Source organism: Nelusetta ayraudi, unplaced genomic scaffold (genome assembly GCF_046127955.1).
Source record: "Nelusetta ayraudi isolate G7.1 ecotype Tasmania unplaced genomic scaffold, CSIRO-AGI_Nayr_v1 ptg000018l, whole genome shotgun sequence".
Lineage (NCBI taxonomy): Eukaryota > Metazoa > Chordata > Actinopteri > Tetraodontiformes > Monacanthidae > Nelusetta > Nelusetta ayraudi.
Window position 1 is genome coordinate 1,836,375 of NW_027466068.1, and position 143,527 is coordinate 1,979,901.

The 143,527-nt window shown below is 45.1% G+C and overlaps 4 protein-coding genes across 17 annotated transcripts in view; 2 read left to right on the forward strand and 2 right to left on the reverse strand.

Annotated features, from left to right (window-relative positions):
• Window positions 1-6,166: 6,166 nt before the first annotated feature.
• Window positions 6,167-70,107, reverse strand: LOC142887829 (potassium channel subfamily T member 1-like). 12 transcript variants are annotated; one of them, XM_076025702.1, is made up of 35 exons: window positions 69,972-70,107; window positions 66,436-66,484; window positions 65,118-65,285; window positions 33,828-33,907; window positions 32,044-32,149; window positions 30,780-30,836; window positions 30,651-30,699; window positions 30,392-30,451; window positions 29,507-29,581; window positions 29,212-29,295; window positions 27,923-28,017; window positions 27,023-27,203; window positions 26,651-26,815; window positions 26,400-26,536; window positions 25,633-25,696; window positions 25,233-25,341; window positions 25,041-25,149; window positions 23,358-23,507; window positions 23,029-23,264; window positions 22,587-22,607; window positions 22,144-22,357; window positions 20,003-20,108; window positions 19,694-19,866; window positions 18,890-18,961; window positions 18,379-18,513; window positions 18,028-18,139; window positions 17,701-17,802; window positions 17,019-17,102; window positions 16,816-16,944; window positions 16,277-16,297; window positions 15,812-16,109; window positions 13,785-13,847; window positions 13,499-13,549; window positions 10,206-10,290; window positions 6,167-9,803 (listed from the first exon to the last, which is right to left on the reverse strand). In XM_076025702.1, exons 1-35 carry the CDS (start codon window positions 70,039-70,041, stop codon window positions 9,683-9,685), a joined length of 3,831 nt encoding a protein of 1,276 aa, XP_075881817.1. In that variant the 5' UTR covers window positions 70,042-70,107; the 3' UTR covers window positions 6,167-9,682. The 12 variants fall into 12 exon arrangements, with proteins under 12 accessions (XP_075881817.1, XP_075881816.1, XP_075881819.1 ...); XM_076025701.1 differs by having other exon boundaries at window positions 30,780-30,839; XM_076025704.1 differs by lacking the exon at window positions 69,972-70,107 and adding an exon at window positions 68,532-68,811 and having other exon boundaries at window positions 30,780-30,839.
• LOC142887833 (protein tyrosine phosphatase type IVA 2-like) lies at window positions 34,946-37,484 on the forward strand. 3 transcript variants are annotated; one of them, XM_076025715.1, is made up of 5 exons: window positions 34,946-35,196; window positions 35,303-35,395; window positions 35,952-36,142; window positions 37,019-37,093; window positions 37,254-37,484. In XM_076025715.1, exons 1-5 carry the CDS (start codon window positions 35,101-35,103, stop codon window positions 37,363-37,365), a joined length of 567 nt encoding a protein of 188 aa, XP_075881830.1. In that variant the 5' UTR covers window positions 34,946-35,100; the 3' UTR covers window positions 37,366-37,484. The 3 variants fall into 3 exon arrangements, with proteins under 3 accessions (XP_075881830.1, XP_075881829.1, XP_075881831.1); XM_076025714.1 differs by having other exon boundaries at window positions 35,977-36,142; XM_076025716.1 differs by having other exon boundaries at window positions 34,948-35,196; window positions 36,012-36,142.
• A 1,162-nt stretch (window positions 70,108-71,269) lies between the features above and the next one.
• Window positions 71,270-78,109, reverse strand: LOC142887832 (uncharacterized). Its single transcript, XM_076025713.1, has 8 exons — window positions 77,990-78,109; window positions 77,398-77,549; window positions 76,657-76,840; window positions 74,791-74,934; window positions 74,562-74,695; window positions 73,419-73,630; window positions 72,223-72,329; window positions 71,270-71,588 (listed from the first exon to the last, which is right to left on the reverse strand). The coding sequence occupies exons 1-8, from the start codon at window positions 78,010-78,012 to the stop codon at window positions 71,531-71,533; spliced, it is 1,014 nt and encodes a 337-aa protein (XP_075881828.1). The 5' UTR covers window positions 78,013-78,109; the 3' UTR covers window positions 71,270-71,530.
• Window positions 78,110-104,317: 26,208 nt separating this feature from the next.
• LOC142888017 (uncharacterized) overlaps window positions 104,318-143,527 on the forward strand; it is a 58,883-nt gene continuing 19,673 nt past the window's right edge. Inside the window, exons 1-27 of the mRNA XM_076026023.1 lie at window positions 104,318-104,828; window positions 107,650-107,714; window positions 111,140-112,431; window positions 115,676-115,729; window positions 119,503-119,556; window positions 122,628-122,681; window positions 122,780-122,833; window positions 129,440-129,484; window positions 131,761-131,814; window positions 132,559-132,603; window positions 133,501-133,554; window positions 134,082-134,126; window positions 136,220-136,273; window positions 137,231-137,275; window positions 137,823-137,876; window positions 138,096-138,140; window positions 138,331-138,384; window positions 138,578-138,631; window positions 138,982-139,035; window positions 139,162-139,215; window positions 139,293-139,346; window positions 139,992-140,036; window positions 141,089-141,142; window positions 141,387-141,431; window positions 141,607-141,660; window positions 141,936-141,989; window positions 142,144-142,197. Of these exons, the coding sequence (XP_075882138.1) occupies window positions 104,776-104,828; window positions 107,650-107,714; window positions 111,140-112,431; window positions 115,676-115,729; window positions 119,503-119,556; window positions 122,628-122,681; window positions 122,780-122,833; window positions 129,440-129,484; window positions 131,761-131,814; window positions 132,559-132,603; window positions 133,501-133,554; window positions 134,082-134,126; window positions 136,220-136,273; window positions 137,231-137,275; window positions 137,823-137,876; window positions 138,096-138,140; window positions 138,331-138,384; window positions 138,578-138,631; window positions 138,982-139,035; window positions 139,162-139,215; window positions 139,293-139,346; window positions 139,992-140,036; window positions 141,089-141,142; window positions 141,387-141,431; window positions 141,607-141,660; window positions 141,936-141,989; window positions 142,144-142,197 (2,643 nt within the window). The 5' untranslated portion in view covers window positions 104,318-104,775. The remainder of the gene's footprint in view (window positions 104,829-107,649; window positions 107,715-111,139; window positions 112,432-115,675; window positions 115,730-119,502; window positions 119,557-122,627; window positions 122,682-122,779; window positions 122,834-129,439; window positions 129,485-131,760; window positions 131,815-132,558; window positions 132,604-133,500; window positions 133,555-134,081; window positions 134,127-136,219; window positions 136,274-137,230; window positions 137,276-137,822; window positions 137,877-138,095; window positions 138,141-138,330; window positions 138,385-138,577; window positions 138,632-138,981; window positions 139,036-139,161; window positions 139,216-139,292; window positions 139,347-139,991; window positions 140,037-141,088; window positions 141,143-141,386; window positions 141,432-141,606; window positions 141,661-141,935; window positions 141,990-142,143; window positions 142,198-143,527) is intronic.

Below are 143,527 nucleotides of genomic sequence, written 5' to 3' on the forward strand. Positions count from 1 at the left end.
CTATTTTCATATATGTATATATATATATATATATATGTGTGTGTGTGTGTGTGTGTGTGTGTGTATGTTTGAAGGCCCCATTGGAGCGACTGGGACGCCCAGAGCACTAAATCAAACGCACCCTGGTGTCACATGACTTCACCTGTATTGATTTGATCAGACGTGGCTTCCATCGCTCTCTGCTGTCATCTCTCCAGAGGTCCTGAACTGCCCATATAGATTTAGATATTTTGTTTTCTCTTGTTACTCTATAAGTATTATATTTTATTTTATTTCTTTATTTCATTTTAATTCATATATATTTTTTCTGCATATTGCTGTTGCAATGACGCACAGTTCTCCCAATGTGGGGTAAATAAAGACATTCTATTCTATTTTATTCTGTTTCAGTTTACAAGAGTATCGAGCTAGGCCGAGCCAAACTGAGCTGAGCCAGGCCAAGTCTTGACCTCCACCTCCAAATGTCTCAGTCTGGTCTCGGGGTTCAGGATTGGAGAAAGAAAGAACACCTGCCAGCTCCTCGGGGCCCACGACCATCACAAGGTCTGCACAGGTAGAGTAGCTTTATGTGCGCACACACACACACACACACACACATGCACACACGCACGCACGCACGCACGCACGCACGCACGCACGCACGCATGCATGCACGCACGCACACACACACACACACACACACACGCACCTGCGCGCGTGCACACACACACTCACACACACAGGGGTGTGGCCAGGAGATGTTGAGAGTGCTGTCGCTTGAGGGGTAAATCTTTGAACATTACATTCTTCAAGTGTCAGTGTGTTACATACACACACACGCGCACACACACACACACACACACACGCACCACACACACACACACACACACACACACACACACACTTCCCTAGCAACAAGTGCAGACAGGTTGTTTTGCTTTAGAAAGTGGGAGGGGTCTATTTGTTGTTAAGATCCTGTCTGGGTTCTGTGTGTGTGTGTGTGTGTGTGTACTGTAACCCCCACCCACACCTCCCCATTTACACACACGCACGCACACGCGCAGCGAGAGAGAGGGAGAGAGAGAAATCCCCAGATGAAACTCCAAGAACACAGGGAATTAATTCCTCCTTTATCGTTTGAGTGCATCGGAACCAGTTCCGCAAGGCAACGATAAGTGGAGAACACCGGGGGTGAGAACACGATCCCAGCAGGGCCCCCTTTTGAAGTCGTCTTTCTTCTTGGAACAAGCTTTGGCCCTTAATGTGGCCGGTTCAGGGGATCCATTAAGCGTAATGGTTTTAGGAGGATTGGAACGTTTCATCTCCGAGGGCCAAGAACAAAGTCGGTGGTGATCCCGGGTGGGGGTGGAGGCATCGGGGGGGAGGATTCTGGGATGGGAATTCCCATGGCATGCTGCAAACAGGCTTACACGTGCTAACAGACAGGTGCTACCGCCATCAATCGAGCGTCCGTGGATTGACTTGCTCAGCTTTTTACGAATGGGAACTCGAAGTGTTTCAGGTGAGACGAAACCAGGGACCAAGGGGTAGTTGGGTTGGAGGTGGAGATAGAGGTGGAGGTAGAGGTGGGTGTAGGGGTGGGGTTGGAGGTGGAGATAGAGATGGAGGTAGAGGTGGGTGTAGGGGTGGAGGTGAATGTAGGGTAGGGGTGGAGGTGAAACCCGAGCCCCATCCAAGAACACGGCTGACTGTTGGGGTTTTTAAGCTGACATGCTGTAAGCAGCAGCTGGGTCACATTAGTGTTGGTAAAAGGTGAAGAGGCCAAAACTCGGAAGGTTGAAAAACATTCTGTCCGATTTCGAGTGAACCAACGGAGGTTTCTGTGATGCCAGTGGAAGACGGGTGGTAGCAGGAACTATTTGGGGCTCCCCATGGGTGGGGTGGTGGGGTGTGGGTAAGGGGGGCAGCATTAGCCACATGTGACCACTTGACGGGGAGTCTCAGAGCACTGTGGTATTCCCGTGAACTCTTGCCAAGAGAGTCAATGTGAAAGCCAGATGTCCTCCAAGAAAAACCCTTCTTCTTCTTCTTCTTCTTCTTCTTCTTCTTCTTCTTCTTCTTCTTCTTCTTCTTCTTCTTCTTCTTCTTCTTCTTCTTCTTCGCTCTTGTGCTGCTGTTTAGCCCTGGTCAATCTGCCACCATTTACAGCATCTACAGCGTTCTCTTCAGTACGGGGATGTAACCATGGAGGTCAATCCCGAGACCAAAGACCAAGGACCGACCAGAGCACTGCAAATTTGAAATTGGCCTGAATTTGCTTCACACTAAAAGCAGAAGTTGTCATTGAAATGAATTCATTCAACTGAGAGGAGGCATTTCGGATCTCTCAATTTTCACAAGTTGCTCACAAGTTATTAGGCGGTGGTAGGGGCACGTCAGGACGACTAATTCTTCAGAACAACAGATAAAGATCCAGCGATGACACCAGGAGTGAACTTCAGACGGAGCTGCTCAGCCGCCGGGTGATTAAGCAAGGCGAGGGAGAACCCCAACACGCACCTGCAAAAGCTGGAGACGACATGAAACGAGAGAAAACGCTCCCAAAACAAAAGCCTCATCCAAAGAAAAACCACTTCAGAGGCCTTCAGGGGCCTTCAGAGGGTTAGGTCCTCCCTAATCCAGGGAAGCACTGCACATCTGAGGGAGTGGGGGGAAAAGTAGGGGTGGTGGTAGGGTTGGAGGTAGGGGTGGGTGTGTTCAGGGTAGGGGCGGAGGTGGAGGTGCAGGTGGAGGTAGGGGTGGGGTAGGGTTTTAGGTGGTCCTGGGTGTTTCTAAGTGGTTCTTCTTGTCAGAAGCGCCCCCTACTGCCAGGCTGAGACCCAATCCCCTTCCATGACGCCACTCACACACATACACACACACACACACACACACACACACACTCGCACGCACGCACGCACGCACGCGCGCACACACACACACACACACACACACACACACACACACACACCTTCTGGGGTTAATGACTTTCTGGGTCTTTGCGGTGAGCCGACCTGTACCGACCTGCCGACTCGCTGCTGTGGAAAGTACCCGAGCGAGTGTGAGTGAGTCCACACACACACACACACACACACACACACACACACACACACACACACACACACACACACACACACAGCCTGGGGTTTTGAACCGCGAGTCCCGGCTCGCCTCCCTCTCTCTCTCATCTTTCCCTCGTTTAGCGACGTTAGCCCTTTAATTACAAACATCCGACCAGCCAGCCAGCCATTCCCGTCGCAACAGACGGCGCAAAAAAAATAAAACAGGTTGTCGGACCCGATTCTAAACCCGACATGACGAACCCGCAGCTGCTTTTTCCCTGTCTCAATCTGGCTAGCCCGCATTCTGAGGCTAACGGTTGGGGGTGGGGGGTATTGTTTAGCGTCTACACGCGCTCACTTGTGTTAGCACTGACTACAAGGATAAACCAAGTGTGTGTGTGTCTATGCAAGTGTTTGTTACTCAAATACTTAAAAACTTGGACAAAGTCTTGGTTCCAAGAATGATTTTTCCAAAAAAAAAACTTCCTCCAAATAGAAAAATGAACCTTTTTATATGGAGCCAAACAACCTGAATATGGAACAAAGCGAAGCCTTATACGATACAATGAATACCTTCATATTGTGCACATACAACAATAATCCAATGAACTCATAAAAATAATATTCTTCAATCAAAGTCCTTTCCTGATTGCGCAGCAGAGCATTCTGGGATTTGTAGTATTAACGGCTACCTGTGCTGAATAATAGCGGCAGGCTAGTAGCTCTAGCAGTGATTGTGTATTTAGCCTCGCCTGGGCCAAATACATAATATTACACTGCAGGGGCCAAATTTGGGCCCGCAGGCCAGAGTTTGACACCAATGCTTTAAACAGACGATGAAGCCCAGCAGAGTTACAATATACACCCACCCCAGAGGGTGGCTGTCACCCACCACACAGCCTAATTAAAGACCTCTGGAGGCCCCGGAGAGATGGATGGTGTGTGTGTGTGTGTGTGTGTGTGTGTGTGTGTGTGTGTGTGTGTTACCTACTGTGGCTGCTGGTTACGTGCAGGTGGCTGCAGGGAAACTTTTATCTTTGGCTTTGGACAAGGGTGGGGGGATGGGGGCTCCCTCCCTCCACAGGTGTGTGTGTGTGTGTATATGTGTGGGAGGGTGAGTGAGCATGGAAGGTAAAAGCAGAGAGAGAGAGGGAGAGAGGGAGAGAGAGAGAGAGAGAGAGAGAGAGAGAGAGAGAGAGGGAGAGAGAGAGAGGGAGAGAGGGTGGAGGTGGGGTTGTTAGCTGGACAGAAGTGTGTGTGTATGGAGCACATAGTACATAGTACAATTTGCCTTGATGTGTTCAAATTGGAAAACCAAACCCCATCCAACCCCAAAATTAAAGGCTGTTTTGTCTGTGAAGTGACAGGAAGTGGCTGAGTTCGCATTTTCTGGTTGTTTTGTTTAAAGAAAAGGAAAAAAGGAAAACGGAAGCGCTGCACATAAATACTCGTTGGTACTTGACAGCAAGGGAATTGGAGTATAACAAAGCTGGAGTGGTCCGGCGAGACAGAGTACTCGTGTTGTAGTCAAGATTGTACCGACGGAGACCAAGATATTGTCAAGACCTGAGAGTGTCGAGGTCGAGACAAGACCCACCCAGCTGTCAGAGGGCGAAGGCAGGTTGACACCCTGGACAAGTCGCCAAAGCCAGAGAACCTGGAGAGAACCCACTCAGGCACAAGGAGAACATGCAAACTCCACAAAGAAACGTCCCAGGCCCAGAATCCAACCATGGATAGTATGTTGGAAAGTTTTATTTGCTCATCATTTGCCAGAGGTTGTGTTTTGCATCTATGTGTCACCATGTTAGATTTATATGACATTACAAATGACAAATATAACATTCAAAATCACATAAATAATTATACAATATTGATTATTCCGTTTATAATATTAGGCTGCATCATTATTATTACCACTGCTACCATTATTACCGGTATTTCACTGATGTTGGCATCACTACGATTATTGTGGATAGATATCTGTGCATTGCATTGTTTGCAACTCATGTATTATATTATGTTATGTTATGTTATGTTAAGTTATATTATATATAGCTTCAAACATCATTATCTGTACTTTCCACTTTAAATAAACAACAACAAAAACATCTTTTTACCTCCTAATGTTTGTGTATTTGTAAAAGGTTTCTAATTTAAAATGTTAAAGTTATTGAAAACTTTTAAACCACTGAAATGTATCTTTTCTCCTCGTCGATGGGCCAATCAGTGACACTCATTTGTACCGCCGGTACTGCGTCGCCCACGTATGAATTTACAACAGTGAAATGCCGCCACCTACTGGTGGCGCTGCAGTACTGCGACCGGACGGTGCGGGTCCAAATACATTACATATGTATATAAGGGGTGTGAATCTTTCACTCACAAAACGATCCGATTCAAATCTCGATTCACAAGCTACGATCCGATTCAGGGACGATTCATAAAAAAAAATAGTTAATAATTTGGTATGATTCGATCCGATTCGGTTCAGTGCGATTTTAATACAAATGGACAATTTAACCCCAAGTGCTTATTTTCACTTTACCGATCTTTACCGATCCAGGGCTCCATCAACCGATGCACTCGGATCTCATACGTCACAGACCGATAACCGATTCAAATCGATTTATCTTTACACCACTAATGTATATGAATGTATTTATGTATATATGTGTGTATGTAGGTAAATATATATATATATACACACACACACACACACACAAATTTATATATATATGTACACACACACACACACACACACACACACACACACACACACACACACACACACAAATACATATATATGCTTCTATTCTAAAGAAAACATTGGTAATACACCTGAAAATATGAAAACAATGGTCAGCATATGACTGCAGCCAGGTTACCTGATCGGAATTTGTGTTCCTGACTCCTCAGGTACTGCATTTTTTTGTGCCTGCATATCATTAGGGCAAAAACCTTTGCGGATTTGACTCGGAGGTGGCGGAGATTTCGGCCGCAACGTTGCCACAAAATCGGGCGTCATTTACCGCTGCTCTCCATTGTTTGTGGATCCGGCCCACAGTTGCTATATTTACGAGGTTATAGAATGAAGTCACAGAAAATAGTCAGGACGTCACTGCTTCGATGTGGCTGCATGCAGCATTTATTTGTTCATATTTTATGTGGAAGCACACATGCTTCCCATAAGAAATAGTACAAAAATTGACCAACTCCTCTTTTTTTGACAATGACTTAAAAACTAAGTGGAGGTAAACAGAGTACATAGGTTTCTGATAAACACTGAGACAACATGCACGTTCCATTCATATAAATACACAGTATCAAAGGATGGCTCCAACTTGCAAGCGTTTGACTCAAGTCAGGTTTTTTTTTTTTTTTCCCTTGCTGTGTTAAGGCTCGCTGAATGTCCCGCGCGAGCCTCAAAGGGACCCGGCGTCCCTTTCTGTCTTGGCAAGCTCGTATATCAAAACATGCTTTTGAAGTGTTGTACATGCCTCTGGTGGGACTGCAACTGCGGACAGAAGGAAATGCGATGTGGCTTTTCTGCAGACAATGTCGCACACACGGATCCAGAATGCTCAAGCGTCGTCCATTTGTGTTTTAGCGCTTCACACTCAAATTCAACTCTGCAGCTCCCCATGCCCTGTAAACTTGTGAAGGCTCACCAAGCAGTGAGGTGAACCTTCGTAATAGGTTGTTAATATTAGTTATATTTATGTAAAAACAAACAAAAAAAAACATTTAGAGGCGAGCGAAAGCTTGCACCCGGCGCTTCTTGACAGACATAACAGCAGCTCATCACACCAAGGAGAACAGAATGGATTACGAGTTACTGCACGTTTGCCTGCATCTTCGCGTGGCAGAAATGCCTGAATACTGTTCACTCCTGCGTTGTACAGATTCAGATTTAAAGGGTCATGCTGTAATGCTCTAGACATTTCCGCAGAGCATAGTGCAAAAATAGTTTGCGTCTTTCTCTCACTTTCATCGCATGAAACAAGGTCTGATATACAGCGGCCACGTTTCTACCAACAGGGCCCACAGCCTTGGCTTCTTTGGAAGTACACTTTGCAGTTGGTCCTTGAGAGGCAGCTACACATATTCCTAGCCTGGATTCTCACAGGTCCATATTGAAAAGGGCAGATTGGAAGAGTTTTCAGCAAAACGTATCATTAAGGAACCTATTGTTGTCCTTCAAAGGAGACGAAGCTCAGGGTTTGGCTGCGGTTAAATTGCAACAAACAAGAAGCAAGTGTCATCTTGTAAACAATGGCGGCCAAAAACATGGAGGCTGCAACACCGGCAGTTTCATCAGAATTCAGCAAAAATGGCATGAAAGGTTTTCCGCCACTCTCAACTGGCGTTGCCAAGTTGAATCAGCCACTGCGGCACCCTTTTACCAACTGGCAAAACCGGCAGGAAAAGAAAATGCTGATCATTGGCTAGAGACAGATGGTGCACCCAGTCACCTTCCAAATAGGTTTCTCGAAAAGGCCTCCCTTTAAGAATATTGAGTTTTCTTATTGATTTCTTTAGGTAGGATTCATGAAATGTTCCATCATGTTCTCTGTACCAGGCTTCATTTGTTGTGTTTTTAAAACAGTCGCAGAAGTTCGACCTAAAAAAAAAAAAAAAAAAAAAAATGATGTTGCAACGTTAGCTGTGCAGGGCTACTGCAATTCCCCAGATAAATGAAATCTATCTGATCTTTCAAACATTCACTCCATTTTGTTCAGTCATTCCTTTCTTTAACATATTTTTTTGCCCCTTTTCAGTCTCCATCTCCTGGGGAACTGTGGTTGAAATGTGACCATTGTATAACATAACAAACATAACAATGTAAAGATGAAAAAACAAAACACTGAAGCTGCCGTAGACACAGGTGGCCTGACACTGCAAGTATGTTCAAAATGATAACATTGATATCAATCTGAGCACTGAATAATATCATTTGTCAATGTTTACTTTCTCCATAAGTAGGTTTGATATTAAATGAACACTTCACTTTGGAAATGATTCCCTCTCGTCCTGTGAGCTGATTAACACTCATCACCACTCTCACGTTTGATAAAACAGCAGTAGCAACAATCAGAAGACCATAAACCAACTTTAGCTTAGCCAAAACTAGCTGCAGCTAACCGCAGCTGTGACAGTTTTCCAGGAGAATCCATGAGCCTAGAAATTTTTACTTAGCAGGTAAACTTCAGTGATATGGTGAATTTAGTCTGGTAGTACACAGGCAAACAAATTAGAGAGGTAGTGACTCATTAGTCACCACAGCGTGTTTTAGTGGCAGTGGGAGACGTTGTTATTGTTGATTAGCTTAGCCTTTAGCTAAGATACGTGTTGAGTGTGTTGTTGAACTCTCTATCCACAAATTCTGCTGTTTTGGCACAAGTGCAAATTGTGGCATTTAATTGGGATTTAGTTTTAACACTGGTATGGCGGTTGTGGGAAATTTTACAATTAAAAAAAATCCGAACTTTGACTAAATTTACCGTAGAAAAAAAAGCTAAAAACCTAAGGAAATAAACATAGAAACAGTTGATTTTATACTCTTTACGTACCATAAGACATAATTAAAGAATGAATAAAATACCTGACTGATATACCTTTTTATCTTTAAGTATTTCTGAAAATAAATATTTTTGGCTGACACATCTTTAAGTAAAAAAAAAAAAAAGGGTTAAAAAATGTTAACGCTGATATTGCAAGTCAGGATGCAAAATATGACAAAATGTACAAATCAAAACGGATATTTACAAAGCAGGGGTTAACCAAATGAAAACACAAACACCACTTGTGCAGACGTGAATCGGTACACTCAAACTAGTGAGGTAAATTAACAATACTTTTTTTTTTCTATAATAAAAAAAAAGAAGATTCTGAAACCAAATCTTTAGGCTGACAGAATTGTCACAACAGTGTGCATATATTCACCAAAAAAAAAAGATAAAGTCTCTGATTTGAAAGAGGCAAGCCCCGGCGAACACTTAAGTAAGTTGACTGTCAAATGTTGCGGCGTGTGCTGCAAATTTAGGGGTAAATGCTCGAAATACACTCCACACCGAAAAGCGTGTGGAGCGGTGGGGACCAGGACGGAGCTCCACTCCTTTCAGTCCTTCCTGACAGGCGGCGCTGAGGGCACATTTAACCCCCACCCTCTCCCATACCCTCCTCATCCCTTGCAGACACAATACGGCAGACGGCATGTGCAACAGAAACCACCTGTGACTCTCCAGACGTTCCCTCTGCAACATCAGGGAGGCCTCTCTTCAGCGCTGCAGAGGGCGACAGGTTGTTTTACAAAGCACAAGCGCGCAGGTTTTCTTGGGGGGTGTTTCGGAGGGGGGGGGGGGTGGGCAGCGGGTCGGCATTGATGGCGAGGCACTCTTCATGCATCCTCCATGTAGCAGCAAGAAGTCGGTGTCCTTCTCTCTCGTCCGTCCGTCTGTCTCTCTCACCGGGACGCCTTTTTTGTGAAATGGAGGTTGTTTTCTTGGGAGACACAGGACGCACACACGGACGACGGGTCGCTGCAGAACCAGCTGGGTGGGGGCCCGGGAGAGGCTTCAGACGTTAAGGGCCCGGGCGTCAAAGAGAGGTGGGTGTGGGGAGGGTGGGAGGTCGGCGCTTCAGAGGTGAGTCTCCTCCTTGGTCTCCGTGCCAAAGTCCTGCTGGTTCTTGGCGCTGCGCACCTGTCCCACCTGCGCGTCCTCCGGCATGTGCGCCAGCGGGTCGGAGCGGATGATGTACCTGCAGAGGCGAGAAAACACACGACAGGATGTGGCACAGCTGACAGAGTCTGAGTGGAATAATCGGAGGTAAAAGAGGACAGGTTAATACACTGTGTTTGTCAAGAGGGGTCCCGACGCACAGGCACCACATCTTCATTATTTGTAGACTCTTATTGTTATGGAGCCATCGGGCTGTAGAACACACGTTGCTGTAATTACGCAGATTTCCCATAAATGTGTGATGAATAAAAGCAAGTCGTCAGCATACAAAGTTGGTAGGTTTCCACCAGCCGGCTCCAATGGTAGAAAAATAAATATAGATTAAATGTATCCACGTCTGAATGTAATTAAGAGACAATTTTATTTTTTGTCAGTACATCCAACCCCCCCCCCCCCCACAGCACCCCGGTCAACCTCTTACACAATGTCATTGAGCTCCAGCATGGTGTCGGGAGGAGGGTTGATGAGCACGTAGGACAGCGTGTTCTGGTGGTCGTTCATCTCATCTAGACAGAGAGAGAGAGAGAGAGAGAGAGAAAGAGAGAGAGAGAAGAAACCCTCAGAGCTGCTCTGGAGACCCCGCCCACCCCGGCCCCTCTGCCCCCTCCGCCCCCTCCTCCACTAAACACAACACCAGCCAGGAAACGAGTCTGCCAGCTACACAAAATCAAATGCTTTTCTTCTTTCAAACCTATTGTTGGGTTTGACGCAGGACTACTGACGAAGTGAAGCAGGTGAGGTCTGTCTGTGAATGCGCGTCAAAAGGCTAAGAGGCGGTTCTCCCAACTGCAGATCTGGAAATGACCAAAAGCTGACTCGTCGTTATTTTGATCCGTGGATCCATATTTGTTTTGGAAAAATTGCACCGCAATGAAAAAAACAACAACAGCTGGTTTACTCAAGTTGTGTTCAACACCATTGACTTAAACAGTTTAAAGGATTTATTATTTATTTATTACAGTGTTTTATTAAGAACTGTACTTTTTTCAAAGTTAAGAGTTAATACTGTGGGAAAACACAAATCTTCCTTTCAAAATGCTGAATGAAAAATGACTCAGTAGGAAACAAATGTCGACCTGCTGCACTGGACTCGCTGATATGAATGCAGTTTAGCCGACTGGGTCGTGAAGTGATCCAGCGATATGTAGTGAGAGCGCTAGAACGCTTGCGTGTGTTTGTCTGGGATGTGTTGAGCGCCCTCTGGCGGCGGCTGCGACTCGCGTGGTAAACAGAGGAAGGGAGGGGCGGGGGAAGAGGGATCATGTGACCACCCACCTGCTGCGGCCCAAGTCGGGCGGGGTGGTAGAGAGGGAGTGTGGGGGGGGGGGGGGGGGGGGGCAACCCTTACTGACAGAGTGTACAGAGGGCTACAGGGTGAAGGGGGTTGGGGGGAGAGGAGGGGAGGGGAGGGGAGGAGAGGGGTGTTTGGCCCATGCTGCCCGCTGACTCAGTCGGCCCCCGGGCCCCCCCGCCACCCCCGTCCACACATGCGCAGCGTCAGGTCGGAGCCGTGCATGCAGGCAGCAGCGTCCACGGTGACAAGATCGGCCGCTGATCGCATTCCACGCCCAGCAGGCCCAGCAGGTCCAGAGAGGCCATGCCAACGGAAGGTACGCAGCCCCTCTCCTCCCCCACACTCCACCCAGAGACAGAGGGTGGCACAGACAGACACACAGACAGACACACACTCACACACACACACACGGGTCATGCTCCAGCATCCGTCAGACTGGACCAACGTAGAGCGACTCAAACCAAACTGGGAGCGGAGCGGAACCCGTCGGGACAGCGTGGGAGTGGAAGAAGCGCAGCTGAGGCGCAACTACACCTGGGTCCTACGTGTCGATATGGAACAGAGTGGAAGAACTGCGGATTGAACTACACCATGGCCCCGTCCACAAAGAAAACCAAAAACACACCACATACTGACAGTACTGGATGTACTCCAACAAAATACCGCATCTGTGTGACAAGATGATTACTGGACTGGACTATTACTGGATGTGCGAGGCTTTATTCTCACTTAATAAGATCTCAAAAACAGGGCTAAAATAGTAGGTGTCCATATCTGACCATCACTTCACTTCCTGCACCTCATCACCGCTAAGGAACATGGGTAACGTAGTCTCATTTCAACGTTTACTAGGGCTATGCTAGATAATGATAAAATGAGAAGGTGTACCCAAACCTTTGACTGGTAGTCTATATGCTAAAGTAAACTTTATCCCTTTGTGATGTCACAAAGTGCGCTGATGCCTTTACAGAAAGTCTTTCCTTCCGGTCGCCATCAGACTTTTTAATGTGCGATAACTGTTAGCCCAGTACTCGTTTTCAGCACTTCATCACTCCTGCACGTCGCTTGGCCTGCTTTTTATTTCTTTATTCATTGTCTATATGTAAGTGTAAGATTGTGTATACTTCTTTATTATACTGGCTGGTTTTAGTTGTGGGTCGACTGGTTTTATTTTTGTTACCCAAGTGTCTTGAGGGTACTGTATGAATGTTGCTGCTGTGACAATTGAATTTCCTTTAAAGGATTAATAAAGTACATCTAATCTCATCTAATCTAATGTCCTTGATACCTCTCCGAGAGTAGTGTCAACAGACTGGTAGAACAACCTCAGTCTGGTGCCACTGTGTTGTGTGTGTGCGCATTTGTGTGTGTGTGTGTGTGTGTTTGTGTGGACATGAGTGTGACTGTGGGTGTGTTGGGACCAAAAAAAATTGACCTCATCAGCCGGAGCTTTGCAACACAGGTCAGTCTCATTGTTTTACGTGCAGTTTGTCTTTGTGGACACTCTTGTGTGATTCATGTTCGTTGCTCTCACTTCAAGCAGGTCAACATCGCTGTTGGAAAGCTTGGCTTTGAATCCACAGGAGGACACACATTGTGTTTTTCTCTTCCTCACACTGCAGAAAATGAATGTGAGGCTGCAGACTAAAGACAACTTATTAGCGTAATCTACGGATAAACGATGACAAACAGCAGCTGCATCGAGGCGGCCATGGTATAAATCCAACAATTCAAGAAAGAGAAAACAGGCTTTCAAGGCGTCTTGATGAATGGAGAACACTTGAGATGCACGCTGCAGATTTTATTGTGGCCAATTTTATTGTGCTGGTGTCACTGACTGATTAGTTTATATTTCAGGATTAAAATTAGAAGCTACAACAGCCTGATTCCCCCCCCCCCCTAATTCATAAATAGAAATAGAAAACGTAGGTGTATGTATTTAGTTACAGAAAGTCTCTAAAAAACAAGAACTATTCAGGTCCAATTTGCAAATTCTATAATAGAATATAATAGAATAAAATACAATAAAGTATAAACAAGAAGCGGGACTGTCGTGCATCCATGCCAAATTTCCCTTCAGCAGGACACCTGGGAATCCTTTCTACATGTGAAAAGTGTCCTACGTGTCCTACATGTGTCTATGGCAAACCTTCCATCCACAGACACGACGGGTTCCGCCCAGCTCACAAAGCCAAACTGATTGCCCTGCAAGGTACTCTGGCCACTTGGGGGACGTCGAGTCACGAGGACACAATGCAGAAAAGACCAGACAGAGAGGAAAAAAAAAAAGTGTAGATAGGAGGAGGAGGAGGAGGAGAGCGAGACAGTGAGAGGCTGGCTGCTGATCTACCACTCGCTCGCTCGCACGCTCACACGCACTCATGCAGCAGAAGTTGCAGTAACATGATCGGCCAGCTAACCTGACGGCCTGGTCCCCTCTGTATACGGCTGCTCTGAAATGTCCTGCAACTCTAAGCAACGGCATTCATTCCTGTTAGTTTCCATGTTATGGTTTGACTATGAACAGAGTCTCAAGATGGACACATCTGGGGCCCTGCCATGGATTGAGTGCACTAATCTTCCAATGGATGCCGGTGAAAGGGTGAAAAAAAAAAACACCTTTCTCCACACGATGGGACGTGAACCACTCACAAGTTTGTCAATGACGGTCACACACACACACACACGCACAAGCACACGGATTACCTTGCAAATATCCTAGATTTACTCGATTCATGACATCGCTCGCAGTGAGATTTGAAACATCCTCTACAAGCCAAAAGGGGGAAACAGAGACAGAGCGATAGAGAGCGGCAGAAGAGGCAGAAAGAAGGAAGAAGAAGAAGAAAGGGGGAGGGACAAGGGGAAAAATCAGGCAGGCAGCGAATGCATTTGCACTTTCAAAAAGAACTCTGTTTTCTGAGAAAGAAATGAAGAGGTGAGAGCGATGCAAAGAAGCCATGCGTTCCATGTGCGCACAGAATCACTTCCAAATGATTCATCGGTCACATGACATGATCCTGTCGGGGTAATCCTCACTGACATTCAAGGAGATCTTGAGCTTTTGGGGTTCTCCCTGCAACGTATTCAATCGACACCGTCACGTTACTTCAGGTGAGGCTAAGAAAACGAAAAAAAAACAAAAAAAACACAAAAAACAAAAACCAAACAACAACATCTGGAGCAATGATTCTGCTTTGGGGGAGGTGAAGCGTGAAGCCGGGAGGAGAGACGGAACTCGAGGGAGACAAAAAGAAAAAAGGTGGAGAGGTGAGCGAGAGGAGAGTAGCCAAGGGGTGCAGGGTTCTGCTGCTGCTCCCCCGTCTCCATGCACGACGTGTGTGTCTGCGGTGGGACGATGGCGGGGTGCCACGTCGGTCAACGGCCACTGATGTCCAAACAAACGACCAGACTTGACTGGAGGTGAACGATGAGGTGTTGAGATGTAATGGTGGCCTGAGTGTGTCAAGACCCGCAACAACCGAGTCTGAACAGATAATGAGGTGAAATGACATGGCGAACAAAAAAAAAAAAAAAAATAGAAAGAAAATACAGGACTGGAGTACTTTTTTAAAATTCAGCTGTGGTCAAAGCAGAAATAACGTCATCGTTTTGAGTTTGGCCAACGACTAACTTGCCAATGCTAGAATTTGGTGGTGAGTCCGACTTGGAGCAGTGAAAGCACCTCTGGCCAATGTGTGACTATACTGTACTTGTTCACCAAGAGGAGTTCACCTATGTATTAGCGGACTAATACATTGCGACCAGTGAAAATTCTCTTTGTTATCATGAGCATTCGATGACTGACGAACTGAGGCTGCATTTGCAAGTTCAGCGACTTTCACTTCAGCCACTTCACGCGCCATTTAACTCAATCAACTGCCTCATTTCTGCTGCCACAGCTGCAGCGGCTTCAATCCTGGCAGCAAAAACATTTTCAAATAGACCTTTAAAAAGAAGAAGAAAAGAACAAATGTCAAACCTCACGGATTTATGGCCACATCCAAAGTTGCCAATCGACAAAGTTACACTGTACACCCTGTTGGGATTTGCAGTTGTTTTCCTGTTTCCCCTCCTCCCTTCCTGTTCTTTTCTGTCTCCCCTGCCTGGCAGCTGGCCTGGGAGGGATCATCAACGTGACCAGCTACACCTGCTCCCTTTGACTCACCTGCCACCGGTCCATCTGATTGCCCTCAGCTCATCCACACCTGTATTTAAACCGTGTCCGATCACCTTGCCGCTGCCAGGTCGTCACCTGCTTATCTGCATTTTTCCTTTTCCCAGCCCTTCGGTTTTTGGACCGACTCCCTGACGTCCCATGAGCTGCTGTTGAAGGCCTCATGAGGGACAGAGCATGTTACGGCTGCCGTCTTTGGCGTATGTATGTTGGTGTGTGTGTATGTGTGTGTCTCCCGCTGCCCTTCGTCTGTTGTTGTCGTTTGTCGTAATTATTTTTGTTAAATCATTAAAAACATCTTAATTTTGAAACCTGCTCGTGGAACTTGTTTGGTGGTCCCGATTTTGTTACTCACCATTTCCCCCTAGACTAAGGGGCTCGTAGCAGAGCATTAGCATGGGTTGAAGCTCTGAGCTCCAACTTTAAAATCAGCCTACTGCCAGACAGGGGGGACAGAAAACAGGAAGCGTGGAAGGGAAACGGGAAAACGACTCCAGATCCCAACAATGTGAGATTAAAGCCCGCAACACTGTAGTGGGTCTACTGTTCCACCCACCGTATCCCACAGTGGGCAGGCCCAGGTGCTTCATGCGGTTCTTCACCAGCTCGGACAGCTCCTGCCGCTCCGAGCGCCGGTACAGGTTGAGCCGCTGCTGCGAGATGCGCTCGGCGCGGCTGGACGGCTTGGCGCTCTTCCTGCTGAGCCGCCGCGCCCACTGCATGCTCTTCTTCCTCAGCAGCGGGTGCTCCGACTGGTCGCTGGTGGTGGAGTTCCTGTGGGACGTCTTCTCCTTCCAGGACTCGCCCCGCTCGCGGTGCTCCATGCCCTGCTCCACGTTGATGGACAGCTGAGACTGGGAGAGCAGGGCGACACTGTGAGTGCCGGCTTCGGAGCAAATTTGAGGCTCAGCTTTATTCTGAATCACCTCGCTTTGATACATTTTTTTTTACTGATGAATGTCAATTGACAAAGGCTGAGTGAAATATCCAAATTTGAGGCTCAAGCACATCTGGATCTTACCTGTGCATTACTGTCCTTGCACTACAATAGGGGGGGGGGACAGGACGAACAGACATTTAAACAGAAAAGAGATGCAATAAAGGCATGGAGGCATTTGAAGCAGAGCCTAAAGAATCAGTGCAATGAGACAGTGACATTGTCTATTGGCCACGTTTTTACTGGTCGGTTTACGGTCGTTTCTATTGGCTCTCCTGAAATGCATCCAAAACAAAATGGTAGCGCTCAGGGAAGGAGCACATGAGTTTCCTTCACCCGTTTAGCAGACAGAGAGGAGAGGAGTACGGATGGAAGAGGAGAAAAAAAGGTTTTAACAATAAGAGGAAAAAGGCAAAACAATAAAGGGAGGGAGCAAAAAGGGCCATACAGGAGTAGGTAAATGAGAATATGCTGCATTTAAAAAAAACAAACAAACCAACCACTAAATAAACAGAGGAATGCTAACATGGCAAACGGTGGCTTGGATATTTCAGAGCCACAAAGCTACTTCTGGAAATGAGTGCAGCCTTGGGTGCGAACTCTTCCGTCGGGACAAAACTTGCCTCTGAGTTGGAGAACATGTGCGACTCTGTGCGATAGATCCCGATGGGGATCTCAGCGCTGGAAGAACAGAGCTTCTGGAAGAGGCGGCCATATGTCCGGATCCACAGGTCCTCCTCCGTTATCTTCATCTGGGAGCGAGAGTCAACGTCACACACACTGGGGAAACTGACACGCGGCTGTGGCTTAATGCGGCTCAGCTTACAGCACACAGGTAGCCGGAGCCGGGCGTGGTGTCCAGGCCGAGCAGAAGCCTCGCAATGGCAATCATGTAGTCTTTGACGAAAGACTGTGAGAAAGAGTTGCAGAGTTGTTGAGGTAAAACTATTTGGATTTAAGGCTAAATGAGGCTGGGTTCACTTTTTAATGTTTCCAAAGGAAATTCAAATTAGAAAAGTTTATTTCTTTAAACTTGATTTTTCATACTTTCAAAAAGCGTGCGCTAAAATATGCAGGTTCAGGAAATCAACCCTTCGTGATGTCAAAAAGGGCATTGTTACGTCTCCACCCAAGTCAGCCACAACACCAACAGTATGGTTTCAGGAAGCTAACACAGAGCGTTTCTCCAGGAGGCCACAAACAGAAGGCTAAATCTACTAGTTTCTGCAGGTCTACAGAATATATATGTATTTGCTATATACAAATGCCTATAGATACAAATACCTAAACATTTATTGTATATGTATATAATGTGTATATATAGATTTTTTTTTTCTTTTACCGTAAAAAGCTAGTTAGTTTCACCCCTTATCAGCATCTAAATTCAAAGGAGCGTTCAGCTGACTTTTAACCAGCAGACAGAGTTGATCTGTTTAATCATCATCCTACATTGAGAGCATAAATAAGGTTGGAAAATCAGGTAAAAACTAGAGAGTGTGTGGATCCACCTGGTACAGCAACGTGTCTAACATGCTGATGCTGAAGACCCGGCCGGCGGCAAATGGCAGGCGGAACATGAAAGCCAAGTTAGAGCCCTTATCTCGCTCATTCTGGAGAAAGAAAGAAAGGAAGACAAAAACAAACACCCACACAAACATGACTTAGGGAAGAAACAGACCTGCATTTGAAAAAAAAAAAGAAACAAAAAAAAAAAACCAAACAAACAAACAAATGAACTTTAACTGTCTGCACACAGCAGAAGTATTTTGTTGGCTTTGATCGTTCAGCAGCTTTCCTCCAGCAGGTGGCAGTCACCCTCGGGCGCAACGGCTCACCTTCTCCAGCTTGGACAGAGCCAGCGAGTAGCAGTCCTTGGCCCGGAACTGCATGAACCTCATGTTGGACGGGTGCGTGAGCTCGGTGATGATGCTGAGGCTGGGGAACAACCTGATTCAGGGGGGGCGAGAGAAGGAAAGGTGCTGCTTAAAGTGGTCGAGTGTTTAGGCACCAAGAGACAGAAAGGAAGGTGGATCAATTCTGTGAATTCCAGTTGCTGAATAAAACAGTGTCTGAGCTTTCTGCCCGAATCCATTCAGCCAAATATCTCTGGAAAACTTGCTGCTTCACACTCCAGTATTATAAACCAATCCGACTGCTACTGTGACGAGGGCCGTCCCTCATCCTACCTGAACATCGTCTGGACGTTGACGATGGTCTTGGCGTCTGCCATGTAGTCCTCTTCGGCGCTCATCGTGCTCTCTTTGTCCACCACCACCAGGTTGTCAGCGTAGATGATTCCACACTGGAGCAGGTTGTCCAGACTGGTCCGGGCACGAGCGGAAGGCATGACGTGTTGAGAAACAAGACAGTAAGGAGCTGATTTGTCACGACTAATGTCTTTAAAAGGCTCCTGACTCCTGACTGCCTTGTTCTTTCCTTGTTTCACTGGACCACACAGTCTCCCACCATCTTCCTCAGCTGCCCTCTCTCCCGGCTCCAAGCAGTTCAACCTCCTTAGTCCCCCTGCTCTTTACCATCGAGACGCTCCAGTCATTTGGATGACTGGTCCAATTATGGACCAGCCATCCACAACCAGTCTACAGTTCCACCCTGGACGCACGAGCTTTGGAGGTATCTACAAAGGCATGAAATCGATTCAAGATATAATCATTGCTTTCAGAATCCAATACCACTTACTTATCAATGGTCCCCGCCATGAAGTAAACCATTGGAAAGCAGCAAATGGCTTCCAGGAAGTGGTTGTCAGGCCTGTGAGGAACACAGAGCACCGTGAGTGAGGAACCCAAGCTTTGAAAAAAAGAAAAAAAAGAAGAAAAAAAACAGGAAAACGTCGCCGATATAATTTGATGAAACTGGCTCATTTCTTGCACCGCAACTTAATAGTTTGTCGTAAGTAAAAAGCCACAGTGGAGTCAGTTGGTCCCAACTTCTTTCGCCTTCTTGCCTGAAATGTTTTGCATTCACGCCCATCGATATTCGGCCAAGAGTTAATGAAAACCGCAGTGGGTTGGATCGAAAGAGGTAGATTGCCTCCAGCACACACACACACACACACACACACACACACACACACACACACACACACACACACACACACACACACACACGTAATAATCCTGGCAGAAGAATCAGCTTCTTATAAATCTCTGGGAAAAGTGTGTTTTGCTTATGAATATTGTAAAAGGCAATCTTCTCTTTGCACCAGCTGTTGTGATCAGTTCTCTGCAAGGAAGTCAAGTGGCTCAACTGCAAACACAACAAACTGCTGCAATTTGTTTCTCTAAGAACGACTCGGAACAAACAATGCCTCCGTTTCAGAAGGAGGTGTGTTTAGACGTCCAGAGTTGTACACTCAAGTCTTTACTGAAAATAACATGCATCAGTTTTGTATTGTTTTGCGTGATCAAAATGAGGCGTGGCCAGTTCAATAGCTCAAACTCCTTCCTCGGGTTTTTGTGGGAGACAAACTGTGAGTCTTACGGGTAGTCCAGGAGCAGCACTATGGGGTTGAGCTCCTTTCTGGGTCGATAGTAAGCGCGTAGAGGGACGATGAAGTTGTAGAGGCCGTTCCCCGCCGTCTCCGCCGACACGATGATCAGCTTGTTCTTAAAGCCGTAGGCCTTGGCATCCTCGAAGGTGCTGTGCGAGCAACCCTGAGGGGAAGGAAGAGACGGCAGCCAGGTGTTAGTCGTCACTTCACGGAAGATGGAAGACAAAAAGAAAAAAAAGTAAGTAGCTTGTTGGTTTTTTTTTTGTGTGTGTGTGTGTTTTTTTAAAGCGCGTGTTCACCTTATCGAGGCGAAGGCAGCAGAAGGGAGCCTTCTGTGGCAGGAGGTGGCAGAGAGTGGGAGAGCTGCCGATGTAGGGCGAGTTGGGCGGGTAGCCCTTCACGAAACTGGCGGAACACGGCAAGGGAGGAAAGTTGAGAAGAGCTTGAGTCTCCAAATAAAAGGAGAAATAGAGCCGCATGCGCCGACATTGATTTCTCTGCCGCACATTTGCAATCCCAATGTTTCAGCCCCCTTCACACTACAATGAGAATTTGTGTTTTCATTTTCTCCCGAAGAAAGAAATTAAAAATGACCTTATAAATGATGACATTCGCAACAGAAATGAGCATTCCTCCTGTCTCCCCTCTTTATTATTCCCTGGAAAACAGCTGAGTAATGTGTTACCACTCCTAGATGTTTACTATTTGATTTTGCTACTGCTCAAATTACTGATATTTATAATAAATAAACATAAATATATCAAACGTTTGGGGTCACACATAGAATTTTGCACACTTGGAATTATTTCGATGACTTTTAATCAGACATTGAAAATGGTTTTCATAAAACACTAAAATGTTCCCATACTTGTGAAGCACATCTTGACTGATTTTCGTGCACTGTTGTTGCACTCAACAATGATCGCAGAGCTCTACTACAGACCTCAGCCACATGGGGGCACTGTGAGGCCTTGCGCTAGGTATTTGCAGTATATGCAGCAGACTCCATTTCCCTACATAGACTGGAAACTGCCAAGAAGAAAAAAAAAAAAAAATCCAAGTGTAGTCAGAAGGGAAAATAAAATAAACCAGCAAGCTCATGGCCCCATAAAAAAACAAAACAAACCCAAAACCCTGGAAGGACTCAGATGGAGATATGAGGGTTAAAAACAGCAGAGTTATCCTGCACCTCTGACTACAGAAACCCAAACAAAGACAGACAAGAAAGCTGCTGTAAATAAATTCTTCCTGCGGCTGTGGGACAGCTGAGGGATGAGGATGTGTGCAGAGACGCACCGCGAGCCTCGTTCCTCAGTAAGAGTGTTGACCTCCCAGTGGCCACTGACACGTCCATCACTGACAGCTCCCCATCGCACTAACCCATGAGATATAGATTATTAGAGCAACACGGACATCCATCTTCTCTCCTACTACCACTGAGAAGCGAGCAAGAGGTGAACAGGTGAGATCAATCACTGGACACTTGCACCGTCGACACATTTCACTTTTTAAATGGTGTCGAGACAGAGACTGTGCTGTGTTCACTACTTAACCACATTAGCATAATAAGCTGGATCTTTTCTTTTTTTTTTTTTTCTTCCATTTTGAACAGCCTTGGATCAGATGGACGGTCCCAGTCCCTTGGACTCATTCATCTTGCACAGCAGCCCATAGAAAGAATTTTGACAAAACTCCACAGCAACAAACGGACCAAAGCTTTGTTTTGTCAGCCATCACATCACTGGATAACACGATGTAAACCATATCATCATTGTTTTCTGTTTGTGTGAGTTCAATGTATGTTTTGATACTCACAAAATGTGTTTTATTTGAGGTATTATTTTATAACTTTGGTACGGCAAACACTAGGTGGCAGCACCGAACGGCAGCGTCACTGGGGCTCAGCAAGAAGAAGCGGAAGCCAGCCTGGCTCCTAATCCAGACATTGGTAATGAGCAACAGGTGTGGCTTCGTTAATTGTCCTCGGACTTTTCCTTTCTCTTTAAGGTTAGTGGCTATTTTAGCATATCCTGTTTTTTTCCCCCACGGAACTGTGAACATTTATGAACACACGCGAAGCGGTCCCGCCGCTAAAAAGTGTGTCCATCCAGAAAAGCCCTTCTTGTGCTTTTTTTTTTTTTTTTACCCAACGTGAAATGCCATCAGCTACGGCAGCATCCGCGCTAACCTCTTTAGCGGTTGACATTTTACAACTTGCAGTCGCTTCTTCCTTCTGTTCTTCCGCGGCTTTTCAGAGCAACTCCGGGCCTCCTACCTCAGGCCTCTTCAGCTAGTATAGAACGTCGAATGGCCGTGCCATCTACTGGTATTACCCGCTGAGGCCCACTGAAAACCATTGACGCTGGTGACTGGCAAACACGACTTGGGTCGATTTAACGGATTCATCTCCCTGCAAAGCGACCACAGCCGCGCCACTCACTCTGAGCCGACAGAGCCCTCCTCGTCCGACTGGTTGGTCTCGTCCTCCGATTGGTCGCTGAGGAGGTCGCACGGCAGGATGGCGGTGGAGTCGGCGATCTCGAGCACGGGCGCGATGCTCGGCCTGCGGCTACTGGAGCCGTTTTCCGTTGGCGGTGCCAGTTTGCCACTTTCCTCTGGTGGGTCAGGGTTCTGGAGGTCGATGGCCACGGTGCCTGAGAGGGACGAGCGGTTGTCGCGTGAGCAAAGAAGAAAAGTCACACGGAGAGGAAACACAGTTAACCTTGCAAGGAGAGCGCGCTCCTTCTCGGAACGTCACACAGCTCGTACGCTGCACAAGTGTGTGTGCAGTGCGAAAACATCGTACAATGTTGATGTGCAAGATCATTGAAGTGAAATGAACAAATAAACGAGAAGGTGACGATGTCTCATGCGCAGACTTACCAAATGAAGTAGCCTGATCAACTTTTACAGGTCAAAGAAAAAGCACAACACAATAACGTCAGCCAAGAACGCAAAGTTATGACATTTAAAAGACTCATGACATGACCAAAAAAAAACAATCAAAAAACCAAACCAAACCATGCACTCAGCAGGAGCATTCAGCATGGCCACAGCTTGAATCGCTCATATGTAGTGCCAAATGTCACCACATCGGTCCGAATTTTTAAATAATTCTCCATGCAATTATGTTGTTTTTCCTTCTTGCTTTATAAACATTTTATTTTTGTTGTATTTTTATTTATTTTTTTAATTAAAATAATTTGGCCTCTTTGCACTACTTCCTGTTGCTGTAACTATGCAAATTTCCCCAACGTGGGATTAACAGAGGTGTTCTATTCTATTATTGACTTCACTTTTTTGCTCTTGTGACTCTTGGGCTCACCCATGCTGGCGATGATGCTGTGCACCGGCAGCCTGGAGGGGGCGTCGTAGAGGCCGGTGACCGGTAGGCCCTTGTTGTGCTTCTCCTCCTGCTTGAAGATGAAGGCGGAGTTCTCCTCCTTGGTGATGTTGATGTAGTAGCAGGTGTCGGCGGCGGCCATGATGTGTCGCGGGCCGGGGTTCAGGAGGATGCTCTTGTTCTCCTCCCGCTTCACCCCGATCAAACACACGCCGTACCTGCACAAGCCCGGGCCACCGGGGGTCAAAATCAACCGCTTCCACGAACAAACTTAAATATTGTGTCCGAGGCCAATGGACCGGGCCGCTTACTTTTTATGCGCGTGGAAGGAGGCGTAGGTGAAGCTCTTCCCGTCGTACTCTCCGAAGAACTTGCTGTCGCAGAGGCGGATGTGGTAGACCTCGTTCCCAGAGCAACGGCCGTACGTCCTCTGCCACTGCTCGGGCGACATCTGTCCCTCCCTGGGAACAGCCCCGCCAGGACGCTTACCGATCCGATCGCAAATTACATGTCAGAATAAACCCTCGGCAGCCCTTTCTTCCCTCCTCCGACAAGTGAATAGCTGGTTGGCTTTTCCCATTTATAGATTTGAAAAAGAATTCAAAACAATAGCCGCGTTTCCATTACAGTTTTTCACAAAATAAAAGCGACATTTCTAAAAATTTTGTCAAGGTACAACTGTGATTTGAAGGTGTTTCCTCCATTGAATAGTGTGAAGTCAATAAGCCGTACTTTTTGTAAAATCTCGTCCTGCAAGACTCTTTGTTTTTTTCTTTGATTACTTGTAAAAAAATATTCTGTCTCCTCCTCCGTCCAAACATGACGCACCATTTATTATTTATTTATAAATGCAAGAAAAGTGTTTCCATGACACTTTTGCAATATCCCTCTTTAGCAATACATCTGAAAAACCAACTGCAATTCCGGGGGTAACGGAAATGCAGCTACTGAGGCTCCCTGGGGGAAAAAAAATTGCACTTTACAACCCCACTTTTCTACTGTAGTCGCACATGGCAACAAGGTGAACGATAACAACTTTCTGCTGCAGATTTTCAGCTTCGTCACTTTTAATGGCCGAATTTGAATTAAGAGTCGCTAAGTGGAAATCCATCTCCCCCCCCCCTGGAAAACCTCCAGGCTGGCACGGGTGGCTGGGATTGTGCACAGCGGTGCAGATATTAGCTTTGCAAAGAAATAAAATGTGTGTCACCACACCGAGCGCACACAGATTTATTGCCTCCGACCTGAAGCGAGCTCGTGTTTGCAGACTTGACAGAGGGAAGACGCTGGCGTAGACGAAGAGCCGCTTCTGCAAAAAACTCTGCCGCAGGACAATCAGTCTTTGTTCTTTCATATTAATGATGTTGAGAAGATTGTGTCCGCATGAAAAATGGCACCAGTAGGGAGGGATGGGCGTTATTAAACGCCACGATGGAAGAATAGATTAAAAGCCAGAATAATTACCATGTTTGGAGACTGCGCAGCTGCTCGGGGAGTTGAACAAAATGTTACTGGGTGTAGATAAAGCGGCGCTAGTTTAGCACAGCGTTGAGACCAGAAACGAGGGCAGAAAGCATGCGACGTAGTCAGAGAGCAGAGCTGAGCATCGCTCATGAAGCTCAAAAAAAAAAAGCTTTGAAGGGAGCAAATCCATCCCTTCCTCATTTCTTGGCATTTCCCTGCTTTTTTGCGCAACCGATTTCAATCCTACGAGCTTGAGCCGCGCGTGCTTGTCTCCTTCGACTGGAGGTGTTGCACCGCTGCATTTTTATGAGGCGTGGCTCCTGCAGGGAGCTCTGCAGCTCCAGCCGCGTGAGCTCTCGCCCGGTTCAGGCAATGCCAGACTCTCCCCTGTCCAGAGGTTCCGGCGGTGGTGAACCAATGTGGTGGAGAGGTTCTGCAGTCCAGCACCTCGCGGTATTGAGTGATGGAACCAAAATTGGGAATCACGGGAAAATCCCTTTACGCTAGTAGGATTCGCAGCAGATACTCACTGTCCTCTGGAGGTGTGCACGAGGAGCGTGACCAAGGTGGACGTGGCCGGACACACGCAGTTCAGCGCCAACATGGCGTATTTAAACTCCTCCTCGCATACGACGTGGTCTAGATTCCACACACACAGAAAGAGAAAGAGATTGCGACGACTTGTGACGTCTGGTTTAAAACTGCCCGGTTTCGCGACTCACCTGCAAACTTAACGTGAAACTTGTTTTCCGGTTTGAGAATTTGGACGTAAAGAGGGCAATTTGGAGCAAAGTCTTTGGCAGCCCAAGCCCTCAGTATAGTCTGATGGTCCTGGAGGAGGAGGAGGAGCAGAAACAGTTTTTTTTAATTATGATGCTGAGGCAATTTGGATTTTATGGAACATGAAGTTTGCCGTGCTGACTCATAAATCAGCTGTGTCTTGCAATAAAACCAGGACGTGACCGGTGCACCGCTAACGCCCGCCGCTAATTTGTGGAGGGAAGCGAAGAGGGGGGATTTCAACCAGTCAAATGAATCTGCACCGTCAGAGTGTTTATTTGGGAAACGGGAGTTTTACGGCGGCTCGACTGATTGGTTTCACGGCGGCCTGGTGGCACTCACGGCGGCAGTTCGGTCGACCTCGTTCCTGCTGCTGAGGATGAAGCAGGCTTCAGCGTCGTCCATCCTGAGAAGAATGAAAAAAAAAAAAAAAAAAAAAAAGAGACATGAATGGCAGGTTGAGCGGCAACCTCGTCCGAAGTGGCTTAACAGCCTCGGCCAGAACAAGCTGCTCTTGACTGATACTCGAGGGCAGTTGCCAAGGACGGAGGAATCTGTTGTCCTGCCCGGGAGGAGGAGAAGACGATGGAATCTGTCAGTGCAGCGGGAGTCGGTTGCTTGCTTGCCACAGGGTGAGCGGAGGGATTTTGTCCAATCAGCAGTAAAACTTGACACACACGCAAGGGAAGATTGGCCAAATCTGAACGGACTGGATGCGGCCGTGAATTGTGTCAGCGGCATCGAACCGAGGCCTTGTCAAAACAGGCGTCGTCGTCTGATCTTTTCTTTGTATTTTCACGTCATTTGAAAACCATAGCAAAAGTTGTTATTTTGGATCGGTTTTAATGGCAGAGCTGCACTAGCTCGGGAGGGACACTCCCGACATGATTGCAGGTCTTAAGCTTAAGTCCAACTACAGTGAGTAGAGGACAGACAGGAGCCAGTCAGCTCAGTGTGGCTCAGCCTTTTGCAGCACTGATCTTCAAGCTGATGATGTCGACTGTGCTTTTGCATCCCTTCTTGCTCTCCGGAAGAATTTTATAACACCATTAAAACAACATTTTAGACGGGTCAGAAACCCCACCACCACGTCTACGGCTCTTACTCACTTGGCTCTCATCAGGTCCTGGTCTTTGAGGGCAGAGCCCTGCAGGTAGATGACCCTCTGCGACCACAGAGGGATCTGGAGGATGCGCCGAACCTGTATGTCTATCTCAGTTGGACACAAAATCACCACGTAGTAATCCTGGCCGAGGGACAGAAACCAAACAAGCCCGCGGAAGGTTTAGAAGTGGCAAGAGAAGGTGATTGGGTACAAGGACGGGCTACGTGTCTTTCGATTGCGGCTGCTTTGAAGCACCTGCAGTCTGGGATGAGCGTAGAACTCGTTGAGGAAGTCCATGAGCAGGTCGATCTTCAGGGAGCTGACACACAGCACCACGTGCTTCTCCGTCTGCGCTCGGTGGCGGCTGTAGTTCCCTCCTAACTTCTGGCTCTCCATCCACAGGTAGGCCAACTCCTCGAACTGCCAAAATGGGCAAAAACAACCAGGGCAACGTGAAGCGAATGCAACTAAAAGAAAACAAACTAAACAAAAAACAAATTGAAAAATAATATAGATTTTCTTCTTCCAAACAGATTGAGGGTTCATTTCTATTACATTTGAAGGACATACTTCAATAGCATGAAATATGAGGGGAAGTAAAACGGGGGAGAGTTGCGGTGAGTCCACCTGCAGTGGGAGCACCACCAGGGCGACGCAGATGAGGATGACCACCAGCAGCTTGGACGGCCAGATCTGCGGCGTGACGTCCCCGTAGCCCACCGTGGAGAAGGTGACGATGCAGAAGTAGAAGGAGTCGAACAGCGACAGATGCTTCCCGGCTCTTTCCAGGTGCTGGATTCCACAAGCGCTGCACAACACGAGCCAAGAGATGAAAAAAGAATGAAAAGGGTGGCGCGGCAAACTTTCCGAGGTGCTTTCCACGTGTAATCTCCCTCAGCATTATGTCTCTGCCCCTCCCCCGGACTCCATGTCAAATTCAATTTGTCTGAGATCAAAGGGCACGCGAATCAATGGGAGCTTCAGCTCCTGCCCCGTGTGTCGTTTAAAGCGACGCCATTGATTCCTCTCCTGCCTGCGCTAATTCATCCAGGTTTGCTTTCATTGAGGGGCGGGAGATTTAATTAAGTCCACAGGCTGAGGGCAAATGTTGACATTTCCAGCAGCCGTCAGACGGCGTTAGGCAGGTAAAACGGGAGACAGTGCACTTGATGATGTATAGAGGAGGTGGGCGGAGTTGGATGCAGGATTTGTCCTGGGGCGGAGAGGGAGGGGGAGGAGGTTTGTTTTGTGTTTCCTGGCGAGAGAGACGCTCGCATCAGATTTTAACAGCCTACGCGCGCCGTCCTACGCTTTTCTTCAAAAACCCCTTTTTTGTCGTTTCTCAAAGTTAAAACGTTTAAACTCGCAGGCAAACTTCAGCCCCTCTTATCAGCCGACTGGGTCTATTATTTCTGCAAAATTCTGTGCGGTGTTGTGCTGCATTGGTAAAGCAGCTCTGCGAGTCCTCGATGGTGCTGGGGTAGCGGGTGAGGGACGGTGCGGCGCGTTCATCGCTCCTACACCTACCCGGTAAAGACCAGACACAGCAGCGTGCAGATGAGGATGAACACCTGGTTGAACATGGCTGAGTGGGTCCGCTGGATGGCGCGGTGGAAGTCGTTCTGCCAGCGACAGGGCGAAAAAGACAAGAAAGCAAACAACAATTAGGCGTGGAGTTAAAGGTTAAGTGTGTCATATTTGGAGATTTTTAAGAAGAAACAGTGACATCAAGGGGTTACTTCTTAGACCGCAGCATCTTTCACACTCCCTCCCCCTCCCGAGCTTGCCAGTGAGCTACGGTGGCCTGCGCGCCCAAACCTGGATACCTCGTCCACCTTCTTCTTCGTTGGTTTATTTGAAGACGCGAGCTAGCGAAATATTACACACTGGAACTTTAATTCTAATTTTTTTTTCGTCACTGTGATACTTTGCGATACTTTGTCTTCTCTGATGCTTCCCCACACTGTCAGCGCTGCCTCTCCACGCGCCTCCGATTCTACCATCTGCCCGCCTCGAGCCTTGGCACAGGCCTCCATCTCTGCCGTGGTGTCTCCTCTGAATCACAGCGAGAGCGCACGCGTACACACACACACACACACGCGCTACACCAGCTGGATCTCCTCTAATTGCTTTCAAATTCCCGCACTGATCACTTTGTCCCAGTGACAAGTCCCAGGCAATATTGATACGACAACACCACCAAACCTCGGCACAGTTGGCATTCTGTAACCCGTCACTGTTGGAATGTTGCACTGCCGTATTTTGTCCTGCTGCCCGCAGCCTGTTTTTTTTTAGTTAGTGTTGTGTTGGCACGCCTTGCTGGTGGGTAAGCTTTGTGAAAATAAGCCACAATCCAACAAAAGAAGCTCTAGATGAATTAACAGTCCCATATTCAAGTGATCGATGTTTTCTGAGTGAGAAATTAGTCTTTTGTGATGTCACTAAGGGCTCTGAGACCTGTCCCAACTTGTTCTGCCCTGTTTTTGTCTCCTTCCAAACCTGTTGTTGATGTGCAGGTCTACTGTGTGTTGTTGCTGGTGCTGTTTTTAAATAATTGTGTCATTTAAAATAATTTAAATCAATTGAATTAGCTTTTTTTTATTTGACGTTTATTTGACGCAAACAAAAATAGGTTAGTCGAACCAAAATACTGTAAATGCATTTGGAAAACGAAAATAGTGTCTAAGACTAAATGACTATGTCCCAAAAGCCTGAAGGGCTTCACACCTCCATTCGTTTTGCAGCAGGACCACGACCTTGACTTTAATAGCCTACTAGGGAGGAAAAAAAGCTATTACATTTGCATCGTTACTTACGATCATATTTTCCAGGGCCCCTTTGGCGAGCCAGCAGTTCAGAAATACAGGGACGAATATATTTCTCAAAGGTTTCCAGAATATCTGGAAAAACGATGACAAAGATGGGGGGGGGGCGAGAAACAAGGTTATACACATCATTAATGTGCCTGACGTGTCATGTTTTTTTTTGGTCATTCTCTGTACAGAGCGCTGGGAGGACAATCTGATTAATCCAAAGATGGGGCTTTTTTTTTTTTTTTTGGTTTGTTTGCGTGGAAACCAAATGATGAGCGACGAGCTGTCAACTACTCACTGTGATTATGAATGGCACTGTGTTGATCATCTCCAATATGAAGGATATCTGGAAAATCTGCTCCCAAATGTTTCCCTGGAAAGGAAACCAGAGGAGCTGTAATTGGATGAAAGGGGGCGGAGAGCGCCGCTCGTTTGGACGGGCGTAGCCGCGGTGATGATGCACAGCGGAGGGAATTAGCTCTAATGAGGCTACCGTGGTTTGCATGGGGCAAAGTGTGCAGTGTATTCTGAAGGCCGTGTTTACCATACCGAGTGAAGCAGTACAAAAGGCCTCGTTCTGTTCGCTATAGCTCTAGTTCAACCCTGGATCTGAGCAACTAGAAATTACAACAGAGTGCTGAACTACTTTGTGTTTTCAATCCAGCGCCATGACCTTCCTGTAATTAACGCAGCCAGAGTGTGTGCTTGTTTCTGAGTTCTGTTCATGATGCGTTACCACTCGCCTTAATTGCAACCCAAGTAAAACTCTATGAACTTTTGTGAACTTTGGGGAGAAATGCTAAACCTCGTCCCGTCTAAACCTTTGACTGGTAGTGTATGTCTCCATGGATAGTGTCATTTTGTGCTTCCTTAGAGTGACCACACTTGATTACCGACAACCAGGAACCAGGACAGGAGTGTTACTGAAAGAGGCCTTATAATTTCTATATATTTGAAATATGCCTCCTCTGTTTGGATAGAAAATGGTGATATACTATGTATAACCACAGACAAAAATACCCGGGACAAAAAAACGAAAGCGGAACCCTTTGGGGGTCGTCTGATGAACGGATGCTGGAATCCGCTTTGCCACGGGGGTCAAATAAATAAGCCCATCAGACGGCAATGAGAAAGTGCAGTAGATTGAACAGAGGGAGTGAGGCCCGGCGGAGCATTTTCCTACCTTGTAGCTCAGATATGTGATAAGCATGGTCTCCAGGAAACTGATTAAGGCCACTGTCACCTGAGGAAAAGCAGAAGATAAACGAGTGCCATAGCTGCAATCTCCTGGGCCCGCGGCCGCTCGACCGGCGGCGCTCCGCAATTCTTTCATCAGACAAACGGCCGCTCGGGTGCTCCTGTTTGAATATTGCGTCGAGACCCCGTTCGAGCGGAGCAACGTGATTCATGGCCACTCTCATTGAGCCGTTATTACTGCTCACCTGTATCACCCACACAGGCTCCAGTCTGTTGACGCAGAAGATCAACTCCCTGTTAAGGGAAGCACCTAAATGTCACGCAAAACAACCAATGAAAATGAACGCCGTCGTTGTCGCTTTGCTGCCACGTACCAGTTGATTTTTGCCGGCTCGGTCGAGTTTGTCCAGTTGTTGCTCCGGCATATTGTGCTGCTGGAGGGGGGGGGGGGGGGAGAGATGAGCAACAAGGGAACGACAACAGGCGTGAGGTTGCTTGCAAAGCATCAGTGCACTATTCCAGGACTATCTGCACATGTACAGCTTACATACATACACACCCCTCCACTTGGTCACTGTTATTCTGTACACTCATACTGTTCATATTGTTTATACTCACACGTCGCTGTTTATGCTGTTTATACTGTTGATAATGGACATTACCCTATTTATTGATGTACCACCAACATTCTACCTCAAGATTTTCCCATATTTCCCATATTTTTATATTTTTATCTCACAGCTTGTATATAGATTTTTTAGTATTGTATTTCTGGAACTGGGCAGCGACATTTCGTTGTGAATTGAACCACTGCTGTGTTTTTCTTCATAATGACAATAAAGAAAGTCTAAGTCTATGTGCGAACAACACACTCGCGCTGGGGAACACTTTCCTCAGTGGCTCTGTTGCCATAAAAGGCAGCGCCGGCCCGGTGTAACACAGTACGGATAATCTGCAGCTCCTGCACATGCACAGCAGGGATGTTGATGATATCTCGCGCTTTCCGTAAACTAAGCGACAAACCCATGCGCAGTCGGAGCATTAGTTTGGGTCATGGATTGTAATCTGAAATAAATTACACATATAAAAAAACTGGCAGGACTTTGTAACACGCGCAGTTTGTTTCGTTTGTGTGAAGATGACGGAGGGCTGATTAAGTTAAAATGGTGAACTAATATACATGCACACGCTCTTGCATATATGGGTGAGTGAGAGCAGAGTGCCAGTTGTCTGTGGGTCTCTATGCTTTTACGCATTGTGACGTCGCCGTGCGTTTCCGATGGTTGTCAGTGCAAATGACCTGCTGGGCGACGCCGGTGGCAAATTAGCCGTAACTAGAAACCCTGCATGCATTTATTACCGGCAGCATCATTTCTGTGTGAGTTAATGTTTTATGTATGTATGTATGTATGTGTAAACAAATCACCACTGTTTTGATTTCTGTCACGTCATCCTGAGCGGATCAGCGCCGTGGGCCACTGCAGACGGTGACGTTGCGAACACCACAACATATCTGACCTAGAACTAACGGTATGGTGCTTTTTGTGAGTGGAATGAGGGTGACACGTGATGCAAGCACGCAAACTCAACAACAAAGTCTTGAACAGGACACAGGCGGCTGAGCGCCAACACCCTCACCCCGGGCTGGCGACGGAGTTCTCGGGCTCGTCCAGGCTGACTCTCAGTATGTACAGGGCGCAGGTGAGGATCTTCAGGGAGAAGTTGAACAGGCGGATTCTGAGGCCTGGGGAGGGGGAGGAGGGGGTGGGGGAAAGGGGGGGGGAGGGCAAAGCGAACCGCTTAAATGATGCTTGTCTAAATATTTGCTTGGCTCGGCTCGGCTTCCCGCTGCCACCGGCTTGTTTTAAACTCCCCCGCCCCGCCTGCCAGCGTCGTGTTTATCTCATTCACTTTGGTTTGGCATGCGAGTCGCCGAAGTCGTGAAAACACCCAGAGCGCCAGTTGTCTGGAGGCGCAGAGCGTCTTCTGGGAAGGCCGGGAGAAAGTTTTACGTGTCGGGGCACCGAAGCGTGGCTAATTGAGTGCTATGCTTCTCTGACTCCCTGTCACAACGGATCTCCACTGACGCAGAACTTTCAAATCCTCCTCCCCCAACAAAAAAAAAACAACAGCAGGACGACGGGACGGGAGTACCGGGAGGACGACAAAGGACTCAAGATGCCCGACTGCAGATGTAAAGGCTGACGACAGGGTGTGCAGGGGCGAGAGGGGTTTTCAGGCCACCTGAAGAAACACACCGGCAAGCAAGCATCCAGAGCACAGGAGAGCCCTATTGCAGTCACGCTGGTCAGCCAGTGGGTGGTGCTGTTTGTATTCACCGTGACCTATCGGCTCCCTGCAGCCGTCTAATCTGCAGTGACGCGACCTATTCACAGGAGCCGGACGTCGATGTTAAAATAATTTGAGGGCGAACAAACAGCTCTGAAAACAAAAGAGAGCCGGTGGTGGTCTCCCCCCGGGGGTGGGGGGTGGGGGTGGGGCAGGAGCAACATTTCCATTAGGCTGCTGCTTTGTGTTGACACTGTGGAGCGCAACAGTGACAGCGACAAGAGAGCGGTCAACACATACGGGCTCTTCAAATGGGCAGCGCTGACGGCGACAAGCAAACAGCCGGTCTTGCTAATGGAAGATATCTATCAGCTATTATCACACACTCTCACCCCCGCTTCTCCTCTCATTATCCAATTAGAAGATTTGAGAAACAACACTGCCGAACAACGGAAAATCAATTCATACAGCCAGAAAAATACTGGAAATTTTTCAAAATGACTCATTATTGCTTGAAATAATGCCAGTCAAACAAGAACAAAACCAAGTTTTTTTCCCTCTCAACAAAAGAAAATAACTTTAATGTCCAAACAGAACAACGACAAAGCAGCTGTGACTGAACAGCAGCACTGACCTCCTTCACCAAATTCAAAACTCCTTTACACAAACACTTCCTTTCCTACCATTCCTTATTCCAGAAGTTAAAAAAAAAAAAAAAAAAAAAATCAAGCTTATCCATCGACTGATCCATCAAATTTATGTTAGAAAAGCTGCACCAGAGTCTCTCTCACAGATGCTGTCAAATTTGAATTTGAAAAGACTGAAGACCATTGAACGCATCTTTCCAGCCCTTGCAGGCCACACACACACACACACACACACACACACACACACACACACACACACACACACACACACACACACACACACACACACACACACACACAGGAAACACATGGCTGTGCAGAACGCCAGCCTGTCTCGTATTACAAACCCTGAGGTAATTCAACCGTCAATCTCCCAGACTCATATTTGGCTCCGAGCATCAGCCAACCAAACCACATTGCATTCGGTTGGGGGTGGCGGGAGGTGGAGGAGGGGAGGTGGCGATGCTCCCCGCGGCTTCTACTTACTTGACCTTTGGTTTTTGATGAAGAAGAGCTTCAGCCTCTCTTTGAAGGTGTTTTCATTCACATAGAACTCCACCTGCACCCTGCGAGACAAAAGTGACATGGGCTCAAAGATGCATTTGAGATTATGTATTGGAGATGTTTGGACTATAAAAGAAATGTATTTTGGAAAAGTGAACTGTAAAAAACAAAAAACAAAATTAGGGTTAGAACAGCTTTTTACACAATAAGCATGGCATTGACTGAGGACAAGAGGTAACAAACAGCAAAATGTGAGAACTAGCGTGTTTTTTTGTTGTTGACCCATGTACTTACTAATGGTGATAACTGACATTGTTCAGTTACTATAAACCTAAAAGAATGACGTCATGGTAAAACAGAGACACTCAGTGTGCACATTGACGCACGGCCCAGCAGCAGCGTCCAACCTGCCTCGTACAACATCCCAGATCTTTAAAGATGCATGGCATGAATTCAAACGAAAGTCAAGGCTGCGTGAAGGTGTATACTGACCGTAAATTACAATCTCCTACAGTGCCCATCTATTTTATGACCTGCGTCGATGAAGCAGACCCGGTTGAGAAATTGGGTCACATTAACCCAAAAGCTGACGCAGGAGGGTGGACATTTCCACCAAAATCTCTTCTGCTTATGTCTTTTCACATTTTCACACCTATTTTTATTATTTTTTTTTTACCTAAACAAAAACCAAGCAAAGAAAATAATCTATAAAATGAGCCTTTATTGTCCCACTGCGGCATATACAGCTGCCAAGTGGTGGAAATATTGGCCATTGTTAGAACTCGTCTCCGTGTAGATTAACAAATTAATTCAGAATTAATCAACGGCAAAATAACTGATAGCAGCAGCTCTAAATAATATTTAACGGTGAGACAATTACAATCAGCACTATGGTGCTGATGAGACCCTTACAATGAGTTAGATAGACACGATTAAGAATTATTGTGCTTTGAAAGGACGGTGCAACAGCGTTTGGAGGGGAAGAACGTCGGAGACTAACGTCAGAATACTGCAACGAGATTAAAGCTCAAACGGTTGCGACAATAAAGACGAGTGGCCCCAAGTAATAATTCTCCACTGGGTATAACGCACACGAGTAAATGAATGGCTGCGACACTTTACAAAACAGACACGGTGTGTTGGACATTTTAACTTGCAAGAACCAGACGTCGTCATCATGCCCCGCACCAGACGCCTCCCGGCCACACGATGATGCGACAACCTCTGAGTGTTCGGCGCGCGATACCAAAACACAATGAACAGGCGAGTGCCGGTGGAGATCACCTACGACTGTATGAGGTTCCTGCTTACACACAACCCCGCCAGCACGCAGATGGAAGGCTTTATCGAGGTGAAGTCCCATTTAATAAGTGACCGGTGGCCTCTTTCATGTCTTGTGCAAGGGTTAGGTGGGCACAGAATCACAATGCATTCAAAGAATCTGTTTGGACGTGTAGGATCTGAAGGAGCATGGAGCAAAGACCTTGGTCAGAGTGTGCGCTCCGACTTACGACAAGGCTCCGCTGGAACAAGAAGGAATACAAGTTCTGGTGAGACGTTGTATTGAGAGAGATGCGTCGTTTCTCCATTGAGCTCCACTTAAGCTTCATTTAGAAGAGCATTTCTCAACTGGTGGGTCATGACCCAAAAGTGGGTCGCGCAGCTGTTTTGATTGGGTTACAGCTTCATGGGCAGCCCCCTCCTTTTTCTTTCTTTTTTCTTCTTCCATTTTTAAAAAAATGTATTTCTGAATAAATATATCTATAAAGAAAATTATGGGCATTTATTTGCAAGACACACAATTCAATGAAATAATTTAAACATTTTTTTTTTTTTTACTAGACATGATGGTAAACTGCCTAGCGTTTTTATTTTTGTGGAATAAATTTGGGCAGCAACTTCACTGTAAGGAAAAAAAAAAAGTGGGGGACCTGAGACCGCACCAGTTGACACTGATTTAGAATGATAGAATTAAGAATCCAAATGAGGAAACGCTCAATAAAACAAGGAGAAAACCTCCGAGAGGTCTAGCAGGTTCAGTTGGAGTGCTGTCATGCAGTATAAATGAAAACACTTGGGTGACTCGGCCTCCTCTGCTCTTTAAAGTTAAAGTTGCCGTCCATCAGTTCAGGCGGATGCGCTAAAGAGAGTAAATCCCTCCGGCAGGATTGGTCGTTTGAAGATGGCTCCGGACCCCCGGAGCAGGTGGTGGAGGACTGGCTCCACCTGCTGCAGGCGAAGTTCAGAGACGAGGCTGGCAGCTGCGTGGCTGTGCACTGCACCTCTGGTCTGGGAAGGTAAGTGGGCGCAGATTATTGCAACACAAAATGTAATTTTCATTGAGATAACAAAGAGGAAACTGAATTCTATCTCCTGAGGGGGAGCAGAATTCGCAATTTAGATCTGTTTTTTATGATCAGGTTTATAGCCTTTACACACCCGGAGAGACGGGTGGCTAACAGCCTTGTTATCCACGTCTCTGGGCGCCGAGCATGACCTGAGAAGCGAGATTCCAAAAAAGATAAAACCATCTTAAAAACAACACACGGTAAAGTGCCTGTGATCGGTTGGGATGGTTGGGCAGCAGCTGCTCTGTTTTCTTAGCCACGACGCCATGACGTTTGTGAAAGAGCCCCAAGCTTTTCCCAATGACTTCCTGGAACATATGTCCGGTGTTGGTAGACAACGGGTCTCGCAGGGGTCTATAGCATCTCCTGAAGACGTTACAACACAGCAGTGTCGTAAAAGAAAAGACTGATGAATACTGTCGATGTTTGCCAATGAATGGCTGGCGCTAACAATACGTCCTCACAGACAGTTCATCAGGTTCAGTGTCGGCAAGCGTGGGACCCCGGGGCAAATCTACAGGTTTCAACTCTTCCTCTCTGCACCAATTTTGAAGGAGTCGGTGAATCCAAAACCTGAATGTGAAGAATTTGTTAAACTCTTGGCAAATTATTTCCCCTCAAGTTCACATCCTCAACAGATTGCATTTCTGCAGTTTGTTCATTATACGTGGCGTTAAGGCCTTTGATACTAAATTTCATGCACAAGTTATTGTTCCACCTCCTGGGTTCAAAGTAAAAGTTGCTCAAAATAGTGGAGTAGAAGGTTTTGAGGCTCAAGTATTTACCTCATACATGTTCCCTAACGTGGTAATTCATTCATTTTAGAGGTCCTGTATTGGTGGCCTTGGCTCTCATCGAGTGTGGGATGGAATGCGAGGATGCTGTTCACTTCATAAGGCAGTAAGTACAACTTCTAATCCACAACTTTGTCTTTTAAAGCAGTTGGCTTAAAATCATTGAAATTGTTGACAAACCTTAAAGGACTTTTTTTTTATTTTTTATTGTCATTTCAATTTATTTGCACTTGCTGTGAGAACGACTGCTGCAACTTTCACACTAGGAAACGTCACGGAGCCTTCAACTCCAAGCAGCTGCAGTACCTGGAAAGCTACAAACCCAAAATGTGCCTCCGAGTCAAAGATGCCAACGGGCAGAGTTGCTGCACACAGTAGGGGCCGACTGCCAACACAGACTGGACAGATTTGGTGCCAAATCACATGTGGGAGCAGGAAACAAAATCAAAATTCCCTTTAAAGTTTTGGAAGTCTTTTGCGTAGAAAAAAAAACAACAACAAAAAAAAACAAATAAAAAATTCTTAACACTTTATTTTTAGACTCCAAAGAGTGAAATGGCAGCGGCAAAGACATTTCAGCTGCAATACCAACTGAGGAATGACCCATTCTGAGCGATTAAGGATTACACCAGCTTCAATCAAAATGCTCACGTTATTTCACGGTGAAATGTACGAGGCCTTTAAAAGCTTTGACCACGACAAGTTGAACGCTGCTATTGAGGGGCACGACCAAGTACTCAAGCTTTACCGTAAAGCTCGGGCAGGTCGCTCTGACAAGTGCGGGCTGCAGCTTCTGCAATGTACGGGGCGTGTTGACACTAATGAGCATGGGGAGAGCGTATTAATGGAGTCGAGGTTTCAGGAGGGACCCGCAGGGCAGTCCACTTTCACCCACATCACGAGCACACCACTCCCTCGCAGGGGGCCGGTGGGAGGAAGGGGGGATGGCCGGTGAGGAGGGACAGCAATTCCAGCAGCTGCGTCTTCAGGGAGGGAAGCTATGGAAAGTCTCAGGGTGGAGGTGGAATAACGACCAAAGGACGAGCACTGCTTTCTTCTCCTTCGGCTACTTCGCCAGGAAGGGGATGTAAGACAAGGCTCCTTCGGTGAGCCACACATGCCGAGTTTCCCTTATAGAAGGTATTGAACAGGAACGACTGCGACAACACCCGTGATTTTCCCCGCGGGCCACACTTGAGGTCACCGGTGCGTGTAAAGCACACAAACAGGCCAACGCCGATACTCCGTCTGCCGCCTGGGAAGCAGTTAAAAGACCCATAAAGAAGTCTGGGCGGATCGGGCCGATCGATGCGCACGGCGTGTCCATTGACACAGCTGTCACGCAGGCCTCATAGTCAACCGGCTCGCCCGCAGCCACCTGCAATTGCTGCCGGCTGGAAATAGAGGCGGGGTCAAAAGCTGAGGCAGTGCAGCCGGTGGTTCAGTTCTTATGGCAGACAATAACTGGAGTGGTTTGATCAACAACAGGGGAAGCACATTAAGCCTGCTGCATATACACTCATGCTTTAGAGAAGGACCTAATTAACTAACTAACGGACATGTCCACCATTAATTGTTCAGACACTGGAGTTTGTCAATTTTTCTAATATGTGCAATGACATGAAATTGAAAGTCTTTTTTTTTTTTTCTTTTTATTATTCTCACCAAACGAATAAGGTGACACATAAACAGCACAGGTCACGTCGGCTGAATCTATACATCAGAGGCAGTTCTGCAAGCCTGTTTCCATCAAACATTTTGCACATCAGAAAAAAGATCACTACCTACTGACTTCAGTGCATTGTTTGGAATTGAACCATTTCCATTAAATTTCCGACGCTATAATTTTCCATAATGTGCACTAAAAAGGTTTATGGAAATGCGGTGGTAAGGCTGATATGGTTGAAGGACATTTTCCCCTTTTGACTCTGCTGCGCTATGTCTAAAACGTTCAAACGAAACACTAAAACCAGGAGTGACGACAGACTCCTGCAGACACTGCTGTCACTCTCTCTCCTGATTTAAACTGGTTTAGACTGAGGCTTCAGATAACTCTTCTTACAAACTTGATCATGACAGCCTGACAGCGTGGCCCGCAATCCATCAACACCGCAAATCAATAAGGCACTCGCTCGACTGCCAAACGGTCAGCTTAAATATTCAGCAGGCTGGGCAGATTGGATTGGATTGGACAAACTGGAACTTCAGCGTCGAAGGTTAAACAAGTACATTGTTAGTTTCTATCAGTCACTAAAATGTGGATATACAGTGGGTTACATATAATAGATATATAGATTCATTTAATTGTTCACATTAGTTATATATTATTAAGACTGGGAGGACAGGTGGTTATAGAGTTGAGCAGACCCAAATATCAGGACAAAGATTGGATTTCAGCTATTTCATGCTGCTGGATTGTTATGGACCACTGGAGGTGCCTCTCATTTTGGTCCTTGCAAGGCCTCTTCACCTTATGCAGGTGTGCAGCTGTTCTGTATGGACTCTCGGTGATTCACTCAAGGACCTCGCAAGCTGCTGAGCTTTTCTTGTTATCCAGCAGCAAAGAAAAAAAGTGCGAGAGCAGCACCTCGGGATTTATCGTATTTTTAACTTCGACTTGATGACTCGAAGACGCTGATGCAAAGCAGCAGCTCCATGGGCCAAGGTCTCTCACGCACCTCTGACACTCTAATGTGCGGCTTCAGAGGTGCCGCTCTCTTCCTCGATGTGCATAATGGTAGGGTGGGTGGAAGACCAGCACGAGGACAAAGACCGACTGGCAGAAGGCGTAATTATCGGCGGCATCGTCGACGTGCATCAAGGCTGAGTCGTTGGTGTCAGCTCAGTGGCGCAGAAATAAGTAAACAACAAGAGATGCACACAATTACGTTTCCTTTTTGCCATCCATTTAAATCACAAAGAAGCAATTGTAGAGTGAGCATAATGGCATCGCAGGCTCAACTTGGGCAAAAGCGCATTCATTTTTCCGGGAGTTACCGTCAATGCGAAGGAAAGTGGCAAATTAACATGAGAGTGGTGAGAAAGAAGCTTCCTTGAGCCATGTCGCTGAGGTTTGCAGCTGGGAAAATCAGCTCCATCATCATCCGTCTCACTTATAATGCACGAGCAGATGAGACTTCTTCCTGCAGCGCATATACCAGGGCCTAAACGCAGTGCGTAGGCAGTATTATGGTGTCTTCACGTCCTGGTAGGAGATGAAAAAATAAAACGGACCCCTAAATCGCTTTATCCGCTGGAAAAACTCAGAAAAGCTGAGAGACGATTTCCAGAATACTAGAAGATGTCAAACGTCTGTCTGAGAAATAGGACATTACACTGAGGGGAAAAATAGAAAAGATACCAAGGAAGGATCCCAGGAGGGTGACTCAAGGTCGTGTGATAGAGACAGAGAGGAGCAAAAATACCCCTCTCAAATCCTTAAAAGTGCCACTGACAACATTTTTTTTCCCCCCAAAAGTGAAAAAAGTTTTGTAACCCAACATCAAGTACAGTGTAAGTTTTGTTAGAACTGTCAATAAATGAATTGCCAATTACCACGTGTAATGTAACTTCTGATTTTGAAGAATTTAAAAGCAGAATTTGCTTTCACCATTTTGGTCATTCTGGTTGTGCACATTACACACTGTGCCGCAGCTGACTGCATGAAGCGCCTCCATACTGGGGACAAACAGCCACGAAGCTCAAGTCCAAACTGCTCATCACGGAACAGTAGTGTTGATGAGCAGAAACCATCCCATGCATCTTTCTGTGAAGGTAAAAGTTGTGTCCCAGATTGCACACTTTCATGTGTTGACTTTCATGTACTGTATCAGGATAGGTGAAAGGTAAAGCAGCTTTTTTTTGTCAGAATACACAGAATTGTATGGGACTGGTGGGGTGAGAACGGAAGGTGAGCCCAGTCAGATCGATACTTGTTGTGTGGAGTCTTATTTTTGTGCCACGTCGTGCACTGCTGCTCCGCTTTTTTTTTTTTTTTGTCAACGCTTCTCTGTCTTCCGCGAAATTTTCTTAACAGCAAATTGCACACGGATAGGTTTTCCCATGGAAAAAAATTGCTGAGACGAACAGTTTGACTAAAACCTGGGACCTCAGGGCAAGGACACGGGTGAAGTTTTTTTTTTTTTTTTTAGCATAAAAGCCACTGTGCATAATGCAGTGCGCAGTGTGCCCTGTCAGCCCGATCATCTGCAAACATCCAGTGACCACAAGAGGATCCCAGCGGTGCGAGTCCAAACGAAGGTTTTATTGCTCTCCACTCAGGACTTCCCCGGGGGACCTCAGTCCATTTCTCCCCATCGAGGCTTCTGCGCTGCCCTCAACAAACATCACACTTTCGCTGCGAGCAACAGCAGCTGAGTGGCCAAACCTCAGCAAGCAACACGGGCAGCTGCAGCGAGTACTAACGACACACAAGTGTCTGTTTTCAGGCCCATTTTTTTTTTTTCCTTCCTCGAGCGTGTTAGTGTCTTGGAGGCTTAATGGACATCTTATCAGCATTTCAAAGAAGGTGAAGGCGAACAAAGCCATTGCGGTCGCAAGATAATACGATTCGCATTGGCTGTAACCCTCTTATGTCAAAAGACAAAAGAACACTGACGCTCTTTTGAGTCACATGCCACTCCGACAACAGAGATACCGTACGACGAAGCTCAAAACATATATTTGGGTCTCCAAACTGCTACTGGGTGACGCTCAGAGGTAGAATTCACAGCTCTGACCCGTCAACGACGTGTCTCTTCTCAATGCAAGCTAGGTAAAATAAAAAAAAACAAACAAAACAGATGCAGCCAAACACTGCACCAGATGCAACTCAATTACAGCGGTAATATGTTCAGGGACTCTGCAGCATGCACGGTGCACAGTGAGTAGAGTTTTCAGCGCCATCGCAACCAGCAGTTTGCCGGTTCATATTCCGGCTCTTCGTACTTCGGGCTGGCGTGGTTCATGCTTCAAGGCCTCGATCTGACATCCAAGTGGAGGACCAGTGGACACATTCAGTCAAGGGGACGAATAATAAAAACACCCGATAAGGGACTGATCAGAACAAACAAGCTGCTTTTGCACCACTTCCTGCGGTGCGTGTGATCCAATGTGAGGGAAAAAAAAAACAAAACAAAATGCAAAATCAGTGTAAACACCGTGGCACCGCAGCAACTGTTGAAAAGGCAGCTCAAAACGTATATGGATTAGCCCAAGCGTTATTTTTGTGCGACAGCTACCCCACCACACAGATTTACGCACAATAGTGATGGTCGACAAGTTCTTGTTACACTCAAGCCATTATAAATACATGTATATCCAATCCGAGGCAAATTCAAGACAATTAGTCTGACAGGCGTGTCTTGCCGTTGGCGAAAAAAAGAAAGATCCAAATATTCCATGCCATGCAACCATGATGCTGCCAGGAACTTACTGGGCATTGGTTGAGTCCATACTGTATTCCTCTTGATACCTGGACGCAGCACACATGGACACAGACAAGCACAGGTTAGGAAAGAGCGGGAGGGGGGGAGGCGGGGGGGCAGAGGAAGCAGGTGGGGGAGGGGAGAGCAAAGTCGGGAAAAAGCAGGGGAGAAAGACGATGCAGCTCGGGAAGTGTTCCCCTGCATCGAGTCTCAGGGTAAAGCCATTTTTACAAGCACAAGGGAGAATCTGAGAGCAAAAACTGCGCGGCGGAAAGATCCAAAATGGGATTGGGGCGGCGAAACCTCGGTTGATATTTCTCCCGGAAATATCAGCGCGCGAAGAGGACGCGCGTCACCGGGCCAAAACCATTTTGAAAGGCATCCAGATCCGAGTGCGATTGCCCGTTTTTTTTCCGCTGCACAGTTATTTTGCGTCATCAGTGGCGACACGTTCACCAATGGCGCGTCCAAACGGCGGAGTGAAAAAAAAAAAAGAAGAAGAAAAGTGTTGCGCAAGGACCACGCACGGGACGCGATGAAAATGGATCACACGCCGAGTTGAAATTGTGCGATGAACAAGGACGCCTGCTTCAGCTGACTCACTCACTCACTGACTGACTTGATGGGGCACCGATTGCAAATCACAATGGGGATGAGTGGACACGCCCTCCCCATCAACATCACCGCTGCCAGCATTGAACACGACATGGGGAAAGGAAAGGTGTATTATATTACAGAAGGGAGAGGGAGGGAGGGAGGGAGAGACCAGCCCGGACAGTGAACGCGAGGACAGACACACGGGTCATCATGATGAGGCCGGGGTCAGACGGTTAACAATGTAATTGGATCTGTCACAGAATAAATTGACGCACGCGCCGCGGGGCCACGGACGGACTAACTAATTTCCTTCCTGGCGGGGAGAGTAAATGAAAGAAGATGGCGCACACACACATGGATTGTCAATTAGAGACGCAGTGAACTTCACAAGGTACATATGCTGAGCTTTGGAGTACATGCTAATTCTAAACATTCATATCAATATGAATGTTTAGATGGTCACTGGAAAAGGCTGCCAGCGAACCGCCCAAGAACAGAGTCGTGCTGGCAATCAGCCTCTCGTGATGTCACAAAGGGCACTCACTCACCCTTCTTAGGCTAATGACGACTCCATCGCCTGGCAAGTGTTAGTTTCCGCTGTCTGAGATTTCCACCTTGGTTTTGTCCACTTGCAAATGTGTGGAACGTTCCAGAAAAGCATCAGTTTTTAACAGGAAGCTAAACCCGGGTGACTTTGCGGGAGACAGTAAACAGAAGGCAAGTACGCTACGCTACAATCTAAGCTTTTTTTGTCCATTGATTTTTGGACAGGGATGAAAATGGGACCTTTGAGGAAACCATCTGCTATGTATTTTTGAGATGTTTAAAAGCTAAACATTTCCAATGGAAACATTTCCAAAACAGAATGCCGTTTTTGGAGGCTAAACCTTATTTTCAATAATCTACTTTGCATTAAATTTAATTACAGAATGAAAAAAGGTTCAAAAGGTTAATCCCTTTTATATTTGGAAACTATCCCAGTCTGTCTGCGAGTGGAGCAGAAAATAATGCAACCAAAAAATAAAAAATATAAATGCAAAGTCTGACACAATCTCGTCATCAGCTTAATCATAAACGTTTGTTCTTGCCAAATGGGATGTCCATTAAACATAGGAAGAGGGCCAAGTCACGGGAAGACCTGTACAATTCCTGCGATTAATCACAACCTTTTCTTAAGTCAACAACAGCGCAGTCGATAATTGTGGCTCCCTGGACTCGCTGTAATCACCAGCTCAGTGCCTGCTGCTGACGGCCAAATGGCAGCGCAGTTTTATAGCCGTGATGCTCCGGCAGGGCGGAGATCAAAAAGGCTCACTGTCGGGACAAACGGCTGTTCGATTGAGGTTTCCCGGCTTGAATAAACACTTTAAAATGTCCATCACGGACGGTTGTACTCGACCGTTGCTTGGCTATATTTTAAGCGATGACAAGGAAAGAGCTTTTTCGGAACCGTCCTAATAATAACCCTCGACAGACTGATGCACAGCAAGAGACGGAGCGACCGCGCCAACAATTCCCACGCTAAGTGACTTTGCGCGGGGCGACGGACACCGGCGAAGTTCGTTCAGGGGTAAAAGAGGGCGCCGAAGTAACAATCATCAGCTCGGCGTCAACGGCAGCAGCGGCAGCGGCAACGAAGCCGTGATCAGGGCGCCAAGAGTCTTCTGAATCACAGAAGAGAAGATAAACAAGAGGCGACCTTTGGTTCCAATAGCTTCTAAATGATAAGCCGGACACGGTGTCTCTTCCTTTGCCTGCAAAACCAAAAGGAAAAAAATATTCTCGCAGAGAACCGCGTCTCACCCCTCTGGAGCTGAAGCGGAATTCCAAAACGTGAGCCGACCTGCTGAGACCACAAGCGCAGGGTGAGTGAACGAGGTCTTCTGGATCGGAGCTGCGTCCCTGGAGTGAGTGCCTTGGCGTGAAGTGTTGAGGGCCGGACACAAATTTCCCCCGCTGTCTGTGCAGCACTTCCGAGGATAAAAGCTTACTTTCAATTTCGCATCACTTAATCAGCGCCGTGACATGCAGGATGGCCTGAGGGCGAGGGTTCCGTGGATCCCCAACATTTCCTCTCCCATGCCACACAGGCAGCTCATGTTCTCCCCTCCAAAAATATGTTAGATGGGTGCCAGTGCTTAAACGGTAACGCAACACCGGGTCAAGGGAGGTGGTGGTGGTGGTGGTGGTAGAGGGGGGTCTCTCGGGGGAAAAGGAGACACGACGAGATCTTCCATTATACCGGTCACCTCCGTAACTCTGCTGTACTCGTGTTGACATACATCACCCACGCCTGCACCTCCGAGTCTGTTCTCGGGAAAGAAAACGTCTATTTCAGGCCCGAACCAGTGAGTGTCTCTCCAAGCCTGAGAATAGCACTTCACGCTAAATCCTAACCCAGTTCAGGTCAACAGCAAACAAAAAAAAAAGAAAAAAGAGCCAACAACTCAAAAAACGAAAGATCTAAATGTTTCAGCAGGTACATTAACACTGCAGGTAACCATGACAACAGAACCTGCTCTTCACTTGCAACATGAGCGGGTTGTAGCGACTCTGTTCAAGAAGATGAAAAGCATTTTTTGAAGGGTGGGAGAGAGAGAGAGAGAGAGAGAGAGAGAGAGAGAGGGAGAGAGAGAGAGAGATGACAGAAACCACTAGAATCAAAGTTTGTGTTTTGGGGTTTGCTGGCTTGGACGCTGCAGTGGCTATTTTGCCGACTGGACACTTGTACGATATGATACGACCGTATAGAGACAGGTTAAGAGTTTTTTTTTTATGCGTTTGCTTCGCAGTGATTCTGTGGATGAGAAAATTTCACCGGGGCCTCCATCAACCAAGCAGATACAAGTGGGTGAAATCATGCATTTGTGTAAACTGTCCCTTTAAGAAAATGGCGGGGTGAAAAAATGTAACAAAGCAATGCATTAATACACTTACACTTCAGCAGTAGTAGTAGTAGGAGTGTAGTGTCATATTACAGAGCATGAGCACACACATGCTTGAGCATCTGCAGAGCAGCACACTTCGCGAGAGAACAACAGGATGTCTGCAAGCAACCTAGTGGCACCGTGCAGGTGCATCCTGGAGCATCAGACACTCAGGAGGCCAAAATATTTACTTGCAAAAGTTGCGGTAAAGTTAGCGAGACGATTCCACGAAGAGGTATCAGACGGAAAAACAACTCAATAAAGGGCAAGACAGGATTTACTTCTCTCTCTTTGCTGCTCCTCAGACGTTGCACCTGCTATTGGCAGAGCTACAAGAAGGAGCAAGAGGAAACCAATCAGAGGACAGTGAGTCTAAACCACGCTTCCTCTGCACCTGTTTTAACCAATTACATAGTTGCACATTTTATGAACTTTGTACACTGCTAAGGTAGAGTTCAGTCTCTCTTGGGAGATCTTCTCGGCTGATCTGAGGTTGCTCTAGCGACTGAACAACTGAGACCCATGTACATGTATGCTTGACTCTCCAATATCAAACAGCCTTTTCATCTAAGCTAAGTTTTGGAAAAACCAACACACAACAAAACTTTGTCTCTTTTATCTCCAATTTCAAATCACTAAAGGTGCTTAAGATCCTGTAAGCAAGTTACTGAAAGTCATAACATTTAATTTTAATTATTATTTTTTGCCTATTTAAGACAACACATGTTGACATTATACCAAATACTTCCTGAGCGATGATTACTTTCTTTATGGCAAATAATTAAGATTCAGATCTTTGTTAGATAATTTGCTTCCCTACAAACACTTTCACACCAATCACACCCTTACCGCCACTTTCTTCTTGACCTCTAATGTATTGTCTGCTAAGGACACAAGTGATAAAAGGCTACAAATGGCAGCATATTATAAGATTATGTCCGAGGGACCGTCAGGCAAAAAGCCACTCATTTCTGTGGATTTAAAAGCCTTTAACTTCAACTTGGATAGACTTCCAGTCGTTTTGTTAGCCCTTAAAGTTTATAATGTTTTATATTCAAGCACAGCAGCGGGAACACTGTCAAACGACATCTCTTAAAAGCTAACAACACCCTGTTTGCATGCACAGCACCGATGAACAACCTGCAATTTAGGCCCACAAAGCTCATTAAAAGCTGCCAATAAACCTCCAGCACACAAATCCAAGAGAGAGCTTTTATTGCTGTGGAAATGAAGGCTAGCATAAATAAAACAAACAAGACCAAGTCAACTAGAACAAGTGAGCTTGGGTCTTGGGGTCTCGCTGTCTATAGCTGTTGGAAGAAATGTCAAAAGTTGCAGGTCTATAAACTGCTAAAGCTTAATTTGGGAACAGTAAATGTAAAAGTGCAAAGAAGCAATACATAAAAAGGAGACATGGATGATTAATCAAAGGCATGACGATGAAGGACTGGTGGTGCAACTGCAAGCAGGTAAATGCAAATACTAATGTCTTTTTCTGGTACATCTGCCCTCACTTCATTATTTATTCAAACAGAGAGCATATCTAATGGCTTTCTGTCTCACGTTGTCATTCTTGGCGCTGCTGATCAATGCAACTTTATTACTTCGTATACATTTCTGCCTTCCTTAAAGAGGACAAACTCACATTGAATCTATATCTTTCACACATCTGATTGCACTGCGTCAAACAAGATGGTGACCGTAGGAATCGCCCTGAACCTCCGGAATACTTTTGAGCTACTTGAGTCTTTTGGCAACACTGTTTTAGTTCTTGATAAGACTCCAGCTAAAAAAAACAAAAAACAAACACTGATCTGTGACAGAAAACCCCTTTCATTTGCTAGAGCAAGTCATCGTGTCTCAGCTGTGCTTCCCTCTCAGAACTTTTGGATGCTGGTGTATCTCCTGTTGTGGCCCAGATCCTCTGCTTTCTAATTAGACTGAATGCTGCAAATATCCATTGCACTAAGGTTAAAAATATATAGATTTCACAAGGCAAGTTTTGGCACTCGGGAGTCATTGCAGATGGAACATAACATGTTCAAACGAAACAAAGAATGATTTTTGGAGAACCTCATGGGGGAAAATGGGTTCTGCTGAGGTTTCGGCAAATCTCAATCGGAGTGTGTGAAGAGCCTCGCGGGGGTGAAAACAGATACCAAACCAGGGCAAAAACAAACAGTGATTTTTGGCAGCCTGAACGGCGAGGATTACAGCAAGTCAGAAAAGGCACGTCTGAAGGGAAATCAATACAGTGAGCAGCGCGGGTGTGGACGACCCATCTCCAGCCGATGTTTAAATATTTCATTTGTGCATGCAATATAGATCTTGGGTAGCCGCAGATCTATTGGAAATATATTGAATGTGTATGAATGTGTGTGTGAATGGGTGAATGAAAGGCCTTTGTAAAGCGCTTTAGGGTACCATGAAGGTGCTGGAAAAGCGCCGTATAAATGCAGTCCATTAACCATTTTTACCATGCTGTGGATTATATATTGAAGCCTGGGGCCTTGGCTGTAATGTGATTACAGTTATTCAGACTGTGGTCAGCGGCCTGAGTGGGAGAGGTCCACTGGAGTTCACTCAGCCTTGAAACGCCACAATCAGGCCAAAACCACATGGCAAAGTATGGATGGAAATGGATGTTTTTCTTTCTCTTTCTTTCTTTCTTTCTTTCTTTCTGTCTTTCTGTCTTTTCTTCGAAGTGGGGACTGATTATTGTGGGACATGCTCAGTTGATAAATGAGGGCTATGGCGTGGTCCACTTGTTTCAACCCAGGTAGTGTTATTATAGAGTCTCTCATCTATATATATATATATGTATATATATATATATATATATATATATATATATATATATATATATATATATATATATGTATATATATATTTATATGATATAATATAGACTGTGCACTGATAGCTTGTACCTACTGGAAGTGAAAACTTTTTTTTTAACCGTCACTTACCTGCTCTACTACATTTTAGTGCCACTGGTAAATTGATTATTGGATTGAGTAAAATTAAATTCAGTAGCACATTTACCATCGTAGAGTTACATCAGGATACGAGTGACATAGGGATAGTTGGCTAGCTATTTGCACTTGTTGACAGCGTCACTTTGGTCCGTTTAAACTCATGTGACTTGTTACAGTTTTACGCAATTCAATTGACAGAAAACATTACGGATTGATTGAGACAGACGTATGTCATTTGGGACACACCAATTGGGTCGCAACAAGACAACAACCTCCCTTTTCCACTGCTGGCTTTCACCCAATTCAAAACCCAGCTCTGTCAGTGTAAAGTACTGGTGTAGCCTGGATAAAAAATATGACTCAGATCCCACTGGGCTCTAAAAATTCAGATTCATAGCACACCAACAGACTAAACCAAATGCCCGTTCCACAAGCAGATTTTTCTCAGCGAAGCAATGTGGCGGCGAGGCTGCGTGAAGCCAAAATCAATCTGTGTGCGTCCAATGTATTTGACCACACTGTGGGCTTAAAAGATGCCCCATCTCTCTGTTGCTGAAGGCGCTCCAAGTTTCATTTCTATATATATATATATTCTTTTTTACACTAGAATAATGACATACGTTTCTTTAGTGTTTGATTGTCAGTGCTGCGCAAAGAATCCTACCGCGACAGGAACAAAGTCTCCCTGGGCCGTGTTCTACCACCAGGCCAGAGTATTGATTTGTTTACTACTCCTGACACATCCTCTTATTGCCTAGGCAACCATACACAAATGTGGCACTGCTCACTTCCCACAATGGGATAAGCTTGTTTACATTCTGACAGCAACTGGTGAGGCTGCAGAAAACACCGGAAATTCTTCAATTTTCTGGAACTAATTTGCCAAAGTAAAGCAAATAAACCCGCTAAAACATTGACAGCGGTCCAAACCCGGTTGCTACGGGCAACTGGCCAACAAATTCATTACGTTCTGGCTAAATCCAGGTACTGTGCTTTAGGAGCAAACAGTCTGGCATAGGAGTAGAGTCACTATCAATACTCTACTTCCTTCCAGTAATGAACTGCCAGTGTCAGTCCCCAAGGTTGTACTCTAACTTTGGACTGCAGTGGGATCACTCAGATTTCTTCCATCCTCAATCAGTCAAACATTTTCTGCCAATTCCACAACCAATCATCTACCACTATGCATAAGTTCGAAGTTGGCTGGCAATCTGTTCAGCGGCTCTCTCAAAAAGCGTGGAGGAAGTCTGGCACTAGACTAAAACATACTGCCAAAGTGATTTGATTTACTCTGAACCCAATGAATGCATCGCTGCAAACTGCTAATATCATGCAGTAACAAATCGGATTGGTCTGGGTCAATGAGATAGACTAATGTCACTCTCCAAAGTTTGCTTTCCTTTTAGAAGAGGTTTGTATGGGCTCTTTACCGGATGGATCCCTGAGATAAATCTATAAGACTCACTCCATCTGGTGCTCTGTGGCCGATGAGCATCGTTTCAGCATCAATCAGCCCTTTACAATCTTAGCGTCAACATCTCCACCCTCGCTTGCTAAACTAATTTGACACGTTCATTAATTTATGACTTGACTTCCGCTGCAGCGACATCTCCCTGCTGTATATCTCAAGTCCTTATCTTCTCCTGGCTCTGGTGCCATTATCCTCCCCCATCATCCAAACTTTCAAAATCAGCATCTTATAACTCTCGCTCAAATTTCACATTGTTACAGAGAGATGTGTATTGAGACGCTGCTCAATTCTCATGCCCTAAGTTCACCTCAGTGTCAGACAGAAGGCAGATTTCTCCCTGCTCAAAAGCCTGGAGGTCCTCAGTTATTAATGTGGTGACAAAAACATCAAAGTCAGCAGCCTGTCTGTACAAATCATTTTCTTTACCGCTCAATATAAAAAAGAAGAAGCTGAAGAAGAAGAGAGAATTAAGCAGTAAAGCCAGCAGGTGCGGTAAGTTAACCCCAACGAAGAAGAAGCAGGCAAAAATAACATTATTGTTGTTGTTATAAGGCTACTAAAATGTCTGTTGTCAGTGTGGAGCTTCTAAAACAAAGCAATTAAACTAAAGGTTTGAGCCCCACGGGGAGAGATTACTACGCGTGTGCTCATGTTAGTTTGAATAACTGTACATACACATGCAAAACTTAAAAACAGGCTGGAGATACATCAGTTCAACTCCACTAAGAGTGAGGTTTAGCTACTTGCAGAGGGGACATACGGAGTAAGTACAGGTATATTGTGAATAGAGAAATTGCAGTCTCACGCCGTTAATGCTGAAATAAACAGTTTATACGATGGTAAGCAAATGGCTGTTTTCAGATCCTATCCCAAACACAAAAGCTCAAGACAAAAAAAGGTCTGCTGCAGGCATGGCAACAGCATTATTGTTATCATCATCATCATTATTAATAATAGTAATAATAATAATTATAATGATAATAATAATAATAATAATAATGAACAATAAAATAAAAATAATAATAAAAAACAATATAATAATAATAATAATAATAATAATAATAATAATAATAATAATAATAACAATAACAATAATAATAATAATAAAGATAAACAGCCTAATTAGCAGTCTCACCCGATTATATGACCTGCAGATAAGCGCTGGGAGCTATTGTGCAGGCTGACAGGTAAAACAACGATTTGGTCGCTGTGTTTATCCTGCACAAACCACATTATTTGACTACCAAAGGGTCGGAGGGTTGGTTGCATGACAACACGTGTATGGAAACATGACAACTTGATCCTCGTATGGTTTGCATTTCCCCCACCATCAGGCGGGCTGTACCCTTGGTAAAAGGGCAAAAATGTAAAAATAAATAAATAAATAATAATAAATAAATAAAGATTTAGCCCAGTTTTTGTGTCCTATAAACACGCCGGCGTTCCGTTCATAAAATTGTGATGGGGATGCAGTATTTGCGAGAATTATGTAATGGGTTAACGCTGCAGCATTTAAATAAATCTCAGTTGAGGGTGGAAGAAACATGATTGATTGACATTCACATTCACACTGGCGTTTGTCATGAGATTGACTCATGAAGAGGCTGCTTGAATTTACGCTTCGCCCGAACGAAGGAAGGAAAAAAAAAAAAAAAAAAAAAAAAAAAAAAATTCAGCCCGTCATAATTTGCGGGTAGACGGAATCGATTGGAATATTGATCACGGCTCAACTTTTTATTTATTTATTTTTTTAAGCGAAAGGACGAACCAAGTTATGCACCTTGCGCTTGCGGCATCGCGCTGATTTTTTTTTTTTTTTTTTGTGTGTGTGTGTGTGCCTTCTCTTTGCAGAAGCGTGCGCATGCGAAGTGCATCTGATAGGAACGTGCGAGCTGGATGATGAGGATCATCTGCGGCAAAAAAAAAAAAAAAAACTACCTTTGGCCGGCATCGCTTCCGAAAGAGCCCATGGTCCGGAGCGGGGTGGAGGGGTGCACCCAGGTGGGCTCCGGGGTTTTGCGCACCTCGGTCTTCACGTCGGGGTCGATCTCCGAGGGCGAAGGCGTCAGCTTAGCGCCTGCCATGGCTCCCTGTCCGCCAAACCACCCCCCCCCTTTCGGCAGCGACCGAGATCGTTTCCCTCTTTGCTCTGCTCGTCAAAGCTCACGGAGAGACGCCGGCGCACGAAACGCGCATCCCCCGTCTCACTGATGCTGCTGATGCTGATGCTGTTGCTGCTGCTGCTGCGCAAAGGGCGGAGCGGCGGCAGCGCGAGGCTCCCTGCGGCATCACGGGCTCCTCAGACACACTGAGGCGAGCAGCAGCTGGTCTCCAGCTCAGCCAGCGCTCCTCCATCCCCGCTGGTGGAGACGGCAGGTCCCCCCGTTGCGTCGCCGACATTCACGCGTCGTCACGATGTAACGTCAAAGCGCTTCGGCACAACCCCGAAGTGATTGCATAACGGACGATGGAGCGGAAGGATCCGGGACCCGCGCTCGGGCTACACACACGCACACCGCGACTTTGGTGATTAGATATCTCACGAGCAAACGCAGGCGAGCCTGGGCGATGGTTTTCTTTTTTATTATAGTGCTTAATGAAGAGTTGATCGGCCCACGGCGGTCTTCACATATTCTGACCTCCTCAAATCACCAGGATTATGAGACGCATGGAAAAACACGTGCCCACCTGCAGATGCATCCCCTGTGAAAGGCAGTCGTTATTACTCTTTGAATAATCTTTAAATATTTATGAAAGAAGGGAAAATGTGAAAGCATAATCATTTTTGAAATTATTTGGGCCTTCCTCCCACCCCCCACTTGTAGTAGCTGTAGTTGTAGTTGTAACTCAATCCATCCTAAAATCCCAGAGATTTAATCTGTACATATAAAGGTCCCATCTTCTATATTTAAAAAAAAAATCCTGTTACTAACGTTTTCTCAGCTCACCAGCGAACTCAAAAAGCTGCCGTTATTTTTTAACCTTATGTATATTTGTTTTGCCTATTCCACATTCCAGAATGTGTATGCTAAAACACCCCCCCACCTTGATGATATCTCTCCAGGATGAGATTAGTGACATCACCCCCAACCAGCGACCGGTTCTGCCCACAAAAAAACGCTCTTGTTTTGTGTTTGTTATGTCAAATGTGAAGATACACCACAGATCTTTGGTCAAACCGTCTTTCGAATTTAAGACAAGTCAAGCGGCATACAAGTCACCCTTCAAAGAACAAGATGACCTTGACACCTGAGAGCTTTCATAGACAATAGAGCATCAGATTTAGCAGGAAATATGAAAAGGGACATTGACATTTTATAGGACATTGTTAACAGACGGCTGAATCTGCTGATCTCTGAGATCAAGCTTTTATCATCACTGTTGAGGCAGCTCCACCGGGGGCTTTGAAGAATGATGGACCTCTACAAATAACAAAAATGCACAGGAAAATGGAATCAAACTTTGTGTGCAGAAGAGAAACTCAATAAACCGTACAAAAAAAAAAAAAGTAAAAACGGAGAAGAACATATTGATGTTTGTCCCACTACGGTTAATTTTTAATCTTAGGAAGAATAGGTGGACTTGTCCAGGGTGTCACCCTGCCTTCGCCCTAAGACAGCTGAGATAGGTTCCGGCAGACCCCCGTGACCCTGAATAGGAATAAGCGGGTATAGAAGATGAATGAATGAAGAATGGGTGGAAAAAAACAAGCTAAGAATTGGTCAAATGCTGCACCAAACTGAATAATAACAGCCGTAAGACACAAACCAAGTGGCGCAATATAAACTCTAATTCCAAAAACTTCCATTAGGACTTTAACTCATAGTATATTAGTCTGCATCATGATTAATGATCCTGCTCTGCACGGAATTGGGAGCAGCCAGATCATGTTTCTAATTAGCCACTTCACAAAAGCATGACCAGTGAAGGCGTATTGCACCACGGACACTGCGATGAAGCAAAATGACTTATTTATTATAAATTCAGAATTATGCATGGCACTTTGTTCGGCCATAAAAATGTAAGAGAAGTGGTCAAGTTCGTATAGTATATTGGATTGTATGCAGACACATACTGTACGAGAAGTTTAAGAAGTTATGCGATTGTAGATCTCACAAAGAAAAGACATTTGAAAAAGAAAGATTGACCAGATTCTGATGTGGGAACTGTGGCACACAGAAAAACAGGTCCCCACAAGTCCGTCAGTTATTTCAGTATAGGGTATGGGGGGGTGAGGGAATACACGTTTGACTATTACATAATGGTGTAATTTCATCAATTGGCCACTGTGTAAAAACAGATCCGCAGCCTGGGGATCTCCCTAAAGGTCGGAGCAGGTGCGTCGTCGGACCAGATGATGTTTGAAAGACAACAGGAAGGGTAACAGCCTTTGTTTTTCTTCTTTCTCTCTCTCCTTTTTTTCTTTTTAATTGGTGTACATGGTCAGCCTAGTACTGACATCAACAAGCTTGCAGGAAATACTTTATGATGTTTCCGGGGGCAGCCACAGAAACCATGTTCTCATTAGTAATGCACTTCAGAAAGACATAATGCAATTCAGAGCCCCTGTAAATGACATCTGGAGGCCAGTCCTCAGGAAACCCATTCATTTAACTTTTGAAAACCGCCTGAGTTAGAGTGGGTCGTGCCTCAAACTCTGGGACTGGATTGAGCCAGAAAGCCGATATGAAATTTGTATCACCTGCCAGCCTAGAGTGTGGTAATGAGTGCAGCAAAAAACGTCAGCTGTGGAATTAGGTTGGTTTTGATTATTTCGATTTTGAAATTGCTGAAATAAAAGTGCACTGTCAAATAGGCAGCAATAGCATCGTGTTAGTCTATTATGAGACAAATGCATCGTGAATGCAGGGTGTTTACATTTTATTTCAGTTAAGTGGGAAAATAAATAAATAAATCAACTGAGAATGGAAATGAATTATGTATACGACGAGCGGATTAAATGACGCGGACACGTTCATCAGGAGGAGCTTAACAAATGTGAAAAGCACATATTTGTGCATAGAGACACCCTGTGGCAAAGCAGTGAACTGCATGCTGCCTGGAAAAAAAAAAACAAAAGCCTCTGCAATGCAAAAGAGAGGCGTCAGTCAGTGCTGATGTAGTGCAGATTTACAGACACCGGTGGCGATGCAGCCCAGTTTTCTCTAAACACTGAGGATTATCACGAAGGACGCTGGTGCTGCTGAGCACGTTCAGACGATCCGGCCATTTCCTATAAACACAGAGGAAAGATTCAATTGGAGAAATATATCCATCAATCTTCCAGCTCATTTTAGACAGGCTTGATTCGCCACTAGCTAAATTCTCAGGGAGGGTTACTTCATAATTTCAATGCATACTTTGTTTTTGTAATTTACCCTTTTTTAAAAGGATTCTGTTGACCAGCGGGCGCTGACAGGCAGTTTATTCCCATCCCCACCGGAGGGCTGAGATTAACACTGCATGATTAGCCGAATGCATTGCCCTCTGTTGGACTTTGGGTCCGTGCAGGAAGCCAAACGAGAGACACAAAACTAAGAGGGGAAACTGTGGGGAAGCCTGTTATCTCACTGCTGGGTATCAATCTGCTGTGGAACAGCTGGAACACAGACTTCTGTTGCCGGCTTTGAACACCAGCAAGTCGTCTTTGCGTTCGCATTTGCAAAGAGTCGCTGCAATGCAATTGGCTGATTAGCGCCTTGTGTTAGCAAGCAACTGAACAAAAGGGGACCACTGACGGCGCTTCAAAAAGCAAATTAACCTACAGCTGACCGGAATCTGCAGCGGTTTGAATCAAAGAACTAAATACGTAAAGGGATGCAAGTCGGGTTTTTTTTTTTTGTGGTCGCATTCAGGGAGCAAGCGCTGCTTTCCTTCAAACAAACAAACAAAACAAAACAAAAAAAAACAGAAACCAGGCCTTCCACCTTCAGCCTCCCAATCAATTTCGAGCTCCGTGCTGCAGATGGGCGTCGAGAGTCGCGATAAAAAGCTTCCTCTGCGAAACGTATTAAAGCAGTGAGCTGGCGCTGCTGTGGGCGAGCAGTCTGTCTGTGGACAATGCAGCCGGGGAGGAGGAAGGAGTCTAGCCAGAGCCACTGGCAGGCTTACACACAGAGCTGCACGCATGCATTTGAGCATTTATGCACAGAAAAACTTGCAGGTCGACGCGCACGCACGCACGCACGCACGCACGCACGCACACGCACACGCACACGCACACGCACACGCACACGCACACGCACACGCACACGCACACACACACACACACACACACACTTGGATGCCTCTGCCGCCGGCTAATTCATCAAAAAGGCTGAACTGTCTATTTTCTGCTCTTTTTCTGCAAAGTGAGCTTGGACTCGTCAAACAGTATCTTTTTTTCCATTTTGTTTTCCTTTCCTTAAAATGGAAACAAAAAGAATGGTTTATCCGGCGATGCGGGGAAGAAAACATCACCCCAGCTGGTGCGGCAGCGACTCGTGCGCTGTGGTTTCACTCTGCCTGTCGCCACTTTCCACAGAAAGTTGGACAGTTCCATGAATAAAACAGCTGCTCCCAGTGTGACACCAACGCCATAGAGCTGCTGTTTCATTATTCCTCATCTGCATACAGTGGGCTGTTGTTCAGCCGGGCCTGTGTGCGGTATGGATGAGAGAGACCCGCCGAGTGAAACGCTAAAACGAAGCATCAGGATGAAAGGTCGGACCTTCCTTTCCTGACATACACCTGAGAAACTTCACTCTGCTGCGTTTGGCACCAACAATTCATGGGCTTTGCAGTCACAACGAACCATACTGAATACTTCTATTTATTCACTCAGCTGTGACACTGAGAAAAAAAAAAAAAAATGTACAACAGGTACGGCAGGATGAAGAGCATCTCGCCTTTCTGCCGAGTTTCAACGCGATCCACGAATTTCAGATCCAACTTTCAGCGCAAATGCATTTGCATTTGCAAAAAGATCACTTGTCAGGCGGCGCTCACGCTGACAGTGGGCGAGGAGGAAAAAAAAACAACAACAAAAAAAAAAAACACAAAACACATTACCTGACTGGCTGTCAGGCGCGTTAATAGAAAGTGCAGCGCCGGTGCTCTTTATGAGCATAAAGCTGCAGGTCTGTGATCAGTGAACCAGAGCGGCTGCGGACTAGAAAACATTTTGCTGATTGCTTTGGGCAAGGCAAAAATAAAAGAGAGAGCGAGAGAGAGGAAGAAAGGAAAAAAAACAAAGCAGGCACAGAGGAGCCAAATCATCTTCTTTTGAGCTACCGATACGAAACAAGGAACAGTTGAATAGTTTTGTATTTGTATTTAAAAAGGGACAACGCACATTGATGCACATTATAAATGTAAACATGCAAGATGACGGCAGAAGCTGATTTCCATCGTTGGTCCCAGCAGTGAGCCACGGTCGGCTTGGCATTCAAAAAAAGGAAAAGAAACAAATCAATTGGAATTGCGGATATTGATCCTGGTTTGATTCGTCATCGATTTCCCGATTGATTCCAGGCGACTTTCTTCTCCGTCGACAGGCACAATCGAGACATAAATATCTAGGAGGGTTTGAGGGTCAATTTCTGCCTTAAGCCCTGGCGTCAAATGATCGCTCACGTTCCCGCCCGGGAAGCTGTGAAGGACTTTGCTGGTGGTGGTAGAGGTGGTGGAGGAAGGGGGGGGTGGAGCTGCCTGTGGATTCAGAACTGCAGCCATCATCAGCATGGGAAATTAATATTTATAGCGTTCTGTTTCATTCTGGAGATTTATCTGAAACAAAAGCCAGATGCTTCACATTATTGCATCCTCGCAGCCTCATATGGATGAGATTGGAGGCAATTTTCGAAAGATTTTTAATTAAAACAAAATTGCACGGGTTCCCTCCAGGTGAATACACTACTTTTTGCATGATCACAAGAAAAGACCTGAAGTTGAGGTTTCAGTTTTGTCATAAAAAAGCCAGCCATGGCAAAAACATCAAGAATCAGCGCGAAAAAGACTCTCGCAAAGAGAGAAACATGCAATCCAATTTAGGGATTAGAAAATGTATAGAGAGTCAATTTGGATTAAAAACCTAATTTGAGCTTGTTTTAATTGAGGAGGAGAAAATACGCACCAGAACATGAGACGATCCGAGGTTCTCGGCACCACCGATGCCGGAGCTGCTGAGAGCCGCAGCTCCCGAAAGCACCTCGGTGTGAAGCTGTGCCGCTCAGGCCGCACGCGGTGCCGACGACCCCGCGCAGGCCCCCTTAGTGATCGCGACGGCTCATTACAGTCCGACAAGCCAATTCCGCGGACGCTTATTAGGTTGGCGAGAGCGAGCGAGACCACGGAGGACGGGCAAAGCTGCAAACGTGATTTCCGGGATACGGCGGACAGGAAGAGCATCAGACTATGAAGGGTGGAGGGGAAATTGGATCCTGCTGGACAGAGAGAGATCCCGCCACAATAAATCCTGCTGCGCATCGCCTTTAATCGCCCGTCCCATCCGAGCGATTCGCCTGAGTACGAACGAAACAAATGAAAATCACTCAGTCATCGAAGAAAAACCAGGCACCAAAGAATTATCGCGCGCTCATTTTCGGCTTCATGGTTACGGGCCGCCTTCGCCTTCGCCTTCGCCTTCGCGGCTAAATGGGTAAATAAATTGGACAGCGGAACGCTGAAACTGAGCTCTTCCGCGCTTGTTTCCTAATGCTCACCCTTCTCTCCTGCGTGCATCCCAGAGGAACTAAACCTGGTCAAAAAAAAAAAAAAAAAAGGAATGTGAAACAGACACATTGTGTTTATGGAGCAGCCGCCGTCGCGCGCACGCGCGCGACAACAGCGGTAATCCTTAAAAGCAGCCGCCGGTCAGCGCTTCGGAGCCGCTCCACCGCTGATCAGATGGTGCGCAATAAGCGGCCCTGGAGTGTCGTCCCACCCACTCGGGCGCCGCCACTGGTGACTAATGCCGCCTATGGCCTGCAACTGCAGAGCGCCGTCTGCCGAGCGGAGCGGCGGGCGCATGTCACTATAGCAGCGTTTCCATGACCGCTAGAGTTGTGCAAATATCGCACCTAAATATCGCAATAAAAAAACCGGGAACACCTAAACTTCGATAGACCTCTCAAATATGGCTCAGAGGTTTTGATGCTCTCCTGAAGTGGTTTTTCAGACGTATCGATGTAGAGGTATATCTTAAGCGTCATGGAAATACTTTTTTTTTTCCCCCCGCATTTACACGTCAGCGGATCACGTGACCAGTTCACTGAACAGTGAAAATGGCGCTTTATGTTTGGACGGTGGGGGAGATGGAATATTTTCTACGAGTAATCAAAGAGAAAAATATAAGCAAGCAGCTACAGAGAACAATGGCCGGAACAGCGTCGGAGCAGTTTTCTACAGATTAATCAAAGAAGTCCAGGGACCATATGAAAATTCATGTCAACTCAAAGGCCCACCCGTTCGCTGCGTGAGGCGACGGCAACCCGACACGACTCTGTGCTGAAGCTGAGCACCCGATCGACGACCGATTTGCCGGAGAAACATTCCCTCTGCTGTTAGTGCATTTTATTATATATTGATTGTCAGTTGTGCTGCAGCTAACTAGCTCGAGGCTGCATCGCCCTGATGGATTAATGACTGCTTATTTATTTAGCGCTATCGACCGGCGAGAATCTGGGCTGACCTGCAGAAGTCAGAATAGCAAATTCACCTCATCAGTATTTTCTCACAAAATTTTCATCCATAAATTGCGACCCTCATTTCTGCCTTTTGTGATGTCACCAAGGGCAGTGAATTCCTCCCTCAAATCGGTGTCAACATTGCAGCCATTCACTGAGACCGCCTCACGGATGCCTTATTTTTTTATCACATTCCAAACTTTCGGGAGGTCCAACAAAGCATCTGTTTTACCAGGAAGCTGCAACAGAGCGCCTAAGGGGAGGATGTAGCCTATGATGTCACAAAGGGCACTGACTCTTCTCTCCGGTGAGGGCCGACAGCTCCAGCAAGGTGTTTGTTCCAACCCCCGAGACCACCTGGGGGCTGCAATGTTTTATGTCTCCTTCCAAACCTGTGGAAGGTCCGTCCAGCCCAGCATCCGCGTTGGCAGGAAACTAGAAAGGAAGCTAAAACTGTGTGTGTATATATATACATATATATATACATATATATGTATATATGTGTATATACATATATATGTATATATATATATATATATATATATATATATATATATATATATAAATATATATATATATATTTATATATATATATATATATATATATATATATATATATATATATACACATATACACATATATACATATATATATATGTGTATATATATATATATATACATACATATATATATATATATATATATATGTATATATATACATACACATATATATACATATATATATATATACACAAATATATATATACATATATATATATATATATATATATATATATATATATATATATATACACACATATATATACATATATATATACACACACATGTATATATATATATATATACATATGTATAATGACGCAAAGTAACTCAACTGGAGTCAAGGAGGAAAGGCTTTCAAGACAATAATAATAACAGGGGCCTTTGAACATGAGGAATACCACAGTAAGACAGGAAGCAGCAGAGCAACGTACACGAATTAAGTCAGTTTTTGTAAAACTGATTCAAATTTAGATTTTGTCTCCTACTCAGTGAGAATGTCCTGCGGTCAAGAGTCTGCTGTGCCTGCTGTGACTTCCCTGGACATTATCACCCTCGTGACCATTTCCCCTAGTGCCACTCCTCCCCCTCCCGACGATCGTCTCCTCCGCCCCTCGGGCCGTCTTCCTCCCCGAGCCCACTCAGATGGAAAGCGTCCAGGTGTTGAATCCCCATCGGTCGCTGCTGCCCGCAGAATCGTAGAAAGCAAAACAGCTGCAGTCGCAATCGATGCACAATAAGTGTGCTCCATTCTGCTTCAGTCTGTTATGTAATCCTTAAAGAAATAAATGAAAAAAAAATAGCTCTTGATAAGAGATGTGAGACCTGCTCCTTCTCTCCGGACTCTCCCTGCACCTGAAAACGATGGCGTACGATCACGGAAAATCTGTGCCTGCAAGGAAAATCGAATGAAAAAAAAAAAGAGAAGAAAGAGCATCGGCGTGGGCTTAGTGAGGGTCAAACTGCAAGAGGACAGCCGGGGACAAGTCAAACCCGAATGCTTTCCGTGTTGCCGTGGGTCTCCTGCGTCGGTTCGCGTTGGCGAATTCACGGCAGCGCACGAGCGCACGTCGCAGGCCAGCTGTTGCATGATGGCAGGAAATGAGTCACTGCCGGGGAACCGTCGCACTGTTGGGAGTTGATTTCGTAACCAATTAACATTCTTCACTCTATCGACGTCGCTTCCATCAGCACCCTGGCCGATCGTGGTCGAAATGACACACACACGCGCGCGCACACACACACACACACACACACACACACACACACACACACACACACACACACACACACACACACACACACACACACACACACACACGTTGAGTGCGACTGCTCCTCTGAAGCGCCCACACAGACAAGCAGTCATTACAGCACTGTGACACTCAAACCCCAAGGTAATGGTACTTAAGGAGGAAGTCCCGCCCACCTCCCACCCACTGCCTTGGCGCAACGTTGCTCGATCCCAGAGCTGCTCAAATCATGCATGGACAAAAAGACCTGCAGACACCTCGCAGAACAACACAGGCTAAAATACAATAATTGCAAAGTCCTCCAAACTAACAGGAGAGCTGCAGCGGACAGTTGTTTCCTTCGATTTGACAATACAATTGTTCCAATAGGTGAACAACAACATTGTCCTTTCTTTCAAAACCTGCCGAAACAGCAGATTAATCATTTTTAATGGATTTTTGTAATCGATTAAGCTCCCGGACGATGAATATTTAGCCCTTTGTCTGCAGCTTCGTGTGGTCTTACTAGATGTTTGGCAGAGGATACGAACAAGGCGGTGGAAAATGCAAACGGTTGGGGAGTTGATGTCACCAAAGGCTGGTTTTAAAGAATGAATACTGATCTTCAAATTGAAAGTGAATTTTGCAAAAAATGTGGCTACCTTGCTAACACAAGCAAATATGACGTTACATTTGGTATGACACAATCACCTCCCTGTTGCCATGCGGCAATAATTTTAGAGATCCCGAACACTTTCCTACTGCGCCTTCCACTGGTGCGAGTTCCTGGTGTGCAGTCGCGAGAAAACAAGAATTCCAAAAAGGCCATCCAGGCTATAAAGGGTGCGGGGGGGGAGTGAGGGGCTCTCTCTGGAGGTTAATTTGCTCCGAGGCTTTGCATCCGACGAGGCATGAGCACAGGAAGCAGTCGGCGCACACGCAAACCGTGGGCGCGCAGGAGATCATCGAGCAAGGAACCCACCGTGCCCGAAGTCCCAGAGACACAGTGGGCTCCCGGGCCAGAGCGCGGAAACCAGCAATTACAGAATATCACACGGTGTCCTATCAATAATGGTATTCTCATCGTCTGCGTTCCCGCTCACCTCCCAGCAGTCGTTATGCAGAGGTGTGTGTGCGTGCGTGCGTGTGTGCACACCTGCAATTTACGGGTTTCGAAGATACCACAGTTGCACTGCCTCTAATGGCAGATCTATAAATTGCGGTTTAAAGCTAATGAACGAGAATTTATGGCAAGCGTACAAACACAGGCGCGCGCACACACAATACGGGGCAGCTGCATCGAGGGATCTCAGTAGCCGCGCTTCCATTACCCCTACAACTGCGAAAAAACCTAAATATTGCAGCTAACGCAGCTAACGTCGACGTCAACTCGTACAGCAGGAGTTCGATTACTCATATTTTTTCCGGAAAGTATTGGGCCAGACAAATGCATCCACAGGAACTTGTATGAAACACACCGAGACCAGCAGTCTGAGGCAACAGCGAGACAAAGCGAACGGCAGCTTTGTGTCGAGGGGAGATTTTCTCTGCTCGATCACATAGATACAGATCAATAAACTAATTGGGAAACACAAAAGCAATCAGTGGAAGGTTAAGCAGTCACTGCTGGAAGGTCTGAGCGACGCGAGCCCTGGAGTCCAGAGATAAGATTCAACCACCGCTACAATTCAGACCAGTTACGCCTACAGACACGCGTCACGGCAAGCGAACAGGGAGGCGAGCAGAGGTTGATGAGCAAACCCGACTCGGGGTAATCGTGTCGCCATCGATTACGGTGTCACTTGGCAATATCATTTCACCACTGGATCATTTAGCTGTGCGCTGCTTGCATATCCCGGCCGAACCAACTCCCCTATAATATGATAGGTTGCCCGACAATGACCATGCCAGTGTGTGTTCGCGTAGAATGTCCTGCGTTCAGCAACAAGGTATGTTTTTCAACTGAGGTCGGATGCGGTAGGATCTTATTAAAGCACACAACAAAATAATCAAATCAGCATAAATCAAAACAGAGTAAAAACGGGCACCGACATGTGCGCACATATCCACATTTTTTTTGTTTTAATTTTTCTCTTAACGTACACTTAAGGCAGTTTTTTTTTGCAGGCTGTGGTGCCCGATTGCTGCTCCCTGTTGCGCATTGACATGGTGGCAGCAGGGCAGGAGCGGGGCTGCAGTTCCACAGGGAAGGAGGAAGGGGAGATTTGCATGTATTAACAAAGCCGTGTAAACAAGGGGCAGGCCCGCAAGGCGTGCACACACACGCGTGCGCACACACACACGCACACACACACGAGCACACACAGGGGACCCGTGAAATCACTTTCTATTGTGGAACAGTGACGCATTTTCTTCAGATCTGCTGAGGTTCGTGTCGCGCAAGGCTACTTTCACCGTGTCTGTTGCTTCAGGCAACATCCCAAACTTTTGTGTACACTTATGCACGATTAGCAGTCGCCCCTCCAACACACAGTGCGCTACCGGCCGAGTCAAAAGCAGGGACAGAGCCTGAAGAAAAGCAGTGGGCACGGCCCTTGGTTGGCACTTTGCGAGGGCCACTGAAGTGCTTTCACCGCAGCGAGATGGCTTCGTTTCAGCACCACGGAGAGCTCCACAGCACTCCTGGCTGACGCTACGCTGATTCCTCCCCTCCTGGCCGATAAAACATTGTGTGTCGGTCTACTTCTCCAAACCACAGCAATAATAGAACTCTAAGGAGACTCCAAACCACTCAAATGCTTTAGAGGCGGCAGTGCCAGCTCGGGGCCGGGGGATTTCATGCTCACTCCTGAATAAAAGATGTCTGAACCCAACTGTAATCTAACTAACATAGAGTACGTTCTCAGCTGCCTTTTTTTTTTTTTTTTTTTTAAATGCTCACTGGTGTAACAACCGAACAGGGTCAAACTCCTCGTTATTACACTTCACAGTGGCACAAAGAGACTAAAAACGCAACACAACCTGTAAATGAGAGCCATAACTGAAAACTGCGAGACCGCTTTTGGTAAATGTAGGTAGAAGAGAAGCAAAGAATAAAAGCAGATGACAGCTTTTTGGGGGGGAGAAAGTACAGACCGAGGCGTAACTTCCCACACCGTCAACATGGGTTCAAAACTGTATCGGAACCAGCTGTTGTTTTGAACAGAAATGTGCCCACACACCCAAACCCCTCCAGGAACTCCCCACTGAGGGCAACCTGTCACACACCACAGCGCAAAACAACACCTTGTTGTCTTTTCTCCTCCACGTTACCTGTCATCATTCTGAAACGTCTGATCTCCCAGCAGCAAGTCCCTGAAGCGATATCGAGGTGGAAGAGGAGGCACCTCGGTATCCACCTCGGCCATCTTTAGAGCTGAGATATCCAGAATGACACCGGAGTTGCTGCTGTTGTTCTTCTGCAAGGTCTCGGCGGACGGCCTGCCGGGTGAAAAGTGGAGCAGCATAAGTAAGTAAACACGGATGCTTTTACACTTTCCTGAGACAGCTGTACACACTAGTTGGTGTTAAATTGTACAAGCAATTTCAAGAAAGTTATCGGCCAATTAAAGGGAGAGTTTACCCAGAATTAAAAATTTAAGCCTTTTAAGACTTACAATTATTTCGCTAGAAGCTCTGGAACCATTTTCTATACCATAAAACCCTTCTGGAGTATCACAGACGGAAATAAATCCACCCAACTGATGCCTCTGGTTACAACAAACTCCAATATAAATAGACTTGTGTCCATAATGCTTGTCTGGTTTCATTTTCATTACCACATACAGAGAAGACGCAGAAGATTCAACAAAGACACCAAATATGCCCTGCAGCCTCCTCTTTATCCAGGAGCTGCATTAGTGTGAGCTCTAAAGTGTGTTTGTGTTGCTGTTAATGTCACTGTTTCAATGCTAATTGGACTTTAACACAATTAACTGGCACCACACAAGCACGGCGACATTGTCTGCTTTTCTGTCTATCTGGACATCATCGGCTTCCGTGGTTGTTTTTGCCTGTGAAACTCTAGAGGGGCTTCATAGATTGGAAAGTGTCACTAGCGCCTCAGATGACAAAGTGTTGAAGAATAAATGCAAATCTTTTAACAGTTTGGGTGATAATGCCATTTCGATGCGTCCAGTTCATTTGCGTTTGAAATGATAAGCTGCCTCTTATACACGAGGCAGTGCTGAACAAGGAACTTACAATTAACAGCAAAGCAAACACACCATTTACGATTCTGATTCTCTCGGTCAAAGCGAACTCTGATGAAAGCCCGAGTTCATGTGATTTGATGTAGCTGCCCTGTTTTACACACGGCATGTATTATTGAACGAGATAAAATGAACATATACAAATTGAATGTATTATTCAAAAAAAAGGGGGGGGGGAAGGCCATCTCACTTAAGGAAAGGCTTGGAGCAGAGAAAAAATATATAAAAACACAGCCCGCCCACTTGAACATAACAGCTTTTGTGGACGCGTTTGTGCCGAATGCATAGTGGGAACACATCCTCATGCAGCGTTGGTTCATGTGTTCCCGGCATGCCACTCAGTGTCACATGCGCAGCAAGGAAGTGCTCGGGCAGATTACCTGTCACCATGGGAACTTGACGAGCGGCGTGGAGGGCTCATAGCTGCCTCTTGTAGGGGATCGGAGAGGGAAAGGAGGGAGTCGGGGCAAAGAGTGAGGAAAGAGGGGAAGGAGAGATAAGGACAGAGAGAAGGATGACAAGAAGACAATTTCAAGACACTCATTAAGGATTCACCTCCTGAAGGCCAAGCCAGGCTGTAACGTATGCTCATATTCGCTGACTGAGCTGCAGCTTAACGCTGCCCGGAGTTCAGCAACAACCTGGGAAATGCGCTGCTCTTTAAACTGAGAGGGATTAGACTGGAATACTTTAACACAACTGGGTGGCGTAATGCTTCAGGGATACATTCACCTGAAGTCATTTTTTTTTTCTGAAGAGCATCCTCTTATAACGTTCAGCACTGACAGGTTCGACGGGCTGCTCTGCCCTCCCGTCTAATAAGTAATACGTTCTAGACCCATGGCGGGAAACATAACAAATACTGTTACATTTATTTTCCACCAACACAGCAAATAAGGGAAGTCAATAGTTTCACATGAAAGACTGCAGACATTTTCTCTGTACCTACAACATGATGCCTTGCATGTGTTTGTGTCCTGCCTGGCTTGACAAGATTAGCAATGACGCGTTTCTGTTTCTACTTGAGTGAATTAACAGCCGGCTTGTTTGGTCGATGGGCTGAAATGTTCGTTCGGGTCACATGATTTATTTGTGCATCCTGTTGAGATTGATTTGATTTCCACTGGGAAACGTCTACGGGGCGAACAATAAGTGGCTAATACCGAGCTTGGTGTTCCTGTGGGGCTATAAGAGGACGGTGTGGGCAGCCTCCAGGGGCATGATAGCATCCAGTAACATGCTCTTTCTGACGAACAGTGGGGGGGGGGACAGCGAGGCAAGGGGAAACCAGAGGAAAGGGGCATACGTGTCTGCAGGGGAGGAAAGGAAAAGAAAAATAGATTCAGGGAAAGAATCAGGAGTCATATTTGTGGTCTTATATGGTATGAATGGAGATGTTTGAATAGACTCGTTCTTTTTTTTTTTTTTTTTTCAAAAAAAAGGAAAGAAAAGAAAAAAAAAAAGCCAAGATATGATGGCTGCAGGTCAAGTAGGACAGTAAAATGCTCCATGTCCTCTGTTAGGAAAGGGAGTCTGCAACCTTTGGTGAGTCGACTTAATGGACGAGGCAAAGTGACCACAATAATAGGGACCAGGGTTGCTCTTGGGAAAAGACTGCCTCCTTTTAATGGGGCTAACACTGCAGATGCTACAGACAAAAGAAAGCAGATGCAGCATAGGGGAAGGGGGGAGAGAGAGAGAGAGAGAGAGAGAGAGAGAGAGAGAGAGAGAGAGAGAGAGAGAGAGAGAGAGGAGAGTGGGGACAAAACTGAGATAAAAATAAAAATAAAGTCCTTCACAGAAAAAAAAAACAGATGAAAGTGGAGCTGTGAGAATATTGACTCCCAATGTGCACTTATTTTAAAACAGCAAAAACAAAATAAAAACACATGGTCAATGACATATGTGCTATTTAAACTGCAGCTCACAAACACAAGTAATATTGCTGTTAGTAGAAACTGTTTCTCATAAATTGTAGGAAAAGGGGCGTTTCAAAGTTCATGCTACACCTTGGCTGGTTTTTGGAGCACACATATTGGGAAACAATACTAATAGCAATATACACATTTATATGCAGAGGTTTCTCTTACATTTAAAAAATAAATAAATAATACCACTATATAAAAAAAAATAGACCGCCTTGTTTAAGGCTGAGGAGGGACACAACCTTCTAAGACCTTGCCATTATAGATTATAAGGCTGCATCAGCAGCAGTCAATGGAATATAAATAGCGCATGAAGTACCAGTGCAAGAAACAGTGGGTACATAGGGAATTATTCCAAATAGTAAGTAGTCGATGTACACTGCAATAAATGTACACGTCGAATAGCTGTGTGGCATATAGAGACACGAGTGCACAGCATGTAACCTCCGGGAAACTTATAAAGCAAGAACGCTGTCCGACAGTCAGGTCAAGCTCGGTGCAGTCACAGTAAGTGAGACGAGGCGGGCTGGCTTCTCGGCGAACTTCTTTACCTGGCAGTTTCCGTTTCCGACTGATCCCCATCACCGTAAACACTGGCGCGGCTCGCAGAAGCCCCGCATACCGTCAACACCGCCGCATCGCCCGCGTGACAGAGGACGCTTCCTGTCAACACGCCCCTGCGAAACCTCTGCCATTTCCCCAAGAAAAGCCTCGTCAAAGTTCCAGCGGTGAAAGTCGGCTGCTGGCGGCTCCGAGGCGTGAGCGACAGTCTAGTTTTAGCGGTCGAGGGGGGCGACGGGGGAAGCGCTTCTCGGCTGTAAACACAGCAGCGCAGTCGGCACAGGTCGAGCTAGCATCGCAACACAACGCCTCGAGTGCAGCGGTCCACGACGCTGATTGGCTCGCGCGCCTCTCGCGCCGTTCTAATTTACGGTAGCGCACACCTGACCGTTTGATTGAAATATCAGAGGGTCGCGCCCACGCCGGAGACCCTTTACTTATCCTGTCGCGTAGCAACAACTTTTGCTTGACTTGCAGAGGAATTTCCCCGGTGATGTTAAAACTTAATCCCCCCCCACTTGCTTTTGTAATTGGCTGTTAATGTTCTTCGGCCGTCTTGTTTTACGCCTGGTTAGGCGGTTTAACAGCACTGTGAGTAAAGCCTCGCATGTTGGTTGCTGCTTCTTCTTCTTTTTTTTCAACGCTGGCGTAAAAAATAGCCACGTTGTGTAACTTGGCTCGCTGTTTCCCCTGGTGGTTTGTGTGTTTGTGTGTCAGCATCAGCATCCTCGGAGCAGGAAGAAGAGGCTGCTCTGCTTCCAGCCGTGCGTAGCCTCCAGGTGCCTCGCCATCTGCCGGACAACTTCGAGGCAACTGGGAGAAACTGGCGATGTTTGAATAAGGTCGTAATAAACTTTCGCCAACCGCGACAGTTAGTACTTGATTTTCTTTGCGATGATATACGAGTCAGTACTTCGCCAGGGTGTTGAAGGGACCCAGGGTGTCTATTTCAAAGATGATGGCATCGGTTTTAAGGATTAAAGATTAAAAGAAGAAGAAGAAGAAACGCGCTTTTACACTCTCATGAGCGATATGATATTGTGGAAACGTGCAACATTATCGCATGCAGTCATTTCGCAGTCAGAGTCATCTGGTGGCAAAAAGTGGAAAGTGCAACTTTGCAACTGTATTGTGTGTGTGTGTGGGAAGGCGTCGAACAACAGTCAGCCACGAAATACCTCTGACAGTCAGGGATGCAGCTGACATTTTAAATCGCCACAACTGCCTTGAGTGCTGTTGTTGTTGTTATTGCTATCATTATTGTATTAAAAATATATGTATATATATATTAAAAAATATATATGGATTATTAAACACCCCGCAACAATTTGAAGAACAGACAGTGCGCATACACTGGCAGTCCCTCGCTATATATAAGCCTACATAATGCACGAAGACTGTTGAGCGTCTCTGCCCCGAACCCAACCTACCTGGTGCGGCTCTGTCCTCGGCGGCGATCTGCCTCGCCACGGAGCCCCTCACGTTGAAAAAGAAATTCATTCTGGGCGCAGCGGCGGATGAGGCGGGAGTCGCAAGCTGGCTGGCGCGTGTGCGTCTCGGGGAAAGACGTGTTTGGCTGTGCGTGCGTGCCTTCCCCTCGCGCTCAGCCACTCCACGTTTCAGCCCATTATTCTTCAGAGTGGGGGTGGGAGCGTCTGAGCGTCATCGTTCCAGAGCCCACACAAGCCACTCGACGCTTTCCCATGCCGAGCAGAGACAGTCGGCAGCAGGACTCCATCTCTACCTTGCAGCTACCTTCCTTTTCCATAACTTGTTCCAGCAAGCAGATTTCATTATCATGCGGCAGTTTGCCTCAGCTGTCGCCGAATGTTGACACAAGATGAAATGTTTGTCGTAAAAACTGAAAAAAAATTGTATAATGATGATGATAAAATCTCTGGAGATGGTTACAGTTCGAGTCTCTGTTCATGTTCACAGATGCAGATATCAGCACAAAAATAACAGGAAACCCATGAAAGTAAATATTGAAAGTAAAAGCACAAGGCATATCAAGTATACGGTTCAGATGGAAACGATCACATAGAATACATGTACCACTAAAATTACACACACTGTTTTTAAACAACTCTTTTTTCATCTCTTTCCAACAAGTCATCTGATTGTCACTTACAGTATATCAGCTTCAACTTCAAAATAAGAGACAAAAGATTCATTTTGTCACCTGCCAGCCATACACATACGTTTGCCGTTCATGAGTCTTGCTACCTATTCACACTAAAAAAAAACATCCCAACTAAACCATTTAACCAAACATATTACCTACTTGCACATTTCCATAATACCTTCTTTCAAATATATTTAAGTTTTTTTTTTTAGGGGTATTTTAAGATTTTATTTTTGAAGGTCCAGTGTCGCAGTCATTTTGGTATATTTATTGTGATTCTCCTGGCTTGAGGTGCTACCACCATAACCTATAGTACAGGTGCCAGGGCTCTTTGTGACATCACAAAGGGTCTGAAGAGTTAAACAAGCCAAAGAAGTAAAGGACAGACCTCCCCCCTGTTTCTGGTGAGTTCATTGACGCAATAGAGACGCATATTGTCAGAAAACACTGATAAAATGAAATCCTTACATAATGTGGGACCTTTAACAAATCAGACATTTAATGTTCCACATGATTAATGTCTCTATGTCTCCAAAAAAATAGTCTTTTGTCTGATTGAAATACTGCAACCAACCAACCCCCCCCCCCTTGTGTGAAGGGCACTTTTCAAAGAGGTGAGCTTTGGCGACAACCTCAGCGACCCGCGGCGTGCTTTAATTTAATACCCGCAGTCTCTTCACAACGGCAGCGTCGACTAACACAGCAGTGTCACATCGCTGTGCTGAACTCTTCAATTATTCAGTCATTATGCCGCCTTCCTCGAGCCGCGTTGCAGTGGGTCCCGGTGGCCGGCGTTCATCCATTAGGCTGTTTCCCTTCCAACACCTTTGCCTTGTTCACGTAACGCGACTGCGGCGTGGAGCATCAGCACAGCACGGCCACTCTGCCCCCTGGATGCTTGCTCTTCATGCTTCCAAAGTGTCTAAAAACAGATGGAGAGGCAAAGCGCTCAGACTGTGGAGCACTCAGATTTAGCAGGAAGCCCGGAGGCATTTATATAGGGGACTTGCATGGTGCGTGAATCACAAAGTGGCTCACTGTATTTGTCTGACTGGGAGCAGACGCTCTTTGCGTGGATTTATTTTTTTTTATCACCATTATTTCATAACGGCCGCACCATTATGTCAAGGTGGCCAGTTATCGTTAAAATAAAACCATTCTAAAGTTACGACGTGTGGGAGTGATTACTTTAGAAGACGAGACAAGTTCTTCTTCTTCTGCTTATCTAATTAATGTTTCACATAACATGACTACAGCCAGGGTCGACATGTTTTATTCTGACTTGATCAACGCTGCATCCACCCATTGAATTTATCCACTGCAAGTCTGGGGCAATAGCCCACGCAACACGCTGGGTTTATCAAAATGCTGTCCCTGCACACTTTCTTAGTAATAAGATTCACAAAAAAAATGTTTTATTCAGCAACATTGCAGGCAAGCTGAAGCTCTGCACTGTTAATTTAGGCCCCAGTTATACTCTATGAAACAAGTAATCAAAGAAGTACGCATCAGAAGTAATTCAAAGGACGAGTGAGTTTTGTCACTGTCAAGCTTACCTCCAGGTGTTTGTCTCCTGACAGTAAACTTCAATCGTTTTCAGGTTTGTTAACCCATCAGAGCCGCCAACAGCCAGCAAAGCACCATTAAAGACTACAAGGGACATCTAGGCAGAGTATATGAAGAAAGAGGTGTTTGTCAGCGTTTATTTAGATGTATTTGTTTTTACATTTTGAAGAATTATTATTGTTTAAGTACCGACTGGCGACAACTGTGAACGTTTCCAGCACCACACTCGCTGACATAAACCCTCTACGCAGGAGGAACGGGCATATTAAATCACTTCAACGACTGTCGAAGTGGTTTGTTTCATTTCAAGACTCAGCGTGTATAAGATTGAGCACCATCAAGGAGTCTATTGCAAACCATGAAAATGCTCCATGACGTCTCACTTGATTTCACGTCTTTCTAATGAAACCCAGAATAGACCCATTTTATTGACTACTGTAAATCATGGTGGCACAATATGGCTGCTCTCTCACCAGTGAACCTGCTCCTATTATAGATATATGAACTTATAATTAGTGTATGAACACAAGTCATTTATTGTCAGTTACTCTTCCTGACAAAAACCTATTTTTAATGCAACTAAATGTGATACAGTGGGCCTTTCTGAATACTGGAATGAGGTAAATCAGCTAAAAGCTAACGACTGCTAAACAGTGTGCCAGGAAAATTTCTACAGAAAAAATAATATCCTGACAGGACTCTGCAGTTTTCTGTATTTTGTGCCAATGCCTTGGAACAGACTCCTTATGCTGCCCGTAATGCTTCCTAGATTCCTTTTTAAAAATTTTGCCAGCCGCTGTTAGATTTGACCTCGTGCCTTGAAAACATGTTGTTGCCTTAGCCAACTTTTTAACCGACTGTCAATCCAAAGTCAGCCCCAAAAGTTTTTTTTTAACAAGTATGTAAGCATTTCATAATAATGTAAAATGAGGAGGAAGAGTGGAAACTATAAAGCTGCTATAGGAACAGTTTTAAGAGGGAAATAAACATACTTTTCAGTAATAAAAAACATAGAGGTGGAACAAGTCTGTAAATCCAGTTTAATGTGTCTATATTAGCGATTAAGCCTGTGACAGGTTCATGTTGATGTCCCACTAAACATGTCCTGATGAGACAGACAACAGATGTCGCCATCACTTCCATTACAATTCCGAGAATTTGGCCTTACGCAGCCACTGTGACTCACATTGTCCCTCTTGTTCCTCATGCGTTTGACAGGTGTCCACCTCATGGTTTCCGGGTTGAGCCTCTCGAGGCCACAGAGCTCCAGGTTGAGCTCGTCTCGGCCCCCGCCAACGTAGATGTGGCCCAGGTAGACGGCGCAGCCGGCGTTCTCCCTGGGACTCAGCATGTGGGCACACATTGACCAGGTGCCGTCCACAGGATCGTACCGCTCCACTGGGACACATTTAGAGGTCGGCCGAGTCAGCCAAGGCCATAAAACATACAATGCACAACTGTACACACCGTGCGAGTAAGGCGGCCCCTGCAGACTGGCGGCACTTATATTTACTCGAAAAGTGCATTGGCTCTATTGATCTCTCACAGATGTTCTCACATGGCCAAGATTTGTCTTTTCAGGAAGCAAAACACCGCCAGTCATATGAATGCGGCTCCTATTTTAAAAAATTATCCGATAAAAGACGTCTATTTCCAAACATTTTTGCTGTGTGAGGCCCCCCCCCAAAAAAAAAAACAACAACAGAAAAAGAAAAAAGGTTTGTGGGAATTACACCAATGCAGAATTCTCATGGACTAAAATAACTCTGGACAAGTGGCAGAAAAACAGAAACATCGTTACTGGGCAGGGTCAAGGGGCCCAAGAATGTATGTTTGTGTGTGCGTGCGTGCGCGTGTGTCTATGTGTGTGTGTGTGTGTGTGTGTGTGTGTGTGTGTGTGACAGAGAGAGAGCGACAGAGGGTTGGGGGTTGGAAGAGAGATTCTGCTTTCTCCATTTTTAAATGCAGAAATAGCACAATTAATGGAATTCCTCTGAGCACATAAACAAAGCAACGATCTGTGCGTCACTGATGAGCGTCACTCTGCCCTCTTATGCTCTTTATGTGGCTCTGCATGTTATTGTGCAGTGATTCACATAAGAATACAGGAAATAATCAAAGAAAACATGTGACTAATATCATGTTAGCGCTAATAAATACAGTATCTATTTTTGGTGGAGCAAAATATTAAACAAAACCAACTCTTCAGAAGCTCAACGGGCAGCATGCGGCCCCCGGGCCGTAGTTTGCCCATGCCTGATCTAGACTGTGACCTTTCAAAGTGGATGTATGGCTAAAGCTCTCAGGGTCTGCTGCCGGATGGCCTCACCTGAGCTCAGAGCGCTGTCCCCATCACTGCCGCCCATCACATACAGGTAACCCCCCAGCACAGCAGCTGCTGCTCCGGTGCGTCTGGTCAGCGTGGGCGCCTGTTTGCTCCACGCGTTTGCTATCGGGTCGTACCTACGGGAGGAGAGCAGCGTGAAAACGCGTTTATTGTAGCCGCACAGACAGAGACGTCACGGTTTTCAGAGCTCACCCCCGCGTCGCGAGCCTACCTCTCCACTGTGTCGATGGCAGCGACGCCGTCGTGTCCTCCGATCACGAACAGACACCCGCCCGTCGCCACCAGACAGGCTCCGCTGCGGGGGCTGCTCAAGGGTGCTACATCTGCGCTCCAGCTGTCCGTGTCTGGGTTGTACCTGCCGCCGTGGTGAACAGCGCAGATTCTGAGTCAAGTGCGGCAGAGGATTCTTTCATTCCCTCCCAGGGGTAACTGATCTAACATTTTTCAGTGCTTGCAGCAGCGAGCTTTCTTTTCAGGATCGAAGACAGCTACGGTCATTTTGAATTTGTTGTTGCAAATTCAAAATGATGTACTTCACTCTCAGCTGGAAGGTCGCAAGTTGAAAACATCAAATCTCAGAGAGGGGGGCGGCGGGGGATATTGAAATAACAGGCTTTTATCAAATCTCAACATCGGACTCTTCCTCGACCAACTGTGCGTTAAAGACTCGCCAACTTGGGAAGGAATGTGAGGTTGAGGTCACTAACAGCCAGACAGCCAGCTGATCTGGAACCGGCTTTGACCTCTCATTATAGAGGTCACCTGGCTCTCATTGAGCTCCTCTGAGAGATCTGATGGGAGTAGGAACGGGGGAAAGTTCGGGAAAACGAGCTGCGGGGAGGAGCTCAGTCTGAGCGAAGATGTGTGTCTAAAAGATAGAGGTTACTTTCAATTGCCTTGTTCCTTTGAGGAATGAACGTCTTGGCAACAGCGTGTGAAGATGAGGAAAATGCCTTAAATACGAGTCTTCTGGGATCGACCGTCACTGTGTGTGAAGGCAGGGATAAATATAGTAGGTTTGGCGTGAGAAGGTCCGCGTCCAGTTTCTGACTCGATGCTGACATCTAGCGTCCAATCGTAAGAATAACAACATCAACACATCGCAAGAGGGCGCTGGAGGAATTGCAAATCCGGCCAGCAGCAAGTTATTATGCCGAGCTGTCCTCCCATTCTTTTAAAGGCCAATATTTTTTAAACAGGGATCTGTTAAATACAATATAAACCTTAATGATAATAGAGTTTCAAAAAGTGTTTTATTCTGTTGTTTTTACTTGTTCTCTTTGAATGTATCTTGCATTGTATCCATATTGATTAAAGCAGAGTGTTTGTTTTATGGGGGTATTGTTATTTTTAATGCTTAGTACGAAATAAAATGTGGTTGATTCTGCATTTTGTGTTATATTTATAAGGCAAATAGATGATTTATGGGGCAGCAAGTTATGGTGGATCCTTTAAATGAATAAAAGTGTGATGGATGAATGGACGGATGGATGGATCATATTATATTATATTCTATGCTGTATTTATATTCACAATTTAAATGCAGGTGTGAAAACCATTGTTTTTTGTATTAATATATAATGTTATTAAAACTCAGCTGTCAGCTCACATCTTCATTTAAGTTTAGGAGTTTCATCTCTAGTCACCTGCCACAAACCCGCACACACACACACACACACACACACACACACACACACACACACACACACACACACACACACACACACACACACAGTGTTCTGAGGCCACGTCCTGGCACAGGGCCCTGATGCAACCGACAACCAACTGCCAGCGTCAGGCAGCACTTTGTCGCGTTCCTGGTGTCACGCAGCGGCGGAGTGAGTGAAGTAATGAAGTGTCACTCTGAATCACCCTACAAGAGGCAGCCGCGGCCTCACGGAGCTCAGAGCAGTTTGACGTCTGCATCCAGCCGGAAACACGCGGCTCAGCAGAGCAGAGCATGTGATAAAAACACACCGAGACACAGCTGATGTGGTGATACGCTCTCAATTTTGAAATCCCCGCACCAACGAGAGCGAGGTGGAGGCGATTGCGAGGCGGCCCGGTCCTTCCTCACCTCTCCACGTTGCTGTAGCAGCGGATTGCGTCCTCTCCTCCCGCCGCGTAGATCCTGCCGTCCAGCGCGGCCACGGCCACGCCGCCGCGGCAGTTGATCAGGGCCGCCGCTCTCCTCCACTCGTTGTCCTCGGGACAGAACTGCTCGACCGAGCAGGAGGGGTCACCGCGGGTCCATCCGCCGACTGCAGCGCGGCAAAAACAGGAACACGGAACACAACTTCATCTCTCGTCATCACTTGAAAACTGCTGGTCGTAATGGTATTCCCTTTGAAGGCCATACACACACACACACACACACACACACACACACACGAGGAACGTGTGGCTCAGTCAAGCGAGAAATGCAGAGACCTTAAACTGTCACTCATTTTCAAGATGGGAAAAGCATCAATGTGTGAAACGTAGGAAGAAGAAGAAAAAAAAAAGGGCATTTGGTGAGTTGCTGAGGTGTTAAATTGCTGCGAGATTCCAGAACTGCTTCCCTGTTGTTGGACTCCTGTTAGCTGGTCTTAGACTGGAAAAAAGACTGGAGCAGTGGAATGTGACTAGCATAGGTCCTTTAAGTTTAAAAAATTACCTGTCAGCAGGTTTCCTGACGCCTTTACTTGCATTTTCTTTTATGTTTTGGAATACGTTTATGTAAGATAACGAGCAACAGTTTGCATATTCCTGCATCAATATGTATCACATTACTGATGTGGATAGCTGAGATAAAACTGTAAATCCAACAGCAACTGACCCATGAACATCGCGTCGCTGTTGGCGCCTTTGGGGGGGACTCTGTTGCGCCCCCTGGTGGAGGAGGCTGCCGCAGCGCGGCGGCGGCCGGGACCCTCAGCTTTAGCCTCCTTGATCAGCAAGTGGCGAGACTCGGGCTCCTGCAAGGCCGCCCTAAAACACACACACACACACACACACACACACACACACACACACACACACACACACACACACACACACAAGCAGGAGTGTAATTAATAATAAATGATTTTATATATAAAGCACTTTTCATGAGGAAATCTGTGTGGCTGCGATTTAGGGGTCACACACATTTTTTCCAAGGGAATATTGTGTAGAGGAGAGATCACTATAGCATAAATTAAAGCTACAATATTAACATCTTTAATATTGATTAGGAATTCAACAGGTTTGCATACTTCATAATGTTGATTATAGTGGGAATGTGGCCAACAGTAAACTTCTCCCACAAGGGCTAATTATATGGTTTGCATCAGGAGACGCATGAAGATGAAGGAAACTCTGCTGCCTCTATGATAACGACAACAACAACAACAACAAAAGGCTCCGTGGATCAGCGTGAGTAATCTCACCCCTGTTCGTTGTACACTCCCATGATGCCCGATCTCCCCCGTGCTCCGCTGGGGACGAGGACCTCGAAGCTCCTCTTCCTCTTCCTCCGTCTCTCTCGGCGAACGGGGCCCCCGGACGGCCTTTTAAAAGCTGTCATGACTCTCGTCATCTGCGTGACCGCGCCGCAAATAAAAATGTCCTCCCCTCAGCAAATGATTCATCACCCTCTGTGTCCTGAAAGCCAAGACAACTCGCACACGCACACACACACACACACACACACACACACACACACACACACACACACGCACACACGTCGGTATGGGGTGTGTTTTTTTTGACACCCCTCATGCCATGCGATATAACTGACATGGTTCCAGTTTTATGGTGGCCGTCCTATGAGCTCACCGTGTCATTGGTGTATATTTACTCCAGGCACAGTTTGGTGAAGGGTTGAAAGGCTGAGGATTTATTATACCGTCTGGCCGCCATCGTTGTGAATATTTTTCTGCGAAAGAGAATTAGGGCCGCAAGAAGAGAAAAAAATATTGCATTCTGAATTTTAAGTTGAAAGTCAAAAGTTTTGTGAAAAAAGTCAAAATTTCATAAATGAAGTCGAAAGTTTTGAATAAAGTAAAAATTTCATAAATAAAGTTGATGTAAATAAAGTGGAAATTTTGTGAATAAAGTGGAAATTGGCGAGAAGACAGGATGGAAGGCTGGATGAAGCCGGCTACCCACAGTTAAAAGTAAACTGCCGAACACAGGTGTATCCCACAAGGTTCATCCACAGTAATCAGGAAACTGGTGAAAACAAAAGCACTCCACTAGACTTGCACACAGAGCCTTTCGACCTTATTTTTGACATTTTGACTGAATTCACGGTGACGCTGATTGCAAAATTTCGATTTTATTCACAAAATTTTGTATTTTTTAAATCAACTTTATTCTTGAAATTTTGACTTTAATTTTGAAATTTCAACTTTATTCTCAAATTGGAAACTTGGAAAAAAAAATGTATATCTTAATTGTTTTCTCTTCTTGTGGCCCTAATCCTCTTCCGTATTTCCCCCTTATGGCATCATCAGCCATCCTTAACGTTTTTACATGTTCACACGAGGGGGCCAGATTTATGTCACTGCTTTGACCTCCTCGCTCAGTTTGCTGTGTCTCCCGCTGCTCTGAGAGAACCACCCCACCCCTTCCTCATCCACTGGGGTGCGCCGCACTGTTGATACAGTACCGTGATTCTTCTCACAAAGGTCAAGGATGAAATGTCAGTATGCAGATTCTATGTGGCCACAGCTGCTGATGACTCCAGTGTGGCGGATGGATAAATTGTAAATTCTGCCCTTTAGAATTAATCAGATGGATTAAAAGCTTTGATAGTGATCACTGGTGAAGTCGTCGTCGTGATCTCGGGTAAATAGTCAATATTGAACGTTCTAGTCGGTTTAGCAGTCACGGCTTCTTAATCCAGTCTGTTGTACCTACTATTAAAAACAAATTACTGATATTCATATTAAATCTCTTTTCTTCTACAACAAAAATACTCTCCTCTTTTAAATCACACAACACCACCTCCACTTGGTAATTTTCTCAAAGTTTCCATTGCGCATCGTGACTGGACGAGCTACTTTTCTATATATGTTCTCGGCACATGACCTCAATGTCTTCTCATCCAAAACTATGTGTGAAATGCACTTGTGTGACTGGCAGCGTTGAGGAAGGTGACTGTCCGTCCACGGCGCGGCGCGGCGCAGCGGTCACGCGTGAGCAGAGACCCCTGGCAGCTGACGTTTTCCTGCTCGTACCCGCCCCTGGGTGTGTGGCCCCCCACCCCCGGCGCATGCCAACGGGCCCGAGGTTATCCTACCTGATGACACGCGAGCCCTGCTGCAGCTGTCTCTGGAGACGCCCGGCCCCCGGAACATAACGTAGGGGAAGACTGCATCTTCGCACAGAGATGTGTGAAGATATAGACAGGAATGTGTCATTGGATGTATGTGTGAGTGTAAGGTTGCTTCCATTCCACACATTTAATACAGTATTGGCAATAGTATAGTATAGCATAGTATCCCTATACTAATTTATACATTTTTCCAATATCTTTGTCAAAACCTTTAAGTTATTTAGGGGTGATTTTTACTTTATGCACTACCTTGATTGACATTCATGCATTGCACTTTCATACATGTCTTATGTCTTACTTTATACGAAAATGCAGCAATACGATGTAAAATTATGTCATGGTCAATTGAATCCATGCTGTCATGTTTATTTTACAGATGCTGTGCTGTGATCAGCCACACTGTGAACCGAATACGTTTCGTTGTGCAGGGAGTGCGCCGTTAGATTCACACACTCAAACGAGTCGAGTCGCAATCACCTTGCAACAATCAATCAAAAAACAAACACTTTCTGTGTTGTCTCTCAATGTGTCTTATTATTCCCAGGTTTATTTATTATTCAGTCTGTCTCCTGTGCGGCTCTGAGTGTTTACAGTCAGACTCAGCTGCTCAGATCAGACATCATGAGCGGACTGAGGCTCCCATGAAGGGCCATTTAAACCGCGGTGGTGCAGTATTTCTCCTCGTGTAAAGCATCACTTTTATTTTTGGCATCATAAAGCAGTTTTTAAAAATAATTGAGAACCAACGGCAGTTGACAGCTGAAAGTGATCTTTCGGCGGGGTTGTGTGGAGGCGTGAGATGCTTTTGGCGGCTGTCAAATAAAATTGCTGCCGTTGACCCAAAAAAGCAGTTTGAGAGGAGAGAGTTATTGAGGTTGTGAAATGAACCTGGGGAAGAGGAACACTGGACCCTGTAAAGTTAACAGCTGTCACAGAATTCTGAGCTTGTGTGTGGGTATTTAAGGAAGTTAGAGTGAGAGGAAAAAAAACACCCTCGTATACTGTATGCCAGCTCACGTCGTACGCTAAGCCGATAACAAAGTTAGGCAATTTTTTTTTGTTTGCAATTCTTCTCATTCTGACTATCTGTATTTGTTGAGTCCAAAGTCTTCGACATAATTTAATGCAAAAAAAAAATAAAAAAAAATAAAAAATCCAGTTTAAATATACTATTTCATAGGGTCCGTTTTTTGTTTGTATTATTCAAACTTTCCACGAAAATATAAAAACCCTGAATGTTTTTAAAAGTGTTATTTTATTTATCTGTTTTCGCTCTTACTTTGTGTAATCCATCAACAAAGAGCCATCAGTGAAAGCCATTAGAGTCGGGTGTGGGCGGCTGATCACAAGTTCATTAGCGTATTGTTGGAAACGAAGGCATTTGGTAATAACGTTCATATTCCTGCTGGCTTCCTGTAAGGCTCCCAAAGGAACCTTCAGACCCAAAAAGCCTCATCAATTAACACAAAGGGGGGATAAAAGTATATATTTTTTATTATTATTATTTTTAAATGTGCAAATGTTTTTGCTTTGTCTTCTCAAGTGATGATCTGCCTTGCGTTTGCAGAGTCTCTGCCAAGTTTCACGAGTGTACTGCGTTTCACATGGAACATGTTTTGGTCTTTGTACGTCCTCATAGGTATTTTGTCTATGAAGACGCAGCTGGTGATAGAGGGAGATACCGACCTGACGAGGTCCTCTACACGTCAGAAGCACTAATCTCCTGTCTGCAGCCCACCAGCAGGGATTTACTGATGATTCTGTTTCACCTCCCATGGGTCACAAATTACCTCACGGCTGAGAGCAGTTGGAAAATGTCAGGCAGGTCCTCCTCCTCCTCCCCCCCCCATTAGATGTTAGATTTTAATGGCTGGTCCGCAGCAATTTGTATCCTATTGATCCAATTTGTTTTCATAGATCAGGGCATTATGTAATATTTCAGAGATTATATATTAATTTCATACTCACCCTTGTTTTTCTTTACTTATTTACAGACGACTATGCTGTTATATCTATATCCATCTATCTATCTATCTATCTATCTATCTATCTATCTATCTATATATTATTTTCAGTTTCATTTTTTTTTCTTTTTGCAATATGCTTTTTCACCATTAGATGCCACCAAATCTTCCACATGCAGCCTTTAAGTGTGCCTCTCTCTTCCTGACTCATTCAAAGATTTTTTTCTTTTGGTGGCCAGAGGGACGACTAAAATATTAACGTTAGATCTGAGGCTCTGCACTCTGTCAGACTTCTGTCTATTTTTAACGCTTTCAGACACAGGCGTCTCAGTCAGGATGGGATCCACACAGGACTTATTGCATTGGGCTGCTCACTGATAAAGCTGAAAATGCTAAAGCAGCAACATTAAAATGCAGTCGTTTTAAACTTGCCCTTAAGGTCAGGTTGTAATTGGTGTTCTGGCATAAAATATACTTAATTGCCTTGTCATGCCACCAATAATTGCTGTCTATATTTATATAAAGAGATGTCTCATTTCATGAGCAATTCATACAAAATGTTTACGATCCCTAAAAACACATCACCGTCTGCCTCATACAGTTCTGTGCCACCAGTAGCAGCAGCTTGTCAGAGTTTCTGACAGCAGTAACGGATGCTGCAGCACCTCAGACAGCGAGGTAATTAGCCACGGAGAGAAAAAAAAAAACAGACCATGGGGAGAGCTTTAGGAGGGCGTGCCAGCCCCCTCTGCTTGAAATGCAACACACTTGGATGACAGTGAGATGATTCAGCAGCTTGAGTGGTCTTCTTCTACCCTCAAGTGGTGCTACGGTGACATGACAGGACGAGAGAAAAGACACGGCAGCTATTGTTTCTTCTTGTTGGCACTCATCTGTAATGCATTCATTCATTCATTCATTCATCTTCTATACCGGCTTATTCCTATTCAGGGTCACGGGGGTCTGCTGGAGCCTCTCCCAGCTGTCTTAGGGCGAAGGCAGGGTGACACCCTGGACAAGTCGCCAGTTCATCGCAGGGCCACATAGAGACAAACGACCATTCACACTCACATGCACACCTACGGACAATTTAGAGTCTTCAATTGACCTCACATGCATGTTTTTGGAGTGTGGGAGGAAGCCGGAGAACCCGGAGAGAACCCACGCAGACACAGGGAGAACATGCAACTCCACACAGAAAGGTCCCAGGCCCGGGCCCCGGAATCGAACCCACGACCTTCTTGCTGTGAGGCAGCAGCGCTAACCACTGCGCCACCATTGTATAACAGAAATGAAGAAAATAAATTCCGACCACCACCATGTGGCACCAGTGGGTAAGAAATAAAGAAGCCTTGTCTGCGCAGGCGGAAGTTTCTAATAGGAGAAATTATTTTCCTCTTCTTTCACAGCCGTCCTGGAGATTTTCAGTTACTATCAGTAACTGAGACTGGACTGGCTTCAGGACAATACTACCAGGAGTGCTTCTCTTGATTTTATTAAACATTGGTTTATTTCAAAGGGCATTTAGTAAGCTGAAACTTGGTTCACAAGGTGGCATGATCTTGAATAGGGAAACCGTGATGTGATGGTATGATATTGATGTTGACCATATTAACTCTTGTTATTGTTATTATTATTTTCATTATTCTTATTCTTATTACTTATTACTGCAGTAATAGTCATAGAAAAAGGCCGCTTCACAATACATATATTGAAAAAATACTTACAAATACTAGAAAATGATAAGACAATGGCTCTGAGGCAGAGTGGAACCAGGCGCTCCAAGGTAAAGATGTCCTGCGGCGACGCAGAAGTGGAAAGCTACCAGGAGGCTCGCTGTGCTGAAGAGCTATACATTAGCAAGACTTGGAAGCAGGCCAGAGACCAGCAGACTGAAAAGTTTGCTGGATCATTTAAGCTCGCATATGGTTGCACATTCAGCTTAACTTTCTTTGCCAAGAGAAAGTGTGGGAACCGATGCTTAACACCGCTGCCTCTTTTGCATTGATTGAAAACAGCAGGAGCAAGAGGATAAAATGTACTCCTCCTCTTCTTTGATTCTCACATTATGAAGAACCACTGACGGTTAGCACTCCAAAATTGGATATTGTGAGCTGCGTTCAAAGACAGAGCGAGGTGTGTTTTTTTTTTTTTCCTGTGTGCAGATGCTACTCTCCAACATCAACAGTCAGCCTCTCCTCCAGATATATGTCAAATATGCCGTGGCACCTCATATTTCCACCAGGAACTCTGATGACTCCGTTCAACCGCAGCCTTGGAGATATGCTGAGCAGAAAAAAAAAGTGACAAATCTCTCATCTTGCAGAGCAAGCGAACACCTACCATCACGGTGGGTGAAGAGGCGTGAGGTGAATACAGGGTAATGCTGCTGACACATTTCTGTGGTGAATGTGGCAGGAACCCGTCGCCGCCTGCCTCTAAGCCAAATACACCCATCAGACCCCTGTACAGCTTTGAATTTAATGGCTTTAGTGGACAGTCAGAGTCCACTGGCCTGTAGCAAAATGAAAAACTGCATCAAGTTGGTGATGTGTCCATGAATTGAGGTGCTGTGATGGGCTGACCCCACCGTGCAGCTGAATCCCAGAGATTTCTCGTCTGGAATTCACTGATCTTGAAAAGCTTCGGTCCGAGTTGTTCTTAGCACGTCTTAGCATCGACCGGAATCATGTGAGCTTTTTAAAAAGTGCCGCTTTCTGACAGCCGTCCCCTTTTTGCATCATTTTTTTCCCGTGGGTTCTCAGACGTATAGAAGAATACATCCGACACTGCCACGCATGCCCTCTAACAGCAAGTTTAGCGGCGTGTACGTGTCACGATAACTCACAATTACGGGTGACAAGGGAGGAGCAGAGGTCCTTCTGCAACAGTCGACGGGAAAATAGCTCTGGAGATGACGCGAGGGAAATGACTTTGCGTTCTTGAGGCGCTTGATCAACGGAGACATAATCTGATTGTCTCCAGTATTAGGGCAAAAACTCTTTTTGAATAAATAATCAGATGTTAATTCCTTTCATGTGTTTTGTATCCACGACTGAAAGTACAAATGGTGTTTCACCCGCTCCCCTGACAGATGAGGCAATGGTTTGTTAACGATCCCCTCTGTATTTTCCTCGCCGTGAATGTCAACCAGCTGTGTACATTCCCACTCAGGCCATATAGCTGATGAATAGTGGATTTCCGCCAGTTCAAAGTATTCATACATATGTAAACGAGGTCCTTCCTCATGATTAAACTGACATCATTTCTTTCTGCCGTGGAATCGTTCACGAGGTGTCGCTCCCAGCGGTGGTTGTTTTAGGCAGAGGCCTGATGAGGCCAAGAGGAAAAAGACATCAATCATTTTCTCTCAAGTCACAGACTTCAGCCACACAATTTCTGATCTCTCATGCGCTGAGGAGGGAAACATTAGTTCCTCTAGGAAGCCTCGCCACTGATTAAAACAAATGGAACATGGCTTGGCCTGCTGCTGATGGCTCTGCTCTAAAATGCTGAATTTTGCACATGAGCGAAACCGAAGCGGGAGTTCCGGACTACTTCAGCACAGTTTGAGACTCTGAGCCGGCAGATGGAGGCTGGTGTGGCGGTGGAAAAAGGTTCCTTGCAGCAGTACAGCAGAGTTACTGGAGTAGAGTTTGGTGTAAGCTTGGCAACTTCGGACTGTCTGTGGGTGTGAATGTGAGTGAGGATGCTTGTTTGTCTCTCTCTCTCTCTGTCCCTGTGATGAACTGGCAGACTTGTCCAGGGTGTGACCCTGCCTTCACAGCCTAAGACAGCTGGGATCGGCTCCAACACGGCCTGAGCGCAGGATCATCGGTGGATTTGAGGACGCTGGCCTGTAAAACCGTTACTAATGACAGGCATAAAAAAACAAATGAGAGTGGGAAGGTTTCCGTTAGCATCTTCACATGTGATTACTGTATATTAAAAGTTGAAAAAAAGATCAATTATGGATGAGGAACCGATGTCGCTGTGCCGAAGGTGTCGGCCTGCTCGGGTGTCACCGGGTGGCCGTGGGAAGAGCGAGCAGAGAACAGGAGATCAACAGCTGTGCAGGTATCAGATCACCTGGTGGAAAGACATATTCCGCTTGTTCGCTGCGCCGGACGACAGGTAAGATCTCTGCTATGTGTCCTTTCATGGAAAAGCTGGTAGAACAGGAAATATCTTTACTCTCAATCACAGAGAGATATTGGCAATCGTTCTTCTAAACCGTTTCAAGCCTCTTTTCATTTCGTTTCTCTTTTTTTTTTTTTTTCTTACTCAAGACACTGTTTATGGTTTTTGTCGTGTGGAAGAGATAGATAGATAGCTAGATAGCTAGATAGATAGTCTTCTTAATGACATATTACCAAGTAGTGAAGTTTTAAATGTACACATTAACAGCATTGGTGCTCACACTGTTTTGAGTCCCCTTATGCCTACTTGAAGGAAGGTGCATTCACGCGTGTGTGCGTGGCTAATCTCTGGACAAGGTTTGCCTGCCTGCTGCCTCCTACACCAGAAGCATTCAGGCCAGTAGATGACACAGCCACGGAAGAGGTGATTAGGTTACAGAACTCGCCGGCCGGCCCAGGAAAGCAATTGCGGCGCTTTGGCTCACAGTGAACGAGATCAGCGGTATCTTGATTAATTTTCCACACACGCTGGGTTTTATCTTTTTTTAAAGCTTAAATCATAACTTGCAATATTACAAGGGCAAATCATAGCATCCAATAAAATTGCTGAAGTTAACCTGGTATATTTTATTATATCATCTTTTATAGAACGGGCCACTGGGATGCCTGCCTGATCTCTGATTCCACAAAATTTGACAATTTGTAGGTAGTGTTTCAGAATATTAGCACGTTGCTACTTTCTTTTCACTAGTTTTTAGGCGCAACTGCCGGTAACTTTCTCTTTACTTTCATTTCCATCTCATTTTTTGCTTGCAAGCCTGATCCTGGGTTTCATCCTTCCAGCCCATGTCAGAGCCGAGCCATGAGGAGAATCAGACGAGACAGCGAGACGCTCCTCCAGGATCTCTTTTACCGAGGAGTTCACGCAGGAGACAGAGATACCCCTGTAAGTGTCCAACCTGCGCGTTCCTCACCCGTGTATGACATCCTGCTTTGAGCGGATTGAAAGAATAAGACAGCCGCCTGCCTTCCCCCACAGATCCCAGCACAGCCTGGCAAAGACGCCAAACTGATCCACTCCATCGCCAGTCTGATCAGGGCAAAGAGCAAACTCCTCGTCCTGGAGAACCCTGACACTGTGGAGATCTACAAGGTCAGGGTCAGATTACATTACACATTACTATGATGTATGCAAAAATACAGAAAATTACGTTTTTAGACAGCATTCACTTCAAGAAATCACTGCATGGAAGTCACGGAAAAACTTGACACAATGCTTTTTTTTTTCCTTCTTTAATGCAAATAACCCCCCCCCCCCCCCCCGCTTCCCCCATCTGTTTATGTTTCCACAACACAGCTGAGTGACTCAGCGGCTCGTTCTAGCAGAACGGGTAGAGACGATGTTTACCTCCCTGCCATCACAAGGAGGGCATCGAGTTTAAACTCCATTAAGGGAGCTCTGAGTCAGTCGTGTCCCTATCTGCATGACAAAAGAAGAGGGTCTTTCTCCTCAGTTGCCTCACAGAGAACTGGAGGTCACGGTAAAAAACAGGTAATCTGCCAGATGTCATACCTGAGCTGAAAAGAAAAAAAAAAAATCCATTGACTCTTCTTATCCATGCAAAGCCACGTTAGTTCTAAGCATTTTCCTCTCAATCCATTTAGAGTTATTTGACAGCCCAGAAGGAGGCAAAGAAATCCAACGTGGTTGTGACTATGACCTACCTGGGACAAGGCAGTCAGAGGTCAGGGTTAGGACTGGCCCGGGATGAACTGAAGGTGCTGCAGCAAGTCAACGGAGGAGAGAACATCTGTGTCTTCAAAGGTCCAGTGACTCCTGGAGGTAGGTAGAGGAATGTAGTCTGTGGAAATTACATTCTGTCTGCTGCATGAATGAACATATACTGTTGCTCTCGAGCTGAATGAATTCTATAGCCAGTGTACCGGTGTTCCCAAAGGCCTTGGATCACAGTCCATGGCTCAGTTTTACATTGACTTACGGCAGTTGTGTTTGAACTGCTGGGACCCCGAGATTGATTTTTTTTTTAAAAAATGTTTTAATTGAAGTATGAGTGTGAGACAAGACATTGAATGGGATTCAGAGCTGAACTCTTAACTGCAGTCAATTTGAAAAGCACTGGCATAGAGACTCACTGACTCCAACCCATTGCCTTTGCAAAGGACCTTTGGAACAGAGGAAGGTGAATCTGGGAGCAGGGACCCAGTCGACATATTACTAATATTTGTCATGATCCAATTATCGACTAAGCAAATGTGGGTAACGCTGGGCCCTGGTAAAACTCTCTGGGGAACACCGAACATTTTTTGACTTTGGGCCCTGGGAACATCCATGGGAATGGTTTGATTTGGCAACATAGTGTCCTGGAAATGTAGCACAGGATGGTCCCAAAGCTGTAATTCTAAGACGAGCAAAGATGCGCAAACTAGAATATCTTCCATGCACACCGTGGACCAGAAAGAACAGAAATAGCCAAACATTTAAAGAACAATTTAAGGGTTTTCTACTTAGTGCAAGTGTGTTGGAAAAAAAAAAAACAGAGACAGTCTTGTCACACAATCCTCAGAGCAGCCGTGTAAGAAAAGAAAGATGATGAGAAGGTTGGCCTTAGGCGGCATTTGAGCTGAACACTAAAAGAAAAGCTGATGCTGTCCTGACAGATAACTGTCTCATGAAAAGGCAGCAGCTGCAGGCAGGCATGTGGGCAGATGTTTGAAAGAGGAGTTCATAGATATCTACCAGGAACTGCGTGCCAAGTCCCGAGCTCTCATAAAATGCATAGAAATACAACACTTAAGACGTAGTCTATACAAGTCCAATAAACCGTCACGCCGTCATTTGTCATGAGGCCTGCCCAGACAGCGCTACTGCGGTCTCTGGCTTTTCTGCTGGTGCGGGACAGCCAGGAGCTTGGCAGGCTGCTGTGTGGATTCTCCTCAGTAATAGGAACTCTTCCTCTGCAAAGAGATGCTGCTATTACATTTTGAAAATCAAATTTTCTTGCGGCGCAAGAAGAATTACAGCCTGGCTTATTTAGTCGGACTGGAAAAAGAGCGTTTGAGGAAGAGAGCGTAAATATTGGACAAATAGCCCAGAGATGCAAGAATAGACGGAGACTGTAGAGACAAAGGGGATGCCAATATACATGTTTTTTATGCTCTTTGTGTTTCTGGTAATTGAGAGCTCCAAACTGCACATAAAAGACATGTCTGCTATGTTTATTGTAACTTTCCAGACAGGACGAAAATGGGCCCAATGAAAAACAGTTGTGAGGCCATGATTACGATAAAATCACATCCCAATATTGGCCTCAAAACTCTAGTTTTGTCCTTCCTTTCTGGTGTTATAACATAGTCATTATTGTAAAGTGAATTTTGCACAATATGGGACCTTTCACAGTTCATCCGTATGAGTGTGAATTTGAGGACTAAACATATACACAAGCGTCTGCTTAGCAGCCAAGAGTCACAAGTCCATGAATAGATATAGAAAGCATGAATAATCTTAAAAATGAGTCATAAACCTGACTAATGAATAACCCTAGGTGTTTAACCCTGGTGACCGGAGCATAAAATACTCACAAACAAACAAACAAACAATCAAACAAACAAACAGACAAACAAACAAACAAACAAACAACAACCTGTTTTCACCTTCCAGAGGAGTTCCAGTTTGTTTCTCAGAGACACAGAGGTTTCCCCTTCAGTGTCGCCCTGTATGTGAACGGCATCGTCGTAGCCAGGATCAGCTCCTGCTGCGAGTACCGCTACGCTCCAGGTTTTCAGCAGGGCAGGAAGAGCTGCTTCCGCTTGTCTTGGCTGGCTGGTGGGATACCCTGTCACAGGTCAGCTTTCATTCTCTGCGAGATGGACGGTGCAGTCACCAGTTCCAGCCATGTAGGCTGACTTATAGATGCAAATCTTTTTGATGTCAGTGTTGGGTCGGAGGAGGAAATGTGTTGTGATTAAAAAAACAACAACAACAACAACAACAACAACACTTTTCTTTTAATATCTGTTGGTAGATGCACAAGTCTCCGAAACAGATACAGCTCCTGCCAAAAACTGAATGGTGGTACAAAGCAAAGCTCCGCCCCCCCGCCGGAGCAGAGCCCTGGCAGCAGTACAAAGCCTGGGAGTGAGCATCTTACTTTCCCTTCTTTCCTAAAGCTTATTTATCTAAAAAAAAATTTGACGCGGAGCCCAGTCTTTGATTTGTCTGGATTGATTTAAAACAAAATGTCCTACAAAGTGCCCCCCAAAACCTCCCCATCCTGAATTCCCTTTTTCTTGTGTTGCAGGCACTGTCAATTCGTGCCCATCGTCCCCTCTGTTTATTCCAGCCAAGGCGGAGAAGAAGAAGTCGGCGAGGGGGCCGAGGAAGCACATCAAAGAAGGTGGCTCGGGATCGGCAGACGGTGAAGATCCAGCCGAGATTAAAGAAACCTGCAGGAAGAAAAAACACAAGGGTCGAGCCAATCCCAGAGACGGGGAGGGCCGAGCAGAGGGAAACAAGAGGGGAGGAGGTCAAGGCGACGAGGGGGCAGGTGACCCGAGGAGGTCGGCGGTGACGGCAAAACATAGAGATCAAGCGCCGCCTGTCCGACAGGAGCAGAGGCCGCACGTGGAGCAGCCACGACCCCTCGCGACGGGCCGAGATCTCGGCGTGGCAGAAAATACCACCACAGCTATCCGTCGACTTGGTGAATTTCAGTTTTGAATGAACTCTCCCTCTAACACAGGCCCAGCACAGGCCCTGACACCTAAAGGTGGCTCTGACACCCAACACCTAAAAAGAGGTCCCATATATTGGACCAAAATTAAGGTTAAATCTAGCAGCTACCAGCAGCAAACAGCGCCATAGACACACAAAGGAATACTATGAAATTATACCTTTGTTTTACCTAAAAAGTATTACAAAACATGATGTCAGACCATCAGAAAATTGTGAAAACACTTGACAAAGGAGCTCCAGTCCAAACAATGCCTTCTGTCCCCGCGCACCAAAAAAAATGAAAAGTAAAATCCACTGTTTCTTGTCCTGAAAGATTCACTGCGGGACGTGGAAGTGCTGAGTAAGCAGAGTGGAGAGAAACACAAGGACCTGCAACCGACTGGAAAAACTGGCGCAGGGGAAAGACTGCGCGACTTCTGGGGAGAGTGTGTGGAGTTGAGCAGCGCGTTGGAGCGAGGCCCGGCCAAACACAACTGGTTCAGGGCTACCAGTGAGTAAAGAGACCGCAGCAGTGGAAGGTGGTGACTGGACGGAATCCCCCAGGGGTGTTGTAACCCGCTTTTACATAACTGATTATTAAATGAACTGCAGGCAACGCCATTCGACCACTAGGTGTCATTGTTTCCGCCCCCGTCGAACGCGACGATGAACCGGCTTCCTGCGCATTTGAAGTCCATGTTAAATCTCCACCAGTTCAGCATGGATGCAAATGTTTTGTAGTGTTTCTTCGTGTTTTGCCTCCTTGTAAAATGACAATTTTGGCTCCCATTTTTCTAGAGTATGCTGTCACGTACGTTGAGTGATGTTCACTCGCAGCGTTATTTTAAGAGTGTCTTAGGTTGCTAGTTGGAGGTGATGTTGTGACTAATCTAGTTCTGTAAGTAACAAACATTGTTTTTCCTGAGTTTCTCAAAGAGCTCCTATGCATGCAAGCATGCACACACAAAACTGAACCGCTGCGCTTTAACTGACATTTCATTACTTGCAATCGGGCCAGGTATCTATATCACTGAGCACTGGGCTGGAGCACAGACAGTTTTATTGCACAGAAAGTTGTTGCTTTTGTTGTTGTTGTTGTTGTTGTTGTTGTTTTCATGTCATTGTCCCCACGTTCTGCTTGCGTGCCAAGTCCTGGAGAGGTGTCGGCTCCAGAAGCGACTGTCATCTGGACCAGCAGCACCGGACTCGGCCGTGGAGCACAGTGCGGAGAGCGATGCAGCCCCACAGGCTGGTGCAGGGCCAGAGGGGGAGGAGGAGGAGGACAACGACAGCGCAGCCAGCCACAGCGCTGGCAACCAAACGCCTGTTAAAGAGCAAGACCTGCAGGCACAGGTGCACACACACGCAACACAAATGGTTTTATGCCAAAGAGGTTTTGTGCCATGATATCACTGGCAGAGGCCTAGAAAAAGCGCCTGCCAAGTAACATAATGAAGGGTGACGTGGAAAGTGATTTGCCCCCTTTTATTGGGATCCGTTTCATTCCATTTTCAGGTTTCAAGTGTCGGTATGAACATTGAGAATTGTGTTGCAATGAGGATGTAAAAACCTAAGATTCAAGAGGGAAATGCCATCAGTGCACAAATTACCCTATTTTTGTTTTCTTATATTATCAGACATAATTACTCAGCGGGCTGTAAAGTTAGAACATTAATTTGTAGAAGCATTTATTAGGCAATAGGACAAAAGTTGGCCCCTATTAAAATAATATATGAAGGTATAAACTACACATCAGTGGAAGGAAAAGAGGCATTTTCTCATTTGCACATTTTTGTGGTTCATTAAAAGTTGCTAAACTTAGCAAAAGCGAGCATCCTGCATCTCTAACTTTTTAATCAGAAGGTCTAAACACACACGGTCAGTGGGTTTTATCTGGGCGAGCCACTTGGCTGTTGTGTTCATCAGGAGGAAACAAATTCCAACGGGGTTTAAAAAAAAAAAAATCCTCACGGTCCAGCAAAGTGGCACAGTGGCCGAAAGCCAGACCATATGTCTCGATGGACTCTCATCCTCGTGCCTCTTCGGGGGAGAAAAAAAAAAACCTCCAGCATCTGGGCCGCACACCTCCCAGACACGGATGCGCTGCCCTCGCACACAAGCGCCCAATGTTTACAACATCTGTTCTCAGGCGGAAGAAAAACGTATGTCTGAGGGTACCGGGGGAGAGGCAACCGTCTGTCCAGCAAATGTCATGAAAACCGTCTGACTGCCGGCCGAAGTGGGCGAGCAGAAATAGGATTTGTCGACGGAAAAAGATTTCTTTTGACATTCTAATGTCAATGATTTTGGAGAGCGTTTTCCATCCGGATGACTGACCAGAGAAAAGCATTACAGACATTTGATTTTTTTTTTCATTCAGCTGAATAAAGGATGTGTCCAACCATTCGGAATCCTGCCTTATTGCAGCTGCTCATGGGGCATAAGTGAAATTTAGTCCTGATCAAACTCACAGTCACACCTTTGGAAGATTTACCCATGCAGACACAGGCAGAACACGGAAACTCCACATGTAAAATTCCCCAAAAAACACTGACATTTATTTATTTGGTCAAAGCAGCTGAGGACATGAACTTGAAAACTTGAAACTGCAGGGTGCACTTGACAGAAAAAGATGTTTATAGGACAGAAGCTGAACTGTTCCCCTCTCACTGCAGCTCCACGCTATGATGACGGTGCTGACCCGGTCCGATGAGGTGGAGCAGCTGATTCTGAGGAACACGGACCTGACAGACGAGCTCCTGCTCAGCCTAGTGGGGGCGCTAAAGAGCAGCCCGTCCGAGGTCACGCTGCTCAACCTCAACCTCAACCTCATCGGCCCCTACGGCGCCCACATCCTGCTGGACCTCCTGAGAGTCAAGACCCAGGTCCGAGGCTTACAGTGAGTCCTGGCTGCCGCCCCGTTCACTCTGCAGGAACGCGGGGAGAAGGGACAGTGAGCCCGGATAAAAGGACGCAAACAAATAACAGTATCAAGGACTTACTAGGGTGCAGGCTAGCATGCAGAAGATAAAGATGAAAGAGTGCAGCTGATCAAACAAGACCCTGATGGAATTCTGAAGCATTTATTATTATAAGTTCTTCAGAATACGAGCAAAAAAACATTGGACTCACAGGACGTCGCAGGAAATGGTATTAAAATAGGAAAAGCAAGCCAAAACATTTCAAACACCTGATTTATATTGAAACAAACAACAGGTCCGTCTGTGAGGTGGTTGCCATATTGTGCCACCATCACAGATCTGTTTGCTGAATCTATTTTGATTTTATACCGAAACGAAAGCCGCTAGGAGAAAGTTGTGAGATCAGGTGGCGCATCAGAAAAGCATTAAAGTCAACATTGCTTACAGAACAACAACATTTCTTTCGATTTCTCCAATTTTACAAACTGGCCCTTGAAAACCAAGCAATTGCAACGTGCACCTGTTGTCATAATGACAAGTGCTGCGACTGTGACAGGACGAAAACTGAAAAAGAAACAAAAAAAAAAATCAAACCACATGTGAGCGAATTCCAATTCCATCTTCACCCTCCTTTTTCCCCCCCGCAGCCTGTTTGGAAACAAACTGCGAGACCACGGAGCGCTGACCCTGTTGAACGGAATCGTTGAGCTACAGGAGCAAACGGCCAGAGCCGCCGCCGTCCAGCAGGCGGCGCTCTTCGCCGTACCGCAGCTGCCCGCCGGCTGGAGCCCTTACAGGGTCTTCGCCCTGCGGGAACTGGACATCGGCGGGAACGGTCTGAGCGGCGACGGCGTCCGGCTGCTGGCGGCCTACATGAGGCGGCACTCGCACCTTCGCTACCTGGGCCTGGCGCAGACGGGCGGCGCCGACCTGGCGGCGTGGAAGGAGCTCTTCGACAGCCTCAGGGGCAACAGCGCGCTCGCCCAGGTCATCCTGGACGAGAACAACCTGGGCGACCCCGGGGTGAGGCTGCTGGCCGACGTGCTGAGGGTCAACGCCAGCCTGCGGCAGGTGGACCTGGACCGGAACGGCATCGGTGACGTGGGCGGCAACGACATCATGGCGGCGCTGCTGTGCCGCACCCACTTCCCGCTGAGGCACCTGGGCCTCGAGGAGAACGGCATCAGCGCGGGGCTAATGGGCAGGATACAGGAGGAGGTGAAGCGCGAGTGATTCACGCGGCTGGCAGGCTGGGAGGGTCGGCTTCCGCTCGGCGCCAGGAGGGCGGCAGGACGAGGTGCCGCATATAACCTGAGAAACTGCAGCGACGGCTTCCTCGTTGCAACCCTGTTTACATTTTGAGGTCTGGCAAAGGGGAAAACGTGACTCATTGCCACGGGCCAGGCCTTCACAGACACACACACACACACACACACACACCCACACACACACACACACACAGTGACACAAACACAACACACATACACACACACGGATACCTTCCTTCCTGTGACTGCGTGGCCCTGGCTTGTACAAGGCTGCATCAGAGTTTAGCGTGGGTTCGTGTAGGAGGCAGGTTTCCTTTAGGGAGCCACTGTGGTCTGGATGCATTTTCATCTCAATAAAGTCAACCTTTCTGCCACCGTGGAAAAAAGTCACGTCTTCACTTTTAGCGCGTTTCTCACACTTCCTCCCACCAGCATCTGTCTTCACGACTCCACACCTCCTCCTGAGCTAAAACTGGTCCAGGGTCTCGCTGATCCCTCCCGTCGCCTCATTGAATCTTTTCTTATTCTATATTCCTTTCTTCCTTGTTTTTTTACCTCTCGCCTTTGACATAAAAGAGAGGCTCGGTGATTCATTCCACCCTCTGTGTTTACAGGTTACGGATGACTCACGACCCCCTCTGTCCTCCCATCAGAGTGTTTCAGGCACTATCATCAGCGAATCCCTTGTCTCTGCCTCAACAAATCAAGGGGGGGGCGCAGGGGATGGCTGGAGCGCCGCCACGTCCACTGGCCTCATTTTGTCCTCCTCGTCTCTTCAGGTGCGAGACGGCGCTCCGGTTTCACGAGGCGAGCAAGCAGGAGAAAATGGGGAAGGGGGGGTTGGGGTGGGAGAAAGAGGGCGGATTCACATGAACTCGCGGGCCGTCATCTCATTGTTCTATCAACGCCGACATTCTGAGAATAACTGCAGCCGTGATCAAAGGCTGTCAAGATGGTAATTATCTCCTCCTCTCGGGGCTGCCAGCAGATATTCCGCTGAAACCAATCCCTGCCTATTTCATCTGCCGTCTTTTGCGAATTCCTTTCTGTGGGAGCCTGATAAAGATGCCTCTCTCCAACGGCACCCCCCCCACTTCCCGATGACAGATAAATGAGAGTGGCGCACCTGAAGATTGCATCCGCAGGAGTCCTTCCCTACTCCTTGCAGTGTCAGACCAGATATGCTTCTTCCAGTTAGCCACGTCTGGCAACTGGCACACTGTGCGAGGAGGGCCAGTTCCAGGCTTCAGTTCCGTAGCCTCTGAAGTCAAACAACACAATGGGCAAAAAAATACAGTCTTCTGTCGACTCCAAAGAGAGCTGAGCTTCCTGGCTGTTGATCTCCCCGGGATGTGAACAGCCATGCAAATTGAACAAGGACACCAAGAAGTAATACTATGACAATTAGCCCTGTCTGCCTCCAGAGGCAAGAGGACAGGAGCCCCACTGTACATCTCTGAGTTGATTACGGCCTCAGAGCCGAACCTTACATCAGTCACCCCACTGTCTGCTTGCTAACGTCTTCGTTGTTCAGGCTGAAACAAATCCCACAGTGCTACAAGCTTCTTTCAACTGCTTCAGTGATGGAAGGCCAATCTGTGAGGAATTTGGAGGTTTGCTCAGGAAACAATTTTCCCCCTTCAAACCCATGTGGGTTATGGTATTGGAGCTCTCTGGGCTCTGTTTGTGCGGTCACACACAACCTCGCGAAAAAACCCCGGAAATAAACAGGTTAGGCGACTTATTTCGCCGCGGCGGCTGCTGTGCTCGGCAAGGGAGCAGCAGAGTGCTGAGATTCGCTTTTTTAATCTTCATACAGACCTGACCTGCTCTCGATACTGCAATAGATTTTGGCAGGACCGACTACAAGAGTCTGCTGATCCGTGGTCATTCTCCCCTGATCTGTCACACCTTTGTTTTCACACTCATTATCATCCCATTCAAGACATTCTGCCATTGCTGTGGCTTTACACATCAAAGTCTTTTCTCCAGTTAAAATGTATAATCTAACGCACTGCCCGCTTGGCCAGCGCAAAGACAAAATGCTTCTCATATTGGTCTTGTTGCACGGTGCAGGTGAGAGAGCCTGGCCACTCACTCTTTGATTGCTTGTAAAAAATGTTCCATCTCTTCCTCCGTCCAAACATAAAGCACCATTTTCACTTGAAGCGAACTGGTCACTGACCCCCTGGTGACGCGTAAATGGGAAAAAAGTGTTCCCACGACACCTTGGAGATATACCTCTATATCGATAGGTCTGAAAAACCACCTCATGAGAGTGTCAAAACCTTTTAACTATGTTTGAGAGGTTTTTCGAAGTTTAGGTGTTCCCATTACGTTTTTTTTATGGTGATACTTTTTGCGCAATTCTAGGGGTAATGGAAACGCAGCAAGTGTTTCTGCAGCTAACATAAACAAAACTGTTGACCTCTCTGAAACAGCAACCAGCATAAGTAAGCAAAAAGAAGTGCATGAATAAAGAGTAGCTAATGGTAGCTCTTGCTAGCAAATACTAGCTGCCATTATGTCCAGACGAGCCAACTTACTAGTGCGACAGACTATCTACTCAGTGCACTGTTGAATAGCATAGCTACATATGCCTTGCGCGTTCAGTGGTCAGAGGTAAAGTATGCTCCAGCACACTCTTTAATGAGTGTCGGTGGTGTGAACTTGGACAGGATACACTCACTGGAACAGCATTAGGCACCATTAAGACCGAAAGTGACAGCAAAGCCTCCAGGGATCGACCCGAATGTGCTCGCAGCATCTGTGGCCTGGCAGCGGCCCGAGTCCGTGTAGAACGCGAGGGGGTGGGATGTGCCGGGGTCTGTGTTTGTGTACGTAGAAAGCCAGGTGCCGTGTTTGTGTCAACGGAAGTCCAGGGGGTAGCGGAAGTCTGGCAGAACAGCGAGCCCTTTGTTGGCTCTATTAAAGCTCTGCTCTGACCGCAGGATTTGGCTTGTTTGTTTGTCTTGTAAATCCGAGTCCGATGTGACTTCTTGGCCAATTAGATGGGTTTGTTGTTCATTTAAAAAGTATCTGATCATGCAGAGACTTGCTTGAAGCCCTCAAACGTTTGCTTGCTTTGTTGAACAACGGCTGCCAGTTTCTGAAAAATCAGATGTGTTTTGTAGGTATTAGGATATTTGTCTTCGTCTGCCTTAACTGCTGCTCTAAACTCCAAGAGAGCAGCAGGAAGTTGATGTTGGCTCACACTTGGTACATGTTGTGCTCAAAAGTTTCCACCGAAGCAAAGGAACAACATAACAACATAACTCCAGCACTATATATAGTGATAGAATGATTTTGTGATGTTAATTGTTATATATATATATATATGTATATATATATATATATATACATATATATATATATATATATATATATATATATATATATATATATATATATATATATATATATATATATATCCTAAAGACATATATTTTTTAAATTGCCCATTGTTTTTGGTCCAGCTTCTTGCATTTTCTCTTTGTGAGCAATAAACTTTAGTGTTTAATTGAAACTCTTTAGTTCCCCCGGTTGGATTGATTAAAAAACGATACTTAACATCAGCTAAATGAAAGCTTGTTAAACTGCAAGACTCTGATCGACAAGGGCAAACAGACTGCTGTTAGTGTTCTAAATGAAAATAGCACAATAAAAAAATGTATTAAAAAAAAATACTCAACTTGCTTTTAAGTGCATAGCAAAAATATTCATTTTAGCTCAGGTTCTAAAGTCTAAATGATTACAGGAGACTTAATAGACTTTTCCACACATTGGCCAAAGCAAAAGCACGATCACCTCAAGTTTTCTGATTGGAACAACCAAGAGCATCTGGTGCGTTGACCACATTGCCCGGTCATGAAAATGTGTAAGCAACTAGGGAGGGAGATATTTTGGTACCAGCCTGTGCGATGTGTTAAAAACAAGCAGTAAAACCTTACACTTGCATCCAGACAGTGACAGGAATTTGGTGATGAGGAGGTGTGACATGAAGACTTGCAGACACATTCTGAACCAGCCGCAGGCCATTTAGCACAGACTGATCTACACCTAAATAACAAATTAAAGTGACACAAAGTTAGAAACATGCAGATGACTCTGCAACTCCTCTGGGAGGAGAATGGATTTAAGTCAAGAGTCAACTGTTAAAAACAATTCCAAGATAGGTTGTTAAAAATTTCCTGAAAGACACACACACACACACACACACACACACACACACACACACACACACACACACACACACACACAATATGGAAACATTCTAACCTTTCTAAAAAATCTCTTGTTTATGTTCTACGAACTGAAATTTAGAAGAGCATCTTCTTCCACAGGATTTGTGGGAAAGCAAATTTAGCGCCTGCAGTCTATTGTATGAGCAGTGACATCACAAGAGTCTCATGCCACCTTTCTGATTGCAAACCACTTTGTGCTCACTTCATCCCGCATTATTTGACAGAGTGCTGTGGTGATGATTGAAATGTTTTCAGCTGACTCCTCAAAGGCCGGCCCCCCCGCTGCTGTTTGACATTTGGCAGAGAGAGCGGCTTTTCATATATGGATTATTCATCATTTGTTTGATCCTCCGCTCAAATGTCACCACAACAATGACTCCGAATTGGCATCAGTGTCTTTCTTTCTGCAGCCCTGCGGGAGAAAGTCTTGACAATACTCATCTCATCAGCCGTGAAAATGCAGAAAATTCTTCGAGTGTCAGAGTAAATTTGTTTTTCAGCGTTTAAAGTTTCATTCCTTATCTCTTTTGTTTTGAGTGGCAAAATCAGAAAAGAAATCAGGCTCCTACTGCAACAGCTCAGCGTTTTACTCTTTAAGCTGAACTATTATTTCTTCTCACTTGTTAGTAAAGCTGTTTGATGTGTTATATTTGAACAGTTACCCTGTCAGGCCTTGGCTTGTATGAGTAATGGATGTAACACACTGGTGGCAAAAGAAAAAGAAATATCAGATGAGTTTGCTCGACATGAAGCTTCCACTCAAACATGTCACAATACGACAAGTATGGCAGATATTTTATAAGTTGGTTTAGGCGTGAAAACCCAAAACTGCACTTGAGCTACAAATTTAACCGCTTTTGATTGGCTGTGGAAATGTTGGATATCTTTCTCTTGGTGTCTGCCTGCGTGCTGTCAAGGCAAGACGGCAACTTGAAGCTGCACAACTGCAAAACCTTATAAAGCTGATACAACAAATGACAAAAGGGTAAGGGATAGGCAGTTCACAATAACCCAAACATGATTGGCTAACCTGAAGCAAAACTGTTGGAAACCTTAAAGGTCTTAATTGTTCAATAGTGGATTCCAGTGGAGCAGCCTCACACAATTAACTATCCGAATATCCCCTAATGATCCAAGAACAGAAGGTACTGGGTGGACTGTAGACTGGGGAGTTCACTGTATAGTCAAGAAGTTTATTGTTAAAAAAAAAAAAAAAAAAAAATACTGCTATGTGAGTTCTTCATGTTACATTTGACTTTTTAAATGCTGGAGGATATATATATATATATATATATATATATATATATATATATATATATATATATATATATATATATATATATATATGTATATATATATATATGTATATATATATATATATATATATATATACATATATATATATACATACATATATATATATATATATATATATATATATGTATATATATATATAAAAAAAAATCTGACTATAGCAGTGTCACGGACAAATCAAACTGAACTCTTTCTCAATTTTTATCTGTCTGAAAACTAAGTAGAGCATCAGCTTTGAGAAGCCAACCCTCATCTGTTTTGTGAGCACATTGATAGAGATCAGCCACAGTTATGTAACTGGGCAACTTTTTCTTTTTGTTAAAGCCACACTCCTAATTAGCCGATTCAATCCTCAGGCAACATCAACATCGAAGCTCTTACATAACACTAAATTGCACGACTCTGACAAGAAGGAGTGTAACTTTCTATCTAAATTCCCTGCTGCAATGTAAGGAATGGGTAAACATGGTGCCAGGGCATGCACTTATTGTATCCAGCTGTCCCTTGATGCATTCAGCTGGCAACAATTCTCCCAGACGTGCACAAAACAAAAGGACTCTGACTTTGTTGACTGGGCGTTCCGTAACCTGAGCATGACAAAGGATGCGGCCTTGTGTCTAAAAGTAAAACCTTAAAGTGCTACAGAAAAATAGATAGGGGAAAAACTAACCACTCATTTTTGTAACGGTCTCACTTATCTCTAATCAACCAAACACTTCTTTAGAAGCCAAAGATGACTCCAATGTCTCGTGATACTAGTTTTATTGACCCTGGCTGTCTGCTGGAAAATCATCCAATTTCCTGCAGACACTGAATTATCCATCGTAACCAATCGGTGCAGCTGACTTTTATTACCCACCACGAGTCCTTGGTGGAAACAGTCGCAGCACATATCCACACCTGTCAGTGGTTATAGAGGGCATCCAGGACGGCGGTCATATGTGACAAGTAAAAGAAACCCATGATGTGAAACCTCACAGCATAAAGCTTTTAGAAAATACTCTGTCTAATGTCTTTCCACCTGTTTCCTAGGAAATGTGCTTTGGGCCTTGGACAGGAGGAAAGTCTGCTGACTACTAACTGAGGGAGAATTTTTTTTTTTTTTTTTTTTTTTTTGTTAAAGGGCAATCAGGCTTAAAATAATAATAAAAAAATATATCAGAGATAAAGAACGTCTCCTGCTTGTGAGCACAGTGTCCCACAGGACCCTGAAGAAGGTTCGGAAACTGTCAGTGTGCCAAAGACCACCAGAAGACCGCAAGTCTGTGTGTATTCCAGTGGACCACATCTGGTCAAACTTCCCTTTCCACCACAAATTAGGTTTCCTGAGCCCATGAGCAAATAGAAGTTGACAGCTATTTCTGATCCCTTAATCATTACAGTGTGGGTCTAAATTGTTTGTCATGTCAACATGTAAGCCCAAGTCCATATTTAAAAAAAAAAATATCCAGAATAATCTACACTGTTTTCCCAGAGCTTAACCTTTAAGCTTGGTATTATGTTACTTCATAAGAACACAAGTTAGTGAGAACACACACTCCTGGCGTTACTCTTAATTTTCTGAAGAAATAAATAATTTCCATCTGTTTTATGGGGAATTCTGTGATAAATCAAAGGTTGGATTCGCCAAGTCTGCAGCCAGCTGCGTCATCAGGAATGACCTCTAAAGTTGGAAAGTCAGGGGAACTTTAACAACTCCAAGTTCAGCATCCAGTGTGACTCACCTGTTGATTCCTCCCTTGGGATCCTTGTCTGTGGAAGCATGAAAAAAGGTCCTGCCATTATTGAGCAATCTCCACCCGTGGACATGTTGTTATACTGCTTTAAACCATCAGAGACGTCTGCGTTCAAAGTTAGATATGTGATGTATGTCAACCAAATGTCCATTACGGAGGACACTGAGGCAAAGTCTCAGGAAGATATTTAATTTCTATTCCAGTGAGTAGCCACAAACTTTTATTTTCAAGCCTGGATGCTGCCAGAACTTCTGCAAAGTTAAACTGCTCTGACTGCTGACTTTGTGTTGATTTCATTGCATCTTTGATGGGTTTCCACATGTAGACAAAAGCGATCCCACCTTGACGTCAAACCCCTGCTTTCCTTTGTTATCAACCACAATGCCTCACAGTCACTTGGACCTCGGTTTAAAAATGCGCCTGGCATTGACTGGCGCAAATTCCAAGAAACTCCAAACCCTGGACAAGGCATCTTCACTGTAAGCTTCCCTTTTGTCTGCAAGGACATTGGCCTTCTTGTCTGTGAGCTTAATCTTGATGTAACAAAAACTCACATCCGGTTTGGCTCAGACAGGTAGATGGGAAGTGCTGAGCCGCCATCCTTCCTGGGCCTGAGTGAGAGGGTGCACTGTGAGGTGGCTCTGTGTGAGGAAGGGGGATCCAGTTGCATGCAGTTGAATCGGTGCTCTGTTGGGTCTGCTGTGGACACTGTCATAGCGTGTTTGCCAAAGGTGGGTCAATGAGGACTTTCTTTGGCAGAGGAATTTCGCGGGCAGCACACGGCAGTGAACATCAGCGCCCGTGTGAACGCTGGAGCTACCGTGGCAACCCCGCGAAAACGAAAGTGGACACCCAAAAATGAGTCCAGCATTTGTTGATGAGTCATCTGGTGATTGCCTGTGCAAATAAGACCCTCATTGAAAAGGCTGCCATCAGCATCATCAGAGCACTTTAATAATCCCCAGGAGAAATTGCCTTTGCTATATATTATGCAGCTACCAATAATGTCTATGACTGGGTCAGCATCCCAGAAAATCCAGAAAACAATGCACAGTAAGTCAGTTCAACTCAATTAGCAAATTGTTTGGTTTCTACTCTGGCACCTTACAGCAACAAAGCTGTGGAAAGTAAACGCTGTTATAAAAATGGAAAGGCTATCATTCAGTCTCAAGCCTGGGCTGCAACCCCTGCTGCCTCCGCCTCCATCTGTCTCCAGAGGCAACAAATACCTTCCGAAGCTGATGTTATTCCAAAAGGGGACTGAGAAAAGACTTGAACACAATGCTTGGAGTAATCAAATAGTAGGAACTTTCACCTCTAGGTTTAAATGTTGCACCCTCAGGAGAACTTGGTGCATCTGGCGGGTCAGGGAGGGACATCTGTATACTGCCTCTTGATGATGGATGATGGAGCTTACATTCCGAGAACTTGGAAAGGAAATCACAAAGAGACAGGGCTTTCCTCTTGCTGCATTCTAACACACCCTATCAGTCAGTCAGTTATTCCATCAGTGATCCAACAAGCATGAATTAATACCAATTACGCTAAATTGTGGTAACACTGAATGATATCAAAATGTCATAAACTGAATGAATCAGAGAAGTTTTTTTTTTTTTTTTTTTTTTAAAATACAGAATATTTAAAAAATAATCTCTCTCTTTTTTTTTAGTTGAGTTAATTTAAACACCACCATGCAATCAGCATGCCATTAAGTGTTTGGTTTATTTGACTAAAGTACAGGAGGTTGGTGGGGGAGGAGGGCGCCCCACAGGTCACTAAAACTCAAGCTGCAAACCTTGAGACGCTCCGTGCAAGAAGCCGCCGCTCATGGCAAACACATGTTCACCTCAGTCAGTGGTCACGTTCATTCATTTTTCATAGCCACACATGAAAACCGGCAACACAGATGGTATATGTTACTCCTACAACATGTTTTCAAATAAGAGACGGTGGGGTGGGAGGGGCAGTCACACACACACACACACACACACACACACACACGCTCCTGCTGCGAAGGAGTTTCTCCTCGTGTCAGCTGAGGGCGGCAGAGGGAGGTGTTCCCCCTCCGCCGCGGTTGTCAAGATTTTCCTCGGTGCACAATAAACTTTCATTTTGGGAAGTCGGCGCACTCATTCAAACGAGCGCGCGCGCGCGCACTCACATACACACACGCATACAAAGCGGGAGGCTCTCGTCCCGTCCTGACTGTAAACGGGACTTGTGTTACCAATTTACAAAAAAAAAAAAAAAAAAAAAAAAAAAAAAACAGAGAGAGGAGCAAACACAAGACGCGTACAGGTGGAGCTCGTCTCCGTCTCCGTCTCCCGCTCACTCTCGTATCATCTTCTGAAGAAAGAAGTGGCGACAAGAAGGCACAGGACAATGACTGAAAACCGCCCTTCCACAGGCGGCTGATAGCGGCTCAGCTGGGGACGATTTCCTTCTCCTGCTTCATCGTTTCAAAGAACTGTCGCTTCATGGTGCGTTCATCACCAAGGAACACCTGGAATGGAAAAACTTTGTCAGCCTCGCCTGGACTGTAGTAAAAACCCCCGGGAGAGAATGAAGTAACCGCTATGGAGCCGGACAATGCCCCGGACTCCAAACTCAAGACCACTGGAGTCGCGGGGTGAGTTTATACACTTCACTTCACCGACGAAACCGTCTCCGTTTTTAACGGCTCGCCGGCTTTTCGGATGCCCGTGAACATCACCCGCCGCGCGCATATTAGCATGTCACGTACGTTTGACGTGTTGACGTTAAGTTGCTGCTAGCGTAAAAAAAAAAAAAGAAAAAAAGAAAGAAACAAACAAACAAAAGAAAAAGGAAAAGTTTTTTGCCTGTTAGTTGGCTGCATAGTGGAGTGTTGCTTTGGAAAAACGGTATCCTGAGGGAGGGAAAGAGACAACGTTGTTTAAAATCTATGCCATCAATCAATCAATCAATAAATGTTTGCATGCTGGACAATGAAATCGTTAATGAGGCAGCAGGAAAGTTTGTGGGGGCGATTTGTGGGAGGTCGGTGAAGCCTCCTGTACAGTTTGTGGAGTTGTGTCTGTGTAGCCTGTATCAAAATTAGTTGCCAAACGATCTGGGACTGATTTGAGGGAAATGTATGAGAGGAGGAGACTGGCCTTTGGTCCTCCTCCTCCCCCTTCTTCCCTCCTCCCTGCTGGGCATCTCAGTGCAGCCGGTTGGCCCGACCGTCCCTGTGGGAGGGGGAGTCAAAGTTTAAAACGTTGCATCATGTGTATCTGCAGGAAATGTGAGGGGCATGTCCTCAATCTGCAAGTTCCCTCTTCTCATTCATTTGGTGTAACTTAAGGGGATAGCCGAGAAAAAAAAAGAAAAAAAAAGAAAGAAATTCTGAAAACGGCTTCACACTGCCTTTGTGGACTTTGGCTCTGGTGGTGTGTGGTGACATTTTTCAGTCATTGTAATTATCATTGAGTTGCAGAGAGAGAGAGAATTCTGCTCCATCTGAGAAGAGAAGACAACTGTTCATACCTTCATAAGACTTGGAACTGCTCAATTTAATTTGCATGTCTTTGGACAGCGATGGAAGGCCGGAGTATTTGTGGAAAACGGACACAGGCATGGGGAGAGCGTGCAAACACTCCACACAGAAACGGCAGAATTAACCCCTGACCTTCTTGCTGTGAAGCGACAATGCTGGCAGCAGCACCAGAAAATGCATTCATTTGATAGCACAAAAGATCAGCATGAACGACAAAGCTGCTTCTGTTTTTATCCACCCGTGAGTTGGTGTGTAAAAGACAGGCAGACAGTTCTTACAGCACAATGGTTTTTCTTTATTTTTTTTAAATAAAGAGAAAATATTGGATTGGATTGGATTGGATTCCAACAGCACATGTTGATATGAAAATTTCCCCAGAAGAAGGAAAAAGTTGGACGGAGCGACACAAATACACAGCAAAATATCTCTGTCTTAAGTCTAAACTATTTTGGATCATATCCATGTTCAATTGCTAAATACACTACATACTGTATGGCCTCAATATGTTGTGTTTCATTGTGTAGATGCCAGCAATTCAGAACCCAGCAACCTGAGAGGTCTTCAAGGTTCAAATGAATTCAGGAGATCAGAGAAATACCTCAGATTTAACTTGTTTGCTGAGTGATACATAAGTAAGAGACTCTTAGTGAGCTTAGTCTGAGATCAAGTGGTCTGGGAAGTTATATGCTGCATTTTGTTGGACCATGTTGCCCTGGGCAGCAGCAGCAGCAGCAGCAGCAGTATTCTGGATCAGCTGAGGTTGCCCGTTGCTGCACTTTATATGCTGGACTGTGGTGAAAATTGCAAGACAAAAGCATGCAATGGCAACTCCAAGTCATGTATCTCAGTTTGCTTGGTAAAAAGATGACTTAGTTTTGATTTCCTGACACCAAAACAACAACAACAAAATCCCCACGGACAGGCTGCGTACAGACGGTGTTTGTCTTCATTGGCTGTCAAATACTATGACCTGGGTTTATTTGTGGAGACTGAATGACATATCCAGGAACACAGACCTTTTGAAAAATAGCATTTTTCCCTTAATAGGAAACCATTTGATACAAAAGTATTGCTGTCTTGAAGATCTGATCTGAGCCATTGAAGGCTACGCCAGAAATGCCAGAGAAATGAAATGGTGATCCTGATTTGTCTCGTATGATGCGATCAACCGTGTAAAACGCAGCCAAAAAGGTCCAGGGTTGAAGGCTGTAGCAGAGTAAGTTGTCACATTGATGTAATTTAGAACTGGAATAAAAGCAGGCGCAGCACTGTGGAAAAGTCTACTGTAAATCAATACAGGGAAATGTCATGGTGGTTGTAAACTGCCAAATTTTAAAAGTCTTTGTCACCATATATACTTTTTTTTTAATCACTAAATGCGTCTGGTTTTGTGTGTGTACGAAATATTTATGTTTTGGTGCAGGTGTTTATTTCAGGTGATTTTACTCATTGCAACAGCAAAGTTTATGACCTGTCAATAGATAAGATGAGCCTGTCTTGTACCCCAACGAGGACATTTGCAGTGTATACAGCAGCCAGCAGTAGCAGTAAGTTGAACAAAGTACACATAGGTGGGTCTTATGCATGCAAATAAAGAGTTAATTTGAAGGAACTGCAGTATATGGGAGCTGAAAGGCTTGTCAATGAAGAGGGCATTTCAAAAAGTGCTGTTACTCCTGCAGCTGGTTGGCACTGCCTTTTACAGAAAATTCTGAACTATTAAATGTATGATCACATTGATCAGTAATGTTGGAATTCATTATACGAAGACTTTGATAGATGAAAGAATATGTTAATGAAAAGCATTAATCAGAGCCTGTATTTTACTTTGCCGGCCGGATGAAGCTGAATGGTTGCTTTAAGTTAAAAGTTAAAACCGGCTATAGGAATGTATCAATAATCAATGTTACTTCTTTTTTAAATTTCTCCTCAGGAGAGTTCTGCTTCTCTGGACGATACTCTGCTGTTCCTGCTCTCTTAGGCTCACACAAGCACAAGGTAATGACACAGTAGGGGAAGGATGGGTTAGCTGTAGTTCTTCCTACTGCACTGACATATTCATCTTAGAGTGTTACAAATATCAGTCATGGATTATGTTAAAAAACTGAAAACCAATGAAGTACATCACCTGTGTTACGACTCTAACATGCTATCACATTTCCCCGTCAATGTCATTCAGCCGAATTCATTAAGCCAATGCATTTCCAGTTTCTAGATGAAAATAGATAATATTATTGTTTTTTGTTTGTTATCCCTTATACATATGTATATATATATGTATATATATATATGTATGTATATATATATATATATATATATATATATATATATATATATATATATATATATATATATATATATATACACATATGTATCTTTTTTTTCTGTTAAAAATAATGTTAGATGTTCTCTTGGTTTGAATTGTGTTGGCAGGGCAAAAGTGAGTGTATTACAGGCTAAATCCAGGACTGGCTGTACCCTTTTCACAGCAGTCACTAGGGTTCTGGAACAGTGGGCCTCTACTGTTGTGTGTGTGTGTGTGTGTGTTTTTTTTTTTTTTTTGTGGAAATAGCCTCTCATATTCTTCCTACTCATCTCTGCAAAAAGTTCAGATGCAAATCGAAGTGGAGAAGTCGCCTGTGTGCCAGCTCACAATTTCAGTGAATTTGTGTGACCAATCAACTTTCTTGATGGACACATTGGCACAATTTGTTGGAGTGAAATGAAACACTAAAGAAGAAGACAGTCAAGAGGCTGTGGAGTTGTGAAACTCAATTACGAATCCAATGACAAATCTGACAGCAACAAAAATTTTATGGGGCTGTGTGGACTCGATGCAGATGGACCTCCTCCAAGTTCCGCATCTTTTTTTTAGACCAGTTCTGTTGGCCTTTGCCAGATGGATATGCTTGATGAAGCCAGTTGATTTATGTTCCATCTTATTGTTTATTATTCTTTTTTAATCAAACCTAAGTGCTGAAGGTTATGAACTAATTTCATATCAGATAACCATAACTCAATGCAAATACTAATTTGTTGTAATTAATAAGAAGAATAGTGTCCAATAGACCATTACTGTTCAATCCAATACTGTTCTGTCTGGCCCAGCATAAAACATTAATTACTGAATTATACATTGATTATAAAACCTGTTACTCCATTTAGTTTTGGCAGCAGCGCAGGCCTTACTACAGCCAGACCTGTTTAGTTCAATGTCTTCAAAGACATGAGGAGTCTAAAAAGTTAAAGCCATGATCTACAAATGGGGAAAAGAAACAGTGGCGAACCTTCCCAGGAGTCCACCATACCAAATTCCTCTAAGATCACTTCAACAACCCATTTAAGGTCACCAAGTTTAGGCTGATGATCAAGCTCATGATTTCAAACTGACCTCAAAAGACTTTGCAAAAATGGCATCCGTGGGAGAGTTGCAAGGGCCAAATGACTGCTGACCAATGAAAACACAGATTCTCGACTCACATTTGCCAGGCATGATGTCGCCATTAGAATGGTCTGAAATGGGTCAAATATTAACTGTACCATCTGTGAAACAGTCATTTTCTAGTCAGGGCCAGCCAGTTAATTGTTTCAGTTCACACTGTCTGGGAAACAGTGTCACCGGGGGACAAAGAGGTCAAAGGTATGAGCAAATCAAGAGACACCTTCTCTGAGCTTAAGTGAAAACATGGAAGCTGATACTTTGGTGATGACTCATAAAATACGAATGAAACGATCTCAGGAGAAACCTCGTCTCTCTCTACTGTCAGTCAGCACAGAGTGGGCACGCGCAAGCCAGTGTGGTCACGGTCACCAACAATAAGCTCTTGCTCAAGCCCTTGCCAAATTAATCTTGCTAATTAGTAACAAAACCTTGAATCGCCTCTCAGGGCCTTTTTGAGGCCAGCGGTCTCTCATCAGGCTTTTTACTGGACGGAAAGGTGAGATCAATCCCTCGGATTCAACAGATGTTTGATCTGGCTTGCCGGGTTATCTTGCATTTGTCTGTGCAACCAGCAGATATTAATTGTCTCATCAGAAGGTTGTAAAACACGGCAGGGGGAACCCCCGCTGGAATTAGATGCAGAAAAAAAAGCTGTGAACTTTTCACAAGTGAAAGAAAGACAGCTTTGCTCCCCTAGAACGTGGGAATGATTAGTGTCTTTGTTCTATTTAAAGTTTGACTTTGATGATTTGTTAGAATGTGTAGATTTTTCCAGTGGAGCTGACCTCCCAGTGCCTGCACGCAGATTTTACATACACCAGTGATAGAACTGGAACATTTTGCCTCTGTTCTATTGCTGGAATAAAAAACAGATTTATCTTTGGCATAAATGAAATGCTGTGGTGTCCGCTGTCTGTCGGTCGGGATTGACAAAGGATGCACGTATTTGCAAATGGAATATGATATAGGCTTTCCAATTAGGGACTAAATGACATTATAGCTGATCAATCTGGTTCTCATTGGACTTTGACCATAAACCCTTAAATTAGAAACAGGAAAAATACACAATTCAATTTTCTTTCTGTAAAACTGAAAAAGAATACACCTCGCTGTAAACTAGTTCTGCCCAGGCTGCACGTTTGTTGCAAATATTCTGTATTATTTATCGACTGTATTAGCATGTTGCCACTCTAACTGTGAGCAAAAGCTGCCTTATATTTCTCACTCTTACTCTTGTTACCAGCCGATGACTGATCGTGTGACATTTCCAAATCATTGTTCCATTATTTTTAGAGTGTGTTTCACTTCACATAGCTGTTTCCTGCCTCTGGGAAATGCTGATACCATTAAATTCAAAAGTGAGTATCCAATTTGGAGAAATGTGCTGCGCACGCAGCACTTTAACGTATCTGCCCTCTTGTGTAGCAATTAAACCTGCAGAAAACACCGCTGTATATTTCCATGAGCTCGGGCCCCTGTCGAAGAAATCGCCGTTAATCAGAGGACATTAGCAGATAAAGCAAAATGCCTCTCTCGCCCTCTCTCTCTGCAGCAAGATGCCTCTTGAAACCCACAGCGGTCCTCTCCAGGGAGCTTTGCGGCGCCGGCTTCCTGAAATCATGCTAATTAAGACTGATGTAACCATCGCATAATTTGCTGCAATCTATTAAGCCGGATGTTGTTTCGGGCCTCGAAAAGACGTGAAGCATTTCCCAACAGCTCTTGCTGCACAGTTTCGATCAGTGTCCCTTTGAACTCGCAAGCTTTTGGCTATTATCACTCACTGGAAGACAACTCTCTTCTTCCTGGCATTCTGTTTCAATCATTGCACAATGAATGTCCTGCACTGCGCCTCATCAGTGTAGCAAAGCCCTTCTACAGGCTCATAGCTCTCATGCCGTCTCTGTGTGAGTCGAGGTGTATCATGTTTTAACTCAATCATAAATGACTCATTCTGTTCTCTTCTTGTCTTTCTCCGGAGATGTGGATGTTCTTCAGCAGCTTGGGCTATCTGGCCGAAGGTTAGGCCTGTCTTCATCCTCGGGCATCCGATCCATCCCCAATGGCGTCATTCCCGTCAAGTCTGGAGTGATCCTCACCCCGGAGGCACGCCTCCTGGCACCTTTGCGAACGGTCATACCTGCGACTTACGCCTCCACCAACCTGTCCCTGATCTTCAGCCTGTCGGTTCATCGGATCAACAGCGCCTTTCTTTTCGCTGTTCTCTCCAAGAAGAGAAAATTACAGCTCGGAGTACAGTTTGTACCAGGAAAGGTACTGGTACACGTCGGGCATAGGAGCTCTGTGAGTTTCGACTACGATGTCCACGATGGGCGGTGGCACAGTCTGGCCCTGGGTATCCAAGGCCAGGAGATATTCTTCCGAACTTCATGCTGGGGAGAAATTACACACAAGAGTTTGCAGTCAAAAAGAGCGGAAGCTTTGGATGCAGACGGCTCTTTCCTGCTGGGAAAAATGAACCACAACTCTGTGTCTTTTGAAGGTGCCATTTGTCAATTTGACATTTATCCCTCTGCAAAGGCAGCTCATAACTATTGTGATTACATTAAGAAACACTGCAGAGAAGCTGACACATATCGAGCAGCGTTGCCACCCCTGCTACCTCTTTTTTCCACAGACCCAAACGTTACTGTCTCTTATGTAACTTCGCCGTCAATTATGGAAACATCCAACCATGCCCAGAGTCCCACGTCGACCAGGGCTGGAATTCCTGTTCCAGCTTACGACTCGCTGATGCTGAATAAAACATCTGTGTATCATCGTGTAAGCGCGGCAAGACCTGGTGCTGTGTATGTTTCCCCAACGATTCAACCACAGCTGGAAAGTCCATTTGCGCTCCTCACTGCAGCTGTCACTACAACCCTCGGGATCCACATGACGCCGCCAAACCGAAAGCCAGTTTTACATGACGCTGCCAGGAAGAACACAAGGCCGGAGGATACTCATTTTGACAAACCTTATGTTGAAAGTTTGGATATACCTGCTTTCACTGGACCGTCTGTGAGGAAGCCAAACCTGCAGACCACAGCTGCCTTCACTCAGGCGTCTCCTCTAACCCATAAAAAGCTGCTGACCACAACAGGCGCAAAGAAACCTGAGCCTAAATTGATCAATATACAGGATGTCATTCCCACCTCAATTATCCCAATCACTGGAGTTGCAACAGATGGCTTCCAAACCTTTGACCTGGAACCTACAAAGTTCTCACTGCTGGCTGGATCACCTGGACTAAAGGGAGAACCAGGACCGCCGGTGAGTCTGCATCCCTCAGGTCTTGGCGGGTACATTTTGACGTCCTCTTCTTTTTACCTCTTTGGATGAGGATAATTGCTGACAAGTTAGTTTGTCATGCATTAAACTGCTGTTGGCAGGGTGATTATGTGGCTGTGCTGACTTTAGACTATGCCAGTGTCAGGACAGTTAAGAGTTAATGAACAATAACTGAACATGATTAAAGTGGACGTACTTAGGTTAGGTTGCATCTTGTTGAACCTTTTCTGTTCAGGCATGATGAGCAGTTGACTGTTGGATTCTTCATGGATGGCCTTTCCTCATGATGAATGGTGCTGGCAGTGTGGTGATAGATTCCTCTGGAGGGAGAATGTAACCGCTCTAAGAAATTGTCAAGCTGAATAAAGGTTAAAACAGAAAAAGGGCAAGTGCACAGATCTGACCTTTAGCAGTGAAAACATTTAGGGCCATAAATTCAAAGGTACTGCTTTCCTCTATTATTGTGGGGTTTGGTTTGATCATAGGCTCCATGTGCTTTCCTGACCTAATTATTAACACATTTTGGAAGAGTTCTTGGGTACTAGTTGTTATCTATGTAGACGTTCTCAGTTTTATTGCCATTTTGAGGGTCTGCATGTCCCTGGTAGATGCTTTAAACCAGGTAGATGCTTTAAAGGTCAGCCTGTGTCCCACCGTCAGGAACACTTGGAGGACTTTTTTAGTGCTTTTCTGCCCTGTTAGGATCACGTTCATTTTACATGACATAAGGAAAGGTTGTCTGCTTTTAGCTCCTGAGTGTTTATAGTGATGTCTCAAAGCTTCTGATGCTCATTCACAGATTACAGTCGAGTTAACGAGTCGTCATTTTCTACAGTGCTGAACTCTGATAATACTCTGACAACACCTTGATCATACTCTGATAATACTTGTGACCAAGTTTATTGGTATAAGTAGCATAATAGACTTCTTCAATAGAGGTTAAGGATTCAAACCTGGCCGTGTGAGGCAGCTCTAGTTTCTGCCTGATATTTAAGGGCTGAATCGAACAGAAAGATTACAGGATTAACAGATACTGGGGCAAATACTTTGAGAGACCAGAATGAACCAGTCACTACACTGTTAACTCTGCTTTTTAAGTATCAGACTCATTTCACGCTTAGGGGGAGAATTGTACGAGCTTTAAATTGGTACCTGTGTCAAAAAGGGGGGCGAAAAAGGGCGAAGCAATTAGTGGTTGGAGATGAAAAGTTAAATGAGAACATCCTTCTGCAGTCTCTTACGATGTGCTTGCTTTGAAGATCCTCGTTTTGAAACCTCACAGAAGTGCTCCGACTTTGATCTGACTGTCCTGCTGTGCTTAAAAAAATAATTTATCTCTCTTGTCTAAGTACAAACAAACAAAGTCAGAGAAGAGATAGTAGGGTCAGCGTTGAGAGAGGGAAGTCAAGTTTGGAACTGTCTCTTCTTGCACATTAACGAGTTTTGTAACACGAGAATTGGAATTCAAAAGATAACTCATATGAAACAGACAACTGCTGCTGCATTTGATTGACTAAGTCAAGAAACACCACAAAGAACAAATGAGCAAAGAGTTGGCGATATAAACGTCTCCAAGGTCCCATGACTTGCAAATACTCTTTCCCAATATTTTGTGACAATATGTTTTTGCTAAAGCAAATAATTATGATGGGCTCCAGCATGCGTAAGTTCCTGCAACTTATTATATATTATATATTATTCAAGCAGGAAACTGATCAAATAATTCAAATATGCTGTATTTTATAGTCTCTTTGGATTATTTGGGCAGTTTATTGTGTGACGCTGCTCCAGAGGCCCATTTGGGAAAAATATAGACGTGAAAATGGTGACTTGGCACCTTCAAACTTGACATCATCTCCTCTTGGAAGTGCAGCGAGGGGAAAGTGAAGCAAGTGTTGATGAGGCAACAACTTCTTAGGAAATTATATTAATTTAAACTGTGAAAAAAGCCTTTGCTTTGCCTGTTGCAAAGTGGAATTGAATGATGTTTTGAATTTGACGGTGATTGCTCAACCAGTCATTTAATAGGCACATAAATCAATCCAGGTCAAGTGTTGTTTCAAGCCAATAACGGACTGCTGGTGGCAGCCGTAAGGCCAGTGCGTCGTTCTCAATGTTGTCCCAAATTTCCCTCACGCACAACTACCCTTCAATCTGGCAGCGGATGGGCCTGCAACGCTGAGGGAACGGCGTTTCAGACAGTGACAAAATAAGCAAAATGGAATGAAATCAATCAACACAGCTGCAAAGGCCAAATGGATCTCCTCTGAAGTGGTCCTGGCCGGGTTCAAAGCTGTGTCAGGGAGGGGACGAAACTGCCTCATAGTCGGGACACGAGGCGGCTTAGTCTGATGGATCTAAGCTATAATTCACACAAAATGTTGCAGCAGTAGCCCGAGTTTAGTTTGACTGCCTCAAGCTGTCTCAAAACCCATTCCTCCTTTTTTCTTTTGAAGTTGCGGAGCCGTGGGAAAATCAGCAACAAATCTTAACATCACAAGCCAACGCAGGCTCCTCAGATTGACCCCTCATTAGATTTGACCTTACAATGCTTTGCTAATCCATGTATGAAATTGTTTTAAAGCTGCCTATTGCCCATAATTAATCTGATTGGCTGCGGCTGGAACCAGAGCTGACCTCCCTGTCAGTACAAAGAGTCAGATTTATGGTCCGTGCACCGTGGTGGTTTTGAACCAACATCATTTTGGAACGAGGGGGACAGATCTGCTCTGGTCTTTTAACAAGACATTCTCATGCCTGCCAGCATATTGATGATGGAGCACTTTGAAACTCTTAGCTAATGTTCCTCAGTTTTTAGTGAGAAAAAAAAAAAAGGAAAACTTGAATTGAGTTGAGTTGGCTTACTTGAAACTTGCACGCAAATGAGACGCATGAGTGACATTTGTGATTTGCTCTAGAAAGCTGAGGGCACATTGTGCAGGATTTCAGAGGGCTCTGTAGTGAAATTGAATAAAATGTGCTTATACATATATTTACATATTATATATTTACATAGGTTTTGGTTAAATGTAGATTCTACCTACCTACCTATTTTTACGGTAATTTTGTCGTGTTTCCACTTGTACCTATGGGCAGTAAGAAAGCTAGTAGGTCAAATGAGTCACAGCAAACAGGAAGTAACACCAGTACATGCTTCTAAATCTGTCGTGCTGGATCTTGAAAACCTTCTGTCGGCGTTGAGGACTGGTCTTCTTTTTCTACTCAGGGTGTTGAAGGACCTCCAGGGTTACCAGGGAAGCCAGGAAAGAGGGGCTCGAGAGTGAGTATCTTACAGGTCTCTCTAATCCCATCTCTGCTTCAACCTACTCTCAAAATATTCCAAAAGCCTGATTTCGCCATTCTTCATTTCATGTGTTTATCTTGTCTGGCAGAAGCGCAAAATCAGCACCAACTGCATTGATGTAGTGGACCTTTACATTTTGTTCAAGTACCCAGACACATCTTTGGATTACGGACCTTTGTTCAGCCAGGCGTTCGTTTGCTTTGGCTCGGGGTCGGTTCAAGCTGCGCCTCTGCGCTGCCAAAAACTGCCTGTTAAGCTCGAAAGCAAACGAGCAAAAGCTACAAATCTGACTGCTGCCAATGTACAATTGATTAAGGGCGCATGTGGTAGGAAGCTGACAGACCTGGAAAACCAGCAGAGTGTTTGTATGTCAGAAGCTTTCAGGCTTCCTCCCTTTCAGTAGCTTTGCTTAAATTAGGCGCAGGTCCTCTGCCAACTTTGGGGTCGACGCTTTGTTCGGTAGATCCTGCCTGGTACGACCACATTGCGGAGGTTTCTTCAAGTTCGTTTTCGCACAGAAAATGTACCTGCTGTATGTGTGTCTCCCTGTGTCTACTCCCACCTATTAGTTAAAGCATCTCAAGCAGGCATGAGGCGGCTCAAGTAAGCGCAAACCAGCTCTGCGTGTCAGTCGCTCCTTCGCGGAGGCTCACCCACTGCTCTTACAAAATACTCATGTCACAAAGTAGTTTGCTTGTTAATACCTGCCGCAGACCCCGAAACTGTGTCCTGTGGTCAGGCTGTGAAGGGTGGCCTGTGTGGGAACCCAATCTCTTTATGCAAGGAAGAATGAAGCCTTTGTTCCCTTCTTATTAAAGGCATTTAGAGCCTGTCACAGGCTAAGCAACTGTATCCAGTAGTACACCTCCTTCTGCTGAGTTCATTCACCATCACATCAAAGCAAAGGCAAGAGCAAAAACACACACTGACAATAAGGAAGGGTGTATTTTCACTCTGTTTCTGTGGCGCGACGAGGCTTCCCTGCATCGATCGTGTGATTAGGACCGATTGCGGTCCGAACACATGTGACCCACCTGTGGCTCCAAAGTGGTCTCTGGTCTGGGCGGGCGTAACTTGTGGGCGAGCAGTTGCTTTCACTATTATAATTTTTAAGAGGCTCATGCTGATGAGGAGCAGTCTCACGTGGAAGCTGAAGAAGTGTCAAGTGGGTTTGTCAGACTTCCTTCTTTTGGTCGTGTGAAAGGTGGGACTAATACATTACATACAGTGCTGGAGCTCGAAATATACGAAATATGTGTTTTTATATATATATATATATATATATATATATATATACAGCACACGTTTTCATCACTGTGAGGAAGGAAATAGAAAACTTCCTTGTAGACGGGGTTAAAAGATAATGGACTTCAGACAAACGACACAATTACGGAAGCTTGAATAGCCTTTGTTCTGTAAAGCTACCGTTCCTTCAGGACATATGTGAATAATTTCATTCTCCTTTTTTTTTTTTTTTCTTTTTTGGAAGGAACTTATCTCATTTCCTTCAGATAATTTAAGCCTGGTAATGAACAGCTTCATAATGTGAGACCGACAGCTACGGCTGCTACGTTCTGTACTAGCGCGTGGCCCATTTGGGTCACCCTTGCTTCGCTCACGCTGACAGTGAGGTGTCATGTCTGACAGTCTGACCGCGCTGCAGAGCAACGCCTCTGACACGTGACGGTGGTGTCGCCGCTGGTCGGCAAAGCCACGAGTCCGGCGTGGAGTCGGTATTCAGCCGGCTAGTGGGGAAAAAAAACCATGAGAGCGGATCAAAGAGGCCTTTGTGAAGGGAAATGGACCTGCCAGCGTGCAGTCGGCGCGTGATGCTTTTTCTTTGTGAAACTGAAACCATTTGCACAGCAGAGGGGGGAGCTTTTTTTCCATGCTTAACCCGTTGTCATTTGTTATCGCCCGTATGCTAATATGGCTGCAAGCAGTGGAGCTTTCATTGCAATTAACGTGAACAAATGAGGTAAACAAAATAATGGCATGAATCACGTCCTGGCGCTCCCCCACGTTCCAAGAGCTGAAGGTTCAACATTAATAACATTCATAATGACGCAGCAAACACAGTCTGAAGTGACTCGAGTGGTGCACAGACTTGGAAAAACGTGAGGAAGCTGACAGAATTTCATTTTTCCTGTCATTTTCAAACAGATTTTTTTTCACCGTAAAATACCATCAGCTGTCAGACCATGATTGCGCCTATTTATTTGCAAGCCTGAAAAATCTACATCCTCCGGATTTATCATTTGTCACTAATTGTATTCCTACTAATTGATAAAAACTCCATGGTCTTAAGCAAATGGTACTTTCCAAGGTAAAGTTCCTGCCAAAAATAAAGCAAGTGAAGGCTGGTTTCTGTTAAATATGCCTCATGATTTCCTCACGTGGAGTCGGGCGAAGGTGTCAGAGGCTCTGTTTGGGGCTAATGGCAAATGAAAACAGTAGCACTCTATATGTCACGCCAGTAAAAGTCATAAGCTCACGTCGTAAACCTGGTTACTGCAGTTGCCGTGTGTGCGTTTGTGAAATTTACCCTTGTATGTAGTTTGTTGACTTTCTTCACCCATAATTTCTAATTGGGCCTGAGTAAAGAACTCTTTTCAGTGGTTCCCCAGAGGACTATTCATCCCTCCTCTCACCCACATGAAAGTAGACGGACAAAGTGACTCATTCTCTCCGCCGCGCTCCTCTCTAGTGGGATGACACCGGCCCACTCCAGAGCCGTACCTCCTCACCTATTGTATTACAAGAATGCGCTCTGTAACGTTCAGTCCCTGCCTCTCCTCCTCCCCCTCGCCTCCTCCCCCTCCCGTCGCATCCTATCTGGAGATAATGACTTCCATACGTTTTAATATCAAGCAAGGGGAAAAGGGGGAATGCTCTGAATGGAGCTGGAGGAGGAAATCTGTCGATGAGCTTCTGTTAAGTGTCTCCATATGCTGCCCAGCAGTGAGTGCCTGTGAGGGGAGAGGTCTGGCCACTCAGAGCGGAGGGAGCGGACGGCGAGCCCGAGTCTGTTTTGATTCCTCTTGGCCGGCCGTTAATGGCCGCGCGGATACGAGGCCGAGACGAGAGCGCTGACCGGAGTGTATACTTGCCCCGTGAACTCGCCCTCTGCGCCGCAATTTTCACTTGAAGGTCTCGCAGCCAACGGAATGCAAGAATGGAGCTGGACACACAGTAGCTTCCTGTTTGGAGGATCAAAACGTGTTTCGCCGCCTTCAGCTTTGCTGCAGAATATTTTCCATTCGCAGCCTACACACAAATGTGCAGTTGATTTGAAAAGAATTGACTAAGATGCCTCAGGAAGTCGTGGCTCCGTTTTTGTTTTTTTTCTCTCTCGCAAACAGTCCCCATTTTGCAGGCAAACTTCCAATCCAAAGTTGCCCCGACTCAACTTTCTGTTTTCTGTCCTGTCAGTCTCTGCTCCTGCGCTTCTTCTAGTGCTGAATTATTTGTGGGGGGGGGGGAAGTCCCATCCTAATGAAAGTGTTGGCGCAGGTGGTTTGATGGATGAGTGGCCTTCACATTGTGGGAACCTCAGAAACCAGTGGAAAAGAGTGGGAAGGAGGAAAAACCTATCCTTAAGGCTGAATTTGAACAACAAGGCAGACAGTCTGGAAGCACAGAGCACCTTCACTGAAACCAAACAGAAACACACCAGGGAAATATAAAACATATATAACCGCCTTTACTTAATGTCTGTCCACCTGTAATCATGTGCTGTCTGTTTTCAGGGTCCTCCTGGGCCGCATGGAAACCCTGGTTTTGCTGGACCCCCTGGAGTAAAGGTACGGCAATGAAAAATTCTATAGTAGGAAAATATTCAAAAACGTAGAAGGTGAAATCGGAAAAATTTTAAAAAAATAACGTAGTTATTCAAAACCATTGGAATTCACAAAAGCTATGCCATCGAGTCATCTGAGCCACAGAGGCACAACCGTTAAGTGACTATTTTTCATTTCTTGCACTTTGATCAAAGTAAGGTCTCCCAATTCGTGGTAAAAACTAAAAGTGGATTAGAAATCTGCCAACACGCCTGTGTTCTAAACTGACCGATCGATAGAATTCTTTGGCGTTGCGAAGACATTATTAAAAAATGTGCGAGCCCTTTAATTAGGGTTCACACTTCTTTTTCGTGCCCCTTAAAATGCAACTGCTTTCACTCTGTCCTACTCTGCTCACGCTGGACAGAATGCATGATGAGCTCATCCAGGCTCCGGCTGGCTCAACTCACTTTATTCGACTTCTATCCTGCTTCTAGCTCATTAGGTTTTGTTATCTGTCACCACAATTATATTTTGATAGCCTGTACAACCCTGTGTATGCGGACCGTCTCGAGTTCAAGCAAAGACAAATCACTCATAAATGTCCACACATGGATCAAGATGTAAGCAGACTGCCAGACAGTTTGAAATCCTCTTATCTGTGTTCAGGTTCCCAACCTAAACACTCAATTCAGTTCTTTTCTCTTGACCCATTTCTTTTTTTTTTTTTTTAGTGTGATGCTGTTTCAAAACGCACGCATGGGATTCTGTGTGATTTCTGCTTTTATCGCAGTCACATTTTAAATTGTGCGAAGCCCAAGTCTGCAAAGCATGACATTGTTTGCAACCATCTTAAAAAAAACAAAACAAAAAAAACTGACAGAATATGAAAATATTTTTAAAAGGCCATTAAGGATTCCATTAATGTGATATCTGTACAGCAGCAAAATATGTTGCGTAATTAATGTGGACTGTGAGTCCATAGTGTACTGCTGATTGTGGAACTCTCACAGGATCCAAATAGTTTCAACCAGAAAAAAAAAAAAAGATAAAAATATATTAATAATCATCAGTTTCATAGCAGGGCTCATGTTTTGGTACATGCAGCTCTGATACTAGTCTGTGGTCTGGATCTGACTGTTAAAAGTTCTGGCGTTTTGCACACGTGATATCAGTTTGACAGTGCATTGCTTAAAGCTTAATTTTCTCTTTAGGGGAGAGCCGTGGTTTTGACTCACTCATTTGCTTGTACTTGTCATCCATCTGTGTTCCGACTGGCTGGAACTGTCAGCGCAGCAGGCTCCACAGCTCCATGATGATAAGCCGGCCCGATATCTCAAAGCTTTTGCGTTACAGACCACACCGTGTGTTTAGAGGCCGAGGTGCTTTCAAACACACAGTCCAGCGAAAGGGGAAGAGGTGTGTTTCCAGGAGCAACAAGACCTTCCCCCCGGCTGAGTGTGACCCATTTGTACACAGACCCCCCACAGCAGGTTGTTTGACACAGTTCTCTACTTGGACGAACAAGCCAAAACACGCTGCGTGTGTTATCCCAATTTTGTTTTGAGTATGTCACTTTATCTGGATGTAATTAGAATAAATCGGAACAGGCCCGATGAAAGTTATTCTGCTGTTACGCAAGTAGGAGATACTTCTGGTCATTTTTTTTTTGTGTGGAGAAATTTAGAGGTTAAAGTGTTACATTTTGGAGGTGCAGAAAAGCACAATGTTGTCACGAACAGGGAGTCATTTATCAGTTGTATGAATTAATGAATAAAGAAGCCAGGAGACCTTTCTACTGAAACACGATCAGGCCATCTGAACACAATGGTCCAAATGGGATGGAATCCTCATTCATGCCTTCATTTGTAATGACTTAAAAACTGCTGCACCGCTGGAACTTTCTCAACAGTTGCATGTTGGTAGAAGAAATAGCTCTCATACACCTTAAAAAAAAAAAAAAAAAAAAAGTTTCATCAGCAGTCATCAGAAAGTGAGTTTTAACACGAGACTTCACTTCATGCCCAACCTGTCAAGAAAAGTGTACCAGCTGATTTGCACTCCATCTCAACGCTCCATCCAGCTCTTGGATTCCTTTGCCTGAATAAAAAAAAACCACAGCCTTGCTCAGTGTTGTGATATAAAAAAAAGTGCGGTGTGTACTAGAACTGCCGCAGGAGTTTGTCATTTTCTTTTCTCCTCCGTCGAGCATTTTGGAAGTCGTTGAGGTCCTGCGAGAAACCCACACTGCGTTAAATGAATCGTGTCAAAACGCAATCAACTCATAACAGCTGTTGCCTTGTCACAACGTCGAACGCTGGTTCGCGTCGTCGTCTTCACCGGTTGTCCTCTTAAAGACAGTTCCAAATTGCTAAGCAAGTATGTCAACCTGCGGCGGCACTCAAAACTAAATGTCCAAAGATGGACTTCCACCGCTCAGCAAACTACACTGGTGACTTAAGCCACCATGAGTAATGTCCTGGCCAGCATTAGCATTGTTTGCTAGTTAGCTAACATGCCCCGAAACGCTGTGGTTGCATCTTAATGAGCATTGTAGTTGTGGTTGTCATTTATGGGTGATACAATTCGATTGATGTTGCCTTTTATTATCTGTTGTTAAAAAACTGGAGAAGAAATGAAAGGAAAAAAAAAAATCTGTTGTCACTTCCAGATGGAAATGAAATTTTGGACCAAGTGTTACAACCTTTGCACACTTTGTACCTTACGGTCAAACCTTGTGACTGTTGTGCACATGCCCAGAAAGCACCGAGAGGACTCCCACTGCCTGAAAAGGGAGAAGAATGTACGCAAACGCTCTCCATTACTCCTCACTCGCTTGGTGTAAACCCAGTCGGCCCGCGGGCATAAATAGACATTACGTTTGTATAAATACAACCGCCAGACCCACCAACAAGTCGAACGAACTCCGTTACTCTTTGATTGTGTAAATCAATGCAGCGACGAGGCAAACTCGTCTGTTGCCAGGTGAGATTCCAGGGCAGCGAATATGCGCTTGTACTGTGCAGAGGAAACGACAGGTTTGCACCATTTAAACTGTGCAATGAGGGAAGCTGCTTTGCCATTCTGTGTTTCAGGGTCATAAAGGAGATCCTGGACTGTCCCCAGGACAAGCCCCAGAAGGACACAAAGTATGCACGTTGCCATTTGCTGTCATTTTCGTTATACAGCTTCTCAGTATTTGCAAACATCCAAATGGTGATACTGATTCTAAATGCCTTTATTCCAGGGAGAGTGCGGAGTCATGGGACCTCCTGGGCTGCCTGGCCATAATGGACGAAAGGTAGATTAACCGCTTTTTCTCTTTTCTGCAGAGGTTTGGCCAAATTTCAATTTATATATAGTTTCTTTTTGAAAATCCCTTCATATTAAAGACTTGTAGAGTTCCAGAGATCCCGGGGTCAAACCTGCTGCGCCATGAGGGTCCTCTGAGGGTGGGAACCAGTGCACTGGTGCTTAGAGGCTCTGGCCAGATGTGAATGTGGAGCTCTTGTAAAAGCATCCCTTCATGCAGCCGTTTGAGGAGCCACATCTGCGTGTTATTTCTCTCCTGTGGCCCGAATATCTGGGTTATTACATCATGGGTATCCTAAATGATAAAGGGAGTTGGGGAGAGTTTATTGAGTCAAACATAAGTTTTCAGTGCTTTGTCCAAAACGTCCGTTATGTCACAACTCCTCCAAAGAGAATTTATTCCAAAGAAGTGGGACAAGTTATCTTATGTGTATGTTTTGTAATCTGGTCCTGCACTGGGCCTTTGATTTGGACTTCCCATTTGGACTTAGCTTGGCAGCCCTGACAGAAAGTGATGGCTTGCAGCAAATGTTTTCGTCATGGCCTTTTGCATTTTATCCTTGGCCTTTCTCCCAACTGCCTGCCATCCCACTGCGAGTAATTGCACATCTCAAACAGAGCAGAGCCTGCTGGTTTTTCCTGCAGCAAAGAAGGTCTGAAGTGTCTCTGAGTGACCATTCACCCTTTTTTTTCTCGCATTGTCTGATGCAAATCTTGGATGCATCATATTTCTACTTTGATGAAAATTCTTTTTTTTTCAAGTTCTGTCAGTACTTAAGCGCTTCCTCGGCTTCGACCCTTTTGGTTCTCAGTGAGAAATAATTAAAACAACTTGCACAAACTTATAGCTTTCTTTATTTTATTATTTCAGCGGCTCAGTTGTTTCACTAACCAGGCTTGATCTTAAAAAAGGAAATTGGAACTTCTTGGGGATTCTTTCATGTGTGTATTGTCAAAATTTAACAGGATGGTGATGAATGATTTGGACATCAGAGCGCAGAGCATTGAGTCACACAGTGTTTTCATTGACCATTCAAGCAGAATGAGTTTTTTTTTTGCACAAATCAGCTCTTCCGATACAATTTTCTGAGAATTATGATCCAGATCCGGATGTACACCAAAGTTTTTCTTCATCCCTCTGCAACGTACCAACAGCATTGAAACGATTGCGTTAAAAGAGGTGAGGAATAACCTGAGGTGTTGCTCATAAGTAAAGATATACAAATGAAGCACTCTGACTCAAATAAACACACGTTTTTCTCTGGACCTGAGAAAACAACAACTGAAACTGCAGATTTCACACTGTGTTTGGATTCTCGCTTACGATCAACAACTCGCGTCTCACTGAATATGGGAATTTTCCACAGCAGCTGTGCCGCCTTCACCATCAGTTACCTCCCCACTCCGGAGACGCTGCCTGTCAGCATCTAATTCCCTGAACGTTTCACAAAACCGCTATTCAGAAAACAAGAAAACACAAACATCTGAAATTGATTCATCAGCAAGGGTGCCCGGTGCCATAGACCGTAATGTTCAGAGCAAATTGAATCCAAGTGGACGTCCATTCTTTTTGAATATAACCCGAATTTGCTTTGGAATAAGGAGGAATAAAGAAGTGAACGCCTGCAAAGAGAATGACTGAGAGAGAATGGCTGAGGCACCTGACCAGCTGAATGTTCCGGCAACATCTGCTAAGACAAACAAAGTCATAAAAGCTTGTGGATGATAAAAAAAAGAAAGACCACAAAAGGCCCTTCTTCTCCTCCTCCTCCTCCTTCTTCTTCTCTCTGATTACACCCTGCAGTTTATCATGTCTTCCTGGCCACTGTTGACAGGAACACGCCCTGGAAAAGATAGTAAGAGACAAACCTTTTGCACCGTGGATGGTATCAATAATGAAAAAAAAAAAAAATCCACCTAAACAAATAATACAAGAGGAAAAGTGAAGAATCAGAAAAGAAGCGTTACACAATCTCAGGAAACTTTTCTTAGAAAAGTCCCTGTAGTTTTCTTTCTCTCTAATGCTTGTGCTCACGCACACACGCACGCACGCACGCACACGCACGCACACACGCACACACACACACACACACACACACAGACCCTCCTATGGGACACAATAGCATGAGTGCAATAATGTCTTGGCTGGAACTGCAGCAATCTGTAACACAATCGGACAATGCCGACTGTTAAAACCATCTGGCGCCAGCAGATTCGCCGCGTCATTTTAAACATTGTGAGCGCTCCAAGCCCAGCAACAGAGAAGAGCCTGACACATTGTGATTCATGAAGCGCGGCAGGCTCATGGGAAAAAAAAAAAAGACAGGTCTTTTTCAAACCTGACGGCGTTTTTTTGTGGGCGTGGTCCAGTCGGGTTTGTCTCCTTCTTTTTTTCTCAATTCGATTTATTAAGTTTGGGTGCGATCTGAGTTCGTTGTGTCATGCCTGCGTTAACTTTTAAAACCCCCCCAATCCCTCACCTGTGCAGCTGTAGACACACACTGAGCATCTTGCGACGCAGATCATCACCCGCCTAACAGAGACGAGCTCCATCGGCTGGGCTCCGCTCGGGGCCACCAGACACCTTATTCCTCGCAGCTGTTTCCAATCTGCTCCCTTTTTCTTACTGATCGCTCTCCAGCGCTTGGAAGCCAAGGAAGTCCTTACAGGGCACCATTGTATTCAGATTACTCTGAGTTTCCATCGTCTCACACACACACGAGAGCCGGCGAAACTGTGACCTCCCGCCGCTCTGCCGTCTCTCGCTGCTCTGCCGAGCATTGTGCTCGGTTATGGCCTGCCGCCACCGACTGCGGAGAGAAAAAAAAAAAGTGTGTGAAGACGTAATGAGGTGCACGGCGGGAGAGTCACAGTGTGTGTGTGTGTGTGTGTGTGTGTAAAGTGCACGATCAGCTTTGCTTTGACACGTGCGTCGTTTTCTACATTTCCCTCACCACTTCTTTTTGGTTATTAGCTTTGAGCAATATTCCCCCGTCTGCATCGCCGCGTTGAAAAAAACAACTGAAAAAAACCCAACAAAAACACTTTCAAACCTTGCTGAGTCAGATTTTGTTTTAGTTTTTTTTTTTTTTTTTATGAGAGAGGAATATTTTTCAGGTGGGAATTCCTTTTTGCATTGTAATGAAAACCAAAATTGACAGAATGGAAAACATTTAGTTTTTGTCTGCCAAGGAGCGACTCCGTGTTCAGTTGTGTTCGCGAGGGGAGACACGCAGCTGCTGCTGCTGCTGCTGATGATGATGATCTGGTGTCACTTATACTAATTAGAAAATGTTCACTCTTTATTGGCGGGTTGAACTGAGGGAGAATGTCATTCTTTGCCACATTTGTGTCACACCGTGGCTTTGCAGTAGAGCTGTGAAAATTGTCCAGTTGTCTTTCTTCTCTCTCTTTCTTTTTGCAACGCACACACACACACACACACACACACACACACACACACACACGCACACTCACACGTTCTACAGGGACACTCTTCATTTCCCTGCTATTACTGTACTCAGCTGCGGGCTGGCTTGGACGCTCCAGACACATTCCTCCGCAGTTTCTGCTGTACTTTTTTTGCTCCCAGAAATCTTCTCAGATGTCTCCGACTCCGAGCGCACGCCCATCTGTCACGCATGACAAACAATCGCCATCAAGGCGCCTGACACATCTTAACTTGAAATAAATCTCCGCTGCCTGCGGACCGGCGTTCTCGTCGTCACTCATCCTCGCGCATCCTCAGAGATGAACTCATGCGCTTCTCCTTCTCTGTTTCATCCTTCTGCGAATCCACGCCTGAAGATTTATGCCTGGGATCGTCGTTCTGAGTCACGATGACATCGGACGGCCAAATCTGTTGGATCGTTTAGAGGTCTTTTCCAAAGCGCATCACTTGCTCATCATCAACCTTTGGTTTTCAAGCTGAGATGCTACACCGGACTGTCTGTTTATCCTTATTGGACAACATTTACCAACAAACGTAACTCAGAGACGTAGAGCTTGAATCCGGTCGCTCCCTCGACCCCATCGTGCCTGCTGGTAACCATAATCCATAATTATGAACTCTGCAGTCAGACGGCCTCGTTGTAAATTCTGATCATGTGTCCAAACTTAAGGGTATTAATATTCATTTGATCCTCGGTCCTCAGATCAGCTCTGATGCGGTATCGATGACTGCGTCATAGATTTCTATGCCATGTGACATTTGACATGGTGCGGAATGAGAAGTGTAGCAGAGAGAGTTTACTTTGAGGGAGGTCCCATTGGTGCACAGTTATATCAATTTAAGGTGAAGGCAGGAGACTGTTAGCCCGGGGCAGCGTGAGGACTGGGATCCAGATACAGTGTAACCAAATTGTGACAAATGGTTGAGTGCAGGGAAATTTGTGAAAGTTTGGGATGGATGCCTGCCTGTATCAGCTTCAAATTTAATGGATCTCACGCTTGAGAGTCAGTCAATCAGTCTGCATGACAGCAATACAAGACCTCTGCCTTGCTTTTTCTTTTAGAATGCAATGACATTTTTATGGCAATTTTCTAAAATGATGGTCTGAATTGTCCTGAATTCTGACTGGTTTGAGATTGCCTGGCGTCCTTTGCTCGTGGATCTGCAGCGTAAAAAAAAAAAAAAAAATGCAGAGCAGGAATTGACAGAACTAGTCGAACGTGCAATCGTTCTGCAGCTGTTTTACGTCATTTTTAATCGATCCAACCAAATAACCAAGGGATAGTTTTCATCAAGTGCCCAATATTGCCCAAAGTAAAGCGGTAAAATGCAATAAGATGATTGTAAAATGCCTAAGTACAGGATAACGCACTGAAGTTACTGTGTTCTTTTGGTTTGTTCTTGTTTGCCGCTCCAGAAACGAAAACACAGCTTTTATACGAAGTGCATTTATCTGATTCAAGTCATTTGTTCATCCCTTTCTCTCTTCCTCTCTCTCTCTTCTGAAGTTTAATTTTCCAACCAGTAAAGCAGCGTTGAGATTAAAGGTCTCTCTTGCACATGTTGTCCTTGCCAAAGCAGGCAGCAGCACATAAAGCAATGTTACAGCTTATGTAAAAGAGCTCAGTCACGAGTCCACACCATCCGAAAAACAAAACAAAACAAAATGCTTTACTGACACTTCATTCAGTAATCATCCCAAAAAAAAAAAGGCCCATGCGAGCAGCTCCACAGCTGCTCTTTACTTCTTCTGGCCTCTTGTGTCTCGGGCGTCACGTGACGACTCCTCTTTCGCAGAAAAAAAATAAATAAACAGAGAAAAATTAATCGAGCGACATTGCAACGGCATTGACGGCTCGCCCTTGATAAATATCCTGTCTCGTCACGCCGGCCCGGCCTGCCTGAAATCAATGGAGGGGCCTTTCAATTGGAGCCCTGCTTTTTAATCAATACAAATGTGTCACGGGATGTTTACAAGTGGAGATTTAAAGCCTGCCGCGCACACCGTGGCTACGGATCTGAGAGCCCTCGCAGGTCTCCTGATGGCAACTTGTTTGTTTATGCTGCCCCCCCAACACACACACACACACACACACACACACACACACACACACACACACACACACACACACACAGGCTCTGGCTGCCTGCAGCTCGCTCGCTCCCGCTGGCCGCAGGCGGCCACAGCTTGTTGCTAATGACTTCACACTTGAAGGGACAGATGTGCATTTCTACGGTGGATCTGAAACCACCGTAGCCCTTTGAGTCTGAAAAAACAAAAAATAAGAATAATTTGTGTCGGCAGCTGCTGCGCCCACTCGAGACGGCCGAGCATTAAGGTGGCCATTAATTACCGCTTTGGGTCTCGCTTTTTCCTGCCTAATTGGTTCACAGGTCGAAATCCGTACGACGTCGTGGGAATTCTTTTGTCATTCGGCCAAGTGGCTGTGTCCAACCAAACAACACACACAGAAAAAAAGGCCAGTGTGCTTGGCCATAAGTTGGGGGCCTTTTTACTCTGAGTGAGTCAGCTGTAGCTGTCTGTCTTTTTCTCTAAGTTTTGCAGTTGTTATACTTGTCACGTTGCAAACGTTGAGCTCAGAGTTAATTGCTTGAATATTTATTGGCCAGCTATTCTTTATATTTCTAGAAACTCCTGGGTAGAAGATTGAGGGACTATGATGACTCCTTTTCTGCCTTTGACTCGTTGGGTGTATGAGTTATTATCTCCCTGGCCCTACTGCTTTGAAATGGGTCGCAGCTTTGTTAAGTGTAATTGGGTACTGTGCAAATTGCTGTAACTTTATTATGGGCTTGTGATATTGATCATATATTGAACACCACGAAATGTCCACTACTGATTTTCTTCAATGCAATGAATGTTGTCTGTTAATCATTCTTGTCCATTGTTGTTATGATTCTCATTAATCCGAGTATTGGTGGACTTTTGTTTTAATGACAATTTCCCTCTTGTGGACATTATGGTATATTTCATCTTCTCTATTCAAGGTGGTGAGTTTCTTAGAACAGAACTACCGTGAGCATGACGCTCACGGCACCGACAATTACTGACTGTTTTTTGTCTATGTGATAAAGATGTAAATCGTAATCTCATCTAAAACATTGTTATCATCTCATCAACAGGGACCGAAAGGTCATCGCGGTCCTTCTGGTCTCCATGGTGAACCTGTGAGTATCTAATAACTGCAGTTGCAATCTGTGTTTCCTCTGATCTGTATACCGAAAGAGCAGGTTGCTGGCAGTGTAGCTCCACTGACCTCTTGGCACAAAAGGTCACATACAATGCAAATATTCATCTGAGTAAAATTGAAATGTTTTTGGACATTAATATATGTGTTCAAGCCTGCGCATGGGAACGATGTGATTGCTGATTCTGACAATTGCTACTGCCCCTTTTTAGAAAGTGTGAGCTCAAGAAAAAAGGTTCTGGCAATTGGCTCATTGTGATGTCACAAAAAGAGGTCATCCCCCAGGCTACTTACGAAACCCCCAGCCTCTTTGTTTTGGTTTTCTTTGAAACATTTCGAAGGTCCCAAAACTCGACAGGGACCTAAAAATGTCTAAATGCTAACTGAGCGCTAAGATTTTACAGGCAAAAAAAAAAAAACACAGCTTGAACTAATAGAGGTATTACATCATTACTTCTGTAAGAAATGGGTCACAGTGTTTGAATGCAAATGTTATCGCCTGAAGTTACTGGCAAAATGACACCTGACGGACGGCCAAATTGTGTTTTTCTTCACACGCCGGGCCTCCTCTGCCTCCTGACGTGTCGCTGCGCAGACTCAAACCGGCGGCACGCTTTTGCTGTGTTTGACGGCTTCGCTGTGCGTCACGGCAAGATCTCATCAGGAAATGTTTACTGTTTTGATAGTAGGAGGCCTAAAGTAAACAGGCTGCGGGACGTCTTCCCATTTATAGTTGCAGGAATGAGGAGTTAAGGGGAACGGCAGGGCCAGAGTACAACAACCCGCTGGAGACTTTTCAGTTGGAGATACAAGACATTAGACATGAGTTGTTCTGGAATCTTGGCGCGAAGAAAGAGGGAGAGATTTTTGGCGGAGGTACAAGTGGGCTAAATAGTTTGGACACCCTGAGGTCATTCCTCTTCCTCCTGCCTCCTCCTCCTCGTCCTCCTGCTCCCTCCTCCTCCTCTTCCTCCTCCCCCACCTCTTCCTCTCCCTCTCCTCTCTTCTTCCTCCGCCAAAATCCTGTGTACTATCTGAGAGGGAAGAAAATGTGCTGTGTCACGATCCAAAAGCTTTTCTGTGTCCTCTGCTGCAGCGCAGGCTCGCTGCGTTCTCCTTTTCGAGACGAATTACTCAAGTCCACGCAACTTTTTTTGGGCTATATTTATCTTTTTATTTTAATACCGTCAATATCAATATTGTCTGTAACTGGAACTGATTTAACTGTTTTCTATTTCTGAATCCCAAGGTTGATCTTGAGATGCTTTGCTAGTGCAATACTGGACAGGCAGCTGCCCCTTCTGGTCTCTCTTGCAAACATTAACGCAAATTCCAAATCACTAAACCCATTATGAATCTTCGGTATCCTTCACTAACCAGATTTAGATCTCACAAATCCATTGACTCACTCATCACGGCACTAAATCCACTCTCTAAACAAGTTAATCTTTTGAACTTCCTGTTTAGCAATATGAAATGTTGACCCAAGGGTTCTCTGCTCTCTCTGCTGTGGAAGAAAAGGCTTTTGAGCCATAGGGTGTAGCTCACCCACACAATCTGAGGAACACGTTCATGCAGGCTCTGGTCTGCAGGACTGAACGCAGCGGTTGCGGCCCCCTTCTTTTGTGCATGCCGTTGATGTATCAATTTCCCTATCAAGTCATCTATTTTATCCCACAACACCGGCTGTGGGACTGAGGTTGCCTCAGACTCACCAACCCTAAGTGTATACACAGTCTCAGTTTAATGAACTGAGTGAGTCAGGGACCAGCCGTCATGACTTTACAAATTTACTTGTTTTTTTTTGCTTGTGCTGAAACAATGTCTGTATGACTATCTATCTATCTATCTATCTATCTATCTATCTATCTATCTATCTATCTATCTATCTATCTATCTATCTATCTGTCTGTCTGGGACTGCATTTTGTCTTGTCTCATCACACAAGGTTTTATACCATCATGTCAGTGCGGGGAAATCATTAAGCCAGCTCTTCTTCTTTGTAGAGGTGTTATAAAAGAGCACAATGGAGGCAGGGAAGGCTTTGAGAACAAGAAGGAAAGAAAAGTGAATCACATTTTTTCACAGGACACCGTGTCACTTACTTATTTCTTGAAAAAAAAACAAAAAACTCTTGTCTTTGGCTGCTGATTATTGAAATCACGAAGCCACCCCACTGGCCTTTCTTTCTTTATGTTTTAATTAATGTCTCTCCCTCTGTCAGAGCTGATCTCAGTTCTGTCTTCTTATCCACAGGGTGGACAAGGTGGCGACGGGAGGCCTGGGGCCAAAGGCTATCCTGGCAGGCAGGTGCAGTAAATCTAGTGTTGCGGTGCCGATTGAGCAGGGCCACACACACACACACACACACGCACACACACATACACAGTGACTTAAATGAAGGTGTGAAGAGAGACAAGACATCCTTCAATGCTGTTTGCGAATTTTGTTGAGGAGCATCTGTGGTTCAGTCTGAGTGTGAAAAAGCCAGTCAAGCACCACTTTGAAGAGACAAAAACGGTCACAGACGTTTGTCTCGTACATCGGCTTCCTGGGTGCAAATTATACTCTGCTGTCCTTCTCAGTTTTGAGAGACATTTCTGTCCTCAATTGGAACAGAAGAGTATAATTTAAGAAGTATGGAAGTATTGGAGCATTTGGACTAAAAAAAAAAAGTAAATCTCTTCAAACATCCATTCAGCCACATGCGAAAGGGAACTTTTCAGTGTAGACAGGATGCTTCTTCTATGTGAACTGTGCCATAGACCGCTAGTGGTGTGATGGGCAAGGCTTTAGCTCCCCCTACCATCAGTGGGTCGTCAGTCAATCACCGCGGCCTTTTATTTAATGCCGAGCAGAGTCCATCCCTTAAGTTGCAGGGGAAGATTGTTCTGCACGGCTGGATTTTGCCACGGGCCTCTATTATATGCTATGAAACTGACTAGATGCATTGTTATGGAATGGGCTGATGTTTAATCGCCCAAGTGGTCATTTTAATGGCTATGGAAGTAAATGATCATTGGACTGCATCTGTTTTCTCACTTTAATGTCCAGGGTTTACCCGGCCCTGTAGGTAAAATGGGACCAAAAGGCACCAGGGTAAGTGGATTTCTGAACAATAACAGCAATGTTTTATTAAACATGAACTGTTGATTGCCGTATACCTGTTCCCTGAGACTAAAAACTCATATAACCCTGCCGCTATAAATTGTTTAAAGTACCCTCAGGAATGACTCCCTCTGTTTACAGTGTTTCATATTCCCATCACGCGCCCTCGCTCAGCTTCCCCTGAAGGCCACAGGGGAGAGAGGCACGGCTCTTCTCTGTATAGTCGAGCTTTTGAACTTTCACTTTGAAACGACCTGTGAAATACCAGCCAGATGAATTACTGCTGTGGATACCTAAAAAAAAAAAAATATATATATATATATATGCAGCATCTTAAGTGCCACTTGTGAAGCTGGTATCACTCTAATATTTGCAGTTGTGTGAAACTCTTTAAACAATTACCCTACAGGCTGTTTTTGTCAATGTTTGCCAAAGATCATAAAACTTTCTATCTCCCTCTGCAGCCAAGCCAGGCCACAATGCATGCAGATGTTCTTAATAAATGCCATTGTTTCATCCCATTTCTTTTTTATATTTCTCTTTATGGCCAGTTCTTCGTCATGCGTCTCATCCGCGGGGCAGGTTTAACCCCTGAGCTCTCCAGAGATCCCTGACGTGAGGGTATGTGCCCTTGGACTACATCGTGGAAGCCAGCACCATGCAGTCCATGGGCATATACACTTGCCTCAAGGCTTGGCTCTTCAATCCGACTTGAGAATAGGAAAAAGTCTGCAGAATTGTTAACAGATTTGAACAAATGTGTTTGCACTGTTGGCAAACCACCTACTGCTCTCAGACTAATTATGTGCCCTTGTTCACTCAATTCCCCTCCACTCGCTGTCTTTCACGTCTCTATTTCTCTCCTCTGTCTTGTATTTTTCTCCCTAGGGCCACATTGGCCTTCCTGGGCTTTTCGGATATCCCGGTGCTGATGGTGACAGAGTGAGTATCAGTTTTTATTTTTGTTTTCAAACAAATGATCAATGGATTCCTTGAGCATCAAAGCATCCATCTCCAAATCACAGATACAATGATCCTTGTCTAGCTTTCTCTTGGTGGGCTTAAATTGACTAGTCTTGTCTCATCTAGTCTGGGTTTAAAATAAAAAAAAAAAAACTTTTTCCATTTAAAGTTCCAAGAGGCCATTTAGTTACCCAGAACAACTTATCTTTCCCCTGAAAACAATGTCACCGACCCCTTGAAAAATATTTATTTATATAAAAAAAAAACACTCGCACACTTTAAAGTTCCTACTAAGTTCCTACACTCTTTGTGGGATCCTTCATGTTGGAAATGTGATGAAAACAAGACATTTGTGAGAAATCAACACCAAGCTGGGTTAGTTGTTGACACAAACCTGGCAGCGGAGTTTTGCATGATTCGGACCTTTCACGCTTGCCAAGTGGTGCAGTGTTTATCGCTGGGCTGCAAGAGTTGTGCTAATTTCTGATTCCTTTCCTCTTTTTCAGGGAATACCCGGTGTTCATGGGAAGAAGGGCAAGATGGGTAGGCCGGTAAAGTTTTCTCTCAACATACTTCACAAAAATGAGGATGTTCTGTCTTGATGTCTTGACTCTTCTGCACTGACGAGCTACTTTGAAGTTTACTGAGGCTGACTTAGGCTTTTCTTGAGTCTCGCCGCAGAGAAATGTGACAGACAAACCTGTGTCAGCAGATTAAATTCTTAGTGAGTTTCCTTTTTAAAAATCAGAAAGTACCAGCACCCTGCTCAACTAAACAAGGTCTGTCGGAGGGAATGAGAGAGAGAGAGAGAGAGAGAGAGGGAGTTTCGTGTGACTCAGTGAGCTTGTTTTGCATCAGACTTGTATGATAATGTGACATGTGGGTTTGGCTCGTGAGAGTCTGGACCCACACATCAGGAAAGTCTAACATCATTGGCGCCTGAAAGTTAATTCACCATTCTTGCAGGCTTGGACATGGAAACATCTCAGATTGCCTAATATATTTAGTAGCCAAGTCTAGTTGTTGATGTTCTCCCCCCCTCCCCCCTTCATTATTATCCGGTATGGTTTGTGACATTGGCTTGGAAGAAAAAGCAGGCCTGCTCGTAGTTAACTCCTGAGAAAAGCTTCTCTTTTCCTCTGTGGTCAAAAGTAAGTTCAATTGGTTTATGCAACAATTTTGTTTTTCATTCTGAATCAGCAAAAAGGAGTTTAGCAAAGTCTCTGAGGACTAACTGGAGAAGGACGTGGCGTGTTTGATCTCACGGTGATCCCTGTGAATCATGCAACCCAAGGCGATCCCTGTAGTCATTCTGGAGTTTCACAGGTGAAAAGAACTCCACCCAGTGGAAGTCTGTGGTATCTGCTGACTCAACATTAAAAAGCTGCAAAGGAAAAAGACAACGCGACTTCGTATTGCTCAGGTGGTGTCATCCAAATGTCCAGTAGCTTCAACAGTCTTGTTTGGCTTTGTGACAATGGTGACAGTGGATGGATGGAATGGAATCGCAACAGCATAGTTTTGCCACAATGTCCACTGTAGCTACTCATATTCACTGTGGCTTTTCTCTCTCTTAAGCTAGTCTCCAATACCTCCTTACCTAAAAACGTGGTGTTAGAGTCACAGCTTCAAGTCTGACCAGGCTGCATCGTCTTTCACACAAGGGTGACACCAGGAATGTACGGAACTATTCTTTTCCTTCGTTGCTATTGTATTTGCGTGGGATTCTGCGTCTACAGTACTTCTTTATTGGTAAGAATTCTTTCCATCCATGAACTTCCAGGATAACTATCCCTTCTATGTTGTCTAATTTTTCCCAAACTGGCAGAAAGTTCACTGGACTGGTCGCTCGCTGGAAATGTTTGCTACTCTCTCAGGAAGTTTCTGTCACATTTCCTGTGGGCAGGATGGAGGACACTGATAACACTAATGCTCATCACATTTATCAGTGTTTGCTTGGCTGTCTTGCAGTCTGTCACATCCCCCCTCCTCCTCTAGAGGTCTTGCCTCCATTTGATGCCTTCTTTTTTTTTTTTTTTTTTCCGCTCAACGTTTGCCGACTGCTCCTTTGTTCTCCCGCTTGTCATCTTCCTCACCATCTGTGGGTGGGTGCTGAGCTGCGACGTTTGTGGGATGAACGTTGACCTTGGCACGGTGACGAGCTTACATTTAGTGGGTGGCTGCACCTCATCACTTGTTCTACCTCTATAATAGAATTACTCACGCCGTGCAAAAAAAAGAAAAGAAAAAGAGACGTGGTCAGCAGTTCCGGGGCCAAGCTGCTTTATTCTGCTGTTTAGGCGAGTCCCGGTTATGGGTTCGTAGGTTGTCGAGTCCTCACTGCCGGCCTGGTGCACACAAATGCTGACATTCTGCCATTCGGAGAAGCTCGGCTGTGGAATTTCCTGCTCGTCTCGCAGGAATTATGGATGGGGCAGGCCTTTGTTATCTTTATTTATCTTCCAAATGTCTGTGATGGGAAACGCCTCCAAAGACTAACTTGATGCAATGATAATTTCAGGCTCATTGACGTGATCACATTATCAACCCTCTTTCTTTTCCTGTACGACTTGCCGATTAGTGCCCCATTATTCGCACTCGCCTCTCTCCCTGGTTCCATGACTGGTGTGTTTTGTGTGCTTAGGGGTTTCCAGGTGACTTTGGAGAGAGGGGACCTCCCGGCCCTGATGGACACCCAGTAAGTGACACAAAAACATTTCAACAGGCACCCTACACCAGGGGTCACCAACCTTTTTGAGCCTGAGAGCCTTATCGATGATACTGATCTATGTTAAGAGACTGATCACGTTAATGAGTTCTCACACCTTGTGTGCGTTCTTACACAGAGATATCCTCCGGCGTTATGCTGACTATTGACGAAAGGTGTTTGGGAAAAGTCATCAAAGAGCCATTATTATATATTATATGATATTATAAATGGCAAAATCCCATTTGTATTTGGCAAATCTCAATGGAGGACAGCACTGATATAATATAAATATCTATTATTACAATTGGAAACTCATCAGTCATTTATGGCTTTCTCTCAAACATACATTAGCGGACCCTTTGAGAAGTGACTCATTGGGCCTTTAACAAAGCATCTTTCCCATTACTTTGAGCAAACAAAATGAAAAAGACAAAGTGAAAAAAACAAACATCTGTATAAGACTTTTTCCATTTGCACAACACTGAGTTCGAGGCAAACCCACAACAATTGTGTCATCACCGTGCCTTGCCGATTCTCAAATGAGCGTCAGTAGCTTTACCCTTTGTAGCCTCCTTCAGGTTTAATTTCCACTGCCTCCACAGAGAATATGGGAACTTTCATTTGGGCTGCATTCATCTTCTGGCCATTAATAGGGAAATAGAGGAGGAGGGCGGGCGGCACAGAGCCGTGCGTTTTCCAAATCTCTGCTGGACGCGAGGCTTGAAGAGGATGCTGCTGTGGCGTGTGGCTGTGGGGTAGATCAAGTCAGGCTCCAACAGATCACTCACTGTGCCCAGCTGAGAGGCGAAACACATTACTAAGGATAACAAAATAAAAGAAAGCTCTAGTAAACAAGTATATCGGCATCCTATATGCCCCCAGCAGCTCAACATTTTCTGATAATGTAATCGTGTTTTATTTATTGTTATTTTTCTGTTTTCCGAGGGTGAACTGGGTGCTCCTGGCCCTGGTGGAGTCTCTGGTCTGATTGTGAGTGTTGTTGTATCCTTCTCACTTATTTTGCTGCTTGGATATTTTTTATGTTTTATGCTGTCTGTTTTCATTTCTTTTTATCTCCCCTATCGAACTCTGCATTTTCTGTCTTCTGGAAAGGATCTTGGATCAACCGTGCTTTATAGAACTCTTCACTCCTTTGCAATTCTTGCACAATTCTCTGTACAGACAGTCAGTCTGGATGTGCAATATGCGAGTTAGTCTTTCATTTGTGACTTTAATACTTTTTGCAATGCCGATAAAATAAATGCAAAACCAAGCTGACAGGATTTTGAGCTTGTCCATAATATGGAATACAGAAGGTGTTGGTTAGAATGAAAAATATAGTGCAGTATTTTAGTGCATTGTGTATCTTGTCAGCCAGTAACAACGTACAGAGAGCGGAATGGTATGATTTTGATGCGAGATTTGAAATGTGCCAAGGTTTCTATCAGCACTCGCTGAGACTGAAATCCGACTGATACTACAGGTTTTTAAAGGTTCTTTGGGTGCTCAGTATTTGAAGATGTTGTGTTGTTTGCAGGGAGAGATGGGCCCTGTTGGCATCATAGGTTTGCTTGGACCGCTAGGAATCAAGGTGAATCTTTTTTTTCTTGAGTTGATGCTAGTGATTCTTGCGATTTTGTTGGTGATTTACGAAGTACGTAAGAGATAAATTTAATTCTGCTTTATCAAGAAACCCTGATGGCTGCTGGGATTAAGGGTACCTTTTGCAAGAGTAGTATCTATTGCAACGCAAAAGTTGCAGCAACGCTCAATAATCTTATTTTCACTCTTTTCACGTTCTGTTTGTAAGGGTGTATCTGGCAACCCAGGGCAGCCGGGACATAAAGGTGATAAGGTGATCTGCATATGCCTTTTCTCTTTGTATACATTCAATGTCAAACAGTAAACTTCGAACAAATTTCCAAGTGTATTCTTGGGTAATTAAAAAAAAAGAAGAAATGCACAACTTGGACCTCACACTTCAGGGAAATGGAATTTGACTGGTGTTTGATTTGATCCCCACGTTTCCTTGTGTTTTTTTTTAGGGGGACATTGGCTTGTCCGGAGAGTCAGGAGAGCTAGGATACAAAGGGGACAAGGTATGTTTATATTTCTATTTAAAATAATTCCACAATAGTTTTCTGTTAAACGTGTCTTCACAAAAAGCACTTGACTCAAAATCACATTTTATGTATGTTTTTTTATTCATCAAGCACTGGAGTTTGCGGGTATCTTTCAACTTATGCTTTACCTCCATAACTTGTTCATACTGAGCTGGGCTTAATGTCACAGGGTGTACGTGGCCCACCTGGGTTGTCAGGCCCTCCTGGAAAACCTGGACCGCAGGTATGTCATACCATCAAACTAGCAAACATACCGTGAAAAATAAAATACTAGTCGTTTTGTTGACAAAACACTAATTATTATTATGACAAACAAACATATTTATTTACCTGCTTAAACTGTCCAAATATTGTGAATACAACACAATAAAAAAAAAATAAAAAAATCAAAAGATAGTCAATTCTATTCTCTCTGCTAGCTGCATAACAATTTATAATTTTAATTAACAACATAATACAACGCAAACTACCTCGAAAACCCATGAGGTGAATGGTATCAGCGATTTGGTTCAGAATATTTTGTGCTTTCTTTGTGAAAGAATAATTTCATCATTCATTTCTGCCTTCTCCCAGGGCAATTCTGGTGAAAGGGGCCCAGATGGTTTACCTGGTCCACCTGGACCAGAGGTAGCACCAGATGTTTGCTGCTGTTTCATTTTCAAAAGACAAATAAGTCATTTTAAATTAAGATTATTTTTTTTTTGACACGTTATACTCTGATTCTTCTTTTCTATCTTTATTGTTGTTGCCCAGGGTTTTCCAGGTGACATTGGCCCACCTGGACTGAATGGCCCAGAGGGACCCAAGGCAAGTAGAGACGTAAGGCAAGATTTGTCAGTCGGTTTTAGTGAGGGGGAGATGTAACGTCACTGTTTTGTCCTCAGGGAAAGAAAGGAGAGAGAGGTTTACCAGGTCCAAAAGGGACACCGGGGTTTCAGGTGAGACTTTTTGTGTTTTTGTTTTGAAAGGACCCACTTTTTCATCATACAGTCACTACAGAGCATCCTGTTCTCACTATGTGCGGCGTTCTCCAGGGCTCCATTCTAGGAACAATTCATTTTCTATTAGCGTATATGCTCCCATATGGACAGCACGAGTTTCAAAGTAAAAGAAATTGTTAGATTCTTCTGTTACAACAAAATGAGTCCCATTCCATTTGTGTTAGAATTTGGTCACAGATTCCTCGTCTATTCAGGCTACGGATGACCTGGTCCAAAATTAATCATACAACAAATTGACCAGTGGTGGCCCTGAGAACAGGAATGAGTTGACTGTTGGCAACTCATCTTCAGGTCTGAATGTCTCCTGCTGTAACCTGCAACAGAATCACAGTCCAGCTGCTTCACAATGCTGCTTCATACTGTAGATCATGATTGGAAAGTTACTCATTTAGCCTTATATTGCCAAAGTTTTGGCATTTCATCCATGTTTATAGTTAAATGTGTCACAACCACTGTTTTACTTCACCCTCAAAATGCGTCATTGTGTAATCATAGAACAATATGATCACACAATGATGCATTTTAAAGCTTATATCATTGTAGAGAGCTTTGCCAAGCTTGTCACCACTCTTCTTTTTTCAGGGTGATGTGGGTCCACTTGGGCTTGCTGGACCTGCTGGACCGGAGGTGAGTGCTCCCTCACATGAAACATCCTGTTCTTACCGAGCAGGTGGGAAGTGCAACACCAGAAATATCTTTTAACGATCCGTACACACTGCAGCACGCCTCTCTTGCACAACATCACAACACAAACTTTTTGCCAACGCCGTTTTCTGTACAATTTTACCCCCTGAGGAATAAATCACAACCCATTAGGACCAGTCAGTCATTTGGCCTCCAATTTGTTTTTGAAAGACCTCATTGTGTACTCAAGTCAGAAGATTGCTCTGAAAATTACTATGTTCCTTTATGGCAAGTAAATTGCAAGCAAACACAAACAGAAAAGCTGCATGTAAGTGTATGAAGGTGAGTAGTTGCACCAGTCAGTTCAGTTCAATACAGAGAAAAGTACATCTGGCTGTAAGTCTGGATATAATTGGAAAATTGCACTAAAGCATGCTAAATGACAAGGAACCCCCTTATGGCTTTACATTATTTTAACACATCGACGGTGGACGAGGATCGACACTCCCAGTCATTAGCGTCTATAAATAGATCTCTAAAAGGCCCTGCGAGCCGGACCTGCATTTTTAAATTGACAAACAGGACGGCTTTGAACTGCAGCACTGCAGTATAAACAAAAGTTGATGAAAACCACCGCAGTGTTTGTTTGGAGTCATTCGCGCTTTACACAGTGACAAAGACTTTTCCAGCGGAACGATATATTTGTGGCGCTTGACTCCGGTCTGACGTCTCCCAGAAGCGTAACTCACCAGTGACTGCGGCAAACAAACAGTAATAACGACCTGATGACTTCTGTAAATAATAAGAAGCCTTTGATGCCGCAAACGCTTCTTTATTTTATGGATCATTAAGTTTCCCAAAGGCGGTGTTTTTTGTTTTGGCATCAGTCGCAAGTTTGTTTTCTGCCACGGATTCTCGCGGGACCAGGCTGCAACCTTTTGCAGTAGATGTGCAATTCATTTGCTTTATTATGTTTTGTTTTGTTGCGGGGTTTTTTTTTTTTTTAAGTGGCGTCTGCAGCACACTTCCCCGTGTCACTTTTGCTTTCTGTTCAGGGTAGACCTGGGAGGCAGGGATTCCCTGGGATGACGGGCGAAGACGGAGTCAAGGTCAGACCCAGCAGTGACGCGCAGGCCACAGAAACACTGTCATCCTTAAACTGAACACAGCCCCCCCCGGCTCTCTTTTATGATAATGCGGCATCTGAATTTGTGTAAATGAGATGTTAATTCCCTGTTACCACAGGGGAACGAGTCTCTGAGCACTTTTCAGCTGATTTCGCGCAGACAAAAAAAAAAAAAAACTAAAGGCGCGAATGAGTTTGTGATATGTTAATTGTCTGCTTTGCTGCAGGGTGAGACCGGGACGAGTGGTGAGGTCGGGAAGCTCGGTGAGAGGGTAAAGGCTCGTTTCATTTTCCTCTGCTAGCGCCTCTGTGCTGCTCCGAGTCTCTCCGTTTTAGCGGGGTCCCTTAATTGTGCAGCCCGTAATGAGATCGAACTCAAACCGATCAGGAACATTTGGAGACGGTTAAGACAACTTGTTTGTTTGTCTTGTTTTTGTCCTCCGTCAGGGACTGCCTGGTTTCTTCGGGTCTATCGGACTGACGGGCATCGCTGGAGAAAAGGTTTGCCTCGTCTCAATTTGTCACACTTTGCTCAAATTAAAGTTTGTTGTGCATTTTCTTCAACATTGTTTGTGGCTGTTCGTCAATGTAATGTGTGACTGCGGACACACACAAAATATCGACCCCCTAAATTAAACATCCTGGTTTTGTTATTTCCTATGTGTTTACAACGTGGGAATGTGTGATTAGCGCAGCCGCAACTGTTGACATGTGAGCTTGGATTGAAACTGGCATTTTTCGGAGGACCTTTCTGATGGTGGCGTGTGGTTCTCCAGGGGGATCGTGGGAAGACCGGTGCTCCCGGACCGCCAGGTGAAATGGGGCCGATGGTAAGGAGTAAGTCTGGACCCTGCCTCTCGTACCAGATATTTTTTAATGCTACATTCACAAGGGATGGGCTGGGATCTGTTTGAAGCGAATGGCTGAATCACACAGTTCATCTGGACATAAAGATATCGACTTGTGTAATATTCTTTGCATCAGGGTCATGATGGGCTACCGGGAGCAACGGGGGAACCCGGACCACAAGGAATCCCAGTATGTCCACTGTTACCTACACTCTTAACGCCACTGTCACTGTTTTAACCCTTTAAGCGCCAGAATTTTTTCAAGAAAATATTCAATTTTGATATCAAGATTTCAAATGGCTGCGACTTGAAATTGGTTAGAGATAAAGCCATACTGTAATCGAGAAAAATCTTCAGTATGACCCAAACTATGTAAAAGGAGTTTGTTTTTGTATTATGTCCGATGTCAGGGGTCTGTATGTCAGATCCCTGTCTCCACAATACCCCACAGGCTCATCAAAATGTTTTATCCACTTTTGATAATTTTCCACATATCTCAAACAGACCCCAGCCATCATCATCACTGTAATTTACAGGGTGACCGCGAACATCCCTGCTGCCTCCACCGGCACTGGCTGGGCGTTTCCTCCCACAGCTTCTACCACGTTGATCACTAATTCCCCGCGCCCTCCGTCACCAATAGCGGTGTTTTGAGCGCTCCTGCTTCCCCAACCACCACGCCCCCTCATCCTCATTCGTCGATTACTCCGCTGCGTAAAGACGAACCGGCAGGCTCGCTCTCACTGGACGACTGAACATCATCGTCAGAGTGCGAATATTCCTCTTCGTTATCTGAGTCAAACACTACTTGACGAAGTACTTCGTCAACGAACAAACCTCTCGGCGATGTATTCTCGGTAAAATTCGCTGTCTTTCTCTCTCTCTCTCTCCGCTCCCACTACAACCACTTCCTCGTCTCCTCGACTGTGGCTTTCTCTCTTATTTATACTCCGAAATCTGAATATAAACACCCCCACAAATGCTTCTCAGATTGAAGCCACAGGTTTCTGCCATCTCCTGGTGTAAAGTAGTAACTACTTTCAGCACCATATTTGCCGCTATGGCCTGTTTAATTCAGCAATGACGCTTGTCGCAATTTTGCGACCATGGCGCCTAAAGGGTTAATAGGTTAAAACACAAGAAAATGCAGACGATAAAAATAAGTATTTAAGAAACATATTGCTGAATGTCTTTTTCTCTCCACATTTTCCCCTGAGTGATATTGACCTTGAACTTATTTTCTATCCACGTCTTCATCTGCCCTCTTTTTCTGAAACAGCACAGTCCAAGCATAACCGAAAAATTTGCACCGCCGCCTTTTAATTTTGATAAACAGCCTCCTACGACTCCATTGTCTGACAGTGGCATCACTCAATATGTTGGTCACATAATCAGCACGCAGCTAGCAGAAGTGAAATTAGGATCCATAAACAAGATTTTTGGTAACTGACTCACCTGCACCCCACAACTAACTGCCTTTCTGTAATTTTCTTGAGTAAACTGCTTTACTCTGTGTCCTC

Excerpts from the sequence above, each read along its gene's own strand:
- LOC142887833 (XM_076025714.1), top strand. The coding sequence starts at position 35,055 with ATGATGCGACAACCTCTGAGTGTTCGGCGCGCGATACCAAAACACAAT. Across the intron at positions 35,396-35,976 it reads AAGAAGGAATACAAGTTCTG|GCGGATGCGCTAAAGAGAGT; the intron begins GTGAGACGTTGT and ends CCATCAGTTCAG. Across the intron at positions 36,143-37,018 it reads TGCACCTCTGGTCTGGGAAG|AGGTCCTGTATTGGTGGCCT; the intron begins GTAAGTGGGCGC and ends CATTCATTTTAG.
- LOC142887829 (XM_076025701.1), bottom strand. The coding sequence starts at position 70,041 with ATGAATTTCTTTTTCAACGTGAGGGGCTCCGTGGCGAGGCAGATCGCC. Across the intron at positions 26,537-26,650 it reads ACGCTCATCCCAGACTGCAG|GATTACTACGTGGTGATTTT; the intron begins GTGCTTCAAAGC and ends TCCCTCGGCCAG. Across the intron at positions 23,508-25,040 it reads GTGCACACCTCCAGAGGACA|GGAGGGACAGATGTCGCCCG; the intron begins GTGAGTATCTGC and ends GGCTGTTCCCAG.
- LOC142887832 (XM_076025713.1), bottom strand. The coding sequence starts at position 78,012 with ATGGGAGTGTACAACGAACAGGG. Across the intron at positions 76,841-77,397 it reads CAGCGACGCGATGTTCATGG|TCGGCGGATGGACCCGCGGT; the intron begins GTCAGTTGCTGT and ends GCCGCGCTGCAG. Across the intron at positions 72,330-73,418 it reads TGAGGAACAAGAGGGACAAT|ATGTCCCTTGTAGTCTTTAA; the intron begins GTGAGTCACAGT and ends TACTCTGCCTAG.